Source organism: Brassica napus, chromosome C7 (assembly GCF_020379485.1).
Source record: "Brassica napus cultivar Da-Ae chromosome C7, Da-Ae, whole genome shotgun sequence".
Classification (NCBI taxonomy): Eukaryota; Viridiplantae; Streptophyta; class Magnoliopsida; order Brassicales; family Brassicaceae; genus Brassica; species Brassica napus.
This window is the reverse complement of record NC_063450.1, coordinates 22,757,334-22,879,171: the sequence shown is the minus strand read 5'-3', so window position 1 is coordinate 22,879,171 and position 121,838 is coordinate 22,757,334. Positions and strand designations below refer to the sequence as shown.

At 36.1% G+C, this 121,838-nt stretch overlaps 13 protein-coding genes and 2 long non-coding RNA genes across 21 annotated transcripts; 7 read left to right on the top strand and 8 right to left on the bottom strand.

The window, feature by feature from the left end:
- Positions 1 to 20,525: 20,525 nt before the first annotated feature.
- On the bottom strand, positions 20,526 to 22,831 carry LOC125589570. The gene is made up of 2 exons (XR_007325737.1): positions 22,079 to 22,831; positions 20,526 to 21,958 (listed from the first exon to the last, which is right to left on the bottom strand). It is a non-coding gene; the product is annotated as an uncharacterized LOC125589570 (long non-coding RNA).
- Positions 22,832 to 30,763: 7,932 nt separating this feature from the next.
- Positions 30,764 to 32,194, bottom strand: LOC106430653 (protein JINGUBANG). Its single transcript, XM_013871432.3, has one exon. It carries the CDS (start codon positions 32,113 to 32,115, stop codon positions 30,859 to 30,861), a length of 1,257 nt encoding a protein of 418 aa, XP_013726886.1. The 5' UTR covers positions 32,116 to 32,194; the 3' UTR covers positions 30,764 to 30,858.
- A 2,801-nt stretch (positions 32,195 to 34,995) lies between these two features.
- On the bottom strand, positions 34,996 to 35,615 carry LOC106430671 (anther-specific protein BCP1-like). The gene has a single exon (XM_013871445.3). It carries the CDS (start codon positions 35,515 to 35,517, stop codon positions 35,158 to 35,160), a length of 360 nt encoding a protein of 119 aa, XP_013726899.2. The 5' UTR covers positions 35,518 to 35,615; the 3' UTR covers positions 34,996 to 35,157.
- Positions 35,616 to 37,066: 1,451 nt separating this feature from the next.
- LOC106430684 (T-complex protein 1 subunit epsilon) lies at positions 37,067 to 39,884 on the top strand. The gene is made up of 9 exons (XM_013871455.3): positions 37,067 to 37,380; positions 37,592 to 37,910; positions 37,993 to 38,341; positions 38,488 to 38,620; positions 38,700 to 38,752; positions 38,854 to 38,956; positions 39,115 to 39,281; positions 39,368 to 39,481; positions 39,560 to 39,884. Exons 1-9 carry the CDS (start codon positions 37,182 to 37,184, stop codon positions 39,728 to 39,730), a joined length of 1,608 nt encoding a protein of 535 aa, XP_013726909.1. The 5' UTR covers positions 37,067 to 37,181; the 3' UTR covers positions 39,731 to 39,884.
- Positions 39,885 to 40,094: 210 nt separating this feature from the next.
- On the bottom strand, positions 40,095 to 43,084 carry LOC106430663 (ALBINO3-like protein 1, chloroplastic). The gene is made up of 10 exons (XM_048761860.1): positions 42,584 to 43,084; positions 42,398 to 42,508; positions 42,238 to 42,312; positions 41,959 to 42,019; positions 41,773 to 41,846; positions 41,572 to 41,676; positions 41,310 to 41,423; positions 41,033 to 41,136; positions 40,707 to 40,937; positions 40,095 to 40,630 (listed from the first exon to the last, which is right to left on the bottom strand). The coding sequence occupies exons 1-10, from the start codon at positions 42,926 to 42,928 to the stop codon at positions 40,357 to 40,359; spliced, it is 1,494 nt and encodes a 497-aa protein (XP_048617817.1). The 5' UTR covers positions 42,929 to 43,084; the 3' UTR covers positions 40,095 to 40,356.
- Positions 43,085 to 43,220: 136 nt separating this feature from the next.
- On the top strand, positions 43,221 to 45,797 carry LOC106430649 (cyclin-L1-1-like). The gene is made up of 7 exons (XM_013871427.3): positions 43,221 to 43,339; positions 43,558 to 43,714; positions 43,822 to 43,903; positions 44,044 to 44,184; positions 44,365 to 44,534; positions 44,749 to 45,022; positions 45,204 to 45,797. Exons 2-7 carry the CDS (start codon positions 43,563 to 43,565, stop codon positions 45,636 to 45,638), a joined length of 1,254 nt encoding a protein of 417 aa, XP_013726881.1. The 5' UTR covers positions 43,221 to 43,339; positions 43,558 to 43,562; the 3' UTR covers positions 45,639 to 45,797.
- A 223-nt stretch (positions 45,798 to 46,020) lies between these two features.
- On the bottom strand, positions 46,021 to 48,413 carry LOC125590495 (uncharacterized protein At1g24485-like). The gene is made up of 3 exons (XM_048764080.1): positions 48,347 to 48,413; positions 47,715 to 48,243; positions 46,021 to 47,319 (listed from the first exon to the last, which is right to left on the bottom strand). The coding sequence occupies exons 1-3, from the start codon at positions 48,411 to 48,413 to the stop codon at positions 46,608 to 46,610; spliced, it is 1,308 nt and encodes a 435-aa protein (XP_048620037.1). The 3' UTR covers positions 46,021 to 46,607.
- A 5,420-nt stretch (positions 48,414 to 53,833) lies between these two features.
- Positions 53,834 to 55,301, top strand: BNAC07G11100D. Its single transcript, XM_013871446.3, has one exon. It carries the CDS (start codon positions 54,448 to 54,450, stop codon positions 55,168 to 55,170), a length of 723 nt encoding a protein of 240 aa, XP_013726900.1. The 5' UTR covers positions 53,834 to 54,447; the 3' UTR covers positions 55,171 to 55,301.
- A 3,040-nt stretch (positions 55,302 to 58,341) lies between these two features.
- LOC106425361 (very-long-chain 3-oxoacyl-CoA reductase-like protein At1g24470) lies at positions 58,342 to 70,784 on the bottom strand. Its single transcript, XM_013866098.3, has 4 exons — positions 70,344 to 70,784; positions 67,521 to 67,806; positions 58,912 to 58,981; positions 58,342 to 58,787 (listed from the first exon to the last, which is right to left on the bottom strand). Exons 1-4 carry the CDS (start codon positions 70,660 to 70,662, stop codon positions 58,548 to 58,550), a joined length of 915 nt encoding a protein of 304 aa, XP_013721552.2. The 5' UTR covers positions 70,663 to 70,784; the 3' UTR covers positions 58,342 to 58,547.
- A 590-nt stretch (positions 70,785 to 71,374) lies between these two features.
- Positions 71,375 to 73,367, top strand: LOC106425373 (cullin-associated NEDD8-dissociated protein 1). Of its 4 annotated transcripts, XR_002659913.2 has the most exons (6): positions 71,411 to 72,058; positions 72,152 to 72,320; positions 72,419 to 72,473; positions 72,541 to 72,625; positions 72,722 to 72,849; positions 73,238 to 73,367. XR_002659913.2 is itself a non-coding variant. In XM_013866110.3 (5 exons), the coding sequence occupies exons 2-5, from the start codon at positions 72,181 to 72,183 to the stop codon at positions 72,778 to 72,780; spliced, it is 339 nt and encodes a 112-aa protein (XP_013721564.1). In that variant the 5' UTR covers positions 71,412 to 72,058; positions 72,152 to 72,180; the 3' UTR covers positions 72,781 to 73,012. The 4 variants fall into 4 exon arrangements, 1 of the variants encoding a protein (XP_013721564.1); XR_007325958.1 differs by lacking the exon at positions 73,238 to 73,367 and having other exon boundaries at positions 71,375 to 71,812; positions 71,918 to 72,058; positions 72,419 to 72,625; positions 72,722 to 73,012; XM_013866110.3 differs by lacking the exon at positions 73,238 to 73,367 and having other exon boundaries at positions 71,412 to 72,058; positions 72,722 to 73,012.
- An 8,625-nt stretch (positions 73,368 to 81,992) lies between these two features.
- On the top strand, positions 81,993 to 87,558 carry LOC106425395. Its single transcript, XM_048763548.1, has 6 exons — positions 81,993 to 83,833; positions 83,933 to 85,547; positions 85,683 to 86,308; positions 86,393 to 86,680; positions 86,756 to 86,861; positions 86,947 to 87,558. Exons 1-6 carry the CDS (start codon positions 83,805 to 83,807, stop codon positions 87,556 to 87,558), a joined length of 3,276 nt encoding a protein of 1,091 aa, XP_048619505.1. The 5' UTR covers positions 81,993 to 83,804.
- An 88-nt stretch (positions 87,559 to 87,646) lies between these two features.
- Positions 87,647 to 90,326, top strand: LOC106425370. The gene is made up of 7 exons (XM_022705712.2): positions 87,647 to 88,147; positions 88,225 to 88,431; positions 88,514 to 88,603; positions 88,688 to 88,795; positions 88,869 to 89,468; positions 89,548 to 89,853; positions 89,947 to 90,326. The coding sequence occupies exons 1-7, from the start codon at positions 87,647 to 87,649 to the stop codon at positions 90,229 to 90,231; spliced, it is 2,097 nt and encodes a 698-aa protein (XP_022561433.2). The 3' UTR covers positions 90,232 to 90,326.
- A 16,096-nt stretch (positions 90,327 to 106,422) lies between these two features.
- On the top strand, positions 106,423 to 109,927 carry LOC106425393. The gene is made up of 6 exons (XM_013866125.1): positions 106,423 to 106,926; positions 107,232 to 107,574; positions 107,686 to 107,865; positions 107,998 to 108,713; positions 108,813 to 108,931; positions 109,270 to 109,927. Exons 1-6 carry the CDS (start codon positions 106,423 to 106,425, stop codon positions 109,925 to 109,927), a joined length of 2,520 nt encoding a protein of 839 aa, XP_013721579.1.
- Positions 109,928 to 112,395: 2,468 nt separating this feature from the next.
- Positions 112,396 to 114,184, bottom strand: LOC106425352. The gene is made up of 2 exons (XR_001285097.3): positions 113,283 to 114,184; positions 112,396 to 112,953 (listed from the first exon to the last, which is right to left on the bottom strand). It is a non-coding gene; the product is annotated as an uncharacterized LOC106425352 (long non-coding RNA).
- Positions 114,185 to 117,716: 3,532 nt separating this feature from the next.
- On the bottom strand, positions 117,717 to 119,388 carry LOC106425360 (E3 ubiquitin-protein ligase AIRP2). Of its 4 annotated transcripts, XM_013866096.3 has the most exons (4): positions 119,091 to 119,388; positions 118,656 to 118,812; positions 118,540 to 118,571; positions 117,717 to 118,435 (listed from the first exon to the last, which is right to left on the bottom strand). In XM_013866096.3, the coding sequence occupies exons 1-4, from the start codon at positions 119,168 to 119,170 to the stop codon at positions 118,414 to 118,416; spliced, it is 291 nt and encodes a 96-aa protein (XP_013721550.1). In that variant the 5' UTR covers positions 119,171 to 119,388; the 3' UTR covers positions 117,717 to 118,413. The 4 variants fall into 4 exon arrangements, with proteins under 4 accessions (XP_013721550.1, XP_013721549.1, XP_013721551.1 ...); XM_013866095.3 differs by having other exon boundaries at positions 117,717 to 118,571; XM_013866097.3 differs by lacking the exon at positions 118,540 to 118,571.
- Positions 119,389 to 121,838: the final 2,450 nt, after the last annotated feature.

The window sequence follows — 121,838 nt, the reverse complement described above, 5'->3', positions numbered from 1 at the left end:
TAAAATTAAACTATATAACATAGAAAAATACTTAAATATGATAATTTCTAAATTTGTATTGAAAAAGTTGAAACCTTAAAATTTTAGTTTTGAAATTTGCATTCAAAAAATCGCACTTTAGAAATTTTGTGTTTATCATATGAGTATGAATTCTCAATAATAAGTATTTATATTAAAATATATTATATATTTATGACTATGTCATTGATATTTAGTTATATAACTTATAAAATAAATAAAATGATATTTTTGATTTATTTACCAAAAAAGTAACGTAAATAAACAAGATGTATTATTTTAATTTATGTTTTTACTCTAATTTTATTATATACATAATACATAAATGAATACAAATAAATAATAATAGATAAAATTTATTTTTATATATAAGATTCCGTGCATCTTAAGCTACTGTAGATGTTATTTGGGAAGTGATTTGTATATGTGTGTCATCACCACAATCGTTATAAGAGAAAAATGATAACATCTCATAGACACTATATTAGAAGTGATTTGCATATTAACAATTATGACAGGGTTTGAAGCTAATTGTGACATGAATATTTATCTTTAATGTTAATTTAAATTTTTGGTAAGTTTTTGGGAATATGATAAAAAATGGTAAACATTAAAATTATAAAAAAGTTTGAATTTGAAAAAGTATAATTCGAAAAACATAATTTTTTATTTAAATAATTATTTATTATATATATAGAGAATAAGGGTATAAGAGTTTTTTTGCCTCTTAATGAAAAAATATTTTTGAAAATTTATTTTTAGTGGTGGTTAAACATGAATAATGATACCAAAAAATGGTAAACATGAAAATTCCCATAATTATATATTTAACTAAATTCTCTTAACTTTATAAAATTTGATTTAATACATTTTAACCAAAAGAAATAGATTAAAAACTATTGACTCATTGTAGTACAAATAGTTCTATGTCAATTCAACAAGTCTGCCGTCTCGCATTGAAAATGGTTTGGACGTTGTTATATTGAAGACCGAACTAGATAGAGCTCAAAACGATGATAACATGTCCTCAGAAGAGGAACTGGAGCTGAAATGGAAACTATGCGAAGCTTACCGGGAAGAAGAACTCTTCTGGAAACAAAAAAGCCGTACCATCTGGCTTTGAGAAGGAGATAGAAATACCAAGTTCTTCCACGCCAAGACGAAACAGCGTAGAGCGCGCAACCGAATAACTAAACTTTTGGACTCTCTTGGTAATTGGGTGGAGACGGAAGATGGTATTGAAAAGCTAGCCACAGACTACTTTGCAGACCTGTTCACGGCATCATTGCCAGAGGATCGGGAGGAAGCTTTCCGGTTTACTACCGCAAGGGTCACCCATGAGATGAATATATCTCTAACCAGTATACCATCTGAAGCTGAGATTAAAGAAGCTGTATTTGCGATCCACCCAGAAAAAGCTCTAGGACCGGATGGAATGACAAGTTTATTTTACCAAAGATTCTGGAATGTCATCGGTAAAGATATCGTGTCTACAGTTCAAGAATTTTTCGCCACGGGGGAACTAGATGTACGTATGAATCAGACGAATATATGTCTGATTCCGAAGACGGAAAGACCTAAGTCCATGACGGAATTTCGGCCTATCAGCTTATGCAATGTAAGCTACAAGATAATCTCCAAAGTGCTATCATCTCGACTAAAGAAAGTGCTCCCCAAGTTAATCTCAGAGACACAGTCGGCCTTTGTGGCTCGTAGGCTTATTACAGATAACATCCTCGTCGCGCAAGAAATGTTCCATGCTTTGAGAACCAACCCGAGCTGCCAAAACAAATACATGGCTATTAAGACGGACATGAGTAAAGCGTACGATCGGGTGGAGTGGAGATTCCTAGAAACATTAATGGAGAAGTTGGGTTTCGATGAGAGATGGATCCAGATGATCATGCAATGTATATCATCGGTCTCATACCAGGTCTTGATCAATGGAGAGGCCAAAGGCAATATTATCCCATCTCGCGGCTTGCGACAGGGTGACCCTTTGTCACCTTTTCTCTTCATCCTTTGTACTGAAGTTCTTATCTCACAGCTGAAGCATGCTGAAAGAGAAAAGAAGATTACTGGAATAAAGATTGCGAGAGCATGTCCTCCAGTATCACACCTCCTGTTCGCTGACGACAGTCTTTTTTTCTGTAAAGCAGGGCAAGGAGAATGTAGAGGGCTCATGCGAACCATTGACGTCTACGGAAACGCCTCAGGACAACAACTGAATAAGTCAAAATCTTCAGTTATGTTCGGTTCTAAGGTGGTAGCGTCCTCAAAAAATGACCTGAAAAGGTCACTGGATATCAACCTAGAGGGTGGAATGGGTATGTACCTCGGCCTACCGGAAAAGATCTGTGGTTCGAAAAAACAGGTTTTAAGCTTCGTACAAGAGCGATTGAATGATCGTACCAATACATGGTCGACGAAACTTCTATCCAAAGGGGGAAAAGAAGTTCAGATTAAATCAGTAGCACAAGCAGTCCCATCATATGTTATGTCTTGCTACCTTCTACCTCAAGGAATAACAAAGAACCTAACGAGCGCCGTCTCGAGGTTCTGGTGGAGTACTAAACTCAACAATAGAGGCCTTCATTGGGTGGTCTGGGACAAAATCTGTGTACCGTTGGAAGAGGGCGGACTTGGGTTCCGTGATTTTCAAGATTTTAACCTCGCCCTCCTAGCGAAACAGATGTGGAGGCTTCTCAAGTACCCTCAATCTCTACTGGCCAGAGTACTTAAAGGACGGTATTATAGACACTCTAGTCCTATGACGGTCGGGAGGGCCAATAACCCTTCCTATGGATGGCGAAGCATCTTAGCCTCAAAACCAGTTCTGCAGCAAGGCCTTCGAAAGAGGATTGGGAATGGACATGATACTAAAGCGTGGGAAGAGCCATGGCTCCCCACGAAACCAGCGCGTCCTCCTAACAATATTTCTTTCCCTCGAGATGAGGAGCTACGGGTATACCATCTTATAGATGAGAATGGGATGACATGGAACCTAGACCTGCTGAGGCTTTTTGTTGCAGAAGAGGACATACCCCATATAGTTTTGCTCCGGGTGAGCAGAACAGGGCGCCCCGATAGCTTCAGTTGGGACTTTACAAAGTCTGGATTATACACAGTTAAGTCGGGATACTCGGTTGCACATGACATGCGCCTCAAAGCAGGAAGCCACATAGCCGCAGAACCTAGTACAACGGCTCTGAAAGCTGCAGTATGGAAAATGAAAGCTCTGCGTAAGCTAAAACACTTCCTATGGCAGGCCACATCCGGTTTTTTAGCGACAGCAGCACAGCTACATGGAAGGCACTGCTCCAGGGAGTCCACCTGCAGTAGGTGTGGAGCCGAGAGCGAATCTATAAATCATACCCTATTTGAATGTCCCCCCGCCTTACAGTGCTGGGCCTTATCACCCATACCGACTTCTCCGGGGGTGTTCCCGTGTACGTCACTTTATGCTAACATCGATTTCCTTCTTTTCCGTGCAAAGAAGAGAGGTGTGAGTCCAGAAGTGATGACTACTTTCCCATGGATTACTTGGTATATATGGAAGGCGCGTAACGAGAAAGTTTTCAAAAATAAAGACATCTCACCGTTAGATACAATGCACCAAGCAATAAAGGAAGCAGAGAGCTGGATTGTAGCTCAACAAGCCACAGAGATCCTCGATTCCAAGGAGCAGCAAAGGAGTCCTCTTATCCCGACGGAAGAACTCATTGTAAGCCGGTGGAGATGCCAATTTGACGCCTCCTGGACAAACGACTTGGACAAAGCTGGGTGGGATTTTGTTTTGATTGATGCAGGTTTGCCGTCTCTGTTCGGTGCGCAAGGGGAAAGCGCGGCTGCCTCACCCCTACATGCCAAAGCTGAAGGCCTGATATGGGCTATGCAAGAACTGTTAAAATCAAGGATAACAGAGGTGCGCTTTGAATCAGACTGTGAGCAACTTGTTAAACTCTTACAACATGAAGAAGATTGGCCAGCACTGGCATTGGAGTTGGATGAAATTAAATCTCTATCATCTGAATTCCAAGACTTCTCCATAGTTTATATCTCCATATCTTTAAACGTCTGTGCTGACTGCCTTGCCAAAGGTGGACGAACACGCGTATTAAGCTCACCGTACGTTGATGCTATTGCACCGAGTTGGCTAGTTTTTGCTGGCCAAGAGGCTGCCATATAGCTCTAAGTTTATTTGTTTCGATGTCAAAAAAAAAAAAAATATATGTTTCTTTAAACATGTTTGACATGGCCTAAAGACTACTAGTTAATGGATTATATCTTCTTCATCTTTTCCGTTGATGAGATATATAACCCATTGATGTGAAATTAATGGGTTATATTTTAAATGGGAAAACATGTGGACATATTTTAAATGGATTACATCTTCCTGCTTGCTTACAGTTAAGTCTAGTAATTTTATCCGTTAATTTGATTTGATATGTTATTTGGTTTGATTCGATCCAAGAAAATTAGAATATCCGTAAAGTTTTGGAGCAGATGAGCAATACTAAAAATCAATATCCGAAAAAAATAAAACAAATTACAAATACTAAAATTTTAAGAACTGGATATCCGCTCCGATCTAACAGCTATATATATTGATTAAATGTAGAGTTTTCAATGTATGAGTTTGTATAATTTTTATTTTAACATCTGATTTAATAAATTCTATTCATATTATTGGTTATAAAAGTATAGAAATAAAAAGAGAAGAAATATTTATGATATCTATAACTTTTTTCTTAAGTTTGTCTTTCTTATAACTAATTTTAAAACATATAGTTTCACTGCTTCTTTATTTTTTATTTTATATATCATGTAAAAATATTTAAAGAACAAATTTATCTCGATTTTTTCTAGATTATTTGTATTAACTAAAAAGAAATGATATATTCGTAAGTATTCGTAAATATCCACAAATATCTACGTATTTTCCGGATATCCAGTTTTCAGGATATCTGTATTTTTCCGGAGCAAAGAAAAGAGAAAAATTTGATATCAGTAACATACAAAGCAAATCACAAATACTTCAAAACCCCAGATATCTGATCCGTGCCCAGTCATACTTATAGTCAACACTCATACTAAAACTTAAAATACACATTTTGTATGTATATACACCCAATTGTGCATAAAATGTAGTATGGAAACGGAAATATCATACATGAAACTTAGGGGGATTTACCAAATATGACTCAAAACTTGATTTTAAATGCAAAATTAAACTCAAATTTGAATCAATTGCAAAACTAATCCAAAAGTCTTGTGAAATTACAGCATGCCCATTGTGACCAAACAAAAAAACAGAATTCATTTTTTACGAATATAGCCCTAGAAAGTCTTCTGAGTCTTCTGAGATATTATAAGTCGTCTGGAAAACGTCTAAGGAAGTCTTCTGGTATAGTTGATCTTAAAAATAATTTACAAATTTTGTAAAAAATATTTCGATAAGTTAAAAATTTAAATCATGTAATTATTCACAGTTTTAAATGATATAAATTAAGATATATTAAAATTGAATTGTTTTCAACATAGATGAGTGAATGTAGTGAATCATAATATTTTTTGGTCTAGGGTTTGGCAACATATGCTGTAATATTGTATGTATTCTTAGGGTTAGATTTTGGAAAATTAAATATATTTTTTTTGAATAAATAAAATTTTACCTATATGTGTTTATTTTGTGTATAGTAAACACTTTTTAAGTTTAAATTGATTTTATGAAGTGTTTAGTTAGTTAATTTAGTTTAGAGATTATGTTTAGGGTCTAGACGACTTACAGAGAAGTCGTTTGTTGATTAGTATTATCGGTTATAAGACTTCTCTGAAAGTCTTCTATCTCCCGCTAAAAATATTTAGTTTTCCGCTAAAAATATTGAAGTCTTCTGAATCGAAAATATTTGACCTTATTCAAATTTTTGTCTCCCTATATAAAGAAAAATTTATACATTCTCTCTCCTCCTCTCAAATGGCTGCAACAAAAATGTAATGTTCCTCATTCTAAAACTCTCCAACCTCTCTCTAATCTCTTTGAACTTATAAACACCAAACTTTATATCAATTTTTTATTTTTGTCTCATGTCTTTCTCACTAATTTATTTTTTTTTGCAGGTTTTTCATCACATGGTTCTTATCTTCCACTCCTTTAAAGGTAGATTTATTAATTTTAGATATGTATTTTTGTGTGTTCTATAAATGTAGATTTATCTAATCTTCCACTCATTTTCTATGTTTTAAGCCATTTGAACGTTTTTTGATATGCAGGTTTTTCAGATATGGATTTGGATATGCATGTTTTTCAGATCTGGATGATACTTTGGAAGACCTGGGAAGTCGTCTAGAAATTTGACTTTTCCTAGACGACTTTCTGGTAAGTCGTCTAGGATAAACAAGTTAGTTTTGCATTTGACGGGATTGTGTCAAAAATTTGACTTTTCTAAGAGTCCAAAAGAAAAATAACACTTTAATATATTATTATAATTATATGACTTCCATGTAAGTCGTTTCAGGTTACTTTTGCAGTTGAAAAATACAACTTAAATATTTAATTTTATCTGGACGACTTACATGGAAGTCTTCACGTAAACGACTTACACGTAAGTCTTCTGTAATAACCAAGGTTTGACCAGAATCTCAGAATAAAATTCTGGAACACTTTCGTGTAAGTCCTCTACCAGACGACTTCCGTGTAAGTCGTCCAGATAAAATTTAATATTTAAGTTTTATTTTTCAATTGCAAAAGTAACCTGAAACGACTTACATGGAAGTCGTTTAATTATAATAAAATGTTGAAGTTTTATTTTTCTTTCGGACGACTTACTTGTAAGTCGTCCAAGAGAAGTCAAATTTCTGACACAATCAGATCAAATGCAAAACTAACCCGTTTACCCTAGAAGACTTACATGGAAGTTGTCTCTAGAAACACATTTAAAAGTCAATTGCAAAACTAACCTCTCATTGAGCAGAAGACTTCTATGTAAGTCGTCTACAGCCAGAAGACTTACCCGGAAGTCGTTTGGGTGAACAGATCTGGAAAAAAAAACTGATTTCATAGTTTCAACTAGTGAGATAACTTGTTTAGCACACAAAAGTCTTCTCCAAACACCCAGAATCTCAAACAAAAGTGACCTACCAAGAATCGTAAACTTCAATGGCTCTATGAACCATTAAAAAAAATAGAATCAAAATCTTGGGTTTTTTTGGATGAATATGAAGAGAAAGTGAAAGAGATGTTGTTTTTAGTTCATAAAAATTGAGAAAGAAGGAGTGTAAGTTGATTTGAGGTGCATTAAGAGCTTCAAATTGGTTGTTTATGGTGGTTGGTGTATTGATGGCAATGGTAATCTTGTAAATACTTGAAGACGGTGAGGTTGAGAAGTAAAACACCATTTTTTGAAAAAACAATTAAAGGCATTTTCGTGAATAATATGAACTTGTAGGGTGAATAGGGAAAAAAAATCCAAAAAAACATAGGTTAGTTTCAGGTTTGACTTTGAGTGTTAGGTCATTTTTGCAAATAGCCCTAAAACTTATTAGCTATTATTGATTCCTTTTCGTTTAAATAGTTACTAGATTTTGACCCGCGCTTCCGAAGCGCAGGTTTTTCTTGAATTATAAACAGAATTTAATATGAATTAGTATTTTGGGATTGTACATTATTATGTTACAAATTATGAATTATATCAAAACATAAAATTTGTATGTACATTCTAATGTATCTCTCTCTTAAGTTTGGAAATTTTATCCGGATTAAAAAAACTCAACCGAAACCAACTCAAAATATATGTTTGGTTTGGGTCCGAATACATGGCAAAGCACCTATTATATTTTTTTTTTTGGATATGCGGGTCTCGTTTTGGGTCCGGGTCCTACTGAGACCCGATCGGATACCCAAAGTATGCGAAATATTTTGTTTATATTAGGTACATTTGGGTATTTCAGATATATTTTTGGTATTATATATATTCTTTTAACTTTTAGGTTTTCGATTATAGTTTCGAGTTTCAGGTAAAATTTCAAAATTATAAAATATATTTCATATATTTAGATAAGTTTTTTGGTACTTTGGTTCATCGGATCAGATTTTAGGTAAAATTATTTTTTCGGCTTTTTGAATATTTTTTACTATTTTTTTTTTTGGGGGGGGGGGGGGGGGGGGGGGTTTGAGTGTTTGTTCGGGGTTTGGATGTTTTTGGGTTTTTTGGTACTTTGGGTTTTTTCAGGGTCTAAATATTGGAACTGTCCCAGCCCGATACATACCAGAAAATTACAGGTATTTTACACGTATTTAAGTCATAGATCCGAACCGACTCAGACACAAAAGAAACCGACTCGTACCTAACCCAAAGATCCAAATGCTCAAGTCTACTCTCTCTCGGTATATTTGGTGTGCATTTTATAAAAATTAACATTTGTTGAATTTGTGAGGCTTAATATTTTTAGCAGATTTTTAGCCAACTTAATAGTATAAATTTGTAGGATCGTTCTAATATTTTTTTAAACTATCTTAAATAATAAATTTTTAATATCAATATCTTTATAAAAAAAATATTAGAATGTAATATATAAAATTTTATTTTAACAGATGATTTGTTAATTTTTTTATCAAATTTATTTTTGTAAATATTTTGATATATGTTTGACGGTTTCAAATTACATTAAATTAAATGCTACTTTTTTTGGGGTTCAAAAGTTTAGATTTTGTTGACATATAGTTGGCATATATTAATAATAATAACATGGGTGAGAAGCCATCGTGAATATTGAAAATGAAGTTTTATAATCAATATATTGTTCATATCAAATGTTCATATCAAAATCAATATATATTGTTGTCAAATTTTCAAACAAAATAAAATCTATCAAGGTAACAAATTATTAGCAGGAGATGTTAATATGATTCCGCAGAATAATATTGCTTTAGGTTTGCTGTATTCAATGTATCACATATCAATATGACAATTAACAATAATGTTATACAGTTTGAGAAAATAAAAGTAGGACCATAAAATATTAATGAAAGCGTGCAACAATTTTTTTTAATGTTTCTTTTTTAATAGTACAGATAGTAGATTTATTAAACTTGTGTTATGTGGTCGTGAATCGCGAGACAGCACACACCATAAGTCAGTTCATAATAATATCGTACCTCACTAATATAAAACTGATTTATATGTATGCACGTATATGAATCACCACTACAAAAAAACAGAAAGGATACTGAGGAAAAAAATCATCGGAATTTCGTCGGAATATCGATATTCCGACGACATATCGACGAAACAAGTCCTCGGAAATAATTTCTCGGAATTTCTTCTTTCCTCGAAAATCCTCGAAATTTTCCGACGGAATTCCTAGGAAACAAATTTCCGAGGAAATTCCGAGGATCACTAGTTTGTCAGAAATCTCCTCGGAATATACCGAGGGAGAACTTCGTCGGAATATTTCCTCGGAAGTTCATCGATCGATGCGTTTTTGGACATATATCCATCGATCGATCGGAATATTCCGAGGAACATGTCCCTCGGTATATTCCGAGGAACATGTCCCTCGGTATATTCCGAACGTTTTTTTATAAACAGATCGATCGATGGATTTATGTCCAAAAACGCATCGATCGATCGAGTAAAAAATATAATTAATTTCCTCGGAATGTAAAAAATATTAATTTTTTTAAAAAAATAAAATTTTTGAAATTTAAATTCGAAAATATATAATTAAAATTAAAATTGAAATCATATTAATTAATATTCAAAGTTTCACAAATAAAAATAAAACATTCCGAGTTTTTGGAAAAAAAAAAAAAAACGGGTCTGGCACGTCCGGGAACACCTCGTTCGGGTACATCATCTGCATCATCTCCATCATTTGCTGGTTCAACCTCCTCTGTGCCTCATAGCCCGCATGTTGAGCCGCCATCTGGGTCTCTAACAAAGATATGCGATCATCCTTGTCCTTCAACTGAGCCGTAAGTACTTCTGGATCAACAAAGGGCGGTGGTGCAGAAGAAGGAGGAACCGACCGGGTGCGACGACCCAAACCGACCAAACGTCCCTTCTTCTTTTGAACCGACTGAATAGAAAATAGCCAAATTTACGAATTTAAACTAAGAAATAAATGAATTGAACTTTAAAAAAAAAAGAACTTACGGATTCAACGATTTCGTTGATTCGAAACCGAGACAAGTTGGTCGAAGCCGTCGAAGCGTCATCCTCGGTTTGAAGCTGAGACACTTCGTCTACCACCTGAGTTTGGACCAGGTCGACCACGTCCCTCACAAGACCGTCATCAATCTGGCCGGTCTTCTTGTTGGTATACGCCCTCCTCATTAGGGCGAGATCATCAACCGGCTCGCCATCATTTTCTTCCGCCTTGAAAAAAAACATAAATTAAAGAAACATTAGAAATTAGAAAAAATTCACAATAAATTAAAATTCTGAAACTCAAATAATTGAAGAAAAAGTGGTTGAACTTACCATGCGATCTCCCAGAGTGGCAATAGATTGAGCACCCAAGTTATGCTTGTAGATGCCCTTCCCTTTACGGTCGCTCCTGCGGTTGGTGGAGTTGGTGGAAGAAGTTTCTTTCGTCTCTTCCTTATCCCAATGCGCACACAACTCCTTCCAGACCGTGTCGTTCATCGACTTTGGGACCTTTTAATAAAAAAAAAAAGAAAATAGTTTAATAAATTAAAAAATAGTTTAATAAATTAAAAAATTGTTTAATAAATTAAATCGAACCTTATTGATTTCCCACTTCTTCTTCCACTCGTGGATCTGCTTCCCATAGTTGTCCAAAACTTTATGGACGAAGTGGTAATAGATAAAGAGCGTCTCATCGGAATTCCAGTTGAACTCTTGCTGAAAAAAAAAAACACAATTAGTAGAAAATTTATATTAAAGATTAAAAATATAAGTAAAAAATTAGAATACTTACCGCAAACTGACGAAACCACAGAACCTGCTTGTCGGTAGGGAAGTGAGTGAAAGTCGGATGTCCCCTGTCGAGGGCCGAGTACATCATACGGTTGAACCATGCGCTGATCCCGTTCCCGGATCGGTTGAACCTAATAAAAAGAACAAACGGTTAATAATGAATCCAAATTTAAAGAAAAAAAAATGTTTAATTACCATGTTTGACCCCGTCCATGTGGATACGGAGTGAGATACGGAAGATGGTCACGACCGGGCTGTTGAACCAACTCCGCAACACTCATCACTCCCGGAGGACCCGGAGGAACAGGAGCGGATGCAGCAGCGGGAGCGAGAGGAGCAGGAGCGGGTGCAGCAGAGGGAGATGTATGGTTGGAGCTGTGGGGCGAAGGGGAATCCTGAAAATGGCTGGAATCCCGAGACTGGCTCCTCGTACCACCACGACCACGACGCTGTCGAGGCCGGGTCTGATCATCATGAGACCTGTAAATTAAAAATATATATTTAATAAATACAGAAATATATAAATTAATTTTTTTTTTTTTTAAATCCCAAATAATTTAATCACAAAAAAATATTTATATATATTAAAAATATATAAAAATAGTTCTAATAAACAAAAAATAGTTTTAATAAATAAAAAAATAGTTTAATAATTACAAAAAATAGTTTTAATAATATATATATATATTAAAAATATTTTTAAATCCCAAATAATAGTTTTTAATCACCAAAAAAGTTTTATAGATATTAAAAATGTTTTGTAAAATCAAAAAAATCGAATTTATATACAAAAAGATTTTGTAAAATCCAAAAAATCGAATTTATATAGAAAAATCGTTTTGTAAAATAAAAAAATCGATTTTATAAATACAAAAAAAGAAAAAAATTATAAAAAAATTCTAAATCAATTCAACAAAACAAATTATTCAACCAAATCACAATTCTAAACCTATTATACAACCAAATCACAATCCTAACCAATCACCCTAACAAAAATCTATCAAAACTACACAAAAACCTAACAAATAGAACCTAAGAGAGTGGGATAGGGTCCTTACATGATTTGTGTAAGAGAAGGGGGAGATCGCCTGAGATATCGTCGGATTTCAGGGGGAAATCGCCGGAGAGAAGAGAGGAGTCGCGCAGAGGAAGAAGAGAGAAATGAGGAAGAAGAAGGGGCTCGTGGTTATAAAACCTAGGGTCCGACGAACATTATCCGTCGGAATTCCGTCGGAATTCTAATTTCAATTTTCGCGAAATATTTGCCCGGTAAAATGAAAATATTTCGAGGAAATTCCGACGGATAGTAAAATATCTGTCGGAATTTACTCGGAATATTCCGAAGAAATACCGAGGAACTAGTGTTTGGGGTTTCAAAACATCAATTTTTTTGCCGTATTTCATTTCTTATACAATTGTAATGCATACCATTGAGGATTCTTTGTATAGATGAGCATAAACCATGAAATAACAAATTTCAAAACTAATTGAAAGTATTCCCTTTACCATTCATTAAAAGGTATAAGTGTTTCTCTTATGTTGTGGGATTTCGTTCATACAATCGGAAAAGTGTTAATTATACGGTAAGGAACAAATTTTTGACTTCATAATGAACGTAAGACACTTAATAAGGGTTATATATGTGTTATTCAAACCGCAAAACGTTGTTTTCGGTTTAAAAACCCTATTTCCTCGGAATTTCCTCGGATTATTCCGAGGGAATTCCGAGGAAACCCTCTTCTTCCTCGGAATTCCGTCGCAATATTCCGAGGAAATTCCGAGGAACTAGTGTTTGGGGTTTCAATACGTCAATTTTTTTTATAAACGGATCGATCTATGTATATATATCCAAAAACGCATCGATCGATCACTAAGATGGACCAAAGCGTAACAATGTGATCGATCGATTAGACTATCCCATCGATCGATCGAGAATCTCAAGCGTTCCTCGGAATGTCCTCGGAAAATCGTGTAAGTTTTTTAATAAACGGATCGATCGAATTATATATATCCAAAAACGCATCGATCGATCACTAAGATGGACCAAAGCGTAACAATGTGATCGATCGATTAGACTATCCCATCGATCGATCGAGAATCTCAAGCGTTCCTCGGAATGTCCTCGGAAAATCTCGTACGTTTTTTTATAAACGGATCGATCGATGTATATATATCCAAAAACGCATCGATCGATCACTAAGATGGACCAAAGCGTAACAATGTGATCGATCGATTGGATTATCCCATCGATCGATCGAGAATCTCGAACGTTCCTCGGAATGTCCTCGGAAAATCGTGTAAGTTTTTTTATAAACGGAACGATCGATGGATATATATCCGAAAACGCATCGATCGATCACTAAGATGGACCAAAGCGTAACAATGTGATCGATCGATTAGATTATCCCATCGATGGATCGAACAAAATCTTGGGAGCCTTTTTTTAAACGCATTGATTGATCCGTATTTGTACAAAAACGCATCGATCAATGCGTGTGCGGGAAACAGAATTATAAGGCAAAACCCGAACTTTTTGGATCAAAACCTCAGAACTCTCATCCCCTCCGATTTCCCCTATAATTCGCCCCCCCTTTTTCTCTCTCTATAATCATCCGATTTGAACAATTTTGGGCTCTATTCCCCTCCAATAAATCATGCAGTTGTCGCTGCATACATCTATTACCTGATACGATAAACCAAGACCAGCTACGAGTTTCTGAACCTCGTAGTATGAACCAGGAGCTACATTATCCTCGGGTAGAATACCTTTTACAAAATCAGCAATCGCATCCACACAGTCTTCAGCCAAATTATAATCTGTTTTAATGCCCATCAATCTTGTAGCAGATGATAAAGCTGAATGACCATCTCTGCAACCTTCGTACAATGGTTGCTTTCCAGCATCCAACATATCATAAAATCTCCTAGCTTCTTCATTGGGTAAATCTTCCCCTCTAAAATGATCATTTATCATCTGCTCAGTACCTACACCATAATCTACATCTGTTCTAATTGGTTATTCTAATCTAACCGCTGGCTGAGGTTCGCTAGTACTACCATGTTCATAATCAGTTTCCCCATGATGATACCAAATTTTGTAACTTCGTGTAAACCCACTCAAATATAGATGAGTCCAAACATCCCACTCTTTAATAACCTTTCTATTTTTACAATTAGAGCAAGGACATCTTAACATACCTGTTTTTACTTCCGGTTGTCGGTGAACTAACCCCATGAATTCGGTTATACCTCGTTGGTATTCTTCCGTAAGCAATCTCGTGTTCGGATCCAAATGAGGTCGATCGATCCAAGAACGAAAATAATTTGAAGAAGACATATTTTTTATGAATCAAATTCGTGTGTAAATAGAGTAAGAGGGAGTATGAAGATATGGAGTGAATGAAGAGGAAGAGGAGTGCTTGTATTTATAGTTTAAATCCTGCCGACAGACCGAGGAAATTCCGACGGAATTCCGACGGAAAAGGCTAGTTCGTCGGAATTTCTTCGGAATTTTGTAAAATCCCCCAACGGCTCTCCAACGGCTATAATATTTCCTCGGAAATCATCGGTTTTTTCCGAGGAACACATTTTTCCTCGGAATTTCCTCGGAATATTCCGACGGATTGATATTTCCTCGGAATTCCGTCGGTATATTCCGAGGAAATTCCAAGGAAACCCAATTTTTTGTTTCCTCGGAATTTCCTCGGAAATTCCTTGGGATATTCCGAGGATTTCATTTTCCGTCGGAATGTCCGTCAGAATACCGCTGTTTTCTTGTAGTGCACTATCACGTAACATGTATATATATATATATTTCTTTAGATTTACGCTTATATATTTGTCATCTTCTCCTTAAACAACACTGCAGCAATCGGGATACACACAGATGAATCCATATTTGTGAGATGATGAGATCTTTAGGGATCAATGAACTTCAAAAAATATATCCGAAGTCTATTAAGGTCGTAATCGGAAAGCAATCTTCTCCACTAAATATAGAAGAAACCAAAGTTTGGGCCACCTGATTGTAAGGTTGAAATCTATCTGTGAATAGAAAACGAAGTATATATCATCTTGAGAGAGGACTTTTTTGTAACAAGACGAGCTCAAGTTGGGCAACTTACATCTCTACTTTTCATTCTCACGGTCTTTTACAAGTACCAAGGTATGTGCCAAATTTGTCCACTTTTGTCATACATGATGGGTCTTCTCATTCCAATCTTGTCTAAAATGTGTGATGTACAGTTATGTATTTGGCTTGTCTGGTTGTAAATCATGTGGTATAGAAATAGTATAGCAAGATTCTTTGATTAACTAGACAAATTTTGAATAATTCATGTAAAATTGGTTACAAAGAGAAAAAACATTTTCTTGCGTATAATTTTTATCTATCTTAATGCATTTCATTATATATGCATATACTTATATTAGTTTACATTATGAAAGTAACATGTAAAACTAGTCACACACCATGTGATTTTCATTGTGGTAGACCTATAAATTGCTTTCTTTGGAGAGACCCCTAGCTACAATGAGATGCGTGTCTTTATGTGCGCCTTGAAATGCACTGAATCAAAAGTGTCATAATGATAAATTCGCTAGTTTTAGTCCACATTTTGTTTTGATCAGGTCTCCCCATGCAGAAAGGGGATATATATACATTCATTAATCATGAATCTTAACGCAAATGACGTGGTCATTGTAATATTACATTTGTTAAGAATGTGTTCCTTTCCTCGGATACGAAAGAAAAATCAGTTACTTTTTGTGTCGAAAGAGTAGACCTCGAATTTGTTAAGAGGAAGAGCAGGATGTTTGAAAAGATCTAACAGTCAACCTTCATATACGCTCATAATAAATGGTCTTGAAGCTCTAAATGATGTGGTGGTTGTTGAACTATTATTACCAGTTAATCTAATCTGTTCATCATACCAGTTAAGCGATGTTGGACATAGAAAAATTTTCATTGAGCAATACAGAAAGTATTGTTAAAGTTCAAAAAAAAAAAAAAATAATACAGAAAGTATTGTAAATATTTTACAGAACTGTAATAACAATTTATGTCATATCTTCTTAAAATTAGCTTCTATTCGCAAATCAAATGTGGGTACTCTCAGTGCCGGTCCCATATTTTTAGACTCCTTAAGCAAAAAGTTTTTAATGACTTTCTTAGTAAATATTTTTGTTTTGTTTTGGTTTTAAAGTATAGAGACACGTAGGAAAAAAAAAGAAATGCAAGGGGAAAAAACTAAACCAAAACTCGTCTGAGGACGTTGCTGGACTGTTGCGGCCACGACAAAAAGAAATGCAAGGGGAAAAAACTAAACCAACTTTTTCGATTGAGGTCGCTGTTTTAGTTCATGAGAATGTTGCTGGACCGTTGCGGCCACGACAAACTCGTTTTGTAAGCTGAAGTTTGGATTTCTTTTTTAAATAAATTGGGCGTCATTCTCCCATATTCCTACCAAAAAAAAAAAAACTAAACCAAAACCACAATCCGATTCATTCAAAACAAATAGGCTTGAAACCAAAAACAGCACCATGTCTTTTTATGTTTGATCTAATATCATATCTTATATCTAATCTATTAAAACACAAGTACAAAATTGAATTAACCCTAGTTTTTCCCTAATATTTAAATTCTTATGCCATTGAAGTATTAAATAACCCTAAATTAAGTAATCATTGTCTTTTCCTATTTTATTAAATTATTTCCTAAATCGAGTTTACTTAAATTTTTGTGTTCAAGATATTTCCTAAAATGATTTAGCTAAAGTTTAGAAAATTCAAGTATAAAAATGATTTTTTATAATATTATGTAATATTTTCCAACTATGATATATTCCCCACACATTTAGCTTGTAAGACCTAAAATATATGTATTTTGAATATTCCAAAATATATTTTTAACTATTACGGTTGCCATTAATTATTTTCAACAATAAAATCTATCTATGCTAAGATTAAATATTTTTGAATTACTTGTAAGATAATATGGATTGTTTATAACCAAATATTCATTTTAATCTATCTAAATCTAGTTTAATATATATATATATATCAAATATTTCTAATATTTTCAGTTACTATTAATTATTTTCAACAATAAAATATATGTATAGTAATATTTAAATATCATTTAATTACTTGTAGAATAATATTTAATGTTTCTAACAATATTCCTTTTCTAATGTATCTAAATCTCGCCATATAATCTATATTTAATAAAAATATTTAAAATATTATTACACTTGGGAACAATTTCGTGTTAAAAGAAAAATTACTCAAATATATTAATAAGTCAATATTTATCGAAAGTTTAGTATAGCGCACAAGTCAATATTTTTTTTACGGCATGTAAAATATTTAATTATTATGTTTATGAATATTTAAAATAATATAAATATTTAAAATATTAACTAATAAACATTTAAATGATATTTAGGTATATAAAAGTAAAAATAAGTATCCGCACGGACGTGCGGGTCAAGCTCTAGTTATATATTAAAACAGTCACAACTTTGATTCTTGTGTGATTTTTTAAAAAATAGACCTAATGGACCTATTCCTAGAAATCATGTTACATTTAATCTTTAATCTTTTTTTTTTGACAACAACATTCAAATACTAACTAGAATCTCCAGCCGATCTAGCAAGCCAAACTGGTGGAGTTGAATCGACATAATTTAATCTTTAATCTTATCATTTAAATTTTGGGTCTACCAGAAATTTTTATTGGCTATCAATAATTAGATTTAAACAATAAATGATCTATTGGATTTATATATAGTATAAATTAAATATATATATAATTTAATGTTGTAATACTATACTTCCATATGTTAATTATTTAAATATTTGTCGATGTTAACTTTTAAAATTATAAATATTTTTTTTTAAATAACAAAAATCATATTATCAAACAATGATTAATATTTAGTACCTTAAACAAATGAAAACAAATTTTAAACTATATAGTTTATTTTAAAAATTAAACAAAAACTAAATGTTTAATTATTTACTCGATAATATAAATCTATGAAGCGAAAAATTTAATTTTTTTAAAACTTTCTAAATTTGTGAAATGTTACAATATTTTTGGATATGACAATAAAACAATATTTTACTAATCTTTTAATAATAAAATAATAATCCAAATATATATATATATATATAAGAAGATACAAATACATGTGAAAGTTTGAAACAATCTATTCAATGAAAAAAAACATAATGTGAAATTATTATGTTTTAAAAATTGGTAGACACATATATATTATAATATATACCAATTTAGAATTGAAAACAAAATATTTATATAAAAATAAATGAAAACAAAAACTCGCGCGGTTGCGCGGATCGAGATCTAATATATAATTAAAATATTAATCACATTGAAACTATAACTAATAGTGATTGGTAAACATAATTTTATTAAATTAACTTCATAGTAATATTTCTTAATGTTATCATAAATATTTCACTATAGTCAATCATAATTTTAGTAAATAATTTACCAATACAAAATGTCACATTTTAAAAATTATTATTATTTAATAATATACTTATTCAATATAATTATAAGGAAAATTTCTATAAATAAGGATAAAAATTCTTACAATTATTATTATTAAAAAGTTATAATTATATATATTATAAATTATATATGTTATAAATTAATTTACATATAAATACTAACGAAAATTCTTAATATGAAAAAATAAAAAAACTTGTCCTTTAAAACTATATGACATAAGCGGTCGTTTGGGTGGATTCTCCTATGGACGAGCCCTGGCTACTCTAGATCAATTGCAAAGTCCCTAAAACTATGGAATATGGATAACTAGAGCCGGCCCGTCCTACTGACGGGATATACTTTACTTGTGATGTTGAATTTTATTTTTTTGTATGATTTGGTGGTTTGTGTTTTTGGTTTGTATTTGCAAGAAATGTGTATAATAGTGTTTATTGTCTAGTAGAAAATTTTAAGTGACGAAGGACATTATATTCATTTTACTTAACGTTTGATGTTTGCTTATTTTTGTCACTTGTTTTTGTTTTTTTATTTGTTGTCAAATATATTTTTTGACATTATGTTATTTTAGTTATTATTTTTCTTTTTTTTTGTTTATGTTTTATAATGAGAACACATTTTGTATCATCTTTTCATATATCTAACTTAAATTATTTATTTTTTATTATTATTTTTAGAGATTATAAGGTTGCATTAGCATGATACGATTTTCATGATTGAAATGGTAAAATCGTATACATTTGTTAAATGTTTGCTCAATTTTTTTATATATAGTACGTATATTTGAGTTTTTATTGTTGTAGTTAGGTTTAGTACTCAAGACATCGATTATTTTACATTTTGTATATATTGAATGTATTTGTATTTTTAATAAAAATTTATTATTCAGTTTCAGAGTATAATCAGTGGTTGTTTTACTTATTCTATTACCTCTTATATTGTTTTCATTTGCTACCGAGTAATACATTTTAATTTTAAATTTACTATAAATTTATCATGGGACATAAAAAAAACATAATATAATATATGTATTAGTTAAAAGTGCATCGTGTGCTATAATTTTGGATCATGATACACACATTTATTGAATCATTATGTGTTTTGTGTTGCATGTTGTTAATACTTGTTTATTTGATGGTTATCTCGAATTTGAGTGGTGAGTTGTTGTATACTATGTTTTGAATTAGATGTTCGGTTAGTGGGCTTAATGTTTATTGGTTATGATTGTGATGCATGAGCTTATACTTGCTGGTGCGGACGTGTGTTATTACGATGTAAACTTGCATTGCAAGAAATAATAGTATGACCAAAGTTTGAGTATGTATGACCAAATGATTTTTGATAACTAATTAAAGATCCTTTAACATTAAACATAGGTACTGGAATATCAAAAGTTCAACAAAATGGGATAATTATAAAAAAGATGCAAGAATTTAAAACTTGTCAAGTAAACGGGTCTTCGGGTAGTGCGAATGCAATGGTCAGGTTATCATATGCAAGACCATCTGCATCTGCTTGTAGTAATAACAAACATTACACCTATCTTCTTTTCCTTTGAGCATGCAGATTCTTGGGGCATTATAAGGATCATGTCTGTACCATAAGATGGCCTCTTGGCCCTCTTCACGATCGGGACATCGGTCGACTGATAACATGTTTGTACGCCAATTGAGGAGGTCCATAAATGCCATGCCTTCTTCATGTTTTCAATGTGATCATTAGCAGAATAGCATAGAGATATGTACCTAAAACATAGTTGTTCTTGGAGGAGAACTTGAGATGTTTGAGGCCTTTTTTAGGCTGATCCAATGCAAAGTATTGCTTCACTCCCTTTATAAGTGTGTCTCAGCATTGCCAGCCTTGAGTCAAGCTTCCATCTCTAGTGTATAGCATCTAAGAGTAAGGAGAGGGCTCCTTGTGAGGAGGCGTAGCTTGGCTTGTTTGCAGATGGTGTTATAAGCCTTCCTGAACGTTTTACCTTGAGGCAAGCTTCCATCTCTAGTATGTTGGTATAAAACGTGTGTTATTACTTTATATTTGTATATTTGTAATGTTCAGGAAGGCTTATAATTTACAAATATAAAGTAATAACCCAGAAGCATTTCAAGCTCATCCTCGGAGTCTCTTAAAGAAATGTTCTTGGGAATCAGCCCATCTGCTCTAAGCCTATCCAGAGACAGCTCTGGCCATACTTGAGGCCCCACAAAGGTCAGAGCTGTTGATGCAACCGAGACATGAAAGTACCTTATCCCATTAAGAACTATAACAGCTTCGCCACTCAAATGTAGTCCACCAGAATCTCAACTTAATCATATTAGCATGATGCCATCTGCAACAGCAACATCATGATCTTTAATCAGTATCAAAGACTTGGATGAGACAAACAAACAAAAGCCAAGTGAGAGCAAAAAATGAACACCATAATCACAAAACGAACTTGGTATCAGATCACATGGGAATGTTCAAGGAAATATGATTTATGAGACTAAAAAGCACACTGACAGAAAAAGAGCTGGGAATTTAACAGTTTCTAAAACTGAACATTATATTTTCAACAAATGTTTGAGACACATTACATAAAACAGGTCTTCTAATTCATCAATGTATAAAATGTAATGTCTATATGTTTATGTTTCTTCAAAGAACTTACCAGAGAATTCATCTACCATCAACAAAGAGTCAAACAACTTTTGATGACTCCTAAATCTATAGAGATAGATTTGTGATACAATTAAAGTTTTATACCATCACATAGACTAACTAATAGTTTGACCTTTAATGAGCGAAGTATAAGTTATGAGTTGCAAAGAAAGGAGTACTTATATGTGTAGCATCATGTCATTTCTCAGAACCCGTCAAGAGGAAATGCCTTCTCTTGTCTCATACTCAGTCTAGCAGCTTCCCGCTCTGCAACTTGACGCTTTGTGCTCTCTTTTTCTTATTCTTCTCTGCCTCGACAGCCTCCCTCTTTAAACGCTTCACCTCTTCTTGTTTCGGTCTCTCCATCTCTTTCTCCTTCAAAGCTTAATGCTTCCTTTCCTTCTTCTCCTTCTGTTTTTCAAACTCCGGCCCCGAATCTCGTTTCTTCTCTATCTCAGGCTTCTTCAACCATCTCATCCTCTTGAGCCACAGCTTCATCACCATCCTGATTCACGAACTGAACACCGAAGAAAATATGAAAAGATATACTGAAGAATTATTGTGATTTTGTTTGGTCTATACAGTTATGTAAGCGATTCAAATATATTCCTTATAAACACAACTGGTCTAAGGTTTCTATTAATTCATAAAAGACAACACCTTTCCATCTTCAGATGAATAGCATGACGATTTGTGATCAAAGAGATTTCTTCATCGTCAATCTCTATGGCTGTGGAGTAATGCTTGATAGTTGTTTCGACGTCCTTCTTGTATGCAGCGTGCCCTGCCTCCTTGTTTACACGGTGGCTTGCATGAGGCTTGCCTGCAGTACATGAACAAATACCAACAAACAAAGAAGATTCAAATCAAACTCAAATAGAATCTGTAAGAAATCTTATGAATGAGAAGACAAAACTGATGATTTGCACAGGACAACACATACCTTTTTATACTCGAATTTCACAAAGATAAAGCAACGGAGATCCATTTAATGACAGATCGTGAGAGTGGTGTAGAGCTTTTGTTAATGATTGCGTTCAAGACAAAGCTTCGGTAACCGATGGATTTCTGGATTGGTAGGAAGAAGATGGAAAATTCGATGGAAACCCTTACACGGAGAAGAGAGTAACGAAACCATGGAATCCAAAACGATAGCGTTACAAACATATCATATTATGATTAGCACGACATAAACCCATGTGAAGCCCGTTTAGACAAAATAAAGCTTTAGTGATACGGAGCGTATCTGACGTGTCAGCGCGGGAGGCCTCCTATTTCTGACGTGTCGTCCCTGCTGGCACTACCAGGAGGAAAGTCTCTTTTATATATAAAGATATTATGATACGCCACCAATAGTCATGAGGAATGCTATGATAATAAATTGCTTGTTGCTAACAATGATATAATATCAATACAAGTTTGTATAGATATTTAGTTGTAATGGCGATATACCTATACTCAACCCGAGTATTATTATTGATTGGTTGGCAACAGGTATATTAAATTTGTTTTTGTAATAACTCAGCAATATGTTGCTTGCTAATTTGTACCTGTTTGACAAAAACAACAAATAAAATGTGATTTATCATGCAATCTGTAGAACTATTTACAAGTTGCATTTTGTGTGATCTATCTGTGTCCCTTTTTATAAGTCTTGCCTTGTTTTCTTTTTGGGTTTTCCAAGTATTTTCTTTAGTATTTTCAAAGTATTATTCTTCCTTTGGAAATGAGTTGGTACTTTCTTGTATTTTGCTAAAAATTTGTAATTTTCATTTTTCAGGTCAACCTATGAAAGAGAGATGTTTCACTGAATAAAATTGTTGTTTTGCTTTGTGTATTCACAATGAATGGATTACAGCTGTAACTTATCGTTTATTAAAAGTAATTAGGATAACACATGCTCTTTGTGTACGGTAAAATTATATGAAAATTATTTAAAAAATATCGTATGAAAAAATAAAATTTATATTCTTGATCGAATTAATATTTTTGGCCTTTAAACAAATTTTATAAAAAATGTTTTTGTTAATTACATAATTTGTTTACTGATGAGCTGATTACATTTTTAAAAATATTTTAGGTCAAAAAAATAGGTCAAAAAATCTCAGGCCTACTATTTGGTTACAATGAAACTATATCAGCTCGGTTTTATATCATGATTTACCAATTTAAAAGTTAATTATGGTTATGAGAAGTTTACGGTCACGTGATCATTCTTCGATATTTTTCTTATTTTTGTGTCGTTTTTTTCATTTTCGTTATTGCTCTATATAAATATTGATTTTTGAGTTTATTCTCAATTCGTTATTTTGTTTTGGCCTCAGATTTAGAAAATGTTTAAGATTTAAAATTATTAAATAGATTAGGGGTGTTCAATCCGGATATCGGTTCGGTTTCGGTTTGGTTTTTTCGGTTTTTCGGTATTTCGGTTAGTAAAATATAACTACCATTCTAAATCCATATTTACACCGGTTCGGTTCGGTTTATATACCGTTGGTTTTTGGTTTATTCGGTTTTATACCAAAAAAATATAATTATTTAATTTGAGATCATATTATATGAATTTTAGAGTCATGTTATCAACGCAGTCATTTATTAAAAAAAATTACATGTTTAAATAAAAGAACAAAAATAAAAACACTTCTATCATCTAATATTATAATCAAAACTTAAAATTAAAATCAAAGCTTGAAATTTTGAAAGCATGAAAGAAAAGTTTTTCTACTCTTCTATATTTAGTGTTCATCAAAGTCATGCTTCTTCGATTGAACACGAAAGTCTGTTCGTTTATAGACAAGAAACAAATTATAAAGAATTTCCACTAATTGTTGTCCATCGAATTTACAAAAAAGATCAAAAAAAGACTAAGAAAATAAAAAGTCTCGATTGCGATGAATTGTTACTTAATTATAGTTCAAGTGTTTTACAAATTAGGGCTTCTTTATTACTGTAAAAAATATGGTAATAGTTATTTGCAAAAATTTAATTTATATAACAAATAGATTTTCATGCGTTGTTATAAAAATATATACATATTTATATGTTTCAAATTTTGATCGGTTTTGTTCGGTTTATTCGGTTTAATCGGTTATAAACCAAATCATATCCAAATCCTACGGTTTTTTATAAAATTATATCCATTCGGTTTGTATGGTATATACCAAAACCAAACCATATTTCGGTTCGGTTCGGTACAGTCCTGTTTTACCATATTGATAATCCCTAAAATAGATACATACTTAGGTTAAGATCCGCACCTTGTGAAAATAAATATTTTATATTTATTACTTATTTTATGTTTTTCTGCATATTATCGAATAATTATATATTAAATAACTAAGAAATCAGTTACTATTATGTAATAAATTGGCGTGTGTATATAAATCAAACGACCCTATTGTTTATTCTCAATCATTTTAGGGTAAATAAATCAAAACAATCAATTTTATCTATCGTATATGATATATAATTAAATTTAAATGATATTAACATAGATATATAGTATACTTTTAATATGAATATTTATTAAATGAGGTTTCTACTCATATGATTTTATGATTATTTGCATATTTATTTAACAAAATTTTACACCAACAATTTTTTTTATTGTGAAATGTTTAGTGGTTTCAATAATTTATAATCATTTGAAAAAACAATGAAAATTTTAAAACTAAAATATTAACTTTTCAATATATATTCAACGCATAATCAAAATATAAGTATGTATTCTCATATGTTGTATAGATTTAATTCAAACGATATGAAATATATATATATATATATATAAAGATGTTGGTGATCCTCCTGCCAGTATGCAGCGTTTCATTAAATTCAGACTACTCTAATTGTAAAGCGGTGTTACGCGGCGTTTTGATATTAGAGTTAACCAGTTTCATCTCCGCCTCGATGAAGACACACATGAGATCTGGTAGCGTTCTTTCATCATCATCTAATTGAAACTTAAATTAGGGTTCATATACTTCATCGATCTCTGAAGCTCTTCCACAACAATGATGTTTCGTGATGAAGAGTTAGACGAATCATAAATTAGAAGCTCTGCCCGTGTCTTCCATGGCGCAGTTTCGTCTACGGTTCTAAAAATCTGAACCGTCACGGTTTGATTCATCGCTTTAAACAGCTGAATTAACTCCATAGACCGACTTCAAGCGCGATCTGACATTGAATGAGAGTTATCCTCTTCAAGGCGGTATATCTTAATCTATAAAAAGGGTTAGTTTTCCTATCGATTTGATATACAAATAGCATGTGCTTTACTTCAATCTAAGAAGGCTCTGCTTAATTATTTCGTAAGCGTTTGATTGGAAGCGTTAGTACCTAAAGTCTTGGTAGTTCGACGATACGTTTTAAGGTTTTTGCTTTCATCCTACTCTGATTATTTTATGAAATCTGATGCAGATTCTTAAAAAGAAACAAGCGTCAGTTCTAAGAATGATTCACTTTTTCTACTCTTTTGCGAGCGGCTCTAGGTATCCTCATATGCCTTATTATCTTTTCTGATTGAGAAAAGTGCTTGGTGCTGTTTAAGAACAAAGCCTGCTTAGTTTGTTTCTCATAATACGTATCATAGTGTTGTTAATAAATCTGAAGAGATACTGCTCCTTACATCCCGACCTTACAGAACAGTATTGTCAAATATATGTTCTCATCCCAATAGAACTTCTATATTTGTTCTCGTGGGATCCATGTATGTCGTGATATGGTTTAATGTGGGTCACACTTGAGTCATAAGTTTTGTCTGAAGCTTGCAACCCATGTGTGTGTTAAATCATGTTTCTTTTTCATCTCTTTTGTAGACTGCTATCAGTGGGTTACAAGCAAGGAGGTAGTACATGAAGATCATTTGGTCTGTAAGAGTGTTGGAGAAAGCAATAATCAATGGAGGCAGAAGATAATATTGCTAGAGGACTCCAAGTGAGACAAACTTAAGCAGAGGAACATCCTCCAGGTGAAGCATAAGAATATTTCTGCAAGATAAGAATATTTCTGCAAGACGAGTCAGTGACAAGTATAGGAAACGCTCGAGAGATCTGTAGTGCGAATCCAAGCCATGTTCATGTCTAAAACAGTTCAAGATAGTTATCGGAGGATGAAACTCGGAAAAAAACTCATATAAAAATAATGCTTGCTTTTTTTTCATTTTTGAACCTCTCAACCACAGCTCATGAAGAAGATCGTAAGGTTGTGGCGTTGGGTGAGAAATACAGTGCGTAGGTAATTTATATAATTTTGGAATCTTGTGAATTTTTTCTGCGACGAAAACACTAGACTAATGTGAAATGCTTTCTCACAGGTAAGTGGAGTTAGTGAGTGGCATCAATTCTTACCGGTTCTCCTTTCGCCTACAATCTCCACTACTCACACCGGTGCTGCAAAAGCAGCAGCATCATCATTAGGTATTTACTCATTTGGGTGTTGTTGGAAGAGGAATGAAGTGTGTTCTGATGAATGCAACTTCTGCTCTGCAGAATCGAGTCCTTCAAAGAAACTAGCTCCTGATTCTTCAGACAAAGCAGATGGCAGCTCTTCTTGAAGATGAAAAAGGTATAGAAATGTCTATTACTAAGCTTTAGCAGAAGAAACTGAGTAAAATGTTTCGTGTACCCTCATGGATCCTTCAAGACAAGGTTTTTGAGTTCTTATATTGTATTCGGGTTCGTACTTAAACGTTGAGACTTGAAACTTTTTTTTGCTGGGGTAAAATGTGAATGAAACTTTCTTTTTGGTGTACATGATTTTATCTTTGAAACGTCGCAGATTAGAGGGGAACTGAGTCTATATACATACCTATTCTTGACCAATCACCACAGCGAGAAGCTTATTTTATATACATCAAGAATCGTGTACTTGATTTGTCAAGAATAGATATTCATAACAATTCTTTTTGGTGTACATCATTTTATATACATCGAGATGCTTATTTTGTTTCTCATGATACTTATCATATTGTTTTTAATAAACTCTTCAGGTGTTCTGCTCCTTAAATTATGAGACAGATCAAGATGAAGAACAATTCATATATTGTTCCTTAAATTACGACATTTTCTGCTGATAACATATTTCTACAAATTTTGTTTTGAAAGAAATTATGAGATGAGAGCATTAAAACAAATCCAGTTTTTGTTTTCATTTTCGATGCTTCTTACATAATCTCTATTTTGATTATGTGCAAGCTAGCCGTGCAATTCATTTGGTTTAATAAAAGTGACTATGTCTTTGGTTCTCAACATAAAACAAACGATGAGAATATTGTACACTAATGGGACAGGGACTGTCTAAACATACACATTGTTAGTATATGCATTACCTTCTGACGCAAGTAAGCTTGGTAAGGTCTCTTACCACTATGAAGCCCTTTGCCATCTTGGATATTTAGACAAAGTATCAAAAACACTACAATACTATCTGAACTTAAGTTATTTCTTTGACAAATATCACTCTTTCTTCGATGAAGGTGAAAATGACCTTTTAAGAAGAACTAATAATAATAAGCTGACAACTATTACTCTTTTTCCTGGAAAATGCCCAAAATCTTTCTACAAACAGAATTATTAAAATAAACTTACCAATTTTTGCAAACCCATAACACAAAAACAATAACCTCCCCAATTATGGACTGGAAGTTTTAAAAGGCCAACAACTTCAACACCATTAAAAGTCCACGTAGCTTATCAAATATGTCACCTCAACGCTTCTTCTCCAAACTAAACTGCTCTCACAAATCAAATTGACCAACATTGTATACAATAAACCAGAGAAAACAAAATAACTCATCGCATTTAATTATTCTTTTAGTTCATTTCCTGGCATCAACGACTCCCGCTAAATACTATTATCATATGCATTATTTCGAAATGAAAATATAACATACAACAATCAGAGCTTTGGGAATTCTTAGAATTCTCAACACAATTATACAAATCTTACATGATCTTTTAACCGCACGGCTGCCTCATACTTAAAACTAATCGTAACTTCCTTCATTTTATTATTGAACACACTCATAAAAACATAACTAAAATATATCTAACAATGTGAAGTTCACAATTTATTTGTAGTATCCTATAAAATAAAACATTAAAATTAATAGGAATTTAAACAATGGGCTAACTAATAATGATTTCACAGTTCTGTTGGAATGGAAATAACACAAAATCTGAAACCATATACCTACAACCCAACCCAACACAATTAGTTCGAAGACCCAAAGAAAATTAGTAAACATCCCAAACATCATACCACGCGTTACGCTCAATGTCAACTCGACTTTCACATTCCACCAAATTAGACATAATGTTACAAAGATCTACAACTATATCTCCAAATCATTTTTTCGCTACTATTTGTTGAATAAATTTGATTGGTTATACATTACAAGATTTTACATCAAAACTTATATAAGTAAGATAAATGAATATTTAGTTTATGGGTCCGATTAGTTGAAGCTTTTTTTACAAATATGAAAAATTTTAAACCGCTGATTTAAGAAAAAATAAAACATAGAAATATAGAGTTGTAGATTTAAGGGGAGGATCCATTAAACTATTTGGATACTAATTGGAAACAAAAATCATAAACAGATTTAAGTGAAATGAAACATTTATACAGTTCAACCAATTAAACACCATAACTAAAAATTAATTATTTTTGTTTATTCTACTTATCACCTTATATATAATTTCTAATAACAAAAAAATGGGTAGTAAAAAATTGAAATGTGTAAAACAAAAACAGTGAATAATTTAAAATGATTTTATCATTGTTTGGCTACTTATTTTTTTATAATAGATTATAATATTATAAATAAAATAAACATACTTAATATAAAATCAAAATTTAAATTTAAAAAAAAGTCCTGGGCGTAGCCCGGGCCGGCTCTAGTATATATATATATTAACATAAACACCTATTAAAATAAAATTATTTATTCATATGATTTTATAATCATTATATCTTATTATAAAAAACATTTAAACTTTGATCACAAAAGAGTATGCTAAATCATTTTGATGACCAGTAACAGGCCTCCCGGGAACTAGCAAGCCGACGGATATGATGATGTTCAATGTACCGTTTTAGAAAACATTGAATGTTGTTGGTATTATTTGTAGTTTAATGTTTTGTAATGAATTTTGGATTGATTTTTTAAAATAAATTCAAAAAAAAAATTATTAAAACTTAATTATTATTATTTTTAAGAAATTAATATATTTGTTAGGGATTTGCAAGGTAAGGGTATCCTTATATATTTGCGGTGGAATTACGAGTCATTTTGATTTGCAAGTCATGATTTCCGAGGAAATGTCTTTTCTCATTTTCTCGCAAATCACACGATTTGCGAGAAAATTTCAACAGTTTATGCCCTCGACTATGTAACCCTAATCCACCTAGAACTCACCCTCCTCCTAGGTCCTAGACACAACATAACTTCTCACACTCACGGCGGCGAAACCAAAGACTCCGAGCCGGAGAGAAACCATCAAGGGAACCACCATCCCGTATAACAAAACCACTGAGATCAAAACTCTCTCCACCAATCGGTATGAGCACCATACCCCAATAGTTGACTAACGGCTTCGGGCACCGTTCCCGTCGTCCTCTAACGAGAAGCTGACACCTTCACCGACGAACCACAAGAGCGGTGGTGCTCACATAGGGATAAAATATAATTGTCGCGAGGCACATAATTTATGGGTAGGGTTTAAACTAGCATCCTTCCCGATTTTGTATCCCATTGGATAGACTTTCCGAGTACATTTTTATATTTTATAAACTTAAAATTATGATCGATTTCAGTATAGAGCAACCTTGATTACAAAATAATAATATCGTATCCTAGTGTTAAAAAGAAATTGTCTTATCCACTCTCACGGGCGCCTTTTGACTTCTTGTTTCGGCGGAACCTATTTGTCTTGAAAATCTCACTTAAGGTTCATGAACTTTATAACATGCGAATATTATAATGATCTTATTCTTACACTAAGCAACCCCAATATATAGTTTAAAGAGATAGTTTAAAAGTATATTTAGTCTGACAACCAATCACAAACTTACACAGAATCTAATACATCAAAATGTCATAAATTTATCAAACGTCAGTACGTCACCCCATTGACTTCCCCAGGTTTTAAGGTGGCACAGGCAGCATCTTCGTTCCTGCGCCTGAAGGAACATGTGCAGATGTGCCAACTTGTTCAATTTTAATCTATTTGATCAAACCATTAATGACCTTACTCTTAAAGCATTATTACCAACCTTTGTCTTTTTATAAATCTTAGATGCACACAGATATTTAAACATTCTGTCAGGTAGTGCATTAATCTCTTGTTTTATAAAAGTGAGTTAAAAAAAGTGAGTGTTCGGGACGGATTGTGAATCTTTTTAGAGACAAAAAGCGATTACTCATAAAAACTGAGAGGCACAAAAAAGATTTTACAAGACCAAAAACTTAGTGGAGTAAATCTAACGAATCAGCCTGTCCTACGAATGCGTTAGTAAGCATCGTGTTATTGTTGTCTCTGTTAAAAGTTCTTTTTAACGGCATGTTTTATGTAATTTTCGATTTATGTAATATGTTACATTGATTTGATATGAATGAATATAGTTAAAATGTTATAAAAAACGCCAAAATTGCTTTTCCCCAAACAAATGATAAATTAATTTGACAAAGAAAAAGGAAAAAAAATAAATAAATAAGATAAATATTCACAAAACAATACTCTTGTAAATTGAATTATCCGGTTTGGAGACGGAGACCTTCCAACACTTAACCTCTCCGTCAAGACTTCCACTAACGATTGAAACGACGCCGTCTGACTCCGAATCTCTAACTGCTGCAAGCGACTTAACCGGTTTCGTGTGACCGGAAAGCACCTCCAAGCAACTATAACAACCGTCGGCTCCGCGCCGCCAAATCCTGACCGTCCGATCAGCAGATCCACTTAGGAGCAAATCAGACACGTTAAACAAGCTAAGTATTGCTTTGTCGTGTCCTCTCAAAGCACCACTCACCGCCATGTAGTTAGAGCTGTCCACTCTCTCCCAAACCAAAATTGACCGGTCACACGAACCGGAGAACAAGAACGATCCGTCGTCGTTTAATGCCAGAGCGTTAACAGCAGATTTATGTTTTTCCAATGTCGCGACTAACTCGTGTCGTTTCGAGTCGTCGGGTTTCGCCCAAACCCGTATACGTCTGTCCGCCGATCCAGTATAAACGGTGCCGTTTGCAGAGACGGCGACGGCGTTAACGGCGTCATCATGGGCTTTGATTGATTCCTTGCAACGAAGATCGGAAGCTCTCCATATCTTCAGTGTCTTGTCCCAAGAGACGGAGTAAATGAAACCGTTATTAACGGCAAGAGCGGTAACGGCGTCAGCGTGTTCGATCCAGAGACGTTTCTTGTGACGGCGAACCTGAACGTAATTTTTAGGGAGAGCGAAACGTCGCAAACGGTCGTTTAAAGTAGGAAGCGTCGTTAACTGTTTGTAACCACTTTTCGCGGTTAATTTCCAAACTCCGATTTTACCGTCCTGATGAGCGGTAAATATTTTCTCACCGGAGAAACCGACGGATTTAACGGAGCCTGAGAAAGGATCCTGGCCGTTAAAAGTGTCGAGATGAGCACACATGGCGCGATCGTAGATGCTGACTTCGTGTCCAGAGACTGCGAAGAGATAACCTCCGTTGACGGCGAGACAAGTGACGGGGAGACTCCGTTCGCGGAGTTTGAACGAGGAGGTAACGGAGTGAGAGACGGTGATGGCGTGAGCGTCGGAGGGGATTTTCTGAAGAGATGGAACAGAAGGGAGTGTCTGAAGAGAGAGACTGCTATGGAGGCTGCTAGAGCCGGTGACTTCGCTTAGTGACGATGACGTGGCGCTATCGTCGGAATCTAAATGCTTTAGAGATTTTTGTACTCGTCTTCTCCGGGAAGAATCCAGCCATGACAAAACCCTCATGCTTGTTAAGTTTATCCTTTCTCTTATGAGTATGTATCCTGTTTGGTGAGAGAAGTTAAGCTTCGTGTAGTTGAAGATGAAGACGAAGAAGAGATGTAAATATTTATATAGAAGCACTTTGTGCAGAGAAATTCGCCACGTGGCAGTTAAGTACAGAGCTTAAACTAAAAAGATTGAGCATTTGTACTTGGAAAGATCCAAGGGTATTATGGTAAAGTCAGCGCAAATAGTCAAATCCTCAATGGTGTGTTTGTGGGGTAAAAAACAAAGAACTCAAAAACAAGTGAAAAAGAAGAAGAGATAGGGTTTGCGTTACAGCATTGATTAGGTTGGAAGATAGCGCATGGGTCAAAGAGAAAGTAGGACCCAATAGTTATGAGCAAGTTCTATCATCAATATAGCTAAACTAATGAGGTTTTTGAAGACGAATCATTGTGATCAATAGTAGTAACAAATGGGTGAGTGCGTGAGTGGGTACTTGGAGGAAACACGAAAATGATTGTAGATATTGGGTCACATCGTTGCTGGAAAGTGGAAAGTTGCTAATTAAAGAGAGACACAATGAATGGCCCGGGCCAATGTCAGAACAGAACCAAAGTGTTCATTGAATAGCCGTAACCAAATGGATTGATAAATAATTTATTTTCTAATAAAAAGATGCAAGTAGGAAAAGTCGGTCGTTACCTCGAGTGGACTGGGAAGCAGCGATGATACGAAATTGCCAGCCCAGAATAGTGAAAGGTTAGATGGAACGCTCGTACAGTACTCTTTCTCATATGTTTCCAAGAACCTACGATTTGATTTGTTGCCAGGAGAAAACGTCAGGTATTTTACGTCAGCTAACTATAGTTTGCTATATGATCTATCATACTAACAAAAAACAAAAAGCTCATTTCACAAACCGAAAGAGAATATATGTATGTTAAAAGCTTACCAATCCGAAACCAACGTGGTGCAGATTTATAAGGCTCGTTCCATGTCTTTACTATCCTCAATAGGATAATTCTTGGTGTTGGATCACAGTACTCATAAAATGGGCCGTTCAAACTCGCTCAAATCCCCATAACTGAAAACCAAAGATTTAGTGGGAGTTAACACAAACTACGAATTGATCACCTCACAAAGTAGAAGGTAAGATTGAACAATCAACATTAACGGTGGATCATAAAGATTTGGTGCATATGAACTGTCTTAGCTAATGAAGATTAGTGATAAAATTATATTATTTAAAAATTAAAAGACCAATGGCGGATGCATCTTTTTCCTATAAAAAATATCAATATATAATTTATTTGTACTACCATTCTTTGGATTCAGACAGTTCTTCGATAGATACATATTATTTCATTCATTTGTTTTATACCAATTTAATTATAGCATTTCTATTTTTTGGGAAGAATTGCTTAACAGCGCCCCCCCCCCCCCCCCCAAGTCAGCTCCGGAACGCAAGTCTTACTTGTTTTTCGAGTGGAAGTACTCCAAAGGCAAAGAGGAGGTATTGTCTTCTTTCTTTACTCACCTTTGGCCACCTGCTATTGTGATGGCATATCCTTTTGGGTTCGATCATCCTCTCTGCCATTCATTTATCTAAATCATAACGAGATATATCATAGAAGATCAACATTCTAGAAAGTTAAGCACTCCTACGGTCTTTTTTCTCTTGTATCCAAAACTTCTTGATTCATTTACAAACATTATTCCGTGCATATTAATTGGCACGTTTTACATTGTTATTCGAAAGCTTTTCTTTTAAATAGTCGGCAAATAGTCGATTTGAATGTTTTTTATGCTAAATCGAATATTGAATATCCGGACGGTTTGTAACAATTGTGGAACTTTCCCTATCAAGTATGACAGATGAGAAGTGGAGTATAGTGCTTTAGATTGTTGTTATATATTTGACAAGAATACCCCAAAAATGTCGTTATATTTTGAAAAAATAAGACTAAAGAGATAGTAAAGAGAGGAAATAGATTGAGAAAGCAAAAGAAAAAGAAAAGAGGTAATGGTGTTATTGGTTTATATATTTTGATTGATTTAGAAATCCATATAGTATTTATAAATCCAAATAAAATATGCAAATCCAGAGTTTTTCTCTCGGATTTGAGTCTTTGTATTTTTAACTAAAAAATCCAAACAAATCCAATCAAATCTATTATTAAATCAAATATATTAGTAAATCCGTACGATTGAATAACACTTGATTTGATATAGAATTTATGAATCATTAAACCAATAATACATGATTTTAATACATATTTGAAAATCATAGAACCAATAACACTAGATTTAGTTCGGATTTTCAAATCTATTAAAATACAACAACCAATAACCCCTACTAAGTTAGGACCAAAACAGCAAGTCACCAATATATGAATTATGAACCGTATGCACTACGCGTACGGCTTTTTCTTCACTCGTCGATGGGTCCCTGAATGAGCTTCTTCAGTGGAAGATGACCTAACCCAACCAAGAAACTTGCATTTGGCCACATCTTTTAAATTCCATGATGTTTTTTTTCCTAAAACACCTAAATTTCAAATTCCATGATGTAATGCACGATTCTGTGAAGCCAAAGCTAATTTTCTTCATTACTTGGCTGCGAAAACTAGTGGAATTAGTACTTGTTTATTATCACACATTTATAGACGAGGAAGCTATACCTAAAAAGATGGTATCGTGTGTATCTTCAATCATAACTCCCATAATCAATCTCACCGTTCCATAATCTATCAAACACATGCATTTAGAATAAGATTGTACTTTCTTTCTTACTACGAAAAAGATTGTATCCAGTGGTTACGGACTTCTACGGCTCTACCTGATTAATATGTATTTTTGTATCTCGAAAACATGAAAGGATCAATCCGCGATTCCGCATTTTATCCTTGCTAGTGGAAATTTTCGTTTATTTTTTCAGTTTTATTACAAAGACATCGTTTCTCACAATAAAGGAGAAACATATTACAACACGGCCATCACAATCATCCATACATATTAATAGTCTTCAGTCAGAATAATCTTCTCATGATAATACACACCTCAGAGAAACAAGAAAGAACCCGCGATGGATGCAACACCAACGAAGACCGCAGAGACGCCAAGAGCAGCCGCGCCGCTGTCAGCAGCATCAGTAGAAGGTGAAGGTCCATTACTACCGTAGGAGGAGTCACTTCCTAGAGGACCAGCCACAGCTACGTCACCATCACCTGGAGAAGCAGCTGCATCGTCATCGGTGGTTCCAATGGTGTCCTCGCTCACTGGAGCTTCGACATCGGTTACGGGAGCAGCCGGAGCTTTGGAGGGTGACGCTGAAGGAGACGGAGAGGAGGCAGCTGCGGCGAGGCCAAGGATGGCCAAGAACACGAGGCCAAAAACTAGGACAGCGTTTTGGCGACCCATTCTTCTCTCTGTCTCCTTGTACGTACGTAGCTCTCTTTTAGTTTGTCTTAGGGTTTAACGTTAGAGATTGTGATGATTAGAGAGGAGATGGGGTTGCTGTGTATATATAGTTGTCTTGTATGACTGAAACAAGAAAATAGAAAACGTTCTTACTACGTAGGAGGAATACCGTTCAATCTAATGTAGATCAACTGGAATGTCTAAAAATGGGTTTGCTAAGGTATATATTTTTGAATGGTAACGAGCCAATCAAGAAAAAAGAACGGTAACATGCCAAAGTATAGATGAATACGAATATTTAATTTTTGTTTTCTTTGGTTGATGAACCGAATAAAATGAATGTACAATATTCATATTATTTTATATGCTTGTTTATCGAAACGTGAATGTCTGATCTCTTACAGGCTAAAACGAATGCATACAACAATTTTATAGTTGAAGTCAAATTAATTGAATGAATATTTTGATCAAAGTTTATAAAACATCTTTAACTAAGCCTTACTTAGACATGGATACCTAAATGTGAAAAAAAGTTTTTAAGAATAATTCTGTTGGGAAGGTTCTCATCATCATGATAATAAGAAAAGAAGAAGGTTCTCACCATAAATCTTTTTACAAAATCTTTAAAACTCCAGATTCAGTGAATAAGAATTGTGTAAATCTCATAATATGAATTAACTATTTATTCGCTAAAGTTCTAATTGGTAACCATTAAAAAACAATATGAATGAAGAGGAAAATAATGACTAAGAACAGAATGGTAGGATTGAAACCCCTTGTTCCTTTTTAATTTTTTATAAGGAACATTTTTTGTTCTATAATTCCTTGAAATTAAAGGAATGATTAAGAATCATGGGTAACAAATACGAGGTGTAAATTTTAAGGAATAAATAAAAACTTAATATTCTCATATATTACTTTGGTCATCAGTATTGTTGGTCATCATTTACACCCTAAAACATATTTTCAGTTCTGGACACTATAGTAGAACGCTTAAATCAATACGTATTTAACATAGTGAATTTTTTTTGAGCAAAAGTTTAACAATAGTGGTTATATGTGAAAGATATACTGTAGAAACTAGTAAATAATCATCTTTACCATCGGAGTTCACCTCTGCAGCTATTCCCACCAGAAAATTGAAATCGTATAGTCCTCCATTGCAAAGTTATTTGGCTATGCATGAGGCCTTATCGATTCAATTTTGACAACAAAAAAAAAAACATCTTTTCCATCTCAACTCAAGTATAAGTTTCAGGGAGATAACGAACGCGAAGTTACCTGATACAAGGGGCTTGCCAAATGAAAATGGATATATATATACATACTACTGAATTTTCTTTCACTTCTGGGAACTCTGGTAAAACAACTTATCAAATTTCAATCTTACAAATTTACTAAAAAAAAAAAAGATTACTACCAGACTACAATATAAGCTTGAAGAATAAACGGGTTCCTCATATCATGGATATATATGGGCCTTAAGCCAACGGCCCAAATACTTATCATAGGCCCTTAAATCAGTTTCGATTTACGAGTATGCCATCATGTTAGGGTTTTAACACAACCATTTTCGCTCTCAAATCTTCTCGACACTCTCCTTCTCATTTCTTCCCCCCAAGATCTGTATTTCGATAGGATCGAAGAAAGCTTAAACCTCGAAAATGGCGCTGGCGTTCGACGAGTTCGGGCGCCCGTTCATTATACTGAGAGAGCAGGATCAAAAGACGCGTCTCAGAGGCATCGATGCTCAGAAAGCCAATATCGCCGCCGGCAAAGCGGTGGCTCGGATCCTCCGTTCCTCTCTCGGACCCAAGGGAATGGACAAGATGCTTCAGGGACCTGACGGAGACGTCACCATCAGTTCGTTTCTCACCTCTCTGATCTCATATCTTCGTTTAGGATCTTAGTTTCAGTACTCTCTACTTGATTAGGGTTTTCTATCTATATGAACGGATCCATTGATTTGTTATTGTGTGCGAGCTTAGTTACTATTGATAAATCGATTCTTTATCCATCGAGCTTAGCCTTTTTTTTTTTTTTTGTTTATAACGTCGTCGTTTTGATTATCTAGCTAACGATGGTGCGACGATCTTGGAGCAAATGGATGTTGACAACCAGATTGCGAAGCTTATGGTTGAGCTGTCACGGAGTCAGGATTATGAGATTGGTGACGGTACAACGGGTGTTGTTGTCATGGCTGGTGCACTTCTTGAGCAAGCTGAGCGTCAATTAGATAGGGGGATTCATCCTATCCGTATCGCTGAGGGATATGAGATGGCTTCTAGAGTGGCTGTTGAGCATCTTGAGCGTATATCTCAGAAGTTTGAGTTCGATGTTAATAACTACGAGCCTTTGGTTCAAACATGCATGACTACTCTATCCTCCAAGATGTAAGTCCATGCTTGCATACTTCATATGGTTTTCTTGAATATTGTACTAACATTTTGTTTCTCTTTTGGCTCATTGATGCAGTGTGAACCGATGCAAGCGGAGATTAGCTGAGATTGCTGTGAAAGCAGTTCTTGCTGTTGCTGATTTAGAGAGGAGGGATGTTAACTTGGATCTGATAAAAGTAGAGGGCAAAGTCGGGGGAAACTTGGAGGACACTGAGCTTATTTATGGAATACTGGTTGACAAAGATATGAGTCATCCACAGATGCCAAAGCAAATTGAAGATGCCCACATTGCCATTTTGACTTGCCCCTTTGAGCCACCGAAGCCGAAGACTAAGCATAAGGTGGACATTGACACAGTGCAGAAGTTTGAGACGTTGCGCAAGCAAGAACAGCAATACTTCGATGAGATGGTTCAAAAGTGCAAGGTATGTTTTTTTCTTTATTTTTCCATTGTGATTTTTGTATTGTGAGTTATTGAAGCATGCTTTTCTTTTGACAATGAAGATCAGTTACCGCAATGCATTTGATGATATATGTATGATTGTATGTTCACTATGCTTTGAAACTGCAGGATGTTGGAGCTACACTTGTTATTTGCCAATGGGGATTCGATGATGAAGCGAACCATCTATTAATGCACAGGAATTTGCCTGCTGTTAGATGGGTGGGGGGTGTTGAATTAGAACTTATCGCAATAGCCACAGGTATGGCATTTCTCCAAGCATCTACTGCCATTGATTTAATCAGTTGTGTAGAGCTGATAGGATACTTGTTTTTATGTAGGCGGCAGAATTGTTCCAAGATTCCAGGAGTTGACCCCAGAGAAGTTAGGGAAGGTACTATTTACTTTCAGTTGGTGTTGTTGCCTGTATAATGAGGGGAATGTTAATATCGTTAAATCAGACCATTGAATCCCCACACTTGTTCATGTTCTTAGGCTGGCATGGTCCGTGAAAAATCATTTGGCACAACCAAAGAACGAATGCTGTATATTGAGCACTGTGCGAACTCAAAAGCTGTTACTATTTTCATCCGTGGAGGTACTCATCCCTTTTCCTTTTTATTTGCTAACAACACTGACTTTAAGCAGCTGATGAGCTATAAACAACGATTTACTGAGTTAAATATGCGTCAATGTATATGGTGGACAGAAATATAGTACTGATTGATTAACAATTCTTTATGGGATATGGTTTAGGTAATAAAATGATGATAGAAGAAACAAAGCGTAGTATCCACGATGCTCTGTGTGTGGCAAGGAATCTCATCCGCAATAAGTCAATCGTATATGGAGGTGGTGCAGCTGAAATCGCATGCTCACTTGCAGTTGATGCAGCTGCTGATAAATACCCTGGCGTCGAGCAGGTATTTTCTTTACTCTTCTCTTTGAGTCCGCAGTGAAATCTTAATGCTGAAGACACATTACTTATACATACATCTGCTCTACACAGTATGCAATAAGGGCATTTGCAGAAGCTTTGGACTCCGTACCTATGGCTCTTGCAGAGAACAGTGGATTACAGCCCATTGAGACACTCTCAGCGGTTAAATCCCAGCAACTTAAGGTAAGTGGCCTGGTTATCTATTTTCACATTGATTTGTTTGTTTGGTGACTGAACAAAACATTGGCATATGATGAACAGGAGAACATTCCTTTCTATGGGATAGATTGCAATGACGTGGGAACAAACGATATGAGAGAGCAAAACGTGTTTGAAACATTGATCGGGAAGCAGCAGCAGATATTGCTTGCAACTCAAGTCGTTAAGATGATCCTAAAGATCGACGATGTCATCTCCAATTCTGAATATTGATGATGTACTGCCGGAACCTTTGTACTATCCTTTGGCCTCATGTGTCTTTTTTTCTTTGTTAGCTTTCTATTGGCTTTTGACACTACTCGACAACAATGTTTTGTTCCCCCTTGGCAAGCTTTTTAATTTAAGAACGTCCATTTTGTGTTCCTGATTTTGGTTTTATCCCAGTCTGTTTTCAGAAAGATCATTGTGAAACTGCATATCGAGTTTTCAGAGAAAATCATCCATTAGGATACGGTGAGTTGCCTTTGATCCATCACAAAATTTACAGACAATTTGAAAAGTCGACTCTTCCCGATATTGTTTGTATTTTCTAAGTTTCTAACCATATCTCAATCGGAGATTCAGCCAAGTCTCATAATTGAAGAGTTCAAACCACTGTCGTATTAGAGCAAAACCTGTGGAATAACGTATTTAGAACATGAACTAAACTTCCATGACTTACAAAACCCATTTGACCATTTCGGCATTTCCTAAGGTCTTCCTGCACATATCTAAACTGTAAAGACCACACCGTCCCCCCACTCCTAAGATCTTTCAACTTTGTTGCATATGGGCTAAAGGCCAAATACCGAGATTCCTCCTCTTTCTTTGTTCAGCTTCACCTTTAGTGTTACCCTCTTCTATGCTTCATGAGAATGGTGTTGTTCTGTATCATGGTCAACGCCATGAATGGATGGCTTCCCATTCACAGCGACAGAGCCATCAGCTGTTTCTCCCACTGCTGAAAGTTTGGCTTTCTCATTATTTCCTACAGCGACATCAGCTGTATCAGATTTCTCCTCTTGTTCCTGTACGCTGCCTATATTTTGATTTGACAGAGCTGCTTCGGCTTTCTGCCTAGCCTCTTCTTTTTCTCGTCGTCTCTTTGCTTCTTGTTCTTTGAGCAGCCTAAACCTGGGAATTACATCGACATGTTAAACAACAAATAACTTCTAGTAATGAATGAGACGCTTCAGAAAAATTTAGTCACCTTTCACCAGGTTTGGGCCCTTCTGAGGTCACTTTTTCACCGCCCTTCTCTTTTGGTATTTTCAGTTCTGAAACAGACTTCTGAACTAGCGGTTCTGAGATAGACTTCTCAACCTTTTGAGTTTTATCTTCCTTCATGACCAAATTAGTTAGCTTCTCCATCGGATTTTTGGCACCACCATATTTTTGAAGCCATACTTGCTGTGCTGTGCTCAAAATGTTATTGGTCAACCTGCAAAATCACACTTCAAAAATGAGATTGAGAAACACAATGGAAAGTTGAATGAATACCCACCAAAATACACAAAACTAGATGCTGCTCCTCACCAATAGAGACTTAAACCCGAAGGAACTGATAGTGAAAAATAACCAATCATCAGGGGAAGAAGCTTCGTCACCGCTTGTGAGCTCTTCATTGCTGGATCATTACTCTTGAGAAAAGACACGATGATTATAAATGTCATACCATAACATTCTACGTTGCATAACGGTTGAATTTGGTTAACTGAATGAACTTTTGCATATTTCTATTTCTATAACCAGCTTATTGTTCAAGCTATAGCTAACTGCTCACTAGACTCAAATACGCCAGAAGATGCTATACCTGCCCCTGCGAGGACTGCATGATTTGAATGGAGAGATACTGAGTGAAGATGAGCAATAGAGGTAAGACAAGATATGCTAATGTGTCCGACCATCCGAGAGGTGGGTGTCCCTCCTGAGATATAAATTGAAAGTTTGTAGACATTGGCAATGAGATTCAACACCTTATGCACTCAACTCTTGAAAGAACTAGGAGTCTAGTCTAGATTTCATTGATAAAATATCCAGGCCACTTAATATGAAGGTTAAAAATTGGTACTTACAATGAAAGGGAACAACCATGAGATTCCACTGCCACTCTGTCTTGCAGCAACAGTTGTTGGACCGGCAAGAGAAGGGATCCAGAAAAAGCCTTCCGTTAAGAGTCCCTTGAAGTTGGAAACATGCATCCAACAAACAACTTGTCAGAAAAGAACCTCGAAGCACTTCCAGAAATAAAAAGAAAAGATTTATTTTGAAGGTACCTCATCGGCAACATTTGAGAGGGCTCTATATAGTCCAATCCAGACTGGTATTGTGGCTAGTGTGGGGAGGCACCCTAACAGAAAGAAAAAAATGAAGATATAGCCTAACCACAAGCTGGAAGACGCTAAGAAAGAGATTATGTTTCTACTGTCTCAAATGGAAAAGTCTGAAGCAATCAACTTTACCTGCAAGGGGGTTTATTCCAGCGAGTTTATACAATCTGGCAGTTTCAAGCTGAATTCTCTCCTGCAAAACATAAACAAGCTCTCTGTTTTAACAAGAGGGCTACATTCATAAAAGTTAAAGCTATAATCTTTGGTAAATTCATAAGAATCACTCCACAGTGATGAAACCAAAAGCTACACGCTTGTTCCTACATTTTTTTCCTTCAAAATCCATGAACTAATGATGGATTTAGTATGGGCATCAGGAAAAGCTTTTCTTTATGGAAGAAATGGTTTCACCTGATCACCAGCATAGCGTTCCTGAATGGCCTTAATTTGAGGCTGCAAAGACTTCATAGCCATAGCAGATTCGACCTGTACAGAAACGAACCACCACACCACTTAAGTAAGATAATTGAATCTTGGCATTTAGCCAGTAATAGAAACAAAGTGAAAAGACCTGCTTTTTCGTCAAGGGGAACGTAGCAGCCTTAACAAGCACGGTGAGTAGAATGATAGCAAAACCATAAGAGTAAGGTACGTTTACTGTCGATAACCCATCTTTCAAAACCTACAATTCAAATCATAACCAAGTACAATTATAAAGCAACATAATAGATTCACAAAAAAAAAAAGAGAACTTTACCTTGAGAATAGTTTCCATGTAATTGGCGATACCAGAGAACCAATCACTGTTCTGCTTTGTGGTAGTGCCGGAAACAGATTCAAACGTTTCTGAGGACGAAACGGCGGCATCAGCGATGGTGTAGAGAAGACTCTCAGCATGGTCCTTGATCAAATCGAGTGAGAAGCCTGGGTCGGGAAACGAACCTGGTCCCAATCCGAATTGAGCAACCAGAGTCCGATGGCGACAAGAGGAAGACGACGGTGTGCGGCTGAAAGGGGAGCGGCGGAAGTGGAGGACTCTGCCTGTAGAGAAAGTTGATGAGAGGATAAGGCTCGTCGGCCTTAGAGATATCGAAGAAGCCATCTCCAGAGAGAAAGACGAGACAAGAAAGGTAAGTGGGTTTTAGGGTTTTTGGTTCAGAAGAAATGGGGAGGATTTGGATTATTGCAAGTGTTGTATCTTGCTTCACGTCTCTCAGTGCGCGAGACCGACCATGGAAGTGGAAGCTAAAACAGTCTTTGTTTTGTTCTGAATTTCTTTATCCTGTCGCTGCCATTTTTAATTGGGCCAATCATAAATCACATTATTTTGGTTGATAAAGCCCAATTAGGGCCTAGTTAAATTAGTAGGCCCAATTTCTTTTGTTTGCTCTTTTTCTAATTTCCTTTACATTAATGTTTTCTGAGAACTTCCCTCGATCCCCAGATTGAATCCCTTCGTCCGTCGTCCGTCGTCCCTCAAATCGCCTCGCCGCCGTCTCTCTCACCTTTCCGGGTACATACTTTTTCGTGTTTTAATTAAGCTATCAGTAGACTTAGTGAAAGAAGCTAGATTCTTGATTGCGTTGGAGCTTTGACGCTTTCTCGATTTTGCTACATTCATGATAACATCACTTCTTTATTTTCTTGTGTGCTTTTTCACTGCTAACATCAATGGTGTGTCGGAATCTAAGCTAACTTGTCTTTTTTTCCTCTTTCTATGGGTTGTAACAGAATCGATGATTTACACGGCAATCGACAATTTCTACTTACCGGAGGAGCAGATAAAGAACTCACCTTCCAGGAAAGATGGGATCGATGAAACAACCGAGACGACACTTAGGATCTATGGATGTGATCTCATCCAAGAAGCTGGAATCTTGCTCAGACTGTATCCTTTTCTTCGTCTTGGTCTCCGTATGTTTTTGCTGATAGCTCAAATGTCACATTACATACAACTTTAGATATTCCTTAACCCTTATATTGTTGAATCTTTAGACCACAGGCTGTTATGGCTACTGGGCAGGTTCTTTTCCACCGTTTCTATTGCAAGAAGTCTCTTGCCAAGTTCGATGTTAAGGTACTACTTACTTATCTCTGTTTCTTGAGGCCTTTGAACTTGATAAACACCTGCGGTTTTAGTTTCAGTGTGAAGATTCTTTACTTTTTGTGACTCCTCCTGCCTGTAACCATAACGGTTTTGGTGTTTACCTTATACAGATAGTTGCTGCGAGCTGTGTCTGGCTTGCGTCAAAGTTGGAAGAAAACCCTAAGAAAGCTAGGCAGGTCATCATTGTCTTCCACAGGATGGAGTGCCGCAGGGAGAACTTACCATTAGATCATCTTGATTTGTTTTCCAAGGTTAGTATGCACACTGCACCATTATATGACAGGTTCCATATTTGTCATGTTGAATGCTTTTTATGTATATATGTGTCGTGCGTGCATTAAATTGAGACACTGCCTTTTCTTTTATATGTCGTGTTTTTTCTTATATCATTTTCGTATCTCATCCTTTTCCCACTTGTTGATTTTCTGCAGAAGTATTCTGAGTTGAAAGTTGAATTAAGCAGAACTGAGAGACACATACTGAAAGAGATGGGTTTTGTTTGTCATGTTGAACATCCTCACAAGTTCATCTCAAACTACCTTGCCACACTTGAAACACCTCCAGAATTGAGGCAAGAGGCTTGGAACTTGGCAAATGATAGGTAACCTCTAATTTTACTTGGATATTTTTAAATTTGATTACTCGAGTTAGCTGTACATCATTGTGTCAATAGGTTTTAGAGTTGCCTTTGAGCTGAAGCTCGGAATAACATATGCACTGTTCTGTTTTGAGTAGTGTTGTTTTCTTAATATCTGATTATTACTTCTGTGATGTTTTCTCATTTGATCCCGTGTGATAAATGTCTATAAATGCAGTCTGCGTACAACCCTTTGTGTAAGGTTCAGAAGTGAGGTTGTGGCTTGTGGGGTCGTGTATGCTGCTGCACGTAGGTTTCAAGTTCCTCTCCCAGAGAATCCACCCTGGTGGAAAGCATTTGATGCAGATAAATCTGGTATTGACGAAGTGTGTAGAGTTCTTGCTCATCTATACAGTCTCCCAAAGGCTCAGTATATCTCAGTTTGCAAGGATGGGAAGCCTTTTACCTTTTCCAGTAGATCCGCGAATTCTCAATCTCAATCAGCTACAAAGGTGAGATAGATGATAGCTCGTTATCTAAGTTTTTGTGATTTGTGCGAAAGCTTTAAGATTATTCTCCATATCATGTTGAGTCCATTTCTTGAAGGAGCAAACAGAATAGCTTTGGATATTGTGCGTTTCGCTTTACCTTTTATCAGTTTTTGGTTTGATGTACTTTGCCACTGTGTTACAGGATGTTTCACCGGCAGTTGACGGTGCTGTTGATACGAAGGGTACTTCAGGATCTGTTAATAACGAGTCTAAGGATGGAAAGAATAACACACCTCATGAAATGGCTACAGATGTGAAGAAGAGCGATACGGAGTCAAACAGTCTGCCAATTGTGGGAGACTCGAGGGAGGGAAGAAGTAAAGTAGGAGAGAGTGATAGAGAGAAGGAACGAGGTAGAGAGAGGGACAGGGCCAGTAGTAGGTCTCACAGAGACAGAGGCAGAGATTCTGACAAGGAGAGTGATAGGGAGAGAGACAAACTAAAAGAGCGTAGTCATCATCGGTCAAGAGATAGACTGAAGGATTATGGTGATAGATCAAGACATCACTCTTCTCGCGATCGTGACTATCGCGAATCGTCGCACTCATCGAAAGACCGTCGTAGTAGGCACCATTAAGTCAAATCTTCTTGTCACCAAATCTTTCTCATCGTTTTGGGACAAGCCCTTAAACGTTCTGCTTGATGTTTAGACATGAGAGTCATGTACTTGATTTGTGTCAGTGAAACACCCATGTCACTCTTGAGCGTACTCAATTTAGCATTATGTGAGGTACCACATGCCTAGTTAACGTTTAAACACAACCAAATGCAGACGCACATACTGAACCTAAATTCATCAATTCGAATCTAAACAGATCTGAATCAAATGATGATGGAAAGACCAAAATAGTAAGCGACAACAACAAATAATCAAAGAGACAGAATAGTAACATAATAGATTGGAGGGTGATGATTGAAGTCGGATTCGTAAGTGATCACTTTGCATTCTGTATCTGTGTTACGGTGTCTGCATTCGGTGCGATGACCGTCTGTTCACTCCCATAATGATGATGATTGATGGTGGTGGTAAGTGGCCCTGCAACAAAACATCACGCACGTCGATTTATGTCAACAAAAATTATAAACCAGTGTATATAATTCAAAAATTGTATATTATTGAGTAAATGAGTTTGTGTTCCAGAAAAAAAAAAATATTGAGTAAATGAGTTTATTTGTACTAAAGAAAAAAAAAAGAGAGGGTGCTATATACTTTCTGATTCGGGACTGCGCTTGGCTTTGAAGAAAAATTTATATGCGAACCAACCACCAGTTCCAAGAACAGCTAACGACGGAATTGAAATACTAAGAGACACAACTAAGTTGCCGCTTTTCTCCCCTGAAGAATCTTCACATACATTTATCACAAATTAGACTTGAACCAGCACTATTGTTCCAATAAAAAATGATTTGAATCTCATGTGTTGAAATCATTATTTATTTCAGTTAACATACTTATTTACGTGACAATTGTTTTTCCCGTCTATATTAAATTTTTTTCTTTACGTGAATATCTCATTTACTAAATGAAATTTTTTGATAATTGTAATCAATTAATAAGTTTTACAGATTCGTATTTTTTTCTGGTGTGTACCGTATTAGTATAGCATATACGATTATGAAAAGAACAAGTACCGGATTTGCCTCCACCACCACCGGAGCCTGAGCTGCCACCATCACCGCCAGTGCTAGGGCTTTCCCCACCACCGCCAGTGGTAGGGCTTCCACCACCATCGCCAGTGCTATGACTGCCGCCGCCACCACCACCAGTGCTAGGACTACCTCCACTGCCGCTGCTAGTTGAATTTGTCCCGTTTCCAGCACTATTGCTAATAACATAAAGCTCGAGAGCATTGATGAGTGGGTCCAAAGTCGAGTCTGGTTTAGCTTTAAATGTTAGATAGGGAAGACTTGTCGTCACGACAGCCCTCAGAGAAGCTTGAGTCACTGCCCCGAAAGGTGGCGCAATTACACCTGGACCCACTTGTTTGTTATCGTAGTTAACGTAGAAAGTCCGCTTTTGGTCGGAAGCAAGGGTCAGTGGTTCCGAGAAGTAAAGGACAATGTAAAATGTTACTCCCGAAAAAGGTAGTTTTATATCATAGAAAGCCATGTCCTCCCGAGACCAAGCGGTCCGAAGGACAATCTCAGGTGGTCGATTGTCAGCCCCTGAAGTGTTGATAGAAGTGGCAGCACTTGTTAGAGTTACGGTCGAAAGTGGTGTTGGCGCCCAAATTCTATCGTAAGGATCAAACGGGGACCTGTAATAAATATATTTTTTTCAATTGTTTTTAAACACATTCGACATTAAATTTGTAAACTTTTTTAAAACTGTATTTAGTAAAAACATTATTGGTTTAAATTTATGAAAAATAGTTAAATACATTTAAAACAAAATTGAGTATGTTTTTTAATACGGGTGAAAACACCCAAAAAAAAATATTTTTTAAAAAAACTATTTATTTACCAATTGAACTGCTTAATATGATGATCTTTGACTTTGGATCTACCTAATGTTTCCAAAGACATTCCGGTTCCATTGTAATAGGAACAATCCAACATGTTCCGATTTAAAAGAATTTTTCTTTAAGATGACTTTAGATATGCATATTGAACAAATGTTAATCGCCTACATAAAATCCGACGATATGTTTACCTTACTAAATCCTGTACCCTACCGTAGGCGGTTCGTTGCTGGAGGATGAAACCTTCCTTAGCACCAAGATCGGTGTACATGGAGTCGTCCAGCCTCCGTACTTCAATGGTAGACACAAAAGGGTTTTCGTTCAAAAACATACGGAAAAAGCATACACTAGTATTCCCGCTCTCAGGAACAAATATAGCCTCTGATCGTGTACCGCTGATCGACGTCACCGTGACGACCGAATCTCGATGCTTCCCATCGTACAGGACATCAAACTTGGGAGCCTTGTTCTCTCCGTCGTAGTTCCCATAGTTGAATCTCGTCCGAACTAATACTTTCCTACCTTTATCGACCGGAATGTTGGAGTAACAGTTTGTCTCCCCCGTAGGAAAATACCGGAGCGTGGTTAGAGATTCAGCGGTTGTGACTATTGGTTTAAATGTGGACGTCAAACCGGTGGTTACAAATTCCGTGTCTCCCACCCACGTTCTGTTGTCAGCATCAACGTGCGAGCTTGATGATCCACAGTCTATGTTTATATCTGAAACCAAGCCCCATCAAACTAAAATTAAGTCTAACATATCCATTATATAAGACAAATTAAATATTTTGAGTTACTTAAAACCTCAATTTGAATAACTAACCAGCTGCATTAGAAAGGATTATGATGAAAAAACTGAGGAGAAGGCAAATAAAAGAAGCCTGAGCCATGCTTGTTTCTTTGGTCACCAAGAGACGAAAATCTGGTTTTCATGGGTTTATTTGTACGTGCATGGAAAATATTGTTTTTACATCTATAGTCCCTATAATGTAAAGAAAACATTTGATAACCTGCACTTTCTAATTGTTCTATAACATCCTTGCTTTAGTGACGAAAACAGAAAGAAATCATAAATGTGGTTTATCAATATAATATTTCAGTTATGATTTAGGGCTCCGGATGTCAACTCTTTCCAATGAAATTTAATCTTAGAAACACACACTATGCTTTCTTTTTAAGCACATTATCTATATTTGATATGATCAAAACGTGGGTCGAGGTAATGTCACAAGATGTACATTTATAAAGACTGAATAATTCGATGACAACAAATTAATCCACGAAATATGCGACGAGCATCGCCGGCCCTGAGATTTTAGGGCCATGTGGCTATGCTATGTCTATGTAAAATTTTTTTTTTTACAAATTTTGGGGCTTACAAATTTATTTTAGCACCTATTTGTACGTAATTTTTTTCAAAAACTTTGGGGGCTGTTGCGAATGTTTCACCTAGTATGTGCCAGGGCCGGCCCAGGCGACGAGTTTCTAAATCCAACTGCTAGTGGTTAAGGAATGTTCATAGTAATGATAGATTAGCTGACTTAGTCGACTGTAGAAGTTCGATGAGTCGTCGTCGTCCGTTGTATCAATCATTTGTAATGTGGTACCGACTAATTGTAAACCAGCTTCCTTGAGAATTAGTTTACATTTAATTCGTACGACATTGATGTTACAAATACGACAGCTTTTCCGCAAATTTTAAAACAAATGGTTGTAAGTAAAATAACATTTCAATTTTTTTTTTGTTTGAAAAGCATCGTTGTTAAGCTGTCTAAACAGATTCAAGTTTTTAAAAGTCAGTCTAACATACTTGAGTGCAACTTAAACTTATTAAACGTTTTGGCTCAGTTTATTTATCTACACATATCTAGCTGGAACTAATCTTGTGTGTTTGATTTTACTTAACCTCCGCTCACATCTATCATCTGATTCAATACCTCATCTCCCTTCAATCCTTCTTTCTTCTCACTCTCTGTTATATCTAGCTTTTAAATATATTCTTAGGAAGTTTATTTTTTGAATGATATTTAAAATAAAACTGTAGACAAATACAATTTTAAAATCTGGATAAATATCAAAAATATATAAGGAATCAAATTATTTGGAATTATGATGTGCATCATCTCTTCATAGTATTGGAACAGTATACTTTCTTCATATAAAGTGTAACAAGCCTAAGTTATTAAAGCAACGATTAAGCCAGCAAATTTAAGAAGTATTAGAGGTTATGGATTGATTTTTCGGTTACGTGTATGACCAAGCAACACCACTCCGTTTCTCTACAGACTTAGATGGAGTTGTAACAAAAAAAAAAAAAAAACACAATTTACGTCGCTGTTGAAGTATAATCATCGTTATTTTCCACCCCACTTTGCATCATAGATGAAATGGCATGGAGTGACAACTTGTTGCAAGAAAAGGAGAGGCCACTCTATGATTGTTGTTCTACCAAGATAACATGAGGCGCTTTTTCGGCGAGTCAGTGGACCGGTTTAAGGTGATTATGGATGTGACGATGGGCTTGATTAAGGATGGCTTTAAAATGCATAATTTCAGGCCCAAATTTCTTTGCATCTTTTACTGGTTCAAGTGGATCATAAAGATGGTCTCTATCTGAATGAGTCCTCTATCATCTTGAAACTTCGTTTTCATTTATCATTGATACAAAAATGAAGCTTCAAGATGATAAAGGAGTAGTATGACATGATAAGAATTTACGTTTGCAATTGCAAGGGCATACATGTTGTACATATAAGACTCCTATCATTTTGTATGGATTTTTTCTTTCAAAAATTTCATGTATATTCATAAATCAGTACATGTAATTAATACGTAGGGATAATATATATGGATTGAAAAAGATAGTATATTTATTTGAGTTTCAAAATAGACTGCGCGACCGCGCGAGTATTTAATTTGTCTTTGTATTTAATGATATATTTGTAAATGTAGTCATATTATTTGAGTTCCAAAATAGGACTTAGCTCATTCGTATAATGAAAACTAAACCTTGATCCGCGCGACCGCGCGAGTATTTAATTTGTGTTTATATTTAATGATATATTTGTAAATGTAAATGATATATTTGTACTTAATTATATATTTTATCATTTTAGAGTAAAATGTATCACCGATATTGGGTATTATATAAAAAATATAACATTTATATAATTAGATCCATGTCTAAGATATATAGCGAACAATTTTTTTAAATAAAAAGTACGAAAATAGACAATTGTGAATTAGCATGCTATTTATAAATGATACATTAGCTATAATATTTGTAAGAAAATAAAATGAAAATATAAATTTGATGTAACTGATAAGAAATTATAAATGAGCTTAATTTTGTGTATATTTAAACCATGACTTTGCGGATGTTTGCTTTTACTTTTATAAATAAATTATTTTGTCTAAGTGATAGTATATATTTTAAATTTTTACTTGTGTTAAATAATTATTTAATAACATTTATAAGCATGATAATTTTATAGTTTATATTTTTTTAATTTTATTTTGTTTTGTAAACCGTCAATTCTATTACAACCATTTTTAGAATATGATCCGTGCATCTATACAAATATTTTATTCTGTGGATCAAAATTTTACGATAATGTCTAATAAATTATTTTATATACATGGTAAGTTGGTAAATAATTATAATGGTGCATGTAATATATTTATATTGGTAAGAAGAAGAATTTGTTCAAAAAAAAAATGAAGAGTAACGTGAATTGTGGGGGAGAATGAGACAAAATGTAACTTATATTGTTTCATAAATATTTTGTGTATATTATTGATATTCATTAATGTTTATAATGTTAATATGAAATAGATAAGTTAAAAGATTTATATTGAATTGATTGTGAATTTAATATAGGAAATGTTTTATTAATTTTGAAAAGGACATGGAAAACATAGAAGTAGGAGTAGTTATTACTTCATTAATTTTAGAAAAGACAAAGATTACTTAAAATAGATTCATTTAATTATTTCAATGGCATTAGGTTGTAAATATTGTGCAAATTTAAGGGTTAGTCTTAATTTGTAATTCTCTTTTAATAGATTATATTTTTTGTGGATCAAAATTTTACGATAATGTCTAATAAATTATTTTATATAGATGGTAAGTTGGTAAATAATTATAATGATGCATGTAATATATTTATATTGGGAAGAAGAAGAATTTGTTCCAAAAAAAAATGAATAGTAACGTGAATTGTTGGGGGTGGGGGAATGAGACAAAATGTAACTTATATTGTTACATAAATATTTTGTATATATTATTGATACTCATTAATGTTTATAATGTTTAATATGAAATAGATAAGTTAAAAGATTTATATTGAATTGATTGTGAATTTAATTTAGGAAATGTTTTATTAATTTTGAAAAAGACTTGGAAAACATAGAAGTATGAGCATTTATTACTTCATTAATTTTAGAAAATACAAAAATTACTTAAAAATAGGTCATTTAATTATTTCAATGGCACGAAGTTGTAAATATTGTGCAAATTTAAGGGTTAGTCTAAATTCGTATTTAATAGATTAGATGATGAAATCGGAAATAATCACCTTCCCACTTCACGTTAACACCAATTTGGTAGGGACAGAACTTAGGTTCACCCTCTAGGGTGAACCTTTAAATTCACATCACTCTTTATGACCAATTAAAGTGACACATAAATTATTAATGAAAAAATATTAAATTAAATAAAAAATAGCTACAAAAAATAAAAACACTAATTTTAACGACGCTAACGCTTCCAGCGAAACCTTAAACCCTAAATCTTAAATTCTAAACCCTATACCCTAAATTCTAAACTCAAATCCAAACCCAAACCCTATACCCTAAACCCTAATCCTAGACCCTAAACCCAAATTATATACCCTAAACCCAAAAAAATAGACTATAAACCTAAACTCTATACCCTAAACCCAAGTCCTAGACCATAAACCCAAACCGTAAATCTTAAACCCAAATTATATACCCTAAACCCAAAACCTTAACCATAAGTCCAAACGGTTAATCCTAAACCCAAAACCTATACCCTAAACCCAAATCCTAGACCTAAAACCCAAACGGTAAACCCTAAACCCAAACCCCAAACTTAGATGTTATAGGTTTGGGTTAAGGTTTACGGTTTGGGTTTAGGGTCTAAGACTTGGGTTTAGAGTATAGGAGTTAGGTTTATAGTCTATTTTTTGGGTTTAAGGTATATAATTTGGGTTTAGGGTATAGAGTTTGGGTTTAGGGGTTTGAATTTGGATTTGGGTTTAGAATTTAGGGTATAGGGTTTAGAATTTAAGATTTAGGATTTAAGGTTTCGCTGGATCCGTTACCGTCGTTAAAATTAGTGTTTTTATTTTTTGTAACTATTTTTTATTTAATTTAATGTTTTTTAATTAATAATCTATGTGTCACTTTGATTGGTCAGAAAGAGTGGGGTGAATTTAAAGGTTCACCCTAACCTAAGTTTTGTCCTTAAAAAAAATGGAGTGATAATATTAGTAACCGGAGTGTAGGTTGCAATTTGCTTGTTTATTCCTCTTGTAGTGTAAAAACATTTATTTGCATATTTTATCTTTCCACTTAGGTTCACCCTAAATTCATTCCACTCTTTAGGACCAATCAAAATGACACATAGATTATTAATTAAAAAATATTAAACTAAATAAAAAATAGCTACAACAAATAAAAACGCTAATTTTAACGACGTTAACGCTTTCAGCGAAACCCTAAACCCTAAATCTTAAATTCTAAACCCTATACCCTAAATTCAAACCCCTAAACCCAAACCCTATACCCTAAACCCTAATCTTAGACCCTAAACCCAAATTATATACCTTAAACCCAAAAAATAGACTATAAACCTAACTCCTATACTCTAAACCCAAGTCTTAGACCCTAAACCCAAACCGTAAACCTTAACCCAAACCCTATAGCATCTAAGTTTGGGGTTTGAGTTTAGGGTTTACCGTTTGGGTTTTAGATTTAAGATTTGGGTTTAAGATTTACGGTTTGGGTTATAATTTACCGTTTGAACTTATGGTTAAGGTTTTGGGTTTAGGGTATATAATTTGGTTTAAGATTTACGGTTTGGGTTTAGGGTCTACGACATGGATTTTGGGTATAAAGTTTAGGTTTATAGTCTAGTTTTTGGGTTTAGTGTATATAATTTGGGTTTAGGGTCTAAGTTTAGGGTTTAGGGTATAGGGTTTGGATTTAGGGGTTTGGATTTGGGTTTAGAATTTAGGGTATAGGGTTTAAAATTTAAGATTTAGGGTTTAGGGTTTAGCTGGAAGCGTTAGCGTCGTTAAAATTAGCGTTTTTATTTTTTGTACCTATTTTTTATATAATTTAATGTTTTTTAATTAATAATTTATGTGTCACTTTGATTGGTCCTAAAGGGTGGGATGAATTTAAAGGTTCACCTTAGGAGGTAAACCTAAGAGCAATCCCATCAGCAAACTCCACCAGTCTCGATTCCCAATGTGCATTTTTGATTATTTTAATTTTTTTTTCGTTTGACTTTAAAAAAAATAAAAATTTACTAGCCGAACCATTTGTGGGCTGCCTTGTGGCGTGTAGCCCGCAGAACAGTGTTTATACGGGTTCATAGTGAGGAGTTTTTGTGATATATGTTCATAATAAAGGGTTTTATATATTATTTTTTTTTTGAAACTGTGTGAACCCCCTCCTGATACTTGAATGCAGATGCTCTAAGTTCTGTACTTCTATTAACTAATACTCCATTTGTAAGTAGCCAATAATTAAAAATCAACACATGTCATAAATTCATTAGCTGGCATATTCTCAATTTGCCTTCAACTACACCTTATTCTTTGCTTTATTTTCGATTTCGACGCTTTAGAACGAGAGAGATTCAGAGGTTTGTGTTTGAACCAAAAAAAAAACACAATGAAGCAATCAAAGACGGTTCTGAAATATCTCTTCGTCTTTGTTTTGGTCACCCTCCCTCCCATGCTCTTCTTCTTCTCTACACAACAACGTAAACCTTTCTTCAACGCCCAAAAAGATCTCATCAAGATCCGACCCGGTTACAAGTCTTACGATTACTACATCCAACGGCAGCTCAACAAAACGCTTAACCCTAGGCTACGTACGATATGGATGACACGAGACTGGGACCGTAAGATCAAAGTATTCTCAAGATTCTTCCAAGATCTTAAGCGTCAAAACTTCTTATCCAACGCTTCTAAATGTCTCTGCGTCGGAGCTAGAGTCGGACAAGAAGTGGAAGCGCTGAAACGTGTGGGCGTGACAGACTCGGTCGGGATGGATCTTGTTCCGTATCCACCGTTGGTGGTCAAAGGAGACTTTCATCACCAGCCGTTCGATGATGAGACTTTTGATTTCGAATTCTCTAACGTGTTTGATCATGCGCTTTACCCGGAGAAGTTCGTTGGAGAGATTGAACGGACACTACGACCAGGAGGTATATGTGTGTTACATGTGGCTCTCTCTACACGCTCGGATAAGTATTCTGCGAACGATTTGTATAGTGTGGAGGCATTGGTTAGGCTGTTCAGAAGATCGGAGGTGGTTCACGTGCGAAATGTGGACGGCTTGGGTTTGGATACGGAGGTGGTTTTTAGGAAGAAAAGGGATTCATCAAAGTAACCCAGACTTGAATGTTTTTGCTTCTTTTTTTTTCGTGTTCCACATTTATTTTTTATCTATTATTTTCTATCGAATCACATAAAAACAGGATGTATTTTAAAATTTATAGTTCGTACAGTGTTCTAATTGCACGGTTGATGGTATTTGAGGTTTCCAGGTCAAACCTTATAGGCCAAGACTAAACTTTGGTTATACTTGATAGAATATGACAGAGAGTATTAAAAAAAATGGAGTGATAATATTAGTAACCGGAGTGTAGGTTGCAATTTGCTTGTTTATTCCCCTTGTAGTGTAAAAACATTTATTTGCATATTTTATCTTTCCACTTCTATGATTTATTTTATCCAACTAATTTACATCTCCTAAATTTTAAAGCAGTTTTCTAAAAACTAGTTTTTTTCACCACTCGCAACTACCAGCAATAGTTTTTTCTCTTTTTGAGAAAACTACCAGCAATAGCTGATTTATAAAAGTTTCAAAAAAGTAGTTGATTTATAAAAAAAATGCCAAAAGCAATTTTTTTTCTAACGCCTTTATATATATATATACATATATATATATTAATTAATTGTGAGTTTATACATAGTGAATAAAATAATAACATAGGAATGATAAATGTAAGAATCAAGATACCCAAAGCTATTTTTTTAGAAAAATAAAAAGCAACTATACAACTTTAACTAAGTACTATAGATTAGAGATTGATACACGCATCCGCGCGGATATTAGTTCTTACATTTTTATACAATGATATTTATTTTTCATAATTAGTGTTATATATTTTAGATGAGTTGTAATATAACTAATTATATTCAAAATAGCTAGACCGAATATGATTATTTTGGTACAAATATTCAAACTCGTTTCAGATAAGTTTGTTATTTAGATATTTTTAGGTTCCTATACATCAGAACCGAACTCATCCAGACTCATAATGACCTAACTGAAAACCTACATATAAATTTATAATATTCGAGCATGGTCTATTTTCAAAACAAAAAATAACGATATCCGAAAAGAACAATACATACCTAAATGGATACCTAATGTTCACGCCTAACTAATTTATAAACTAATATTTTTTTTGTCATCAACTTATACAAACTAATAAAAAAGACTCTTTCTATGTGTTTGGCTAAATTAAGTGAAATAAAAAGAGTGTTTTATTTAGTAAAATAATTATATAGAGCGAAAAATTAAGTGACAATAAATGTAATACCCTTTTTTATTTTGATTTAAGTTATTATTTTATTCACAAAAACATATTTTTGAATTATGTTTTTGGCTATGTAATTTTCCACCGATTGAAACTAAAATATATAAAAAAAATTTAGTAAAACAAACTAAACGTTTAACCATATGAAAAATCCGGTTATTTTACATTTTTGATTTTATAATTGGCACAAAGTTAATATTGATTAACTAATAAATAAAATTATGCAGTATAATTATTATGGTAATATAATTATTATTATGATAAATTATTATTATGATAAATTGTTAAGATAATATAATTAATGAAATTGTTAAAGTAAGTGAAATATAGAAACACAAATTAATGTAATTATGTTAATGAAATTATTAAAAGGATATTATACTTTTTACTATACCAATATCCAATGTTTTAAAATAATTTTCATTTATACTGATATTCACCAAAAAGTACCAAAAATTTCTTTAGTTTTAATAATATAAACTAGATTTTGATCCGCGCTTTCAAAGCGCGAGGATATATTTGTTGACAAATTTATTGATATAACTGTTTGTTAACTAATTTATTTCGCTATAAACATTTTCGTTTTTCGTTCGACTCTAATTTGCTTTTATTGGTTTTTGATTTCAGTTTGGTTGTGGTTTTTGGTTTAGAAATATATGAACAATTTTGGTTAGAAATGAAGTTGAGTTTTGGTTAAAGTGATTGAATATATTGATATTTTGTGTGGTATGGATATATAAAAATTTTGAATTTTTCGGTTCTGGTTACATTTATGTTTTAAATCATTTCAAATAATTGAGGTAAAATAAAAAAAAATCTTCATATTGTGAATCACCAATATAATAAAGTGGGAGAAATATTTTGAAAATTATTTTATTTACATATCTATTTATTTAAGGTATAAATTATATATTAAAGAATAACAAATAATTTTAATAACATAAAGTTACTATATTCAGAAAAAATGTTATAGTTTTTATTAAAAATATAATCTGTAATGTTTATATTATGAAAAAATTATAATGTCGATATTTTATATTTTCAAATATTTTAATTTGCTGAAAAAAATTAAAATGAGACGCACTATTACTTGATTTTAAAATCACATGCAAAAATGATCAAGTTGGGTCGCAGAAACCAATTCAACCATAAAGCAAAACAAACATATATCTTATTTTACCTTAATAGGTCCAAGCCCAATAACTTTACAAATCTAGTTTATTGTTTTGACTGACAAAATCAGGTTTATTATTAGAAAAGTCAGTGAAAAAGTTAATGAAATTTTTTGTAATTAATTAGAAAAGTCAGAAGCATAATCTTAAAAAAAATTCCGCTTTAATAGTATAGAAATAGTATAGATGCAAGTACCGAAAAGAACGAAGTATGTAAGTTATTAGATGGAACAAACACGCAACGCAAGTAAGCAACTACACCACAATCAATTCTCTACTTACATAAATCTGTATGTTGTAGCAGCGAACATACAGATTTAGAAAATAAGTGGTTCATGGGCACATAGAAATTAAAATAAATATCACATGGCCCAACAAAGAGTGACTTGTGGAGCTAAATGAAAATATATGAAGGGTTATGTGAAATAATACCCCTCTAGAGTGAAGGTAGTAAGTAAATGGATTCAAAGTAATAAATAATACTAATTACACGTGAGATATGTTCCTGATCTGAATTATAAACTCATTCTCTTGGAAATTTGGAGGCACAAATTAGTTACCTGTTTTCAGCACTGCTGTTTTGTTTTAAAAATAGACAATGAACACTTCACATCAAGTAACAAAAAGAGTCTTTTTTTAACAAAAAAGAAAAAAAGAAAAAAAAAAGAGTCTTTCTTAAAAAAAAAAGAGTCTTTACATCTTGTAGGGATTGGTGTTGAATAGCAATAACTTAACCAAAAAAATGTTTCATTTATTTTCATGTTCTTGTTGTGGAGCTTAAAAGGTCTTAACGAAAAAATTTAAAGCACGCTCTCAAGTCTTAATAAATTTACATAATGTTCATTTTGGAGTTACTTTATTTTGGTTGATAGTATATTGATGCTTAGTTACTGTAGAGACTAGGAAGTAAGAGAAAAACGTTATAGTAAAAAAAAGTAACCGGAAAATATATAGCTAAAATACTTTAAAAACATGATTGAGCGAGCGAATTAAGACATACTTCTTCTACGACGGCCGATAGAGAGACGCCAAATATCAAGAAGGTTCTCCGGCAGAAGTCCTGCGAGAAACCATTGAAGGGAATGAGCCCAAAATGGGGAGCATCGTGATCCAATTCCGATCTGCTCAACCGCCGCTTTCGCGTAGACTTCCGGCGACGGTATAAAGAAGCTTGGTTTATCAACTGCTGCTACTACTGACACCATCCTCGTTGCCACGTATAACGGCACCTACCACATTAGTTTTACACAATTACGTGGCTAATAGGATTATAATTTTTCTTACACATTACGTGGGAAATCATTAAGTATAACATTTAGTCAAAGAGAGAGAGAAACATAAATGAAAAGGTACCTGGCACTGGACGTGGATACCAAACTGCTTATATTCCACATGTAGAGATCTTGATAGTTTATCAACATAACTGCATGCACCGATTCACTTATTCGTTAGTTCATACATCTCTAGTTGATGAAAAAATAACATCACAAAATTCATTGAAGCACGTGTTGGCATTTTTATATTTAATAACATGATATCCCTATATATTAATCCTCGAGCATTACAACATGTTTTCGTAGCCACGTGTCATCACGAAAATGATTTTTAGAATTGTTAGAAAAATAAGTCGGTCCATATAAACATATACTATGTTTTTATTAAACTAACTATCAAATTAATTAATAGTGTACAAAAAAATATTTTTTCTTTCCTTAAATAAAAACTACGGAATTACCTAATATGGTTAACATATATATGACAATTAATGATTATGAATAATACATATTTGATAAAAAAAAATCTAAACTCTCTTTTCTGTTTAATTTTATACTATTAAAAGAAATTAAACAATCATTAAGCATATAATAAAAACAACTTGTTATAAATCATATTGTGCAAGTCCATAACCGGCCCGATCCATAACCGGCCCATACCGTTAGAGAGAGAGAGAGAGACAGCTAGAGAGAGAGTCGGCCACCTTTGGTTTTCCTTTTCCTTCTTAGATTATGATTTGTACTCTTTTCATATTTGTATTTCTTTTTCTAGTCTTTCCATTATTCTATGACTGTGTAACTCCCTATATATAAATGGCTCCTTATGTTTATGAATAATATAGAAACATACAGATTCAATTCTCTAGTTTCACAACACGTTATCAGCACGATTACGCTCTAAACCCTAAGCTAAAGTCTGAACCCTAATCTGATCGAGAACTTAAAACCCCATACTCAAGGTGTTCCCGATCTCAGCACGCGACCTCAGTTCGTTCCTCAGCTCGCGACTTCAGCCTGTTCGCGAGACACGATCTCAGCCTGCTCGACGCGACCCGATACCGTTCGATACCCAGTACGTTCACGACCCGATTCGCGACTCGTCTCAGCTTCAATCCGTTCGCGACAGACAGCAACCTGTTCGCGACCCAACAGCAACAACCAGCTCGCGTTCTTCTCTATTCGGTGGTCCATTCAACCCGACTTGAGGTTTAGATGTCAAAAATCAATAACTTGGATTTTGCTGCCCTAAATCTCTCTGGAGATAATTACTTGCAATGGGCACTTGATGCTAAGATCATCCTAAAATCCAAGGGACTCGTGAATGTATCACCGAGGGCAATAATGCAAGTGAGAAAGATATATGTGGAGCTATATTAATTATACGCCATCATCTTATTGAGAGTCTCAAAGATCAATATTTGACTATTGAGAATCCTCTAGACCTTTGGATAGAGTTGAAAACGAGATATGATCACCAGAGAACGGTGTTATTTCCAAAGGCTATGTATGATTGGAGGAATCTCAGAATCCATGACTTCAAGTCCGTGGAAGAGTATAACTCGGCCCTGTTTAAGATAGTTTCTAAATTGAAACTGTGTGGTGAGGATATAACGGATAAGGATATGCTTGAGAAAACCTTTTCCACCTTCCACACAAGAAATGTGTTGTTACAACAACAGTACCGTGAGAAGGGCTTCTCTACTTATGCTAATCTGATCTCTTGTCTCTTGCTCGCTGAGCAGAACAATGAACTGTTGATGAGAAACAGTGAATTGAGACCTCCTGGAACAAACCCATTACCTGAGGCACATGCGGCCGTAGAGGATAAGAAAGAGTCGAACCATGTCCAGAGTGATAGCCAACATGGCCGTGGTCGTGGAAAATGGCATGAACGTGGTGGTCGAGGACGAAACTCGTTTGGTCGAGGCCGAGGCAACTCATATGGTCGTGGCCAAGGAAACTCTTATGGAGGCCGTGGTCATGGCCGAAGCCGTGGTACATCAATTAAACCACAAAACTCAACCAAATCCGTGTGCCATAGATGTGGTATGGATAATCATTGGGCTACATGTAGGACTCCCAAACATCTCGTTGACCTCTATCAAGAGAGTTTGAAAGGGAAGAATCCTGAAGCTCATATGAGTTATCAAGATGGTGAAGAAGATTTCAATCATGAACGAGATGATCTCATGGATTATGAAACTTCAGATTGTTTAAAAGATCAAAGTTGATTTCGGCAATCTATGTTTTTGTGTTTTTTGCTTTGTGTTTTCTATGTTTTGATTGCTTTGAACTTATTTTATTAATGAATGAAAGTTTTTGATATAAAAGTCTCTAAAGTCTCATAGAGAGCTACGGCCAGGCTAATATCATGTTGCCTAAGGGTACGCATCTAGAGATATCTGATGCATTGTATCCACCCAGCTCTAAGAGAATCATATTGAGCTTTAAAGACATTCGAATGAATGGCTTTCATATTGAGACTAAGGGCGAAGGAAACAAAGAGTTCCTTCAGATCATAGAGATCGGCCAAGGCTATAAGAAAGTCCTAGAGTCTATACATGCGCTCTCTACTAACCTTTTACTATGCTAAGGTCGGAATGATAGAGACCAATGCTGGTGAGTTCACGTCCCAAGCGTTTAATGAATACTAATGAATACTAATGAATACTGTATGTCCATGGGGGTAAGTGTGGATCCGTGGCACATGTACATACACAGAATGGCTTGGCCGAATCATTCATAAAACGAATTCAGCTGATAGCTAGACCATTGCTTATGAGGTCTAAGCTTCCGGCCACAGCTTGGGGACACGCGGTCTTGCACGCGGCCAAACTGATTCGTATCAGACCGTCTAGTGAACATAGATATTCTCCATTACAATTGCTTACGGGTCATGAGCCAAACATATCCCACCTTAAGACATTTGGTTGTGCCGTCTATGTTCCAATTGCTCCACCACAGAGAACAAAGATGAGAACTCAAAGGAGGATGGGAATATATGTTGGATATGATTCTCCCACGATTATGAAATACCTTGAGCCAATTACGGGTGATTTATTTAAGGCCAGGTATGCGGATTGTCACTTTGATGAATCCGAACATCCAACATTAGGGGGAGATAGCAGTAAACTGGTAAAAGAAATTACATGGAATCAAACATCCTTATCTTGGCAAGATCCTCGGACTAAAGAATGTGATTTAGAAGTCCAAAGGATAATACATTTACAAAAGCTAGCTAATCAATTACCAGATTCCTTTGCTGACCCGAAAAGAGTGACTAAGTCATATATACCAGCTGCTAATGCACCAATAAGAATTGATGTTCAAGAGGGACACAATCAAGTTGCTACAGAGTCTAGACAACGTTTGAAACGTGATAGACCAATAGGTTCCAAAGATAAGAACCCTCGGAAAACTAAGAAAGGTGCAGATAATGAAACCGAGATGGTTGAAATCCTAGACACGACCGCGACCGTTCCTAAATCCCGGGACTTAGCCGCGGCCGATCCCAAAACCCTAATAGCGATCGCGGCCGATCATGAATGCTTAGATGCGGCCGACCCTGATGTATCTAATACTGATTCTTGGGACGCCAAGATTCAAGGTACTGAAGGGCTTGATAATAATGAGATCTCAATAAACTATGTCTTGTCTAGGATACAATGGAACAAAAAGAATGTCAACATTGATGATATATTTGCATGCAATGTAGCACTTGAAATCATGGATGATAATGAGGATCATGAACCCACGTCTATTTATGAGTGCACTCAATGATCAGATTGGATCAAATGGAAAGAAGTTATAAACGTAAAGTTAAAATCTTTAAAGAAGAGAGATGTATTTGGACCAATAGTCCGGACACCTTATGATGTTAAACCAGTCGGCCATAAGTGGGTCTTTGTGAGAAAGAGAAACGAACATGGTAATGTCGTTAGATATAAAGCACGACTTGTTACCAGGAATAGATTATGAGGAGACATACTCCCCTGTGGTGGATGCTACTACTTTTAGATTCCTGATAAGTCTGGCTATAAGAGAGAAATTAGACTTGCGGTTAATGGATGTAGTAACTACATACTTATATGGTCCACTGGATAATGAGATATATATGAAAGTACCAGAGAGTATTAAATTGAAAGACAAATCAAGTTTTCGAGAACAACATTGTATAAAGTTGAACAAATCACTTTATGGACTGAAACAATCAGGTCGAATGTGGTACAATAGACTAAGTGAGTACCTAGTGAAAGAGGGCTATAAAAATGACATGATCAGTCTATGTATTTTTATAAAGAAATTCGGCCAGGGCTTTGTGATCATAGCTGTGTATGTTGATGATCTGAATATCCTAGGAACCTCTGGAAAAATCTCCTAAACATTTGAATATCTTAAGAAAGAATTCGAGATGAAAGATCTAGGAAAAACGAAATTCTGTTTGGGATTACAACTTGAGTACATTAGAGATGAAATCCTTGTGCATCAAATGTCATATACAGAGAAAGTACTCAAGAGATTTAATATGGCCGAGTCTCACCCATTGTCTAGCCCCATGGTCGTGAGATCTCTTGGTTTGGACATTGATCCATTCGGCCCTAAGAAGGACGATGAGGAAGTCCTTGGTCCCGAAGTGCCATATCTCAGTGCCATAGGAGCTTTGATGTATCTGACTAGTCACACACGACCAGATATATGTTTTGCCGTGAATTTATTGTCTAGATTTAGCTCTTGTCCGACCCAAAGGCACTGGAACATGATTAAACATGTTCTTCGTTACCTGCAAGGAACGAAAGACTTGGGTCTATTTTATACTAACCAAAACAAAGAAGGTTTAGTTGGTTTTGCTGATGCAGGTTATCTTTCGGATCCACAAAATGCTCGATCACAGACAGGCTATGTGTTTACACATGGTGGAACAACCATATCATGGCGTTCCATGAAGCAGATAATCGCGGCCACTTCATCAAACCATTCGGAAATCTTGGCTATTCACGAGGCCAGCCGCGAGTCTGTGTGGTTACGGTCCATGACCAACCATATCCGAGTTGATTGTGGGATGACCGAAGGCAAGGACGCACCAACCATGATGTATGAGGACAATGCAGCTTGCATTGCTCAGCTTAAGGATGACTACATCAAAGGAGACCAGACGAAGCACATACTGCCTAAGTTCTTCTTCACGCACGAGCTTCAGAAAGCCGGCGAGGTCCAAGTCGTCCAAGTGCGTTCCAGTGACAACTCAGCTGACCTATTCACCAAATCACTTCCTACCTGCACGTTCAGGAAGCTCATGCATCAGATTGGGATGCGTAGACTGAAAGACCTTCAGTGATGTTCAGAACAAGGGGAGTAATACATGTTGTACTCTTTTTCCTTCACCATGGTTTTGTCCCACTGGGTTTTCCTGGTAAGGTTTTAATGAGGCAACATCTAAAGCGTATTACAAACTCTGTATGGTTATGGCATCCAAGGAGGAGTGTTATAAATCATATTGTGGATGTCCATAACCGGCCCGGTCCATAACCGACCCATACCGTTAGAGAGAGAGAGAGACGACTAGAGAGAGAGTCGGCCACCTTTGGTTTTCCTTTTCCTTCTTAGATTATGATTTGTACTCTTTCCATATTTGTATTTCCTTTTCTAGTCTTTCCATTATTCTATGACGGTGTAACTCCTTATATATAAAAAGCTCCTTATGTTTATGAATAATATAGAAACATACAGATTCTATTCTCTAGTTTCACAACACAACTATATTTTTTCTTATATGTTATATTTTGAATTTTTAAAAAGACTAAAAATTACTAAAAATGGTAAAAGTCCCATATTAAAAAAAATTGTAATCAATGGTTTAACTTTTTTTTTGTTCAAGCAAGATACAAATGATAATATATCATAGAGTGGGCGTTCGGATACACGTTCGGATACACGTTCGGGTTTGTATCGGATATTTCAGTATAAAGGTATAGAACCCGTTTGGTTATTTCTACAATTCGAGTCGGGTTCCGATATTTTATGTTCGGGTTCAGATATTTTGGGTCGGGGTTCAGATATTTAAATTTTGAAGAAAAAATAAATAAAATATTCATTATTTAAGTTTTTTGTATTTAAATATATTTTAACTTAGCTGTTTTTTTTTTAATTTTTAATATATTAAACTATTAATAGGTTTGTAGATAAAACTTTAAAAATAAAAAAACACTAATTTAGTTGTTGTTTTGAAATTTTAGATGAAACTTTTGTTAATGCAAGAAACAAGAACTTGATATGTATTTTAAGTGAGTAGCAAATGATTTTGTCCATAATTATATGTATATTATCTAATTTTGAGCAATAAGAATCATTAATATAAATATTTTGAATAAAATGAGAAAAATAAACTATAAATATAGAGTTAAGTATACTTATGTTTGGTTATCTTCGTATATCCATTCGGGTTCGGAGATTACCCGTTTGGATTCAGATATTACCCGAACTGGTGAAATAAGTAATTTGTTTTGTTGTTCTAATTAGATAATTTTTAGACCGAACTGGTGAATATATATTAGATAAACATTTATATTTCGAGTCTGCACTTATATTCTATAACATCTTGATATATTAGATTTGAATACTAACCTGTTAATATAATTTGCCGGTGATTTTTTTTTCAAAATTTTGATTATTAGATATGTATATGGAGTGAAACTAATTTTTACAGATGTTCTTTTTTTTATCTGACACTTATGTAACTCACTGAATTCATAAAAGAAGTTAAAAAAGAAACTTAACTCATGTCAATGAAACAAATACGAGAACGAAAGCACAATTCTGTAGAGGTAGAAAATGAAATCACTTATGGAGAGTCAATAGTAAACAAATCGAGAGCAGAAAATCTAATCCCCTTTCTTTATTATACAATCGATGTTGCCTATTTGATTTTAGTGATTTGTGTCAGCCGCAAAACATAATTTTATTTTGTGCATATGAAGTCTTAAAAATAATTAAAATGAGATGTAATACGTTAACTCTTCAACAACGATGATATATTTAAGAGAACAATATTTGTATTCATCATTTTATAATCGATAAAAAATCATTTTATAAACAAACATTATTATAAGAATTCATTCAGCGCGCATGCACTGATTATCATCTAGTTACATATTAATAAACAAGCTTTTCCGAATAACCAAATACATTTTTATCAACTTTGAACGACAATCGTACTTTTGATTTCTATCAAGGTAAAAGCGTTACTTAGTTATCATTTTATACAAATATCACTTTAGTTAGAATGAGGTTTGATATGCTCAAAGCTTCAACTACGCTAAGTCAACCATATGTTTAGGATGTGTGATCGTAATAATTAAGAATCAATTCTAGATGATCAAAGTCAACACACTGAAAATGTAAATATTTCCTTAATCTAATTGAATCAAGACAAGTTATAAACATGAATTCATATTGTCCCTACACTTAAATGATCAATTTTGGTTAGCTTTTTTTTCGTAACACCAATTTTGGTTAGCTAAGAATGCAAAATACTTATAATATTTATTCAGGCATTTCATCAAATATTTTTCAGATATTAAATAATATTTTTAATTAAATTAGCATAGAATAATATAGCATTTAAAATAAAATAATAAATGATTAATATAAATTGAAAGCTTAAGAATCATACATCAACATTTAATTACATTTATCTACCTAATCTAAAAGCTCAGTTAACTATTCATAAACATTCCTGATAATATTAATATTCATTATCATAATGTGCAGAACTAATATAAGAGTTTAAGACAAATCTCAAAATTAACATTTTACCCAAAAATATATACATCTCAATAAATCTCAAAATAAGTTTTCTAGCGTGGTTATTCTCCATTAATTACTTTAAGCATCTACCTAGCTTAAATGCGCGTATCTCTTAATATGGGTGGTGGGGAGGTATACATCGACCTCAATGGAGTCGAGTCATTAGACAATTTTGGATGATCAAGGTCCCCCATATACTAATGACTGAGTAGTTCCATATTTATGATACAACGACCACCAAGAAATTGAATACCGGAATGAAATTAACCTTAATCTGGATTATATGCAAGTCACCAATATAGCTGTAGTTAGTAATTTGAAAAGAAACCAAATTTTGTAGCCGTTTCCCTTATGAAGTAGATTTTTAATACCAAAACATATAAAAATAGACTTTATTTTGATTTGAAAACATCCCGTTTTACATTATTATATATGATTTTAAAGAAAGCTTATCAATGTTTCAAAAAGAAAAAAAAAGAAAGAAAGAAAGCTTATCAACAATATTAGAAAAAAACTGCTGAATTTTACTTCAAAAAGTACAAAACGGTAAACGTAAAATTGCAGAATTTTTCATTTAATTATATTTTCTGTAGACACCTTTAGTTCTAATTGCTAAGCAACTAATTTAAGTACCGATCTTTTAGTTATACCTCATGATAACCACTTTGATTTCCTATGATTTTATCATATACTCTTAGCTATAGATAAATTTCCATCTTAATTGACATAACATATCTTGTAAAAAAACAATTAGTGTTCCAAATATTTTTCTTAAGACCTCTAATAGTTCTGCACGGTTTTGTTGTTCATGAGACTATAATTTTGAAATGTGCATTGACCAGATGAAAACTAAATAAAAGAAAAGTGAGTGTGGAAAGTCTTAACGCTTTGGTGGCGGCGTAGATGGCGTAGAGAGGATGTGAAGGGACAACAACGGCAGCACCGGAGCTAATATTGACGATGGCTCCTCGACGGCGGTGAAGCATTGGTCCGATGAGTGATCTTGTGACCCAAGTGGTGGCTTCAAGATTAACCCTAACGATTTTAGTCCATGTAAGTTGGTCAACCTCGTGGAAGAACATGGCTCGTGGATAAGTTATCCCCACGTTGTTGATAAGAATTCCAACTTCAACGCCTTTGATTCCCTCCTCGATGGCTCCATATCCTCCTTCTGAACAATTTTATCATTATTCACTACTCAAAAATACATATTTCTAATTCTATATCACATTTGCTATATTTCTTGAGTATTGAGCCGAAGTTCATACTAATCTTTGTAAAAACCAAATGTTTTTTCTAAACATTAAGATCACAACATAAAATTTACTTAATTATGCCCAACTGAGTTCTTAATTTGAATTGGTTTATTATTAAATATTTGTCAATGATTTCTCCAACGTCTATAGCTTTGTGACGGATGAACCTTGTAACGGCCCGATCCCCCGGTGTCCGACCGGGGTTATCGAAAGGGCGTTATGGACACGTGTCTACTCATTTAGACAACCCTACGTGTCTCGTAACTGGTCCCAAGAGTCGACGGACGCATAACCTTTCTTTGAAATACAGTCCCACCCACATCCATATACTTCTACTTACAGTCATGCGCACAGGGAAATGGAAAGGGAGGGATGAGCAACAAGTTACTCAGTAAAGCGACTCTAGACCAGCCTGCCCGCATGACACTCTATACTACTCTATGCGGGAACTAGGACTGACTAGCCACTACAATCAATTAATGCATCTTAACATTTCATATCATCATCATTCTTTTCCAAACATTCTCAATTCTATACATTACTAACAACCTAGCGATCAATCAATACAATGATCTCACTCATTGCCACACACATCAAACCATAGACTTAACCGACTCCATTTCAACACCCTGATACCCGACCATGAACTAAGGACTCCTACAATGCACGTTTTTATATCCCGCGTCTCGCGGTTGGCTCGTCTTCTCATACTCCGTGGGTAACTCTCGCTAGACCACTACCCCATATTCATGTGGCTGCCCCAACGGGACACTACCCCACAGCTCCTATGGGTGCCTAGCGTAGAGCTAATCCACGTACGCCCTCTATCCTATATGATTCCCCAAACTCATGCTTAACCTTAACGTTATTCACTTATCCAATCTCATTCACATCCACATTCACTTATCCATTCACATCCTTATCCACTTTCACTTATCCCTTCTCATTCTCATTCACTTTCCTTTACACTTAGACTCGTACTCGTACTCATTCACTAGACGCCACCCGTTATCGGTGTCACACACATTACACATCGCACTCAAGTTCTACTTATAGTAACATTAACAATCAATAGTCATCTATCACCTTAGCATTCGTTTCTTTCTAGCCTCTTAGCTTTCATTCACAATAAACATATGGGACTACACAAGCCAATCAACAAGCATCAATTATCAACCAATCATCGTCACAACAACACAAGACAGTTCATTAAGTCCCATTTAGCAGTATGATGGTTCTCATGCATCATGATCCATTCATCTATATTTTAGCAATAAACATGTTCTATCAACCTAGCTCTCAAACAGGGTCTAATCAAACCTAACTCCAACATAAAGGAGTATACAGTACATGGGAACAAGATGGTTTCAAGACACTCCACCTTAGCCTAGATCTGGATTTGGATCTGGAACAAGAGATAAGGGGAATGGGATCTGAACAAATCTGGAACAAGGAAACAAGAGAGAGACGAGATCTAGTCACCACCACCAATCGGCTGCAACCACCACCACCACCACCATATGGCACCGGCGAGGAGGGAGAGAAGGCGACGGCGAGGAGAGAGAGACGTGAGAGAAGAAGAGAGAAAAAGAAAAGAGAAGCTTGACGGCTAGGGTTTCCTAATCTCTCTAAATCTTTGCAGGGTTTCGCTCAAGTTTCAGAATGAGAGAAAAGAGAGAGGAGACAGCTTTATTTATAGGAAAAAAAAGGAAACCCTAGGTCATTTACCCTAGTGGGCCGCAGTCCCAACGGGCTCTCTTTAAGAAATTTTTGGGCCAGGAACTGGGCCGTTACAAACCTAACATGGCATGATGGCTTTTACCCTCCTTGTCGCTTTACTACGGAACCATTGCAAATGAGCAACGTACACTGGATTTTCTTGGATTATTCATTATTGTCAGGAAATCATCTTATTATCCTAATAATTGGGTTCTAATATAATTTTTCTTTTGAGCAATGATTCTAATAGAGTTTATATAGGTCCATAAGTACTCTTAGCAACAAAATACATAGTGCTAAAATTTGTATTAGAGTGCCCTTCTCGAAATAATTAACAAATATGTATTTTAAGAAACATTTGGTTTTTAAATTTTAATCTTGTAAGTGCATAGTATTATTTTACTTTTCCGTTATACTATTATAACAAAGTCTAGTATATTTTGCGGCTCTCTTACAAATACACTACTAAATGTAATTGTGTACTCTATATATTCATTTATGTTTCGAATTATTTGTGCGGAGTAATTATATTTTTTATCCTGGCTGTTGAATCAAGATTTTTCTTTTGAGAAAGAACAATAATTTTTCCAATGTTACAATCATGTAGTAATTATATGCGTGAGCACACACACAAACGAGTAGTCGAGAACTCTGTGTGGACTAGCTCAAGACGATTGGCCGAAAAAGAAGTGAGCACTGAAATGAAAAAGTAAGAAAGTGCATTTAGAATTACCAGAGCAGTCAAAAGGAATGATCTTGATCTTAATTTGTGGAAACTCTTGTCGGAAATCATCGGAGACGGAAGCGAGCTTCGAAGGGTTTCTGCTGACTAGGATGAGGTTAAGGCCGTGTTTTGCTAGCTCGTGAGCAAAGGCTCGTCCGATTCCATCTGTGGCTCCAGTGACCATAGTCCACGAGCCATAACGTTTGAGCCGCTTAGGGTTTGTGAGTAGGAATCTCGTGATGAACCATTTCAGGAGAGGAAAGAATAGTCTAACGAGAGAAAGAAAGCCTATGAAGCTTACGACATGGAGATGCCATGTTCTTTGCATGTTCTTCTTTCTATCACCTTTTTAATTGTTTTTATCTGCTTCCTAATTTGTTTGGTCATGAGAACTGGCGTGGAGCTAACTCATTCTTTATGTAGGACAACTAGAGTTGAGAAAGAGAGATTTATTTTGTGCTCAAAAAAGAAAAAAAAAAGAAAGAGAGATTTATTTATTATTTTCTTTGCTCAATCTTAATCATATTACACAAAAATGATATTGAAATTATAAATTATAATAAATTGTAGCTTTACAAAGAAGACCAAGTCAATATGTCATCATACTATTTCTTTTTTAACGTCTGATTAATTATGTTATTACAACGATGAGAAATATTACATAGATAATTCTATAGTCGACAATTCTACCATCATATGAGAATGCACGTCTGACTGCATCGCTCCGAGCCGCCCTATGAGATTCATGTTCGATGATATGCCCTTGCCCCATGCTGAAGACCTCTTGTAACCATTTTTCTCCATGATCTGCATAATTTGTGTTTTCTCAATCCATATTTTTAACGTCATCATACTATTTAGGATATTTTTAAAATTATTTACAAAAAAAAAGAATAAGAAATAAAACACTTAAACGAATGTAACAAAAAGTTAAAGAGTACTTTCAAATACACATCAGGAAGAATAATGATTTTAGGGAAATTGTTTTTTTTTTTTTTTGGTCACTGAAGATGTAAAATCAACATATTGTTATCCAAAACAAGTGGCTTGGGAACCAAATAAAAGAAAGAGCAACAAGAACACCAGTAAGTCTTAGTTGCAAAAAAAAAAAAAAAAACACCAGTAAGTCTTGATAAAACAAAGAGAAACCCATGACGAGGGAAGATAAAGAAGTGTTGAGGTACTCTGCGTGATATAACACTAGTAGAAGGAATGAACGAAAGCCTCACGCTCTTAAAGATGGTAATGAGCAACCAGCGTCAGCCTGAATGATATTTGTTAACCAGCTTGGTTCACCACGAGCTACGCAAGATTGGTATCACTGACCGCAATCTCAGGAGCAACTCTATTAGCGGTATTTTTCACAACTTCGAGATGGCAGTGGTGAAACTTCTTCAAGAGTGCAGATGTATTAGCTATCACGTTGGAGGGGTGAGCTACAGATTGCGGGTTCTGTAAGGCTTCTGGCTTCAGTTGAGGTGATTTCCATAAGCACTCTGTTCCAATGAAGTAACTGGAGATCTTTTGCAACCCATCCTATTGACTCAAGTTCTGATTCTAACCTTTACTGTACACCCGTGAAGGCCCGACGGCTGTGTTCTAATGCTTTTCCCCCAAAGTCACGTACAGTCCATGCAGTTCCACAATGTGCGTGCTTCTAGACCCAAGAGGAACCTACGTTACATTTAATAAAGCCCTTACAAGTTTCTGGAATTATTGAAAAGGTCTTTCATCATATATTTTTATCTAAGATCGGTTTTGTTATTGATTTACACAAAACTTTATTATATCTGTGTTTTATCTATGTTAATGTTTAGATGACTGGCAAAGATAAGATTTTAGATATATGGCAACCTCTGATTTGCTCACTGAGTTGAATAAGGAATCCTTTAAACTCGATATGGACTTGGAGATGAAATTGTCGAGCATCATACTTAAACAGCTTGATGATGTTGCTGGTGATGCTTCTGGATTGGCTGTTAAATGGTTTGCTTTCTTCTCTCTGTAGATTTGGCTTTCATTGTCTTGAGATTTTTGTAAATTAGCTGACTGAATTCGATCTTTGATGTATGATTTTCTTCCAGTCTTGCTCCATTGGTGAAGAAGGTTGGAGAAGAGCATATTGCTGCTGAAGGGAAGGTTTTGATCTCATAAAGTTTGAGACTTTTTACTGCTAAAATGTAGCTTTGAAGTGAGTTTATTGCAGAGCAAGTATGATGGCGTGAGAGGAATAATCAGCGATAAGTGGTCAATGAGGATTCTTTGGGACTGTGCACTCGGAAGTGCAGTTGGTAATGTTCTTCTTGGACCTTTCGATTTGTTTTCTTTAAACTCGTAAAGCTTTTTTCTTTCTCTCTGAGAGACAGCCCCTTATGATATTGTGTTAGGTTTATACATGGTTGCTGTAGAAAGACAAACCCAGAACAGAGCACGTGCTTTGGCTTAAGGTTTGAGAGCTGCTGAATCACAAGCTGGTGATGCTGATACTCTCTGAAATCTACCAAATTCTCCCTCAGTTGAGTGTTTTTTTTCCTTCTTTTAGATACTATATAATAACATCTTCCAAGATAGTTTTTGATGCACTATCTTGTTGGCAAACAATCCTAAAACGAGTTCGAAACTTAGTTGAAGTTGCCTGAACATACAATTTGTGTTATGGAATAAAGCTTCTTACTTTTCTCCCTGGACTCATGCTATGTTTGTGTATCGCTTTTTCATTGTACTTTGCTTTCGCGGTATGTGTTTTCTTTAAAGTAAAAATATGTCACATCTTATAAAACCATGAGGGATTCTTTATTTTGAAAAATGTACATCAGGATCAGTTTATTTTCTAGGATAAAAAAAATGGCAAAGGGATACCAAAGCAAATGCTTTGGATTCGTTCTCTTACTATGCTTCTTCAGTTCAACTTTGGCACGCAGGGTTCTTAAGGATCTCACCATGATGGTGGCAAGTAAGCTAGAGATGAACCATGTAGTGAAGCGTGGGATGGTTAGTTTGAGCCTGAGGACAAGGTCAGGTCTGATCATAAAATTATTAAAAAAATTAAGAACCTCTAAATGAGTATTTGGGATAATGATGCTCTAAGTGCCTATCCTCCCAAAGTAAAAAGGCTATTAAAGAGACATATTGTTTGGTTTAGGTAGATCATATTAAGTCATACATAAACAAATGTTTAAGACAAACGACCACCTATAATAACTTACCTAGCCCTGATCGAATATTCTACGACTATGAAATTTAACTCGCTTAGAGCATCTCCAAAAGACACTCTATAATTTCAAATATGAAGTTTTTTGCTCTACAAAAAGAAATTTTAAAGGGCTTTTTGCAAGATTGACTCAAAACTCAAAGTCAAACCTAAAACTAACTCATGCTTTTCTTGGATTTTTCTTTTGTCCTATTCACCCCACAAGTTCATAATATTCACGAAAATGCCATCAAATTTTTTTTACTTTTTTCCTTTCCGAAAATGACATTTTTACTCTCTCACCCTCATCATCTTCAAGTAATTACAAGATTGCCATTGTCATCAATACCCCAACCACCATGAACAACCAATTTGAAGCTCTTAATGCACCTAAAATCGATTTACACTCTCTCTTTCTCACTTGTTATGAACTAAAAACAACACCTCTTTCACTTTGCCTCCATATTCATCCAAAAAACTCAAGCTTTTGATTCAAAATTTTTTATGGTTGATAGAGCCATTCAAGCATACTATTCTTGGTGGGTTACTTTCGTTTGAGATTCTGGGTGGTTGGAGAAGACTATGTGTGCTAAGGAAGTCATATCACTAGTTTAAGGTATGAAATTGAAATTTTTTCCAGATCTGTTCGTGTAAAAGACTTACTCGTAAGTAGTCTGGCTGTAGAAGACTTACGGATAAGTCTTCTGGTCAAACGGACGACTTACTTTTAAGTCGTCATCTTTGTTTGTTAAAAAAAAATCTAGAGAATATCCTAGACGACTTACTGATAAGTCGTCTAGGGTAAATGAGTTAGTTTTACATTTGACCGAATTGTGTCAGATATCTAACTTTTCCTGGACGAGTCGTCTCCGGGAAAACAAAAATTTCAATATTTTATTAAATCTGGACGACTTATCTGTAAGTCGTCTCAGGTTACTTTTGCAATTGGAAAATAAAACTTAAATATTTAACTTTTCCCAGACGACTTACGCGGAAGTCGTCAAGTAAGACGACTTACTTGAAAGTCGTCCATGATAAGCAAAGTCGTCCAGGATAAGCAAAATCGTCCAGATTTATTTCCTAGATTATGGTCAAACCTTGCTTATCTCGGACGACTTTCTCGTACGTCGTCTGCCTGGACGACTTTCAAGTAAGTCGTCTGGGTAAAGTTAAATATTTAAGTTTCTTTTTCGAATTGCAAACTAACCTGAGAAGACTTACAAATAAGTCGTCTAACTTTAATAAAATATTGAAATTTTTGTTTTCCCGGAGATGACTTACTGGTAAGTCGTCCAGAAAAAGTCAAATCTGACATAATTCGGTCAAATGCAAAACTAACTCGTTTATCCTAGACGACTTACTGGTAAGTCGTCTAGTTTTTTTTTTAACAAACAAAGCTGGACGACTTACTTGTAAGTCGTCCTATTTAAAATTCAATTGCAAAAATGACCTGTTTGTACGACTTACTGGTAAGTCTTCCAGACGACTTACTGGTATGTCGTCTGCGTCAATGTTTAGTAAACTTTCATTTTCTCTATGTTTACTAATGTGTTTTATTTTGAATTTTTGTAGATGATGCGTCAGTTACATGCAGTGTATGGAGAATGCTTGTTGAAAGATTGCCATTGGGATTTTGTGGTTGATAATGTCAAAGGTGCGAGAATCATTTTTTTGGGGGAAGGTTCGACACATGCTGAACTTCTTGCAATGGCTCAAGAAGATTATAACCTGGATATGAGCACTGAATCTGTGGAGATAACCAACTCATTACCAGCAGAAATGATGCAGGCTCCAGACACCCCTCCAATTCATGTTACAAGTGATAGACACGTTCAAAACTTGCTCGAGATAACCAAAACGCATGGAGTACGGCTTTGTGTATCAAGCCGTAGCAAGGTGGAAACGGTTTCAGAGTTCAGGGAAGAAGATGATGAAGCTGATGAAGCTGATGAATGTTTTGAAGATGATGATGATGATTTGGTTGAAGATGACAATCATGATGGGGAGGAGGGCGATGGGGAGGAGGACGATGGGGAGGAGGATGCTGGTATCTATATTGTTGCTGAAGCGGACGAGAATGGTGAGGATTACAGTGTTTATGGAAAGGTTGAAGATGAGGATGAGGAAGATGATGATATGTATTTTGAAGATATCAAAAAGATTGAAGGAGGAAGATCGAATGGTAACAGTATCTATGTCAACCAGAGTTTTGTTAGCAAGGATGCACTGCTTTCAGAGCTGCGGTTGACAGCAGTGAGGTTTAGGTTCTCCTTTAGAATATACAAGTCAACGAAAACTCTCTTTGTGACAACATATCCGGTTAGTGGTTGTCAATGGAAGGTCAGAGCGAGTGTGAAACATGGGACAAACACATTTTGGGTAACAAAGTATGTGGAAAAACATACATGCTTAGTGGGAGACCGACTCGGTCAGCGGAGACACTATACTCCGAAGTATGTTGGTAGGCTTTTCATTGATCGTGTTGGAATCATTGATGGGTTGAATCCGCATCATATCACTGATGTAATGAAGAACATGTTTGGCATGACGCTTGATTACACCACTTCATACAGAGCACTTTTATATGCACAAACATTGGTGAGAGGATCAGCAGAAGATGGGTATTCGCGTCTGCCATCATATCTCGAGCAAATCTCCTTAGCAAATTCCAATTCTATCACGGCTATAGAACTTGATTCTATCAATAGATTTAAGTATCTATTTCTCTCCTTTGGAGCTTCTATCAAAGGTTTTATGTATCAGAGAAGGGTCATTGTGGTGGATGGGACTCACCTAAATGGGAAGTATGGAGGTGCTATGTTAGTTGCAGCCGCACAAGATGGGAATTTTCAGATATTTCCATTGGCTTTTGGGATCATAGATGCTGAAGATGAACCTTCTTGAGAATGTTTTTTCACAAAATTGGCTAGTTGTGTATCTGATGAGCAGCCTCTGGTGATAGTCTCTGACCGGCACACGGCCATTAAAAGTGCGTGTGATAAGGTGTTTCCTTGGGCAACCCGAGGAATATGTTATTATCACCTTCAAGATAACATTGTCAAAAAGTATAAAGGGAAACATCTCTTGTACTTGGTGAAAGGTGATGCTTATGCTCATACGGTTTCAGATTTTGACCGGTACATGGCTGAGATACGGAGTGCAAACCCGGACCTTGCAACATATTTGGAGAATGCCGACGTCAGCCTATGGTCAAGGGTTTATTGTCAGGGGGACAGGTACAACATAAAGACAAGCAACATCGCTGAATCTATTAATTCCGCTCTGAAGCGAGCTAGAGGATTTCCGGTTCAGTTCCTGTTGGAGTTCATAAGGGAGAAACTCGGAAAGTGGTTTTAGAAAAGGAGAGAAGATGCTTTGAGTCTCCCAACTCAACATAGTCGAGGTGTTGAATACTTGCTTGCTGTTCGATCGGAGATAGCGGATACGATGACGGTATAACCAATTGATGGATGGAGATTCTTTGTGAAAGGTGGGAAAATGGACTGGAACATCTGCTGGTTTGCATATCTCCACACTTGTATGTCCAGTGTACTCAAAGGATTTTCTGTTTGCAGGATACTCAGAGAATATATATCCTTGTGTTGGACAACAAGTTGAGGAACGCACATGCTTTCCTCCGGATGTAAAGCGTGGTCCGAGAAGACAGAAGAAATCAAGATGGCAATCTTGGTTGGAGCTATCCAGGATGAGAGGACGCAAACCCCGGAAGCAACACAGGGTTTATAGATGCTCAAAATGCAAGGAAACTGGCCATACGAAACCACAATGTAAGTCGTCCAGTGATTAGTCTTCCAGAAGACCTTCCATTAAGTCGTCCAGAAGGTCGTCCAGTTAGTCGTCCAGGGCTTTTTCTTCCAGAAGACCTTCAAGTTAGTCGTCCAGTGATTAGTCTTCCAGAAGACCTTCAATTAAGTCGTCCAGAAGGTCGCCCAATTACTCGTCCAGGGTTTTTTCTTCTAGAAGACCTTCAAGTTAGTCGTCCAGTGTTTAGTCTTCCAGAAGACCTTCAATTAAGTCGTTCAGAAGACCTTCAATTAAGTCGTCCAGTTAGTCGTCCAGTGTTCAGTCTATGTACTAAAAATTTGTGTTATGAACTTATCTGTGTCAACTCCTTTGTCAAATTGCACTACCAAACAAATTTGAGATGGTCTTGCCCTTTATATTATCCGAAATATAGTTACAAAAGGTCACTGCTCAGAAGACTTTCCAGACTACTTATAGTTAAGTCGTCCAACATTTCAGACGACTTAACTATAAGTCTTCTGCGCAGAATATAGTTACAAAATAGGGATCAAGTTCAAATACAAAATAGGGATCAAGTTCAAATTCAAATACACACATCAGCCTAATCTATCATACAAAATAATCTAACGTGGCCTGTTAATCACCCGTCATACGCACCCAGGTTGTCATCCATGTCCTTGTTTTCGAATTCATGCGCGTCAGGAAGCTCTTGAAATATATCCACCGCCATCTTATCCCTCATACTCTTCCCGTTGGCCTTAGCAAAGTCTTTTTTACTAAACTCTATCCCAAGAGCATGACATTCAATGTACTTTAGAGTGTACACGCCACAATCACCAGCTCGGGCCGGAGGTATATTGGTCGGTCTCTCATATGTGAATGGCTCCAGGCTGTATTGGGCACGTTGTTCGTCTGAGGAAGCGCACTCAACAAGCAGATAAGGGACCATGTAGAGAAAAGACTCCTTTACCACATCGAGTTCTTCTGGGGAGATACTGGAACAAATGCTGTCAAAGACGACTATGTGCCTCTTAGGGATCAATATCCACATAGCAATCCAATGAGTGTCGGCGAAGTTCACTGGCGCATAGATATCATCAATATCCGTCCCCCAAACCTTGTTCGATTGGCAAAATGATGGTATAGTGCCTGCATAATAATTCCACGCCCCAACAGGGAGTCTTCTTCCTAAACCGTTCTGATCGGGCTCCGAGTCCTTAAAATCCTTGAAGTTGAATCTCCATTGCTGAGCAAAGAGATGATCAAGGAAGCACATTCTCTCGTTCCCGCGTTTGTCCCATTAACACTTTCACTCTGCAATATACAAGATGGGTTTATACAATAATAACAAATATCAATTTCAAACTATAATAACCAATGAGTGTCTTCAAACATGAAACAAAATACATATATAAAATCCATACACTATAAACAAAGCACACATGTTCTGACATACAAGAAACAAAGCAAATGCAACTTTTCAGTTCTTATTCTTAAGACTTTGTCTAGTCAATCTCTTGTTGGCAGAGGATTCGTTACTAACCCCGGGTTCGAGCGTCGGTTTAGGTGGAGAGGTAGTGTTTTGAGATGATGTCCCTTTTCGTTTTGTGGTGATACCAACCTTCTTCTCCACAGCTTCCACCCTTTCCGACAGATACTTGATCTCCTTAAGGCACGTCCCAAACCCTTCCCTCATGGCATCAGCTATGTCCTTGAATATGGTTTTAATATCCTCTTTGGTCAACCCACCAACAGTCGTAGTCACCTCTTCACTAGCCTCTGCAGCTGCCTCTTCACTAGCCTCTGCAGCTGCCTCTTCACTAGCCTCTGCAGGTGCCTCTTTACGAGCTTTCTTCCGAGGTCTTGGACTGTCTTCCTTCACTACCATTTTCTTCACTGGACTCACAACCTCCGGCTTTGTATTGACCCAAGTACCGATGAATTCCCAGCAATCCATGGTCCAGTTCCACGGTTTCTTCACAAACATGAGTTTAATTATGTTCTCCGCGAGCGTGTCCTTAACATCAAACTCCCATTTTGGAAACATTTCACCAATGTCCTTTTGAACAAAGTTGATCACCCTAGTCTGCAGTAAATAGAAGATATGAACTTAGATATTTGACGGATTAAGAAAGATGGAAAGAAAAGACTTGACAGACGACTTATAATTAAGTCGTCTGGAAAGTCTTCCAGCTGGACGACTTAGTAGACGACATATAATTAACTCGTCTGGAAAGTCTTCCAGCTGGAAGAATTAGTAGAAGACTTATAATTAAGTAGTCTGGATAGTCTTCCCAGACGACTTAATTATAAGGCTTCTACTAAGTCATCCAGCTGGAAGACTTTCCAGACGACTTAATTATAAGTCTTCTACTAAGTCGTCTAATTGGAAGACTTATCAGACGACTTAATTATAAGTTTTCTGCGAAGTCGTCCAGATTGAAGTAAATACCTGACTGAAGATAGCCTCTTTAAACTGTCTGCATCCTTTGCGACCCTTGTAAGCCAGTATCGGTGGAGACGGATTGTTTGGGAGAGGATTACCAAAAGTAGCACCCAATTCCGGAAGAGCTGTGTACACCCAGACCTGGAGAGCTTGCGAAAACCCATTAATAGTGTAACAACCCGAAATATCTCTGCCCTTCACAGAGTCCATCAGCACGTTAAACGCGACTCTCCCCCATGGATAATTCTCAAACCGTTCTAGCTCCATCACTAGCCTTGCCAGACTAACCCGTGTAGGGGTTGAATACTTTCTCCCTTCAATGTATCCAGTGAAGATGGCAAGGTACGCGAGCCACTTGTGATCATCCCAAGACCACCCTTCGCATCTCTCAAGTGCTGCTATTATCTCCTGAGTAGATGGCCCAGCTTCGACATGAACTCCCAGCATCTCCCAAAAAGAAGTCAACTCCTTTGTAACAACAGAGTGAGGTCTCTCAAGGTCCTCGATGTACTCGCAGCTTAGACCAGTGAGGTTTTCAAACTCTAACAGTGAAAACCTCACAGGTTCTGGACCAACGAGACTCCACAGCTCATACTTCTTCTTTATGTCCAGCTGGAAACCGAGCATGTAGTGAACCAGCCTTGAAGCCCAATCAAATCCCAGCTCTTGGAACTTGATGAAAACTCCCAACTTCGACTCCTTCAGCTCTTCATATTCGTCATCATGAAGAGCTTTCTTTAAAGCAACATGCAACGTCCAACAAGTATGATACGAAATGCTATGCACTGCGGGGGGCTCTTCCCCTAATGTATATATCCTACGGGGGAGTTCTGGCATCTCCATTTTTTTTGCCTGCAAAACAATCAAAGACAACCATCTCAAACAATCAAAGACTTATAATTAAGTCGTCTGGCAAGTTTTCCAGCTGAAAGACTTATAATTAAGTCGTCTGGAAAGTCTTCCAGCCTTTCCAGACGACTTAAATGTAAGTCTTCCAAGACTTCCAGTTTTATGTTCATCTTTTCCTTAATCAATCACTCGACAGTAAGAGATATAACTTACCGGCGGCGGAGTTCAACGAGACGCCTCTGAGAGAATGTGCGCTAGGGTTTCCTCTCGGATCTTAAATAGAGGAAGCGGCTGTGAGAACGGTGGTGAGAACGACGGTGATAACGGCGGAGAGATAACCGGTGGTGAGAACGAGGGTGATAACGGCGGAGAGATAAACGGCGATGAGAACGATGAGAACGATGGATTAGAGAGAATCGACAGAAATCGCCTTCGAAATCGCCTTTGAGAGAAACGACTTTAGGGTTTTCTAATTTTCGATAAACAGTGAAAAAAATACCTTATATATGGCCGGTAAATAATCCGGTTAGGTTTAAAAGTACATTGTAAAATTAAAGGTTTGGTCCGGTTTGGACGACTTACTAGTAAGTCGTCTGTTGAATACTGTACATCAGACGACTTACTAGTAAGTCATCCTAGACCCTAAATTTAACCACTAAACTAAATTGACTAAATTAACTAACTAACCACGTTATAAACCCGTAGTTATACTTAAATAGTGTTTACTATACACAGAAATAAACACACTTAGGTAAATTTTAAAGTTTTCAAAAAAACATTTATGCATTCCAAAATCTAACCCTAAGAACACATACAATACTACAACATATGTTGGCAAAACCTAAACCAAAGAATATCATGACTCACTACTTTCACTCATCTATGTTGAAAACAATTAACTTTTGTTATATCTTAATTTATATCTCTTAAAACATATGTTAATTACATGATTTCAATTTTTCACTTATCAAAATATTTTTTACAAAAATTTTAAATTATTTCTAAGTAGAACTAGTCCAGATGACTTACGGGGGTTAGAAACGTAAAAATATTTCGGTTTTTTTGTTTGTTCACAAAGGGTTGGTTGTAATTTCAATAGTCTTTTAGGTTACTTTTGCATTTGATTCAAGTTTGGGTTTACTTTTGTGTTTGAAATCAAGTTGTGAGTCATATTTGGCAATTTTTCCAACTTTAAAACTTCAAATTTGAAATTTTTGAAGAGTGAAACTCTATATTTGAAGTTTCACTATTCAAAATTTCAAATATGAATTGAAGTTTCATATTTTTATTTGCATTTTGGTCCTTACAATCACACATCACCTTTATGATTCATAAATATTTTCTCGTTTATTGTTTTAATCCTTAAAAAATTATATCTCATAAATATTTTAAATTTTGTTTACAGATTTTAAATTTTACACATAAAATTAAATAAAACTTTAAAATAAGATTTAAAATATTTTAAGCTTGATTTAGACAACGATAATATATAAAAAAAAAACTTAACAAAAATATTTAAAAAAAATATTACATGAAGACATAAATATTACACAAATTTAAATATTACAACAATACTAATAGTCAGACAAGTTTGATCTGGAACCTTCAAAATTTTCAAATATTGTCCAAATTTTTTTGTGTAACTGAAGATGATTGTTGTTGTTGTTTTTGATGTCTTTTTCGTACAATTTTTTTTTGTTCATATCGAATATATTCACAAGTATTAATATCATCGAAAAGAAATTAGTATTTTATAAATAGTTTATCTTTCTCTTTTACTTTCTTGTTCCGATCTCTTGTATTTACAAGTATCAATATTACCCGATTTCATAAACTTTTAGCTCGTAATCTACAAAGTAAAACTGAGGAGAGCCATTTTTACTTCGAAATGCACTAATAGATCGTATATGCATAACGAAAATCATTTTATGAATTAATATGACATTTTGTTTGAAGCTTAATATTAATTAAGTTATTTTTATTTAAATTTTTAAATTTTAATAGAATATTTTATTAATTAATATTGTTGTAATATGTTTATATATGTGCTAGTTATTTACAAAAGTTTTATGAATTCAAATTAGTTATGACAAATATAAGGACCATATTATAAAATATAAATAGTTTTGAAGTTGAGTTTGAACTTTTACTTTTGGAGAAGAACACCTTTAAACTTCAAATATGGAGTTTTGGAAACTTTAAAATAGAGTTCCTTTTTGGAGATGTTGTTATAATTGAGACATTATTCTGGATATATATACAAGAAGACATCTATCATTCTCTGCATACGGTGATACGGGTCGAGAAAGAATGGGAAAAATAGAGAAAGAGAAGTAGTTTGTGTGGTTCTGTTGTGTGTAGTTTCATGTGAGAGGCCTAAGAGAAGTTAATCACCTATCTTGTTAAAAGATAGAAGCTAGGAGCCACAGATGCAATAAGAGACTGTACACCATAACGCCAAGCCTTTCTTGAGGACAGCTCATTAATACTCTTCCACCTGAGACCCTGCATTGCAGACAAATCAAAAAACGATCCTCACTCAATAAGAAAAACCAATTTGGAACCACATTTACGATCCACTACAGGAAATTGGGGTAGTGATAGCATAATATAGTAGCGTTTAAGTGTGTTTTGCTACGGTTTATATTTTAGTAGCGTTTTGCTTTTTCTAAATGCTACTGATAAGTTTTCAGAAAAACGAGTTTCTCGCGTTTAGTTATCAATAGCACTTTTTTGAAACAAACGCTACCTATGTGAAGCGCGGAAACGTAATTAGTTTGAGCGCCTAAGACTTATCGAAAATTAGAAGCCATTTTCAGACCCCCTCCATAGAAGCTTCATGAACCATTCTTTCCCTCTAACTCTCATTTTTTTCAGATTCCCTCCATCGAACTTTCAGTCTCCATTGAACTTTCAGTCTTCATCTTTTTCTCCCTCTCGTTTCAATCTCCTCCTCTAAACTTTCAGTTTTTGAGATTTCCGTCACTCTCCTCCTCGGTAGCCGAAGAATAAGCTCTAATTAAGGTTCGTCAATCTTAGCGATTGTTTGTTCTCGTTATTTAGGGTTAGAGGGTTTAGATTCGTCGAGCTAATTTCATGTTTCTTTCTTAAAAAAATTAGGGTTCTTTTTTTCTGTTTCTCGATTTTTGTTCTATTAGATACTGATTCTCGAAAACCATCTCGATTTTTTGCATTGACACTGTGAAATTGGAGCTGTAATATGGACAAGTTCTGGGTTTGGCTTCCAAGGTATGTTCAAATCTTTTACGCTTGACTATTTCGTAAATGCAAATTAGTTTTTGCAATTGAAGTTTATTTAATCTTTTATGCTTGCTTGATATATTACAGGGCCAGCAATGATTATGAAAAGGGGGCAACTGATTTCGTGAATAAGTCAGCGTTGAGGTTGGGTAATCCTCTTCAAATCTCATGTCCCTGTGTCGACTGTCGGAACATGTGTCACCAAAATCTCAACACAGTCGTGGAGCATTTAGTCATAAGGGGGATGGATAAGAAGTACAAGAGGAATGATTGTTGGAGTGTTCATGGAGAGATAAGAAAGACGCAGACAGATGAGTTTGAAAGTGTTGACCACTTAGAAGCATACGAGTTGTTTAGAACTGCATTCTCTGTTGCTGAAGACAATCCACAAACCGGAGAGCAACCAGAAGTATTTAAAGGTGAAGAAGACTCTGAGTTCAAGAAGAAATTGCAGGATGCAGAAACTCCACTCTACTCCAGCTGTCCCAACTACAGTAAGATATCTGCAATCATGGGATTGTATCACATAAAAGTTAAGAGTGGGATTTCAGAGAATTATTTTGATCAGATTTTGACATTGGTACAAGACATGCTGCCTCAAGGGAATGTCCTTCCAAAGTCCACAGGCGACATCAAGAAATTTCTGAAGATATTTGGGTTTGGTTATGATGTTATTCACGCTTGCAAGAATGATTGTATTCTTTTTCGGAAGCAGTATGAGGATATGGATAGCTGCCCAAGATGTGGTGCTTCAAGATGGGAAGTTGATAAGCGTACGGGGGAAAATAAGATTGGGATTCCAGCAAAGGTACTACGGTATTTTCCTATCAAAGAAAGACTGAAGCGGATGTTTAGATCAAAGAGGATGGCTAAGGATTTGCAATGGCATTTCAGCAATGGTAGTGAAGATGATACCATGCGACACCCGGTGGACTCACTGACTTGGGCTCAGGTTAATGATAAATGGCCAGAGTTTGCTTCTGATCCGAGAAACCTTCGCCTTGGACTATCTACAGATGGTATGAATCCTTTTTCCATTCAGAACACAAAGTACAGCACATGGCCAGTCTTCTTGGTAAACTACAATATGCCTCCCAGTCTGTGCATGAAGGCAGAGAACATAATGTTGAGTCTCCTCATCCCTGGTCCAGCTGCACCAAGCAACAACATCGACGTTTATCTTGCTCCATTGATAGATGATCTGATTGACTTGTGGAATGAAGGTATACAGGCATATGACTCATTATCCAATGAGAATTTCACACTCCGAGCTATTCTGTTGTGGACTATCAGCGACTATCCAGGTTTGGGGACACTTGCTGGTTGTAAAGTGAAAGGGAAACAGGCGTGTACTGTATGTGGAAAGGATACACCTTTCAGGTGGTTGAAATTTAGTCGAAAGATGGTTTATTTGGGCAATAGGAGCCGACTGAGGCCAGGGCACCCTTACCGACGCCGCAAAGCATGGTTTGACAATACTGTAGAGGAAGGGACTGCAAGCAGAATTCAAACCGGATCTGACATATTTGAGATGCTCAAGGACTTGAAGAATGATTTTGGAAAACCTTTAGAGAAGAAAGGCAAGAAGAGAAAATCTACTGTGGATGAAGATGATGAGATTGGAGGTGAAGAATATGAAGAAGATACTGACCAATGGAGGTGGAAGAAACGGTCAATTCTATTCGACTTACCTTACTGGAAGGTAGTACTTTCTCAATATCACTGTGATTGAACTATATATATATATATATATATATATATATATATATATATATATATATATATATATATATATGTTTACCACGTTCTAACCGTTTCTAATTATTTCATGTATTAGGATATGCCAGTACGTCATAACATTGACGTAATGCATGTGGAAAAGAATGTGTCTGACGCCATACTATCCATGTTGATGCATAGTGCAAAGTCAAAAGATGGTGTTAAAGCTAGGCAAGATTTAGAAGATATGGGGATTCGCAGCTCCTTACACACTGAGGTACGTGGAAAAAGGACATACCTACCTCCAGCTTCTTATTGGTTGACGAAGGATGAGAAGAAGATATTTTGCAAGAGGTTATCTGAATTCAGAGGACCAGATGGCTATTGTGCTAATATTGCAAATTGTGTTTCCATGGATCCTCCTCAGATTAATGGTTTAAAGTCACATGATCATCATGTTCTTCTGCAAAACTTATTACCTGTTGCATTGCGAAAATTGCTTCCTAAAGGTCCTAAGATTGCAGTGACTAGATTATGCAACTTCTTCTGCAGACTGTGTCAGCGTGTGATTGATCCTGAAAAGCTACTGGAACTAGAGAGTGAGCTTGTTGAGACAATGTGTCAGATGGAGCGGTTCTTTCCCCCATCACTCTTTGATATAATGTTCCACCTCCCTATACATCTAGCTAGAGAGGCACGCTTGGGAGGGCCAGTACACTTTAGATGGATGTATCCATTTGAAAGGTAATATTATTTTGTTTACCTCTTTCAATATTATCTTTGTTGTGATAAATATTTGACAAGAGCTGTTATTTTTTTGATCTTTAGGTACATGAAAACACTTAAGTCCTACGTTAAAAATTTTGCACGACCAGAAGCATGTATGGCTGAGGGTTACATGGCAGCAGAATGTATTGCCTTCTGCATGGAATTTCTTCAAAAATCTGTACCAGTTAATCAACCTGCGAGTCGTAATGAAGATGTTGATTTAGATGATGACATCCTTGAAGGCCGTCCAATCCAGAGATCCAAAGATGTTCTACTTTCTGATAAAGAGCGAGACATCGCACATAGATATGTTCTAATGAACACAACAGTTATGGAGCCATATATTGAGTAAGTGGATAAATTGAATACGTAATATTTATGATTGTATATGTGTGTTTATATTTATTGTTACTGCTATGTCAGTATGCATTTGGAAGCGTTGCAAGAGAAAGATCCTCGTTGTCGGCAAAATCAGACTCTGTTATGGAAGTTACATGTGGAACAGTTTACACAATGGGTAAAGGATAAGGTATATGTAGCAGTGGACATGGAGTTTTCTTTACTCACTTTTATTGTTTTTAGCACTAACACCATCTTATCTCTGTTGTCATCAGATTTATTCTAACCCAGAGGAGCAGTCGAAAAAGCTAAAATGGTTAGCATTTGGACCAAGAAATTCAGTTGCAAGGTACAAAGGCTTAATCATCAATGGACATCGCTTTCAGATAGAGTCGCTAAAGAGGAAGACTCAGAACAGTGGGGTAGCATATGATGCTTTCAGTATGTGTAGATCGAGTGCAAAAGATAGTAAACATATGGCAGATATAGTATCCTACTACGGAGTGATAGAAGAGATTATACTACTCGACTACCATATGTTCCACGTCCCACTCTTCAGGTGTAAGTGGGCCAACAAAGGGCATGGTTTGAAGGTGGAAGATGGTTTTACGGTTGTGAACTTCCACTTAAGCCAAGCAGCATTCCAAAAAGATCCATACATTCTGCCGTCACAAGCAAAGCAAGTGTTTTATTCGATTGATGACTCTTCTGATTGGTCTGTGGTTATGAGGGCACCACCTAGAGGGTATCACGAGTTAGAGACAGAAGAAGGGTTTGCTGCTCCACCAGTATTCGTCGAGGAGAATGAAGATTTGGGAAATGATTGTTCTGATGATGAGAGTTTCTGTTGTAGGGATGATTGTGAGGGGGTCTTAGTTGTGGAGTAATAGGGATATGACTAGTAACTGGTTTTGGTTTGATATCTGGATATGACTAGTAACTGTTTTTTTTAACGTTAGTTACAGGATAAAGATAATGGAGTACGGGATGATTCAACGTCGCAGTAAGCGCCAACGAGGACTAGATGCTAGCGTTGAACCACTTAAGTCTGGGAAGAAACGCACGTTATTGAATGCAATTGTAGACGAAGAGCAAACACAACATCAAGCAGAGCATCATACAGAAGAAGAGCATCAAGAAGAAGAGATTCAAGAAGAAGAGCTTCAAGGAGAAGAGCAGCCAAAAAAGGACTTCAGAAAAGATAAAGAAAAAATTCCAGAAGCTGCAGAGGACGAACATAACTCAAAGCCGAAGTCAAGGAGAGGAAGAGGACCAACCAGATTGAGTAGAGTTGCTAAAAATCCTGAGGATAAGATCGACATTGAATTTAACACTCTCGGTGAGCATATTGGAGATGGCTCAGTGCTACTTTCATCCTTTCTGGGTATTCTTGTGAGAGAGCATGTACCAGTGTTACTCGAAGACTGGAGGCAACTCGATGAACTTACAAGAGACACAATGTGGGAGGAAATTCAGGTATTATTTAATGTTTATACAAGTAACCAGTAGCATGACATGGCAATGATAAGTGATAATTTCTGATTTTTTTGTAGGCAAGGTTCAACTTGAAAGAACAATGGCAAAAGGATGCTATTATAAAACAAATGGGTGGTCTCTTCAGGGCATCAAAATCACGGCTGGTGGCCAATATCCGTGCTATAAGTAGCAGGGAAAAAATTATTAACTTAAAACCAAGCAATATTCCCTCTTTGGCAACTTGGCTAAATTGGGTGAAGAGCAAGAAAGGAGAAGATTTTAAGGTTGCTTATGTATACATATTTTCTCTAATGTTATGTGTGTGTATAGAGACAACGAAGCCTAATCTTTGGTTTTCTTTTGAAGAAAACAAGTGCCCACTTCAGGGAATTGCGTAGGAGTCAGATCCCGCACACTACAGGACGCAGAGGAATGGTTCGTCTAACTCATAAAATGGTATGTTTCTGTCATATAAAGTGTACAAGATCTGTAGTGAATTAAATAGCCTAATCTGGCATTTTCTGTTTCTGGTAATTGTAGAAGAAGCAGAGCAAGGAGCCTGAAAAGGTTACTAGAAGTAAGGTTTGGATTGAAGCACACACACATAAAGATGGGAGACCCGCGAGACCAGAATTTGAAGAAACCATTGTGAGCAATAAACTTCTCATGTGATGTCTTACTATATTTATATTCTCTAACTCATATCACATATTTGAAACAGGAAAAAATCAAAACAATTGATAGTGAGCTCGACTCCACTGCTAGCACGAATATTAAAGAAGATGCTGTGAGTAAAGTCTTAGGACAAGACAGACCAGGAAGAGTTAGAGGTCTAGGCCGAGGGATTACTGCATCAAAGTTAGCTATATTGGCAGCTAGAGACACACACGTCATGAAGCTTGAGGCCAAACAAGCAGAACTAGTGGATGTAGTTCGTGGCTTGCAGGAACAACTTCATAACTTGACTGAATCAAGGAGAGTTGAAGTTGGGTCTACCTCTGAAGTGAATACTGATGTTTACAAAGGGGGCCGTGGATGTCAGATTTTGGATTGGTGTGTAGAGGAAGAGGTTGTTATTGGGGAAGGAGAGTTTGTTTCATCTGACGCAGCGTACAAGATTGGACGCATTCCAATAGGTCCTAACACGGCTGCTATTATTGTCAAGTCATATGAGGAGCAAGAAGCAGGGCCACTATGGAGGCCTTCAGTAACTGTCAGAACACTGAGGCAAGCTGTTGGACAAGTTATCGCATGGCCAGTAGATAGGTTCATATTGGACAGTGAAATGGACTCTCCAACTCATAAGACTGCTGGTTCTGCGGTATGTATTTCTCGGTCTCTTTTGTTAAATTGTATGTGAAACTGAAAGTTGAATTTATTACTTCTTTTTTTCTACTAAGGTGACAAGTGATGATAAGATAAACATATATGATTGGAATTCAACTGGTGTAATTGTTACTGAGGGTCGTTTGTGTTCGACGGACCCAGATGATCTGGTAAACGACATCCCACTAGGTCCAGGTGCTGCTATTGTGAAGGTTGATGTGGCAGTTGTTGAAGATGCATATCAATGGAGACCAGTTTCTGATGAAATGTTTCTGATGAGTCATGCAGTTAAGATGAAAATCTCATGGCCTCAAAATAAGATTCAACAGATTAGTCAGCAAGCCATGAAGGAGACGATATCAAAGAATAGCTCTCCCAAGGTAATATTCTAAAGCCTCTCAGTTTTAAAGCTTAAATAATTAATTTCTGTGTTTATTGCCATTTGATGAACTGTCTCTAATTGTCATTTCTAGAGTGTAAGTCACAGCTCTGATAGCAGCAAAAGTGGTAAAAGAAAGTGCATCCTCTTAGATTGCGAAGGGTCTGGCAATAAGGTGGCTGAAGGTAGAGTTTTTTCAACCGATCCAGAAGCTAAAGTTCATTTTGTCCCCTTGGGTCCCAATGCAAGCAAGGTATGGGTCGATGTCGTTAAAATTGGAGAAGCACCTGTTTGGAGAGGAAATTCAGAGATTCAGTTCATTGATGATGCTTTAGGTGTTCCAATAGCTTGGCCTAATGAATTTCTCATTATCTGTTGAATTAGAGAATGAACTTGTCGTTGGATATCTTTTTATGAATTATGTATGATACTTTGGCTTTTAATCTGATATTTTAGTGTTTTTAATTTCGTTAATTAAATTGCACCAATACTGTCCTGGTTCTCGTTGTCCATAATATATAGCACATCAGTCAATAGCGAAAGTAATAACGCTACATTTACACAAAATTTGCAAGCATATAACTTTATAGTAACAAATAAATACCGCTATTATAAATAAAATAATTGCAGAGACGAACCGCTATCAAAGAATAAGATTACATAGCATTCTAAAAAACCGCTACAAAAAGTCTATTATTTTTGGTTGCGTGTTGGTTCATAGCGCTTCTAAGACCGCTACGATTTAAATCGGTAGCGCTTATCCGACGCTACTAATAAGGGATTTTCCTGTAGTGTCAGTTATTTTATTAGCAAGTAAGTTTACCATATTCCATCGATCCGATCTGCTATCATCTTTCCTTGCGCTGGAATCAGACCAGATATGTTGAGAGACTTGAAAACATCTCCTGTAAAAGGAAAAAAAATAGATTGTGTATAAGATGAGTAAGCTTAGAGACTCCAGACATACTTTAGCAATAAACAAGATAGATATGTAGACGCGCCTCAGTTCTGACCCTTATCTTCATCTGTTTGGTTGTGGTTTGTCAGATGCTCCGACTCTGAATCTATGTTGCTTGAAAGAGGATCAGTCGATCCTTTCCTCACCGTTCTCACTTGCGCTGATGTAAAGCACATGTGATATTGTTTTTTTCCCCAAGGCTACCTAAGGACAAAATGTGTTCAATTCAAATTTGAAGATCAAAACATAGCAAGAGACCGAAGCTTAAATCATTGGCTCTAAAATAATCAAAAGAATATAACTTTATCAAGTTTTAAGACCATAATACTTAGCCGCAGATATATTTTTAAGATCATAACTGAAAGCAGAGGCTTAACGGAGGTGAAGATGTAAACTTTTCTTATTTCATAAACTCTCTTACAAGATTCATTTGTTTACATTTGCTTATATAGAGAATGCTACTAGGTTTAGGATGTCTCCTCCAGCTCATCACATAGAGCTTGGAATCTATTAGTCGTTGCAATCACATGAGTTGTATGTGAGCTAGTGTTTGCTTTTACGGACGCCGCCTGCGTTGCTTTAACGTCAAGAGCTTTAATGTCTTCTTTGTCTTGTTCGCAGGTACGGCTTGGAGAGGAGACTCGTGCTGCAGCGTCGTTTTGCTTAAGTTCACTCTTGGGTTTCCACATTTGGTGAGATTTCGGAGTGGGCTTGGGCCTGTTACTAATAGGCCCCCTCAAACTTTGCGTGGGGGGAAGACACACACCAAGTTTGCCTCGAAGTCTTCGAAACGGTTCCAGAGCAAGTGACTTTGTGAAGATGTCGGCGACCTGAAACTTGTTAGAGATGTGCCGGACTTCAACTGCTTTCAGAGCTACACGTTCCCAGATGTAGTGATGATCTCTGGTGAAGTGCTTATTCTTGGAGTGGAAGGAAAGATTAGCTACAAGCATCACCGCGGAGAGGTTGTCGCAAAGCATAAGAGGAGTAGCAGGAAGTGGAATACCAAGATCCTTGAGCACCAGACACAACCAGGTAACCTCTGATGCTGTCTCAGATAGAGATTGATATTCAGCTTCTGTAGAGCTCTTAGAAATTGTAGACTGCTTCTTAGAGGACCACGAAACAAGATTAGACCCCAAATAGGTAGAGAATCCTCCAGTAGATCTGCTCGTAGATGGACAACCACCCCAGTCGCTGTCACTAAAGGCAGTCACACTGAAATCAGTTTGACGCGAGAAAGAAACGCCCATCGTGACAGTGCCCTTAATGTATCTAAGGATCCTCTTAAGGTGATTGAAGTCAGTGACTGAAGGAGAATGCATCTTCTGACATACATAATTCACTGCAAACTGTATGTCTGGTCTAGTCCGAGTTAAGTATTGTAACTTACCGGCTAGACTGCGGAAGTAGGTCGGGTTTGGAAAGAGTTCATCTTTCAGATTGCCTCGATTTAGATCAAGAGGCAGAGGGGTAGGCATAGGACTGCACTTAGCCATTTGTGCTACTGCTAGTCGGTCTTCAGCGTACTTTTGCTGAGACATGAACAACCCATCCGAGTGATGCTGGATTTGAATCCCCAGAAAATAGCTTAGCTGACCCAGATCTTTGATCTTGAATTGAGTGTTGAGAGCATCAAGTAGATCTTGGATTAACTTAGAGTTGTTTCCTATCACTAACATGTCATCTACATAAAGTAACAGAATGATAATGTTGTTACCTTTGATGCAGAAAAACATGGAAGGATCAGAGAAGCTGCAAACGAAGCCAAACTCCAAGAGAAAAGTGCTGAATTTGTCGAACCAGGCTCTAGGAGCCTGTTTCAGACCATAGATGGCTCTTCGAAGAAGACACAGATGATCTGGATGATCTTTATCCACAAAACCTGCATGCTGCCTCATGTAGACTGTTTCACTTAAATCGCCATGGAGGAAAGCATGCTGAACATCAAACTGACAATTTCCCATTGCATAACCGTAGCAGTATGCAGAACTAGTTGGATTGTCGCAGTACGTACCATTGAACTATAAGTATCCAAGTAGTCATCCCCTCAGATTGTTCATAACCTTTTGCAACAAGTCTTGATCTTCTTTTCTTTAGAGTACCATCTGCATTAAGTTGAGTTCGAAAAACCCATCTGCAACCGAGCACGTGCATCTCTTCTTTGTGAGGAACTAGAACCCAAGTTCCTGTTTCATGGCAGTTGTTGATCTCTTCTGCCATAGGATCATGCCACCTTTTGTCTTTCAATGCTTTGGTGACTGTTTTAGGTTCAGGATATGCCACCTTAGAAGTCATGAGGACATAGCGTGGATTTGGTTTTCGAATTCCAGCTTTAGATCTTGTAGTCATAGGATGACACGAAGTAGATGGTGCTTGCTCACTGACCGCTGGTGGTTGAACTGGAACAGGTGGTACAGGGGCTGAGATTGAAAAAGGAGCTGGAGCACTAGAAGATGAACCTCCAACGCTAGTTTGGAGAGGATGGCAATCTCTCTCAGTAAACAGAGGTATGACTTGCTCTGTTGTAACAGGAGGTTTCGGAGTTGTTGACGACTGATTGTTGTCATTGTTTTCTGACGGGTTTGCTGCAGGAAAACTCTGTTGCCATGCTGACATGAGAGGAGTCGACAGTTGATGTTGAAGGTGCTTGTACTTCTTTGCAAAGGGGTAGCTTCCTTCGTCAAAGACGACATGCCGCGAGATATATACTCTCCCAGTGGGAGGATAGAGGCAGCGATACCCCTTGTAGCACGCATTGTATCCCAAGAAAACGCAAGGTAAGGATCGCGGGTCAAACTTGTTTGCTGTGTAATCACGTAGAGTAGGAAAATAGGCACAGCCAAAAGTGCGTAAGGCTAAGTAATCTGTTGCTTTCCCATGCTGCTTCTGGTATGGACTCTTGTCTGCTACATCAAGATCTGAGCTTGGCAACAGATTGACGAGGTAGTTTGCTGTGAAAAAAGCTTCAACCCAATACTTGTGAGGGAGCTTGCTTTCAAACAGCATCGAGAGAGCTAGTTCTGTGACATGTATGTACTTCCGTTCAGCCAGCCCGTTCAGCCAGCCCGTTCTGCTGAGGCGTGTGAGGGCACGAAACATGCTGAGCTATACCATGATGCTGAAGATGAGCCAGAAACTTCGAGCTCATGAACTCTCCTCCTCCATCACACTGGAAGGTACCTATCTTGCTACTTAGTTGATTTTCGACAAGAGTTTGAAATTTACAGAAGATAGGATTCTGATTTATTCTTTAGAGGATAAAACCAACAGAATCTAGACCAGTGATCTATGAATATTACATAGTATTTAAAACCTTGACCAGGCAAGATTGGTGGAAGACCCCATAGATCACAGTGAATATGCTCTAAAGGTCTTGAAGCAGAGAAACTAGAAGCTGAAAAAGGTAATCTACTGCTTTTCCCAAGCTGACAACTCTCACAAATCCTCTTGGTACTTCGACTTATTGAAATAGATTTTGATGCAGAAAGCTGTTGGAGAACTTGATGATTCGGATGCCCCAGCCTCCTATGTCAAACCTCATCAGAAACTGAATGTTGTCTAGAGGAGATCAAGGTGCAAGCCGCTGCAGACGGCTCCAACAGGTACAGACCTTTAATGTTTCTTCCCTTTATCAACAACCTCTTTGTGCGCTTGTCCTTAACACGTACCCCATTATCATCAAATTTAAAGGAGCAAGGATAATCTGATGTAGCTTTTGAAACTGAAAGCAAGGATTTTGCAATGCCAGGACAAACAAGCACATCAGTGAGATGAAGTTTACCTGAGGTTGTGGCGATAGAGGCTAACCCAATATGAGTGATGGGGAGGAAGTTGCTGTCTCCGACCATGACAGTATCAGATCCATAGTAAGGTTGTGACTGCTGTAAGTGTTGAGGAGAGCTGGTGACATGAGCGGTGGCTCCATTGTCGGAGTACCAGTCAATCCCTTCTGAGTCAGTAACGTCTGTGATTCTCATAGCAGCCAAGGCTTGTGGAACTTCCTCCTGCTAGCTGAAGTCATAACGATGATAGCAGCGGAGAGCTGGATGACCGAGTTTACACAGATCTGACAGACAGGACAAGAGTCAGAATCTGAGTTGCGAGAGGAAGAGATCTGTTGATGAAAACCTCGACCTCGTGTGGAAAAGGAGAACCTCTTCCACGATAACCTCCGCGTCTGCCTCGGTTGTTTCTTCCTCGAGACGAGTAAAAGGCTTGTTCTTGACTCATTTGAACGAAAGAGAAGGCAAGATGAGGAGAGACTTCAGGGTTGGATGCATAACTTTGAAGACGTTCATCAAAGCTAACGAGCTTAGGAGTAATGTCCTCAAACGTCGGTGAAGGAACATTATCCATAGTGTTCTTAATGGTTGTCTTGATAGGTTCATAGTCTCTCCCGAGACCTCGTAAGGCAGAGAAGATCTTCATGGTCTCCGAGATGGGGTTTCCAATGGACACCAGTTGATCACTGAGGTTCTTTATCTCTGTGAGATAATCTGCCATCTTCTTGTTGGCTTTGCTTACAAACTGGAGCTTGAGTTGCAGTTCAAACATTCGAGAGTTTGATGGCCTGTTGAAGTGCTTATCCAGAGCTTGCCAAAGCTCACAAGAAGTGGAACAGTTCAGAACTACTCCTTGCAGCTGTTCAGACAGGGAACCAAGCAGCCAAGATTGAACCACTTGGTCTGTCTGAAACCAGAGTTCATGGTTTGGGTTCTAAACAGGAGTAGTAACGCCGGTGATGGAAGGTGCCATGATGGTGGGAACGGGTTGGGCCATAGAACCCATGAAGAAGCCATAGAGACGTTGTCCGCTCAAAAAAGATTGAAATTGTCGTTTCCAAAAGATGAAGTTTTGTTCGATGAGTTTAACTGTGACACAATGTATCACGTTGAGAGAAGGTGGTGTGTAAGGCTCAATATCCATGGCGCTCTGATACCATGAAAGCAGAGGCTTAACAGAAGTGAAGAGGTAAACTTTTCTTATATCATAAACTCTCTTACAAGATTCATTTTTTTACATTTGCTTATATAGAGAATGCTACTAGGTTTAGGATGTCTCCTCCAGCTCATCACATAGAGCTTGGAATCTATTAGCCGTTGCAATCACATGAGCTGTATGTGAGCTAGTGTACGGACGCCGCCTGCGTTGCTTTAACGTCAAGAGCTTTAATGTCTTCTTTGTCTTGTTCGCAGGTACGGCTTGGAGAGGAGACTCGTGCTGCAGCGTCGTTTTGCTTAAGTTCACTCTTGGGCTTCCACACTTGGTGAGGTTTCGGAGTGGGCTTGGGCCTGATTACTAATAATAACTTGTCTGGACAAGTATGCCTAGATGGCATCCACAAGGGTCAGTAATAAGATGAATTAGCCCAAGTTGCCATTTTTTTACCTTATTCTCGTTTTTGAGATAGAAGGTGCTCTTGGTGCTTCGAAGATGCTCCTTTCATGAATGACATCAGGCTGAATGGCTTTGCAATGGGTATCCTTAAATTCTTTGACTTTAGTGATAATTTCTCCACAATTTTTTAGCCGCTGGCTAACTTTAGAGTTCTTGGGTTCTTGATTTTGAACTCTCTAACTCTAGGAGACGGGAAGCTATATTTCTCTCTAGTGATCGTATGAGTGTCCATGAATGTGAGAAGTCAGAGTCTGCAACATGATCATTGCAGGTCATACACCCAGCAGTTTCTGCAAGCCATTTATTAGCTTGGACAATTCGTTGTATGTCTTCACCAACTCTGGCCCGGTCCTACTCTTTGCTTAAGCCACCTCCTCCAACCCTTGAATTTCAAGATCCTTTTCCGACAAGGTGGACTTGAGCTCTTTTTGTCCATATGATAAGAGGTCTAACTGATGCTGCATCTAGTAACACTATCAACAATCGCGAATAGCTTCTTTAATTTACATCATATGAACTCTGAGTATCTAATTCATTCACTTGATCCACTGGAATCAGGTTTCCCTTTGTTTCTGCAACTCGAAGAAATAGCATGTAAAGTGGTAAGCATGTTAAGAAGTTTTAGAGAACTGAGGGATACAACAAAAGAGAAAAAACTACCTTGCTAGCTCTTGCACCAACAGTTTATCATATAATGTAGAAAATTCACTTTCTTTTCATGCAATATTTCTTGGGGAAATTGCCAAAAATGATTCAAAACTTGATTTTGAATACAAAAGTGTACCACAAATTCAATCAAATGCAAAAGTAACCCAAAAGGCTAGTGAAATTACAACAGCCTCCTTACGACTAAACAAAAAACATCTATTGAGTTTTACCATTATAACCCTCCGCGTGAGAAGACTTACAAAGAAGTAGATCTTAAAAATTATTTAAATTTTTTATAAAAAATATATTGATGGGAAAAAAATTGAAATCATGTAATAATAAACATTTCTAAATGATGTAAATTTTTTTTACTAAAATTGAATTATTTTCAACATAAATGAGTGAAAGTAGATTAACTCATGATAGTCTTTGGTTTAGAGTTTGATAACATATGTTATAATATTGTTGGTATATTTAGGGTTAGATTTTGAAATCTTATCTTTTGTTTTTTTTTTAAATTTTTTGACCTATATGTGTTTAGTGATTATCTAATAATTTGTTTTAACACTTTATAAGTATCTTAAAAGTTAAGGAAATGTTATTTTTGTTTAGTTATTTGATTATAGGGTCTGGAAGACTCTCAATAAGTCTTCTGACATATCCCACCTAAATTTTAGTAGAATTTAGGGTTCCCGCCTAAATTTTAGAAGAATTTAGGTTTTCCGCCTAAATCGAAGTCTTCTAGAAGTCTTCCAGAAGTCTTCTAGAAGTCTTCTAGGGGAAGTCTTCTAGAAGTATTCTATGGGAAGTCTTCTCATGTATTAGATCTTAAAAGTAATTAATAAATTTTATAAAAAAATATTTTGAAAGAGAAAATATAAAAATCATGTATTAATAAACATTTCTAAATGAGGGAAATTTAGTTTTACTAAAATTATATTATTTTTAACATAGATGAATAGATGTAGATTGAGTCATGATAGCCTTCGGTTTACGGTTTGGTAACATATGTTATAGTATTGTTGGTATTTTTAGGGTTAGATTTTGAAATATTATCTTTTTAATATTTTTTTTAGTTTGACATATATGTGTTTAGTGACTATCTAATTATTTGATTTAAACACTTTCTAAATTTCTTTTAAGTTTAAGGAAATTTTTTTGCTTAGTTATTTGATTATAGGGTCTGGAAGACTTTGGTTTAGGTTTAGTAACATATCTTATAGTATTGTTTGTATTTAGGGTTTAATTTTAGAATCTTAACTTTTTTAAAAAAAATTGATCTACATTTGTTTAGTTTTGTGTATATTAAACGCTTTATAAGTTAATTTTAAGTTTAATGAATTGTTTTTTGCTATCTAGTTAGTTATTTTATTAGGTTATGGTTTGAAAAACTTCTAGAAGACTTTCCAAGAAGTCTTCTGACATATCTATGCCTAAATTTCAGTGGAATTTAGGTTTCCCGCCTAAAGCGAAGTCTTCCACAAATCTTTCAGAAGTCTTCTCATGTATTTGATTTTAGGGTCTAGAAGTTCTCTTAGAAGACTTCCCAAGAAGTCTTCTGTATCGAAAATATTTAACCTAATTGAAATTTTTGTCTCCATATATAAAGAAAATTTACACATTCTCTTTCTTCCTCTCAAATGGCTGCAAAAAAATATGTAAAGTTTCTCACTCTAAAACTCTCCAACCTCTCTTTAATCTCTTTGAACATCAAAACACTAAACTTTAAATCTATTTCTCATTTTTTTCTTATGTCTTCTCCCTAATTTATCTTCTTTTTTCAGATTTTTCATTACATGGTTCTCATCTTTCACTCATTCAAAGGTAGATCTATAAATTTGGATATGTATTATTGTGTGTTTTATATATTAGATTCTAAAATGCTATAGATTCAACTTAATGTGACTGTTTCGTTTATTATTTAAGCATAAAATTGTATTTTTAAAGTTTTTCTCTGTTTTGAAGTCATTTGAATGTTTTTCAGTCTGCAGGTTTTTCAAATCTAAGACAGACTTTGATAGACTTCTCAGAAGACTCTCGGAAGACTTCTCAAAATACTTTATGCAAGTCTTCTAATGCATTTTATGCTAGAAGACTTCCCACAAAATCTTCAGGAAGTCTTCCGGAGTCTTCTGCCCAAAGTGGTACAAATTTTGGATTTGTATTTTGTGTGTGTTTATATATTAGATTCTAAAAAGTTATAGATTCAACATAATTTGATTGTTTTGTTAATTATTTAAGCATAAAAAATTATTTTTGAAGCTTTCTCTCTTTTGAAGCCATTTGAATGTTTTTGAATATTCAGATTTTTCAGATCTGAGTCAGACTTTGGAAAACTTCTTAGAAGACTCTTGGAAGACTCTCGGAAGACTTCTTGGGAAGTCTTCTAATGTATTTTATGCTAGACGACTTCACACGAAGTCTTCGGGAAATCTTCCGAAGTCTTCTGCCCAAGGTGGTACAAAGGAATGATGTAAAGTGGAGTCCAAGCTTATCTATGTGGAGGAATTATATCTAGCTCCATGTGTAATAGTTTTGTTTATGGTCTATTTTATGATTTGTATGTGTATTATTTTAGTTGTGAATTCTTTTGTAAACTTGAAGAGATGTTAATCAAAAGAATTTGATATATATTTTCATGTTTTTCCCAAAGTACTTGACATTATTGAAGTTATTGATACAACATACCAATAAATTTTTTAAACCATTCTACCCTCTCATAACAAAACATAATAACACAAAAACTTAGTCAAATTTACTAAAACTAAGAGAGAAGACTTCACAAGAAAACTTAGTCAAATTCACAAAAGATGATAACTTGAAATTTTAAGTGAAAGTTAAAATTTTAAATCTAATGTAAATTAAAAATTATACCTTATAATCTAAAGAGACACATTAAACCACATGATTTGATATTCTTGAAGTTACTTAACACTTTTGAAAGTTAAAAGCATACCTTAAAGTTACTTAACACTCTTAAAAATCTTACATAGAAGACTTCTCGAGAACTAATCTAGAGAAGACTTCTTAAGAAGTCTTTTCGGATTAGCTAGAAACATTAGTAAACATAAATATTTGAAATCTCATGACTATCACCAAATAAGTTATGAATTTCATCCATGAGCCTCAATATTGACTAATACACATGAATTAATAAGAAAATATTAAAAATCATTTAAATTGTAGAAAAATGAAAGTTTATTAAACATTGACGTAGAAGACTTCTATGGAAGTCTTTTTCGAGAAGACTTCTTAAGAAGTCTTCGATTTAGGTCATTTTTGCAATTGCAAATTTACGAAGGAAGACTTCCTAAGAAGTCTACTCTACAGAAGACATCTTGAGAAGTCTTCCTTTGTAAATATTGGCTTAATTTTGAATTTGAAAAATTCTCAAAAATGTCAGAGAAGACTTTTCGAGAAGTCTTCTCGGATAAACATGTTAGTTTTGCAATTGACTGAAGTTTGTCAGAAACTTGACTTTTTATAGAAGACTTCTCGGGAAGTCTTCTCGGAAAAGACTTCTATAGAAGGCTTCTCTCGTAACCAAAAGTTTGACCAAAACCCGGAATAAAATTTGAGAAGACTTCTCAAGAAGTCTTCTCATTAATATTAAATGTTTCACTATTATTTTTCAATTGCAAAAGTAACCCACGCAGACTTCTTGCAACCGTGAGAAGACTTCGGGAAAACTTTCAGAAGACTTCTATAGAAGTTTTTTCGGAGAAGTTTTCTATAAAAAGTCAAATTTCTGACAAACTTCGGTCAATTGCAAAACTAACATATTTATCCGAGAAGACTTCTCGAGAAGTCTTCTCTGGAATTTTCGGGTTTTTTTTCTTAATAAAGGAAAGTTAGAAGACTTCTAGGGAAGTCTTTTTTTATGGAGAACACATCTAGCGAAGTCTTCTGAAAGTCTTCCCAAAGTCTTCTGAAAGTATTCGCGAACAGTGCTGAGAAAAAAATGATTTCATATCTTGAGTCTGTGAGATTACTTGTTTTGCTTCTCCAAGTACCCAGAACTTCACTGCAAAAGCTAAGAAGTCGTTAATGACCACGAATCATGAGCTTCAATGTCTCTATGAACCTTACAAAGCTTGGAATCAAAATCTTAGTTTTTTTTTGGATGAATTTGAAAAGAGAGTGAAAGAAATGTGTTTTGTGTGCATAAGTAATGAGATATGAAGAGTAAAAATCAAAAATTTGGTGCATTAAGAGCTTCAAATTTTGGTGCGTTAATGACCACGAATCATGAGCTTCAATGTCTCTATGAACCTTACAAAGCTTGGAATCAAAATCTTAGTTTTTTGGATGAATTTGAAAAGAGAGTGAAAGAGATGTGATTTGTGTGCATAAGTAATGATATATGAAGAGTAAAAATCGAAACTTTGGTGCATTAAGAGCTTCAAATTGGTTATTCATGGTGGTTAAGTGTATTGATGGCAATGACAATATTATAAATACTTGGTGAAGATGAGGATGATAAGGTAAAATAATCATTTGCAAAAAAGGAAAGAAAAAAAAATGTAATGGCATTTTCGTGAATAACTCAAACTTCTAGGGTGAATAGGAAAAAAAAGTTTAAAAAAAACATGGGTTATTTTTGTGTTTGACTTGAAATTTTAGGTCATATTTGAAAAAATCTCATATTTCTTTTTCAGCTTTGGGATTTTCCATCTGAAAGTGTTTCGTTTAGAAATATTTACATATGGTTTTGGTAAACAAAAAGCATATAAGTATTAATAATAGAAATATCACATATAAATATTAGTAATATAAAACAGCTTAAAATAGCATTAAAAATACTTTTATTCAAAATATAAAAGTAATATAAACTAGCTTAAAACACTTTTTTTGTTTGGATGTATTGATTAGAGTTTAGACTTTAATATTTAAAGGATAGAGTTACTGTAGATGTTGAAATAGAGTAATTTAATTGTTTTATAATTGACATTATCTTAGTAAAATAAATTGTGTGTACCTATTTTTGTAGTAATAAAATTTTTCTGCTATTAAAAGCAACAAACATATACATGGTAGACAAACAAACCAAGGTATAACCACCAAACTCTACACCTCTACCGTTACTTATCTTACGAACAATTACCAATTTGCTGTAAGGTAATAGGTAAGGCTGATGAAGCGCAAGGTTGTTGAGGTCAGTCGTCAGGTGATGAGTTGCGCCGCTATCCAAGATCCACCTGTTCGGATTGTACTGAGACGAAGTCGCAAAGTTCGCACGCGGATTCCAGGAAGCATGACTATAGGACTGACCGGAGGAGGAGCCGTAACTTTGGAGTTGCGAGCAATGCTGAGAACTGTGTCCAAACACGCCACACAGTTGGCACTTTCCTTGGTATCCACGGGTTTGACGGTTGTCAGGACGTGGAGAGAAGTTCTGTGGTGGCTGCCAGTTTGTGTTGCGGTTGTTGTTGTACTTGTTGGAACCTCCAAAGCGCTGCTGATTGCGGTTGTTGTTGCTCTGTTTGTTACCATTGTATGTCACCGCATTCGCTGAGATAGAGACCGGAGATGCTACATCAGCAGTCTGAAGCTTAACCTCATGGTTTAGAAGACGCTCATGTACTTCCGTGAGAGATGGTGGTGTATCACACCCTTCAATCTGATCAATGACCACTTTGTATTCCTCTGGAAGACCTTCAATCACATACTCAATTTAATCTTCATGATCCAGAGATTTACCTAGTAAAGCGATTTGATCAAACCGGGTCGTCAGTCCTAGAAGGTAGTGATTGATGAAAACTCTCCTAATTTCCTTCCATCAGGTCAAAGATCTTGCTGGTAGTTGGTCTAGCCATTTTCTGGCGTCACCCTCTAAGGAAAATGAAAAGAGTTTACAGCGATTGTATTCGTCATTCATCATGTCTTCTAGGTATACGATGTGATCGTGTGGGTGTTCCGAGACGGTTCCACGGAATGGATTCTGACGTACCAAGATTAGGTATTCGCGGCTAAGCCCGAATTTCTTGATATCGTCCTTTGGAAGTTTATTGGCTGACCTATTGGAATAGGTCCTGGCAGGATTGAAGTAGTCTTGCAAAGGCAATTTCACAAAATATATCTTTTCGCCAAAATTGTTTTTCCGTAAAAACCACCGGATTATATTTTCCGTCAAAACCGCTAATAAGTTTTACGGTTTATACACAAAAACAAGTTTTTCTTCAAAACATCATGTAACAACATATAATAGCTCGTTTTTTTAACGCTGGATAATTATGTTATTATAAACTATGGGAAATATTACAGAAGATTCTACAGCCGTCAGTTCATCCACGCTTGACGGTACTCCTTACGACATGCTGCAGATCTCTTGTAAGTTTTTTCTCCATTAATTCGCATAATTTCGCACTCTGGGGATTGAAACTCAAACCTCTTGGTGTAGAATCATAATTTTTCGTTTATTTTTTTATTATTATTATTTTATCTCGTTTATTTTGTGCCTAAAGTAACCAAAATAAGCTATTTATCCATTTTATTTGAGATTAACTAGGTCGGACATATTTAGATGTTTTAGCTCTCAAATTTATAAGCACTACAACCACAATAGATACATTATGTTTAGGATCAAAGATATATAGAAAGTGTTTAAAAACAGGAATGATTTAGATAAAAAGGAAAATATTTATTCTATTAAAAACAATCAAAACATATTATGAAGGACACAAGATACTGTTAAAACTCAACTCACTTGACTTAACCATAACTCACTTCAACCCTTGGTATTTATTACAGGATTTAAGGAATATTATTTTACACAATATGGTGCCGCATACGATATAGGAACAATGCCTCTCCGATCAGCCGAATTCTACAATCTATGGAACAACTCCTATGTCCATAAAAATAACTCCCAATACACACCGACTAGTTGTGTTGGCCTCCACGTGGTGACGTGCTGGGCTTCACCTTTCTCTTGATCTCGTTTATGGCCTTTTGATCCCAAACCCCGGTTCCTATTTCTTTTCCTATAAAACAAAATTCAACTTCAAATACTAATTAAAAAGACGATAGAAAAAGTTTCTCATGATTAGAAACTTACCTGTATTGAGAGATTGGTAATCGAATGGTAATCGGGCCAAGATTGTGTTTGATGATGCAAAGAACAGTAGAATCATCAAAGTTATTAAACGAACCACATACATTTTTTGTTTGGGTTTTTTTTTGTAACTGTTGTGTTGGGGTTTTGATGCACTTGGTTTAAAAATTATAACTTCGTGTATTTATATGTAGAGACTAAGGTTAGGTATGTTACGCGTTAATTTTGAATTTAGACTAAGGACATGTTGATTTGGTAAATTCGTTAAACACGTTAATTTAAATTGGTCCAACTTCGTGTTATAGATTAAGGTGAAGATGCTTTTTTGAACTATTAGTATGAATCTGAAATTGGTCCAACTTCGTGTTTTTTCTCCTCTACAATATAAACTAGAAAAGAAAAAAAAAGAAGTTAAACTCTCTCTGACTCGGTTACTAATGCACTTTCGTTGGGCTGTTCCCGGCGGTACTTCCGGTCTGAAACTGTCGTCTCCCACCTCCGGTGATATTCCCCCTGACCCGCCAGATCCCTCCTCCACTCTTTCCCTCAACCAGTTTCCTTTTCTTTCACCCAACTTACCCAAACAAACTCGTTCTAGATCTAACTCAAAGTCAAACCCTAATCCAAACTCCTCGGTTACTGCTGTAGTCGGCTCGGCCACAGCTCCCTCCCTTGACAATAGTGAGCCTCCAACTGAAGCTTCTATGGTCAAAACCAATGTTCCCTTGCTGGGATCCAATCATATTGTTCCCTTTTGGAACACTAGATACTGTCTCCTCTCTTGCGACAACTTTGTTAGCAACAAACCCAACCATTCTCCCAGATCCTACTCTCTCTGTGACCAACCTTTCAACCAAACTGGTCCCTGGATCTGTTCTCATTCCAACGACTCCTCTCTCAACTTCAAGCCTCCCTACTAACTCAGTTTCTCAACATCAGCAGTTCGTTACCCTCCCCAAAGGTACCTCCCCTCTCATTTCAAACAAAACTTCCCCCCCCCCCTTAACCGCCTACCTCATATTCCTCCTATCTCTCACATTCACACTACCCCTCCAACCCTTCTCCTACTTTAGCTGACAAGCTAAAAGCTAAGGAAGATAAAACCCTGAGACGCTTGGCTCCTGTGTCGATCTCTGCGACTGGGCGCCCTCGTGTGCTCATCCCTGACTCAGTGTTTGAAGAAGGAGCAGAGCTTCACAACGACTTCATCATTTGCTATTTTAATGGAAAACATCCTCATTTCAATCAAATACAGAGCGTATTTAACCATATGTGGGGTAAGGGTAGAAGGCTAGAGATTCATAATAACCCTCTCAATAGATCAGCCATTGTTCGCATTCCTAATGACTTCTTGAGGTACAAGATTCTTGATAAATGCATCTGGTACGTCGGGGACTCTATGTTTCATACGGCTCAGTGCTCATCTGCTCACTCCTCCTCCACTCCTCCACTGAAAGCAATAAAATTTGGGCTCACTTGACAGGTGTTTCCCTCGACCTGAGACATCAATAGGGGCTTAGTCTGGTGGCTGGTTTAGTAGGTGATCCAAAAGAAACAGATGAATTTACTACGAACATGGTCAGTCTTACCCTCTCCCATGTGAAGGTTGAAGTGGATCTTACTCAGCCCCTGCCGAAGATTGTAGAATTTGAAAGGCATAATGGAGAAGTTGTTGAGGTGCTTGTTGATTATCCATGGACTCCTCCCACATGCTCTCACTGTCATGAACTAGGGCACATCCTCAAGAGTTGCTTACAGTTCACACCTCCAGTAAACGTCCAAGATGATTCTCATGCCAAAGGAAAGCAATCAGTTCATAAAACTCCTGCTAAAAAGAATGGTAAGCAACACATAAAGGTTGCAAAGAATGGCCAAAACGAAATCTATGTACCTGTGCCAAAAGCCCGAACTGATGCTTCTTCCTCTGGTCCTATGGATGTGGAAATTCCTCCTTCTTCAGCCTTAGACCCTAAACCAATTGACCCTCCTCCATCTTTTACCTTCTCTCCCTCCTCCTAAGCCCCGTACTTCCGCAATCCTTTCAACTGCAACCCTTCCCTGTGTGTTTTCCACTCCTTCAAAAACTACCAAACCTTCCCTTAAAAGAGCCAGATCCTCTCTTTCCTTATCACCTCCATCTACTTCTTTCACCGATGACCCTCCACCTACTTTACACCCAGTTTCAACTTCCTCTTGCTTTTCCCTTGGTCCATTTCCAGCCTTAAGTTCTGATCCCTCTCCTGCTACTGACACCCCTCTTGTTGTCCAAACTCTTTCCTCAAACCCCTTTCAAATCTTAAACTCTCTATCTTCTGACTGTTCAGGGTCTCTACTTCCCGTAGTAGACCAAATTTTCCACTCTTAAATGAGTGAAACTATTTTTTTTGGAACGTCCTAGGACTAAACGTCCCGGATAAACATCAGACTTTTATTAATTGGCTTAGTAGTCATAAACCCCTTTTTGGTGCCCTTTTGGAAACACATATAAAAGAACTAGCCCTTGGCCCTTTATGTCCTCTCTCTGCTATGGCTGGAACGTCACTTCAAATCACCAATGTGATGAGGATGGTAGGATTATCCTTATCTGGAGAGACCCTTTGAAACTACGTGTTCTCTCACAGTCTAGGCAAGCAATCACCTGTGAACTCCTGCTCCCATGCCATCAACCCTTTATCTACACGGCCATATATGCTTCTAACTTGGCTGAGGAGTGTAATGATCTATGGGTTGAGCTCCTGCAACTGCACGCTACACTTGACCTTGAAGCAACACCTTGGATTATTGGAGGTGATTTTAACCAGATTCTATTTGGATCGGAGCACTGTGCTATAGCAGACAACATCAATTATGCTCAGATGTACCAATTTCGGGACTGTCTCCATCAAATGGTTGTCTTTGATTTTCGGTACACTGGTCCCCTACTAACATGTACCAACAAACAAGATGACTCCCTAGTGGCAAAGAAGTTGGATAGGCAGCTCATTAACAGTCCCATTATAACGGCCTTCCCCCATGTTAGTGCTTCATTCCTCCCACCCCTCTTCTCTGACCATTGTCCATATCTTATTGACCTAGCCTTTCAACTACCCAAAACTGGAACCCACCCTTCCGATTCCTAAACTACCTAACTAAACATCCAAACTTCACCGAGGTGGTGTCTGATGCTTGGTTTCAGACTGGAAGTATGGCTATAACACTCACGGGTTTATGCTGGAAGTTGAAATGCATCAAGAGTTTTTTAAAAACCTTAAACAGAGAGAATTACTCAAATATCCAAGAAAGAGTGAGAGAAACTAACAGTTTGTTACAAATCGCGCAGGTACGAGCACTGGAAGATCCCTCCCCTCAGTCTTTTCTTGAAGAAAAACTCCTACATGACAAATGGAACTTCTTGCGTCTGTTGGAGGAAAGCTACTTTAGACAAAAATCAAGAATCAATTGGCTGCAAGAAGGGGATCTCAACACTACTTACTTTCACAGAGTCTGTCAGGCTATAGCATGCTTCAACGCCATCAGATCTTTCCTTCTAGCCTCAGGTGATGTCATCACTGATCCTATTGAAATGAGTGTCCCCGCGGTGGGACATTTTAAATCAGTTCTTGGCCCTGACTTCCTCCCCCGTCCCAGTTTGGTCTCTCCCCCGGAATGGTTCAGAGCAATATGTAACTTCAGATTTTCCCTGCAGCAAAAAACATATATGCTAAAGTTGCCGTCTAGTGAAGAGATTAATAAACCATTCTTCAAGCTAAATTCTAACAAAGCGCCATGACCAGATAGGTTAACTTCGGGCTTCTACAAAGCTGTTTGGTCCATCATTGGGGAAGAGGTTATCAACTCGATCAACCATTTCTTCTACTCGGCTTTTCTCCCTGCAACCACTAATTCAACTATACTATCGCTAGTGCCAAAGTTTCCTGGAGCGTCTCAGATTGTAGATTACAGGCCTATCGCATGTCTCAACACCATTTACAAGGTGATCTCTAGATTGTTGGTAGCTCGCCTCAAACCTATTTTAACCGATTTAATTCTACCAAACAAGACTGCTTTTGTTAAGAATAGGCTACTAGTTTAAAACATTGTGCTAGCGAGTGAGTTGGTGAATGGGTATCATAAAGATAAGGGGAAGAAGAAGGTTACCCTAAAAGTGGACATTGCAAAAGCCTTCGATACGCTCTCATGGGACTTCCTTCTCGCTTGCTTGGATGGCTTAGATCTCCCTCCCCTCTTTGTTGGCTGGCTAAGGGCTTGTCTTTGTACAACAAACTACACTTTAGGATACAATGGGACTATCAATGGGTATTTCAAGGGAAGAAGAGGTCTAAGGCAGGGGGACCCATTATTTCCTTACCTCTTTGTAATTGCTATGAACTGTCTCTCCTTAATGCTCAACAAAATGGCAACGGATGGGTATATGGAGTATCATCATAACAATAGAAAGATCAAACTTACCCATCTCTCTTTCGCTGATGATCTCCTCATTTTCATTGAAGGCTCCATTGAATCTGTCCAAGCGGTACTACAAACCCTCCATGAATTCGAGCTCAGATCCAACCTAGCAGTTAGCTATCAAAAAACAAGTTTCTTTGCAACATGCCTATCAGAAGCAGAAATATCAGCTATTCAAGTCTCAACTGGAATGAAATGTGGTACTCTACCTATGAAGTATCTTGGTGTGCCGCTTTGTACTACGAAGCTTACTCTCGCCAATTGCGAGCCCCTGCTCCAGCAAGTAAAAGCGCGCTTCTCCTCTTGGCCGGCCAAAGCCTTGTCCTTTGCTGGGAGATTGCTCTTGATCAAAACTGTGATATTTGGAATCACAACCTTCTGGTGTTCCTCTTTCATCCTTCCAAAAGCATGTATTAACAAAATAAATTCACTTTGTGGGTTATTCTTATGGAAGGGAGAAACTGAGGGGCATCACTCCGCAAGAGTAGCTTGGGACAGAGTCACGTTAACTAAGGAGCATGGTGGGTTGGGAGTTAAATACTTACTTGGTTGGAACCGAGCTTGCTCCCTGAAGTTGGTGTGGCTGCTCTTCTTTCGCCCTTCTTCGGTATGGGTTTCCTATTTCAAAGAGATCATTTTAAAAGGAAATATTAGCAACTTCTGGACAATCAAAACCAGTTCATCATATTCATGGTTGGTGAATAAGCTTATCAAGACTAGAGACCTCTGTTATCCTCTGATAAAACGTTGACTTGGTAACGGTATCTCAACGAGCTTCTGGTTTGACAACTGGTCCCCGTATGGTTGCCTTAACGTGTACCTCAATGGTGATGTCCATGATTGGGAATTCGAAAAACTGCTACTTTGTCCTCTCTATACTCTGATGGAAATTGATCACTGCCTCCTGCCAGAACAGAAGAGCTTTTGGAAGTTCAGATTCATCTCACAACTGTCACCCTATCACAAGAAGAAAATTCATATGAGTGGGTAATTAATGGAAAATCAAGGGACAAGTTCTCCACTGGATCGGTCTACGCTTACCTCAAGGGTGATGTAGCTATTGTGGCCTGGTCTTCACTGGTTTGGAGCTCCTATGGGATTCCACGCCAAAATTTCCTCACTTGGTTAGTCATTCAAAATCAATGCCCAACAAAGGACAGACTTCTCAGTTGGGGACTTCAAGTCGATCCTCTCTGCCCATTGTGCAATGTGGGTCAGGAATCTCGTAACCATCTCTTCTTTGACTGCTCGTTCACTTTCCAAATCTGCTCCGTGATGGCTGCTCGTTGTGGCTTCCAAGCGAGACCTAACTGGGATGAAACGGTAATTAGTCTACAAAATTTCAGAGGGAACAAGAACTTACGTAGACTGTTTCTCCTGGCATGGCAGTCGTCGATCTATTCTATTTGGAAAGAGAGGAACATGCGAATCCATCAACAGGTGTTCCGATCAACTGATGCTATCATCACTCTCTTGGACAGGCTGATTAGAAACCAAATTCAGAGCTTTAGGGAATCAAGGCCACGCCAAGCTTCTCTTTTGATGCAACTATGGTTCTCAACAGAATGATCTCTTCCCTCTCTCGGTGTCTCTCCGACTTCGGTCGTTGCAAGGAAGACAAAAAATCTTCCTACTACGCAGGGCTTGGTTACTGGGCTATGATGGGCCTCCTTAGTTCTTTAATATGTGTTTTCCTCTCTTATTCTTACTGGGCCAAACTCGAACAAAACTAAAGTCTAGGGACTTGTATGATTTTATTTCTTTTCTGTTTTAATATGAAAGCATTTTACAAAAAAAAAAAAAAACTAGGTTAAGATCTTCGCCTTGCGCGGGATGAACATTATATATATAAATTATTTTATGTATTATATATTACATATTATGAAGTAATAAATATATATTGAATAATTAAAAAGTCAGTAATTATTACGTATATAATTAAATTGGTGCAAACATATGGTTTTTTTTTATTAATTGTATCTATTATAGAAAAACTTTAAATTACTGATAACAAAATTTTCATTGTGTGATTAATAGTATTAATCACTCAGGAGCTCCCAGTTCTCATTCAACATTCATTCATAGTCTTTATTCTCCCTTGTCATCCTTCACTGCTTTTACTGTTGCTTCATATGCTTCCTGCTTTTGACTACTTGTCTTTCCCTCCTTGTGAAATCAACTTCATATCAATTAATTTGACTCACGCTTCTTTTGCTTTTTAGAATCTTTCTCTGTGCGAGTTAGAACTATTTAAAAAATTGAGTTGTTAATATTTGTTCAAAGATTTTATCAAAAAAAAAAAAAAAATTGTTCAAAGTAATTTTTAAATTAAAATATTTATGTATTTTTAAATGGTATATATTTTAATTTAAAACTATATATATATATATATATGTATATCTGTGGATATCAATCATACATGTTTTCCCCTTCTAGGACTAATATACACTTCAGCATATGTGAACAAAATTCAAAATAATGAACCAAATTACATGCTACTGGAGGAAACTTAGCTCATGTAATGCTTCTTCAGTGTCTCAATTGTGCGAACTCCCTTACTCTTTGGCTAATTCTTGTGCTTCACCGAATTGAGATAATATGGGTCTTTTAGTGCTACTAAAACCAACAATCATATACATGGTAGATAAGCAAACCAAGACATAACCACCAAAATCCATATCTCTGCCATTACTTATCTTACAAATAATTACCATATGCAAAAATTAGTTAATTGCTGTTCCAATTCGACTTTGGTTACTCCAAAGTTTTCAATATATTGTAAAGCATACATAAAGTTGTATACGTATCACCCATGACATTTACAAGCATTCTTGTTTGATCACAAAAGATAAGGGTTACATTATAAACACAAGTGCCATGGAAAAAATGGACAATAAGGATTTTCCCAACCATGAAGTAAGCACAAGTGCCATGGAAATTGCGGAGTATAAAATATTTTGTAAAAATTTAATTATAATTTACTCTCTTTGTCTCACAAAGAAAATGAATTAAGAAAATTTCAAAATATACTAATAAGTCTTTTTTTAATGTACGATCAAATAAATGAAAATGAGTTAAAAATATATTGGTTATTAAAAAGTCAAATATATAAAATTACATTGGACACTCATTTTCATATCTACATTTCTATTTCCAATGTAATTTTATATATTTTCTATGTATTTGACTTTTTTGTATAACCAATATATTTTTGTTTAATTCATTTTCATTTACTTGATCGTACATTTAAGTGTTAAGTGTCACAAGACTTATTTTCATTTATTTGATCGTACATTAAGTGTTAAGTGTCACAAGACTTTTTTTATAACCAAGTTTCTAATCCTCATTTTCATTTATCTGAACTTAATTAGCTCATATCACCGAGTGTTTATTGTAAGAAAGTTCCACATCTTTTTCATGCCATTTCTCTTTTTTCAGCTTTGAGATTTTGCAGGTGAAGTTTCAGTTGTTGGCAAAACGCTTCCGTAGATCCCACCTTGGTTTTGGTTTAGATCTCATTCCAACACAACCTTTTTCTAGAGCGAGTGACAAATGCTTCTTTTAGTCTGTTCAGATTACAACAGCAGCGGCATTACTTGTTGTCTCAAAGTACCTAAGAGTAGTACACGCCATCTCTGCGGCAAAAGATAAACCGTATACTCTCCTGGGGCATTCACTTATATGAAGCTTCTGTAGGTGTTCAGTTGATTCAGTCTCACTACCGTTCTCATTTTTCTGGAACTGAACCAACTCTAGCTAGGAGGTCATTTCACTTCCGGCTGCAGCTCGCTGGCACCGATGACAAATCTTTTTGTAATACAAGATATAGTGCTTTCCTATCCACGAACAATATCTTTGCGCACTCCTGACCAGTGACTCATTACGACCCATGACATTTGTTACATCAGCCTTAGCCGCAAGTCACATTTTTTTGCGCATTTTCTACTGAGATAACAGTAAAATTTCAGATTTAAACAAACTTCCATGAATCTTCTCAACGCGAAACCTGTCATCTAATTTGTTTAATCTGGTGTCTCTTTAGTTGAAGCTTGAAACCTTTCATTGGGCCTGCCTATACAACTGGTTCCTTACATCTTCATAACATCAACTAGTATAATGTTTTGGTCGTAACACAACATTAAAAGAGAAAGCTTGAGATTATTACCATATAAGCAGCCCTTAAAGAAGAATCTCTTAGAGCTTTTGGCAAAGGAAGAAAAACACGAAAGGATAAAGCACCACTAATTTACAACACAGACACTAGTCTTCCAACTCGATCTCCATGTACTTTCAAGAAAACCTTGGTCGCCTCTCATCAACCATTCCAGAATCAGTAGCAACAGCTCCAAAGATTGCTCTAAAGGCAGCACAAAGGATGGCCGAGTTTGAAGCATCAGTCTTGGAAGAAACCCTAATAACCCTCTCTAAACCCAACCGGTGTCCGTCGAGGGCACAAGAGGAATTCACATTTGAAACCTCTGCTATCAAACGGGTCAAAACTTTGGAGGAAATGTCGATATCTTTAGCAAGGGACTTAAGAGAGACGGAGGTCTCAATGAGATGGGTTCCAAAGATAGTGAGGGCTTTGTTGTGCTCTTGAGAGAAGGAAGCATGAGTCATATCACGACGTAGAAGGTTGATGACACACGAAAAAAAAGAGTCAACTTCAAAGAATACAGATATGACAACTTCATTACCATATGATTCCTCTAGCCAAATCATCCTAAAGTTTAGTGATTCATTTTTGATTATTACAGACATTTTGTAACCAAATATAATCTCAAAGCTCAGTGATTCAACTTGATCAACATCATAGAGATTATTATTATTATTTTTATCTTAAAGCTAAGTGATCATCACAGAGATACATCAACTACTCTAAAAATCTTTATCAAAAGAAGAAAAAGTGATAATAAGTTGGTACCCAATTTGAGTTTGCAGCGTTGCAAGATCCGTAGCGAAGGTTGAGGGGGATGATTCGATCCTCTTCACTTGTTGTTGCGCCAACCTGCAAGACACGACCCGAACAAGGATGAATGAAACGACCCCAAATTAAGAGTAGTTTAGGGTTTTTGAGAAGAGAGGAGACGGAGAAAACTGAGAATAGAAGATCCCGATGACAGTAACAAGAAGCAAAGTGAAACGATAGTTGAGCCTTTCTTTACCACCCACCGTAAAATACCGCTCTCTGCATCCGCCGCCGGAGAGTTAACAGATTTATCAAAGTAAAATTAATTAAAAGTGAAATTTTAGGCTCTTGAGAATCTCATTTATAAGCGATAAAGCACACATTTATAAGTAGTGTAGTTTAGCTTTTTGTTTTTGCTTTACTTTCATATTTTATTTCTTAGTTTTAGCTTAATAAGTATTGTTAGTTAAGTAAAGGTCTCAAAACTGAAGTATTTCTGCCGACACCCGATTACAAAGAAGAAAACAAAAAGAAACTAAATTGTTACTCTAAATAGAGTGACTTCTCTCTAAATTTAACTCTAAAAAAGAATCTTTTTAAATATATATTTTTTTTTTTTTTTTATGATTAATACTTTTTACTTATAAATTTACAAATTGGTCCCTTATATTTTATTTTTCATAAAGTTCTTATAAATTATATATTTATATCAAACATTTATTATCTAAAAAATTACATTATATTAAAACATAATACATTTAACTTAAACATCACCATTAGTAGGCCTCGGACGGATCGGTATCCGGGCAATTTTAAGATATCCGGATCCGGATCCTTATCCGGCGGATCCATAATTTTACTATCCTTATCCGGATCCGGGGTTCGTGGATATCCGGGTGTCGGATATCCTTCTAAAAATTATAATATCCGGCGGATATCCGGATCCGGATTTGGATCTTTAAAATAAATAAAAAATAATATTAATATATATAAAATATTAACAATAATTTAAAAATAAAAATATATAATGTTTTTAATTATTTATATGTATAATAGTACAAAATTTACATAAAATTTATATATACTATTAGAAAAATGAAAATATATTAAATAAAATTAGTTTTTATATATAGATATTACTATTTTTGAAATAGTTATTAATAAAATTTACGGATCCGGATATCCGGACTAAAAAATCAAGATATCCGGATCCGGATTCGGCTTTGACGGATCCAACATTTTACTATCCGGATCCGGATTCGGCCTCTCCGGATATCCGGATTTTCGGATCGGATCACGGATCGAATCCGGATCTCGGATAAAAGTTCCAGGCCTAACCATTAGTGTATTTTTTCCACAAATTATCAATTAACGAATTTCGAAACGTAAAATGAACTTCTTTATCTTTGATTTTCTACGACTAAATGAGCAGGAAGACCATATGCTAACATCTGAAATGCGGCCGTTACTTTTTGCAAAGACGATAATCCAACCATATCTGCTGCATCCCGTTTTTGTGTGAAGTAGTTGTCATAACTTTCAACGGCTTCGATTATACGAAGGAATAGAGGGCGCGACATACGATATGTCCTACGAAACAACATCATTGTACATCGGCGTCTCCGAAAAGTAATCGTTGAACAATCTATAACTTGGTGATCAAACAACATCAGTTATCAATACTTTAAAAGAAGGAAATACTGAATTTTTGAAACAACTAAAAAAGACAAGAGCACAACGAAAATATCACTCGTAGATTTAAAAGAAGAATTATGCTTTGAATGAGCTGGAAAAAGAAAACAAATATTTATTTTTTGACTTGAATTCAATGCAAGATCTAGAAGTTCTTGCATATTTTCAAGAGGAACTAACACAAACGTAGTGTATGGTGATACCAATGGCATATTATGTAATTTGTCTAGTAATTAAAGGATTCTTTTAACTGTGGGTTGAAGAGGCACGTGGAGTTGACGCATCATTAAAATGGCAAGTATGTAAATAAGATATCAAACCAATGTTATTTTTTTTAAATGCTTTCCTTTTAATAAGCAAGGGAAGGGATTTTATTTCTTAGTTTTAGCTTAAGGGTGAATTTGCCAAATAACCAAGTTTGCAATAAAATTTAAGCCAATAGCACTGATTTTGACATTATTAACCTAGTAACATTTTGTCCATGATTGAGTCGGTTATACCCTCTCTTTTGACAAGTACCCGGTGAAAAAAGAAGAGCGTGGATGACATCATCAATTATAGTTATAGCTATAAATGAAACACAATTATTATAATTCCATCACGTAGTGGAAACCACACCAAACATTTATTTACCACATACTTATTTATTATAGTATGCAATTTATGATAGTGCAACTAAACTTTACTATAAACCTAGACCCATAAAGCGTGCAATTTATGATAGTGAAATTTATGATAGTGCAATTAACCATGCACAGTAAAGCGTGAATAAAATTAGAACACCTTTGCAATAAATGGTATATTTCATTACTTACTAAACAGAAGTGTTCTCTTTAGTATAACAAAATAGTATAAAAGAACAACTCTAACCCAACTCCTAAATAATAAATTTTATCCCAACATCACCTACTCCAAGCCTCTAAATACTATACCCTAAACACTAAATCCGAAATCTAAATACAAACCCTAAACCCAAATACAGAATGTATTTCATATCACTGAAATAGTATAGGACTCTAAGTCTCTAACTCAGCACACAACTCCTAAATGCTAAACCCAGATCCAACTTTTGAATATTAAACCCTAAACTGCTATCACTAAACCCGCACCTTCCAAATACTAAACCCTAAACTCTAATCACTAAACCTTAAATCCAAGTATATAACCTAAACCCAAATAGAATAAAACAAAATACATAATATAGTACATATTGGTGAACAAAATAAAACAGTTTTTATTAATCATCAAATGGAACAATACATGATAGGGTCACTAAACCCAAACTTCAACCCCACTTTCTACATACTAAACACTAAATTCTAATCACTAAACCCTAAATCCAAGTATAAACCCTAAACCCAAATAAAATAGAACAAAATATATAGTATAGTACATACTAGTGAATAAAATAATACATTCTTTATTAATCGTCAAATGGAACGATACATGATAAAAATGTATAGTAACATACTATTTTGCATTACATAACATGAATAGCACATTCATAATACATATTACAACTCTTAAATACTAAACCCAAAACAAACTTTAAAATACTAAACTAAAAATATAAACCATAATTATCATCCCTAAATCCAATTATCAAAATCTGAAAATAGTATATAATATTGTGTAATATTAAACTAAATCCACACCTAATTTTTGAATAGTATAGGCTCTAACCCAACACACAACTCATAAATGCTAATTCCATATCTAACTTTTGAATACTAAACCCTAAACTGCTATCACTAAACCCAAACCTCAACCCCTAACTTCCAAATACTAAACCTTAAATCTTAATCACTAAACCCTAAACCCAAATGTAAACCTTAAACCCAAATAGAATGGAACAAAATACATAGTATAGTACATATTGGTGAAGAAAATAACACCTTCTTTATTAATCATCAAATGGAACGATACATGATAAATAAGTATAGTAACAGATTATTTCACATTACATAACATGAATAAAACATTCATAATACATATTGTTTTACATTTCTATTCCATACGCATAAAATAGAATAGAACACAATGTTACAAAAATTGTTCATCTTCTCCGATCAATTCAAGGACATTAACAGCGAGAAAGATATGTGTAACTGGCAACATCCATGGGAATAGTACATGTAACCGCCTCGTAAACCGAAAAGATTAAGGCGATTGAAGGAAGAGTTGGCGAACCTCGCGGCGGTGTCGTTTACGTTGTCGGCGACTCTATAGATTTCAGATGCGCAAAGCTTCCCGTCAGTAGCCAAGCGAGCCGTTGCAGATAGCCATCTCCTTGGCAAAGCTACTCCAGAAATGGTTTTGGTGGTTATACAACAAATCAAAAATGGAGAAGAAACAACTCACGTTGTACAAGGTATGTGATTCTACAAAGGCCACGGTGTATGTGTGTTAGGTAAGTATTATTAATTTAGTTTTTTTTTTGTCTACAGGTTTTACCGGTTGTGTAAGAGGACATAGTAGTATTATTATATAAAAGATACATGATGTATTGGTGTATTAGAGTATTTGGACATATAATGAATTATAATTGTTTGATGGGTTATACAGTCCAATTTCCCTTAGTATTGTTAAAAAAAAAAAAAGTATTGTTAGTTAAGTAAAGGTCTCAAAATTGAAGAATTTCTGCCGACACTCGATTACAAAGAAGAAAACAAAAAGAAACTAAATTCTTAGGTTCAATTGTAGGAGTAATTTTAGTTAATTGTCATCTAACTTGATTACTTGTATATATAATTGAGGAACAACAACACGAACCACTAATATAAACAAGTTACGAATCTCTGTATCCAAACAAGTTTCTAATCCTCATATTTGATTCTTGAAACATGTTTGTGCTGTCAAGAAGAAACAAGACGTGAAATATCTCTTTCATATTTCATAACAAGGGTGACACATTATGACAATTTTTTATCATCATAATCTAAAATGAAGGATAATAATCTTGGATCACCCAGACTCTTTATATACACTTAGTTAAAGGTCTGGGATCTTTCTCCCTCTCTACACCCTCACCATGTAACCAAATCATATCAAGTACTCGTTGTCAAGTAGGAAGACGGCTTCAGGATAATCTTTAGGGAGGCTATTAACGTGGAGGTAGAACCGAAGAAGATCCTCCTTCGTGACCGTCTCTGTATCCACCACATATTCATCGCAAGTCAGCACCCAAAGATCCTCAGAGTTCACTCTCTTGATGCTGCCTCTACAAAACGGGCATGACTCCGACTCGGTGTTCCAGTTCCGGTAACATTTGATGCACATGGCATGGCAACAGTTGGGCAACACCATTTTCGTGCAAGGCTCTAAGCAGATCCCGCATTCGTCTTCTCTTTCCAAGTCGACGGTAGACATGATGAATCTGTTATCATACTTCTTGGTGATAGCTTTTGGATTCGGATACCATAAGCTATCGTCAGCGAAGTTTATGTGAAGACGCTCAAGTGATGGTAATATAACACCTGCAGTTAGCCAAATCCCAATGTTCTATAAGACTAATAATGAGAAGAAGAAGAAAAAACACAACCGGGCTTAAGTCTCCCTGATTGTAGCTTTTCTTCCGTACCTGGATAGATTCCACCGTCCATCAACACCTACCTATACAAGACAAAGTCACAAAGAAGACACAAATAAAACAAAACAAGCCCAGAGGAAAAGGATAGAAACAATTATGGAAGGAACCTTGTAAATGAGAATGTAGAAGAAATCAAAATAGCTTGGAAGGAGACATGAGATATCCATCCACTGTAGCAAGAATATGAAGAAAGGAGCCAAGTTACTGCACACCAGTTTCATCTGAAGTCGCACACCGCTCTTTCCCATTGGAATCTCAGCAGCCCTGATCCACATTTTCTGACACTAATCAGTTACTAGTATCCTTGTAACCAAATAAACTATTCCTTTTGACAAATTTTGCAAATTTGTTGGAATACTTTTATGCAAATATTCTAAGTTTGTGAGTAGAAACTGAGAATCTAAATTTTGAGAATATGCGAACAGCAGCCTCATTCATCAAATCGTCAAGGTAATTAACTATCACACACCAATCATGTTGATTTGATAATCAAAAACCCTAAACCCAGAAACTAAAAACCAAGAAAGAAGGAGATGACTCACAGTGAATTGGCGTGCTCAATGTCAGCCTCAAGAATCTTCAAAGAATCTCTGTAAGATGAGTTGGTCAACTGATAATACATCTCCTTTCCTAATCACCTCTCTCTGGAATTATTACAGAAGAGAGTAGAGAATCCAAAGGTTGGGTCTTGAAACAGACAATCTTTGGAACCCGATGACCAATACAGCAAACGAGTGATTAACACATATACGTCTGCTTTATAATTTCTAAGGAAATATTTATAAATTGAAAAAAAAAAGAAAAAAAGCGACTTTCCGCTCTTTGATATTTCGCGGACGAACTTCGTGAAAATGAATATAAAATTCTTCTCTCTTTTGTTTATCCCAAATAGAGATTAAAAAAAACTAAAACAGAAGGGTCTTTTTTTAAGTGACTTCTCCCCCAGACACTACTCTCGAGAAGATCTATTATCCGTTGGGTCCTAGGAGTAACTTTTCCAAATACTGCCTTTTACCGGGAAGTCTGTGAGCAGAATATTCGAATTGTTTCCCTTCTGAGAAGTATCCTGCGGTCCAAGCGAAGTCGTGTAGAATTACACACCGGGTTCATCCCCCGACGGTGGTTGGAGGGGCCGCTGCCGGTCGTCGTGACTGTCCAGTCAACGCCATCAACATGAAGAAGAGGAACATCTCAATCGCTAATGCTCCCTGCAACCAAACTCCAAGCCATCACCAAGTTTTAAGAGATTATCTTCCCATTTAGAACTCTCCTCTTCTGAAGAGTATTTACTAGGGATGGAACGAGAAGCAAGAAAGGAGAGGATAAGACGTGCAGATGAGAGTGGGGAACTGGAAAAGGATGCAATCCAGCTGGCAAAAAATGCTCTTGCCTCAAGCGCTGCAGAGGTGAGAATGCAGGAACCTTATGTAACTCCTAAACATATTCCGGCCTCCCAAAGGCTAGGCCTAAATGTCCAACTGGATGGTACCAACTCTGGCAAGATCGGAGCTAACCAAAGTCAATCCCCCCCGGGGAAGAATCCCCGCTACACTCAGATTGGGAGATAACTCAACCTCTCCAATGAGTAAGGAGAGGATTCCAGTTGTTCACAGACTAAGTGCAGCACCAATGGAGGAGCCACCTGTCAAACCAGCAGAAACTGCGATAGTAAAGAGAAAACCTGGCCGTCCCCTTGGAAGAGGAAAGATACAAGCTAGCCCAACTCTCTCGATAGGCACAAGCACCAAGAGGAGGAAAGTCCAATCAAAAATCCCAACCTGCAAAAGGAAACTAAATCCAGAGGATTCTCGGAAAGGCTTAAGGAAGCCTGCACCTAAGTCCAAGGGAGGACCTTCTAAACCTGCAGCATCAGGAGATACTACTCATTCCTCGGACAATCTCCCTCTCAGCAGAATGATCCCAAAGCCGACCAGAAAAAAGACGGATTTTCACAATCTGTCCGGTCCAGCTCCTTAGCAATAGCGAGCTGCGACTGTCAAGGGTTAGGGAATCCCCGGACAGTTCGACGTCTCAAAGAAGTATCTAAGAAGTTTCTACCAGATATCCTCTTCCTTATAGAGACCAAAAATCCCAATGACTTTGTACTCCAAAAGTGTGAGCAACTTGGATACGAAGAATATCATCTTGTTCCCCGACAGGCCATGGTGCTGGGGGCCTTGCTCTGTTTTGGACACAGAATGTAAAGCTGACTATCATGCATTCTAATGCGAACGTTGTGGAAACGATGATCGAATATCAAGGCAAAATTTTCTTTGCTAGTTTTGTATATGGCAATACAGACAGAGGGCAACGTAACTTGTTGTGGAATCAGCTCCTTGTCACTGCTGAAGCCAGAAATGCACCATGGTTCCTCATCGGAGACCTTAATGATTTACTTTCAAGTGAAGAGAAGGTAGGGGGACCGGATAGACACGAAGGATCTTTCACCGACCTTCGGACATTCTTCTCGGAAGGAGACCTCTACGATCTCTATCATTCTGGCGATCCACTTTCGTGGAGAGGCAAACGGGGGACACATCTAGTACGTTGCAGACTAGACAGGGCTGTCGCGAACTCTGCTTGGGCGGAGTTGTACCCAACGGCAAGATGTCAATATCTAGACTATGAAGGTTCAGACCACAAGCCCTTATTGTCCTTCCTTGACCCGACTATTATGAAACGCAGAAGCCTGTTCAGGTATGACCGTCGTCTCAATGCTAATGAGGAAGCTAAGCAAGTCATTCGAGAGTCATGGACTACTTCGCCTGAGACCAAAATAATGGACAAGCTCTCGACTACCAGAAGAGCATTGTCGGCCTGGAACAAACTCCAACAACGCAACATCAAGCTGCTTATAGACCAAAAGAAGCAAGAACTAGAGGATGCTCTTACCAGCCCCGCAAATGACACAGCTCTCATCAAAGATATCAATTCGGCATTAAATGATGCGTACATGGCGGAGGAAGCTTTCTGGAAGCAGCGGAGTCGCTTGCTCTGGCTCCAACTAGGGGACAGAAACTCTGGCTTTTTCCATGCAACAACGAAGAATAGACGCAGAGCCAATGCATTCACCATTCTGAAAGATCCCGACGGCAACATGGTCTACAAAGAAGAGGAGATAACACTGACAGTGGTAGAGTACTTCAAGAAGATGTTCACCTCGGAGCCAGGGAACAGAGTTGAGACAGTCCATTATGCACTCCACCCCCTGGTTACGCCTGAAGATAACATTAGCCTGACAGCGATCCCCACGGCTGCTGAGATAAAGGATGCAATTTTCGCAGTTAACG

Coding starts and splice junctions, on each gene's coding strand:
- LOC106430653 (XM_013871432.3), bottom strand. CDS start 32,115: ATGAGGGTTTTGTCATGGCTGGATTCTTCCCGGAGAAGACGAGTACAA.
- LOC106430671 (XM_013871445.3), bottom strand. CDS start 35,517: ATGGGTCGCCAAAACGCTGTCCTAGTTTTTGGCCTCGTGTTCTTGGCC.
- LOC106430684 (XM_013871455.3), top strand. CDS start 37,182: ATGGCGCTGGCGTTCGACGAGTTCGGGCGCCCGTTCATTATACTGAGA. Junction 37,911..37,992: donor ACTACTCTATCCTCCAAGAT/GTAAGTCCATGC, acceptor TCATTGATGCAG/TGTGAACCGATGCAAGCGGA. Junction 39,282..39,367: donor AATACCCTGGCGTCGAGCAG/GTATTTTCTTTA, acceptor TGCTCTACACAG/TATGCAATAAGGGCATTTGC.
- LOC106430663 (XM_048761860.1), bottom strand. CDS start 42,928: ATGGCTTCTTCGATATCTCTAAGGCCGACGAGCCTTATCCTCTCATCA. Junction 42,509..42,583: donor ACATGGAAACTATTCTCAAG/GTAAAGTTCTCT, acceptor TTTGAATTGTAG/GTTTTGAAAGATGGGTTATC. Junction 41,424..41,571: donor CATGGTTGTTCCCTTTCATT/GTAAGTACCAAT, acceptor TTTATATCTCAG/GAGGGACACCCACCTCTCGG.
- LOC106430649 (XM_013871427.3), top strand. CDS start 43,563: ATGATTTACACGGCAATCGACAATTTCTACTTACCGGAGGAGCAGATA. Junction 43,715..43,821: donor GCTGGAATCTTGCTCAGACT/GTATCCTTTTCT, acceptor TTGAATCTTTAG/ACCACAGGCTGTTATGGCTA. Junction 44,185..44,364: donor ATCTTGATTTGTTTTCCAAG/GTTAGTATGCAC, acceptor GATTTTCTGCAG/AAGTATTCTGAGTTGAAAGT.
- LOC125590495 (XM_048764080.1), bottom strand. CDS start 48,413: ATGGCTCAGGCTTCTTTTATTTGCCTTCTCCTCAGTTTTTTCATCATA. Junction 48,244..48,346: donor AATCCTTTCTAATGCAGCTG/GTTAGTTATTCA, acceptor GCTTGGTTTCAG/ATATAAACATAGACTGTGGA. Junction 47,320..47,714: donor AGGGTACAGGATTTAGTAAG/GTAAACATATCG, acceptor TATTTATTACAG/GTCCCCGTTTGATCCTTACG.
- BNAC07G11100D (XM_013871446.3), top strand. CDS start 54,448: ATGAAGCAATCAAAGACGGTTCTGAAATATCTCTTCGTCTTTGTTTTG.
- LOC106425361 (XM_013866098.3), bottom strand. CDS start 70,662: ATGCAAAGAACATGGCATCTCCATGTCGTAAGCTTCATAGGCTTTCTT. Junction 58,982..67,520: donor ATCTACGCCGCCACCAAAGC/GTTAAGACTTTC, acceptor CGGTGCATGCAG/TTATGTTGATAAACTATCAA. Junction 58,788..58,911: donor GTATCCACGTCCAGTGCCAG/GTACCTTTTCAT, acceptor CTAATGTGGTAG/GTGCCGTTATACGTGGCAAC.
- LOC106425373 (XM_013866110.3), top strand. CDS start 72,181: ATGGCAACCTCTGATTTGCTCACTGAGTTGAATAAGGAATCCTTTAAA. Junction 72,474..72,540: donor ATATTGCTGCTGAAGGGAAG/GTTTTGATCTCA, acceptor AGTTTATTGCAG/AGCAAGTATGATGGCGTGAG. Junction 72,626..72,721: donor TGCACTCGGAAGTGCAGTTG/GTAATGTTCTTC, acceptor ATATTGTGTTAG/GTTTATACATGGTTGCTGTA.
- LOC106425395 (XM_048763548.1), top strand. CDS start 83,805: ATGGACAAGTTCTGGGTTTGGCTTCCAAG. Junction 83,834..83,932: donor TTCTGGGTTTGGCTTCCAAG/GTATGTTCAAAT, acceptor GATATATTACAG/GGCCAGCAATGATTATGAAA. Junction 86,681..86,755: donor GTTATGGAGCCATATATTGA/GTAAGTGGATAA, acceptor CTGCTATGTCAG/TATGCATTTGGAAGCGTTGC.
- LOC106425370 (XM_022705712.2), top strand. CDS start 87,647: ATGGAGTACGGGATGATTCAACGTCGCAGTAAGCGCCAACGAGGACTA. Junction 88,148..88,224: donor CAATGTGGGAGGAAATTCAG/GTATTATTTAAT, acceptor ATTTTTTTGTAG/GCAAGGTTCAACTTGAAAGA. Junction 88,796..88,868: donor CAGAATTTGAAGAAACCATT/GTGAGCAATAAA, acceptor TATTTGAAACAG/GAAAAAATCAAAACAATTGA.
- LOC106425393 (XM_013866125.1), top strand. CDS start 106,423: ATGTCCTCTCTCTGCTATGGCTGGAACGTCACTTCAAATCACCAATGT. Junction 106,927..107,231: donor TTATAACGGCCTTCCCCCAT/GTTAGTGCTTCA, acceptor CAAATCGCGCAG/GTACGAGCACTGGAAGATCC. Junction 107,575..107,685: donor GGAATGGTTCAGAGCAATAT/GTAACTTCAGAT, acceptor CGCCATGACCAG/ATAGGTTAACTTCGGGCTTC.
- LOC106425360 (XM_048763675.1), bottom strand. CDS start 118,561: ATGGACGGTGGAATCTATCCAG. Junction 118,436..118,539: donor GGACGGTGGAATCTATCCAG/GTACGGAAGAAA, acceptor GGCTAACTGCAG/GTGTTATATTACCATCACTT.